General features: G+C 43.6%; 1 protein-coding gene and 5 long non-coding RNA genes across 10 annotated transcripts; 1 reads left to right on the forward strand and 5 right to left on the reverse strand.

Annotated features, from left to right (window-relative positions):
- Window positions 1-7,966: 7,966 nt before the first annotated feature.
- On the reverse strand, window positions 7,967-56,217 carry LOC140699626 (uncharacterized). 4 transcript variants are annotated; one of them, XM_072972258.1, is made up of 8 exons: window positions 55,993-56,217; window positions 48,560-48,719; window positions 45,211-45,384; window positions 14,888-15,040; window positions 14,228-14,351; window positions 9,350-9,443; window positions 8,950-9,070; window positions 7,967-8,238 (listed from the first exon to the last, which is right to left on the reverse strand). In XM_072972258.1, the coding sequence occupies exons 3-7, from the start codon at window positions 45,366-45,368 to the stop codon at window positions 8,976-8,978; spliced, it is 624 nt and encodes a 207-aa protein (XP_072828359.1). In that variant the 5' UTR covers window positions 45,369-45,384; window positions 48,560-48,719; window positions 55,993-56,217; the 3' UTR covers window positions 7,967-8,238; window positions 8,950-8,975. The 4 variants fall into 4 exon arrangements, 1 of the variants encoding a protein (XP_072828359.1); XR_012077849.1 differs by lacking the exons at window positions 14,228-14,351; window positions 14,888-15,040; window positions 45,211-45,384; window positions 48,560-48,719; window positions 55,993-56,217 and adding an exon at window positions 44,606-44,667; XR_012077847.1 differs by lacking the exons at window positions 14,228-14,351; window positions 14,888-15,040; window positions 45,211-45,384; window positions 48,560-48,719; window positions 55,993-56,217 and adding an exon at window positions 33,571-33,843.
- Window positions 56,218-56,417: 200 nt separating this feature from the next.
- On the reverse strand, window positions 56,418-59,963 carry LOC140699643 (uncharacterized). Its single transcript, XR_012077885.1, has 3 exons — window positions 59,819-59,963; window positions 57,941-58,049; window positions 56,418-56,545 (listed from the first exon to the last, which is right to left on the reverse strand). It is a non-coding gene; the product is annotated as an uncharacterized lncRNA (long non-coding RNA).
- A 247-nt stretch (window positions 59,964-60,210) lies between these two features.
- LOC140699673 (uncharacterized) lies at window positions 60,211-61,308 on the reverse strand. Its single transcript, XR_012077920.1, has 3 exons — window positions 61,213-61,308; window positions 60,737-60,869; window positions 60,211-60,343 (listed from the first exon to the last, which is right to left on the reverse strand). It is a non-coding gene; the product is annotated as an uncharacterized lncRNA (long non-coding RNA).
- A 3,021-nt stretch (window positions 61,309-64,329) lies between these two features.
- On the reverse strand, window positions 64,330-68,155 carry LOC140699671 (uncharacterized). Its single transcript, XR_012077917.1, has 3 exons — window positions 68,063-68,155; window positions 64,752-64,838; window positions 64,330-64,417 (listed from the first exon to the last, which is right to left on the reverse strand). It is a non-coding gene; the product is annotated as an uncharacterized lncRNA (long non-coding RNA).
- Window positions 68,156-68,272: 117 nt separating this feature from the next.
- Window positions 68,273-73,244, reverse strand: LOC140699672 (uncharacterized). 2 transcript variants are annotated; one of them, XR_012077919.1, is made up of 3 exons: window positions 73,123-73,244; window positions 68,868-68,984; window positions 68,273-68,448 (listed from the first exon to the last, which is right to left on the reverse strand). It is a non-coding gene; the product is annotated as an uncharacterized lncRNA (long non-coding RNA). The 2 variants fall into 2 exon arrangements; XR_012077918.1 differs by lacking the exon at window positions 73,123-73,244 and adding an exon at window positions 70,577-70,601.
- Window positions 73,245-110,623: 37,379 nt separating this feature from the next.
- LOC140699637 (uncharacterized) lies at window positions 110,624-139,208 on the forward strand. The gene is made up of 4 exons (XR_012077876.1): window positions 110,624-110,847; window positions 113,402-113,516; window positions 118,458-118,588; window positions 139,114-139,208. It is a non-coding gene; the product is annotated as an uncharacterized lncRNA (long non-coding RNA).
- The last annotated feature ends 4,971 nt before the right edge of the window (window positions 139,209-144,179 follow it).

A 144,179-nucleotide genomic window follows, 5' to 3' on the forward strand; every position in this document is an offset into this window, starting at 1 on the left:
TCCCTCCAGTCTCTCAGGAACAAGGCCGTTTGGGCCACTGTATGACTTCCGGCTCCCGGAAACCTCATTGCTCAGGCTGGTCTTGCCTGTGCATCCGGCCCGCTGCTCAGAGGCTCTTCCTCCCCTGCAGGTGTAGGTTTCCAATCTCCGCAGGGACACCCCCTCAGGGGAGCCCTCTTCTCGCTCTCAGCATGGCAGGTGTCCCAGGCCACATCCCGAGCTGCCCCATTAGGACAGTGTGCGCCCAGATCTGTTAATCAGACCAGCAGCATCAGAGCCAGGGATTATGCCCGGGCCACCCTGCAAAACTACTGCCCGCCTCACAGCCCCCAGCCAGCAGGTCACCTGGAAGTCACAGCAAGTGCCCCACCCAATCCAGAAGCCTCTTCATTTGCCAGCATCGCTGATGACTGGTTTCCAAACTTTGGTCAGTTTCGCACAAAACAGCACCTTCAACTGTGAAGCAGAGGGTTTTGCTTCTGCTCCCCATCCTTACTGGGAATGCCAAGGAAAACAAAGAGGCCTTTTCTCAACACTTTTATAAAGACACCCTCCCACCCACAATACTCATATGCTCAAGAGCTTTGGATCCACGTGATTTTCTTTCTCTTATGATAAGCGGCTCAAAACACTGTGGATTCCTTCTATTTAGATGGTATTTGTACTCAGTTTATCGGCTTTAATCTGTTTTTGTCTCTCTCTTCAATATCCATAGCAGTTGCCACCTCTTAATCCCTTCAGCAGCCTCCCTCCCAACATCTACTCTAGGAAATCAGCTGTGATGAAGGGCCCTGGGGCAGTCACAGACGATACAACTAAGGCAAAGAGAGGGTCCATAATTTGCCCGAGAAGATCAGCTTCAACCCCCAACAGTGTGTGTCACGTCCCTGTGTTTAACTCTTATGCTAAGCAAGATAACTTTTTGTAGATTATGGTTATAAACAGATGAGGTATAAAAATACATACAAGGACACATATCTACTCTAAGATGCTCACTAACTCCACTATTTTGTTTCTACTTATTTCTATTAAAAAATATTAAGAACCTCTGCAGTCAGTATAGCAAAATGTTACTGGGCTTTAAATCCAGAATATAGAGGTGTTAATTGTGTCATTACTCATACTTATTTGTATGTTCACAAGACAGAATTATTTGAAAGTCCCTCTCACCTCCCCCTATTCACTACTGGCTCTCACCTGAGCTCCCAGACCACACATATAACAACCTTTCACTTTACCCACAGCTGAACTCATCAGTTTTCCACAGAACTCCCTCTGCAGCTTTCCCTCCTCAGAGCACAGAAGGACCATCATTTAACTCATTAATCCACCCAGAAACCTGGGCCTTACTCCATTCTGCATTCACAGACAGCCTTCATCCTTTCCTTTTTACCATCTAAACATGCCTTCAATATGTTCGCTTTTAAACACTGACCGTCCCACCGCTCAAGTGGAAGCCACCAACACTGCCCACCTGGACTCACGAGTCTCCTAAGTGGCCCCACAGCCGCTCTCCCCTACTTGAGACAAATGGGACTGTGCCACTCCCGCGCTTTTTGGACTCTTTTCAGACCCACTCTTCTTAGAAGAAACTCCAAGTTCTTCACCAGGTGAAAGTCTTTGCCATGAAATTGTCACCTCAGGGAGGGCAGGACCCGCCCTCTCCCCTCGGCCCCGCCCTCTGGCAGAGCATCAGCTTGGGAGGACCTGCTGAGCTACACCAGCCTGTATTCTAAACCTGGTCTGAGTTCTTAGCAAACTGCTTCACTTATCCATACAAGTCCAAGGTAAATTAGAAAGATTTTAGGTGTTGAGCTAGACTATTGATTTTGGGATTTTGCACTAGCAACCTGCAAGGACATGTTCTAAAAATTCTGTCTTCTTAAAACCACACCCAGGTTAAAGGAGTATTTGTGGAATGTCTTCAGAGGAAAAGGGACTGTACTTTTACAGGCTTTATGTTTTATAACATGAACAACCCGGACAGGGTCACAAATGGAACCGCCTCACAAGTGACAGAAGACAGGTGAGAGTCACAAAGCAACAGGTCGCAAAGATGATTCTCCAGCCCCCCCAAAATATTCCTGAAACAACCAAAAATTCTGAATTTTAAAAGTAAAAGAGTATCATATAGAGAAATGAAATAAATTATGCTCTTCATCAGGGTTTCAAGATCTCACTCCAGAGTTTTTAGCAGACCATACTGAATCCTAGCACAGAAAAATCAAATGGACTTGTAGTGAGAAAGTTCCAGGAAAACTGCAATAATTCCTCCACTTGTGTAAAGACATACACTCACCTGCTGAAGGTGAATGTAGACCGCATTCTGGATAAATTCTGAAGCTTCCAGGCTCTGCTTCTGGATGCCAAGGACATGGACAGCTTGGAAGCATGCTTCTAACTCAGTCACCGGCATTTTTACACTGCAGGGGAAACGGAGACACCCAGGCAAGGGCAGAGATGTTCCTGTCGTGTCTCACAGTCCGTGCCTCGGGGATTCAGTGCCCTGCAGCAGCCCGGCCCCAGGCAAGGACCAGCAGCGTTTTCCACCCAAGCAGGAGGGGCACTGTGCTTGAGAAAGCCCTTCTCCGATGTGGGCAAGAGGGGCTGGTGGGGTTGAGTGAACCTATAAATGCCCACAGAAATATGCCTGCATTCATTCAAGTGATGCAAACAACTGTAGCAGGCTATTTAACAAAATTTCAACTGTCAGTGGAAATTTTGCCATTCCTTTCTGCTTGTCCACTGCACTCTGAGACAGGCTTAGGCTCTCTTACACCTGCAGCTCTGTGCAATAGTTGTGAAGTCATTTTACTTTACAGATACCACGGTTCTCCCCAGGGTGATATCCAGCCCAGAGAGGTGGCCCAGGCCAATTTAAAGCTATGTGGCTTGGGCGCGGGGACAATTACAGGAGCTGATTCCGGAGCCAGGCCCCTCCCCACCTCTGCTCCCCTCTCTCCCGAGGCCCCGCTGCCAAGCACTCAGGCTCCATGATCTTATGTCCTACTCTTCTACTCTACTCCAAACCCTTTTCCTTTTCTTTTTTTCCCTAATTATTCCCAGCTGGAGTGATTTTTCAATCTCAATATCTGAAAAAAAATTCCTGCAGCCGAAAAAGAGGTCTCCAGAGGTCAATGCCCATATGCTGGTTCCTGAAGAGAGCCCCTGGCTACGGGGACCCTCACCAACACTCACGGGGCATCAGAGATGTTGCAGGGTCGGCCACCCCCAACAAGAGTTTGCTGTCACCCCAATGCCTGCACAGCATCCCTGCTCACAAAATATAGTTGGTCCACTTATCGGTTATTAAGAAGCAAAAATACAAAATTGCTCATGTTTCTTACTAAAATTATCTATGAAGCTGGAAAGGGAATTGTAATAAAATATAACTGTTTTTACCCTATGTTAGATCTGTTCCTTTGGGTTTAAACCTGTGCCCTGTTTCCTAGGCTCAGACTTGGTAGCTCTGCACCATTTGAAAAAGAAAGTTGCCTTTAGCCTGAAATCTACAGGAAAGCCTATTCTCCTGGCCCTGATCTTTAAAAATGTTAGCTCATCTGCACTTCTGTAGAGATGGCAAGTTGCATACTAGAGAATAGCCTTTGTTTTTTTAGAGGTTTTACAGGGGTACCATGATTTGATCCACATGGACAGCTGCAAGAACAGCGGATTCAAAGGACAAACAATTCATAAAGCAAGAAGTATGCAACAACCAACCACAACCCCGCCCCTTTTTAGTATAAAAGGAGACTGAATTCTTACTTGGGGAAGATAGTTCTCCAGGACATCAGTCTGCCGTCTTCTGGGTCTGCCAGCATTGCAAGTGAAGTCACTATTCCTTGCTCCAACACCTCATCTCCCGGTTTATTGGCCTATCATGCGGCTAGCAGAACGAGTTTGGACTCGGTAACAAAATGACTGCATTGGAGGTAGTATGTCTCCAATGTTTCCTTGTTTCCAATATGTAACATGCACATCATTTATGATCTAGTGCAAATAATTCATCAAAGACAACCACAAAAAGAAACTATACTCACCTAGCTATCAACACTGAAGTCACAACCTGTCAATTTTATATGCTGTTGAACAACACAATGGAAAAACCTAACATAGGGAGTTGATTCCATGGAAATAAAATTATTTCTACTCCTTCAATACTTTTTCTTTTCTTTTCTATTTTATTTTGTTTTGCTTATTGAAAGGAAAATAAAAGTCATGTCATTTTATTTCACGTATTTTTGTTATAGCTACATTCTTTAAATACTACAAAGAGATTTAAATTGCAAAAAATTTGTTCATATATTAGTATAAAGATATATACACAATCAATGGGGATTAGGAAAGGAATGGACATTTACTAAAAATCCACTGCAATCCTGTCTTTTACAAGCATATCCTGGAATATAAGCTGTATGATCCAGGGGCCCCACCCCCATTCTCACTGTTGTGTCCCTTAGTAATCAACTACTAAGGCACCAGCATAGAACCATGTGATCAGTATTTTAGGAATAAATTAGGGAATTAGCTCATTCAATTCTAAAACAAAAACCCTAAAATAAATACTGAACTTATTTACAGATAAAGAAAATTGGAACCAAAAAAGTAGTTATTTCCCCAAGGTCACAAATCTAATAACTGATAAAGACAAGATTTGAACTCATCTGCCTGATTCTAAAAACTAAGGTGGAAATCCCATTTGACTGGGGAGGGTCCAGCAGCACAGCCTATCACCCTATCTTTGTTCAGATCTAGCCTTAGACAGCCTGAGACAGCACCCCATTCCTATTGAACTTGAGGGCAAATGATAACAATAAGGATTTTATATCCAGTAGTTTGTTAGATCTCATTTATATAAAGTGTCAGCAGGTCAGCAGAAAAACTCTGGAAAATATGAGTGGGTCCAGAGCTTTCTGCTGATTAGTAACTCAGTCTCTCAGGACATAGTGACCTTCCCATGAGAGGCCTCATGGACATAAACTAAAGGCAGCTGAGCAATGAAAACTAACAAGAACCTGGAACTCAAGCAAGAAGGTTCCCTGCCATCCCCCACCCAGTTGCCTCTTCACCCGCGTGGACACGATGGCAGGAGACCCAGGTTCTTGTCCAAGGTACATCATCATGGATTCTCATCCATAAAAATTTATGACTCTATGCTGTCTTATGTCCATTAAAACTCAAATATGATAACACCAATATCTCAGCAGAATATCTATGTCTCCACTTCCTGTCTTCTAATAGGAGAATATTTTTATGGACAAAAAGCAGAAATCCAATTTAAAAAACCATGTACGAAGCCAGGTGAAATTCTGCTTAAGAGACTGCTCTCATGCTCAGTAAATGAAAACTCAGTAAAAGTGGTGCTTCTCCCTCAGCAAATGGGAGGTAGCCTGATGTGTGTGTGTGTGTACGTGTGTGTGTGTAAATCAAATACAATGAATTCTGGGATGTGTACAGTTTTTTTTAAGTCACTGTCATTTCATGGGAATGAGCCAACATTTAAGTAATTTGAATCTAGTGTTCTGAGAGAGTCTCAGGCTCTTGGTGGAGGAGGTGAAAGGGGAGAGTGAAGGAGAAAAGAGGTACATGAAGCAAAGAAGTAAGAATACTGCCAGGGAAAGGCAAGACGTTAGTTTTGTTCTTCCTTGCACCACATACAATTTAGGGACTCGCTTTCCGCTGATGACTTATCGAGCATTGAGTTGCAGGAGAAGAGGGGACAGCTCATTGCTCACTGAGCTTGTGACTGTATGTGGCATCTTATAGACACAAATCATTTACCCTGATCAAACACTGTAGCAGCAGGCTGCAATTCTCCTGTTTTGAGAGACAACAAAGCAGGAGTTCAAACAGGTTGCATAACTTGACAAAAGTCAGAGGTCCAGTAAATTAAAGAGGATTAATTCAAACACAGATCTGAATGCAGAGTCTGATCTTCCCACTCCCAGGACTGGAAAATCCTTAACACAGGCTCCCCAGCTCCCCTGCATTGTTCCTGGCACCAAGCATTTCCCATGGCAATGGTCACCATTTCTCACAGACACAGCGCTCTGTGCAGCAAATGACCTTGATCAGACCTTGATCATCTACCTGCCACGCCCACCAGGCTTCACCATACAGGCAGGAAAGCTGGCTTTCAAGTGCATAAAAAGCCATTCCTTGTCTAACCTGGGCTCTTCTGTGGTTTCTCCAGCCTAAAGGCAGCCATGACACTGCTCACAGTTTGTACATGAGCCACACTACCTCTCTCCATCTGTCTCCCCACCTATACTACTTAGCTATGACCATTTTGAGAATCTTTGACACAAATTTTTAAAAACAAAAAAGAAAGGATTCTGGAACAACTACTTAATACTTACAATTTTAAATGACAAATTACAAAGTGAGTATTTACAAACCGAATCTTCCTTTCTAAATTTCAGTTTTAAGCGTTTAAAAATATAATAGCAAAAAATTTTCACTTACAAAATTGACAAAAACAGAAACAATAATCTGGAATAAGTTAAAAAATAATGCCCATGTTCTAAATGGAGAAACTTCAGGACTGTACTGAGGGGTAAAGTAAGAGGTGAGAATGTAGAAACATAAACAAATTGCATGGAGGAAAGCAGTTTTGTAAAGATGTAAGTTCTCATCAGAATAATTCAAAACTTACTAAAAAATCCCATGACAACTCCAATCTGATTTTTTTTAACTTGAACAAAATATTTTGGAATTCTTCAGGAATAATAAAATCATAATACTAGACAAGAAAATTTGGGATGGAAGAAAAGAATCAAAAAAAATTCAGACTGCCAATTATTAAATAAATTTTTACAATATGTAAGTTATGGTGCTGGAGTAAGAAAGACAGATTGACAGAAGGGAACCATGAGGTCAAAAAGAGACTCTAGTGTACATAAGTAATTTGTAAAGGTGGGATTTCAAATCAAAGAGAAAAGTATGACTTCAATAATTGTCCTGAGACAATCTGAGAATCACCTGGAAAGAATAAATACTATTCCTCTCATAAGGACCACAAGATAAATTACAGACAGTGATGTAAATATTAAAAAGTACTAATAACAGCAAATACAACACTTTGCTCTTATTAACTCAACTTACCCTTACATTAACAAGCACTATTATCATCTCCATCTTAGAGATTAAAAAAAAACCTACAGAGATTTATTCCCGTATAAGAAATTATTTTTAAGAATAATGTCAAAGATAAAACCCATAAGGAATACATTTATTATCATAAGAATATTTTGAGACACTACCAAAATAAAAATCCTCCTAAACAAAATGAAAGGCAAGAAATGACAAGAAAAAGCTCTGTGATACATGTTGTTGAAGACAAGAAGTATACAAAGAGCTTCACAAAGCAACAAGAAGCTCCCCCACTTAAATGTGTGCAAAGGATAAAAGGAATCATTCATTTTAAAAAAGTCAAATGGCTAATGAGTGAAAAATGCTCAATACCTCACTGGTCATCAAATGCAAACTAAAACAATGAAAAAGCACTTTTGCTCATCATATTGGCAAATATTTTTAAAAGATATTCTAGCTAGTGTCCATCTGTGGGAGAAGAAACCATGAGCGACATTTTCAGAGGACGACATGTCAATGGATATGTAAACTCTGAAAAACGTACGTACACACTGACTCAACACCACTTCTACAAATCGTTTCCTTTAGGATAAAACAAATTTAGTCCAAAAAGATGTACCCATCAGGGCATTTACACAGCACTGTTTACAATGGTGGGAAGAAAAACTGAAGTGAAATCATATCCAGCAATAGAGAATTCGTTACATAAGTAATTGTGCATCTTTTCATTCCCCTATGGAAGGAATTTCTAGAGTCACTTGAAAGGAGTCTGTGATGAATGTAAATGTCACATCCAGGGACTAAATTTCCAGAAGCCTTAACTAAAGGAATACTCATAAAAGATCACAGGAATGTCTGTACAAGAAGGATGCCAGTCAAATATCCTTTCTGACAGTGGAAAATGGAGAAAACTTAACTGTCCACCATCAAGACAATGATGCGGTAAATCACGACGAGCTGCGAGCAATGAGGGAGCCGGCGTTTCGCCGTGGTCCAGGGCCTTGTCCACAGCATTCTCTCACCAAAGGTGTGCGTGGGAAAGAGACCACACCCGCAAATCAGGAGACCCCTCCACTCTACTGAAAGGACCGGGTGAGTCTGGAGTGGGAGGACGTCTATGATATACACCTGAGTGATCAAAGCGAGCTGCAGAAAAACATATAGTATGGTCTCATTTTTAAATAAAGCTTATATACACACACGTATACATGGAATTCTCATATGTGTGTATATATGTATGTCATAGGCATAAAGGTCATGAAATATATATACCAAATTTTCAACAGCTTTTAATCTTCGGAAATAAGGGGAAGGGAGGTAGGGTCTTCCTGTACCACCACAGTTCTCTTTTCAGTATTTCAGTTAAGTATACTTGGAATTTAAAAGTTTATTTAAGTCCGAAGTAAAATGGACGATGCCTCCACAAGACAGAATGCTATACTGGTCATCAAAAATCATGCCAGAGGAGATAGAATATTGTAGAAAAACATATAAAAAGCCGAATGGAAATTGGAGGTGTCCACACAGCAAACAGTCACAGAGTGCTCTCTGGTTTTTTATGACAGAGGTGATACACACTGACGAAAATATATGTTAACGTGTTAATTATTATCTTTGAATAGCGGGACAAGGATAGCCTCTTTTGCCCACTTTTTCAGACTTATTATTTTAAATGCACATTCTTTTTCATCTGAAAAAAAGCATTTTTAGGTGTGTAGTACTACGCATTGGAGAATAATACAAGAATACTTAGAGAAACAAGTAACTAGGAGACAAGGCAGCAGCATCACACAATGTAGGACGGGCGATCCTGATTAACACCATGCAGTTACATAAGGACCCACAAATTGAGAGCACCTGCTGTAACAGGGCGTGATCCCCTTCTATTTGTCAGCAGTGTCTTCAGGCCTGAGGCAGTTCTGAGCACGGCCAGTGTCAGTGCTGGTGTCTGGATTGATGCTACTGGGGGTGAGGGCACCTGCAAGCCGAGAGGAAGAACAGAAATCATCCTCTGCCTTTTCTGTCTTGTTTCTTTGTTACTTTAAAAGAGAGGCATATATAAGATAAACTGTGTATCTACCCAAATGAAATTTCAGTAATGAAACCGTTTTTAAAGACTTCACGGCTTATATTCTGCCTATAACTGTCTTTTCAACAAAGCATCATATTTATTAAATGTTAATTAACTCAGTTAATTAACTCCCTGTTGAAACATTCTAGTAAAGAACATGAAATGCAGTATGTAAAAGAACCACACCTGCAGTGACTAGCTCAGCTGTCTTGACGGCAGTGCAGTCAACCCCCACCATCTTGTGGCCCTGAGCTCCTGATGCTGGTAAGACATCACGCTGCTGCCTCAGATGGAGAGAAATGGTGAAAGCATTTCTTGAACCCTACAGCACTGACAAAACATAACTGACAAATCCCAGGCTCCTTTGAGGCTCTCATTTTCTGTTTCTGGCCAACCCCCGTCAATGAGCAGAACCACCCAATTCCCGAGCCATGGGACTCACGTGGGAAGGAGTTTTGGAGAAATTTCCAGGTATAGAATGTAACCAACTATACATAGAACTCTGAAAAAAGAAAAGATGCCATACTCTGATTTTGGAAGACACTCAAAATATTCTCCTGAGCCTTAGTAGCTGGAAAGGCTGAGCTTCTCCTAAGCCACTTATTTATTTCACAGCCAGTAAGCATCTCCCACAAACCCTGCTTCCCTGTGTCTGCTGGGAGCTTGAAGCACACTGCTGCTGTCGTTCTTATAAGTCACAGGGCAGAGGCGTGTGTCTCACGCCTGCAACCCTCACACAGGCTCGCCTCCTAGCCTCACTGTCTGAACTTGGCTCCATTTTCTCACCTGTTTATTTAGTATCTGTTCTTCTGTAAGCTGCCTGAAATGCGTTTTGGAACATGTCAGAAGAATCAGTGGGTTGAGAAATGGACAGATTGAGAGGTGAGAGATGGGCAGACAGAGAGAGAGACTCCAAGAAAAGGGGAACAAATAAAATTTCCTATGCAAAACCCTCTTCTAATCAGGGAAGGAAACCACCACGGAAAAGTGTGAAGAGGCAGGTAGCTTAGGACTGTTTCCTGGATTCCATGAAAAGTAACACCAAGAGATGAGAGGGTAGAACTTTAAATAGTAAAAGAAAAAAAGTACGCATGCTTGAAAAATATATCTACAATATGTACTTTCTAAAGAATAGACTCAAATCAGCAAGGCCCAATAACACTATACTTGGGTATTTACAGAAGTGAGAATCCCATCTCCAAACCACAAGGCATCCCTTCGGAGCACTGACAGTCTACATGGGGCGGTCATAAAGCCGTCACTGCAAAAGCTATGCTACCCTGCACTTACGAGGAACGAGCAGCTGTGCTCGGGCTGCCCACGCGCGTCATTTACACCCCACAGCACCTCTACGGGGCGGGACGCCTAGCGAGCCCCGTCTCTGCAGGACAGAAAATCAGTTCTGGAGAGGCTAAGCCAACCTACCAGTTCTCCATCACACAGGACTTGTCACTCCAGAGCAGGAATCGAACTCGGTCGCACGAATGTAACCATGGTACTACCGTGCTTTGTGTGCTGTTTGTGTGTATAATACATTTGTTTCTATCATGAAAGGGTATTTAATAAATGATCGGTTGTCCTGTCTATCTCATTAGCTCACAATTAATCTTTATACTGTTGAATAGTACTCTTTTCCTGTGAAGAAATGAACGGAAAGAGCGGAGGTCAGAATGAGGTGGGGCTCCATTCTTTATCTGGGATCTCATCTCATCGAAGTCCCCAAACAGGGAGAAGGAGCAAATGTTCTCTTTATCTTTTAAAGAGAGGGCTCCAGTGATGGTGACTTATTCAATTCCAAAACCAAAGCTGGGGAAAGGGCACATGCAGCAATTAGAGCAGTATCAGCTGTAGGAAGGCGAAAAGAGCTCACGGGAGGGCTCAGGGGGCAGCCTCATTTAATTTCAATCGATAAAACAATAACACACTCTAAAAATATTAGCATACAATGGATTTGCTCTTTCTTGACATCTAGCAAGTTTCCACAGCCCACATGTAACTTTATCGTGAACTAGTGAAAGGAAGAGTCCACAAACAGGGAAAATCAATGCCACAGGCAGGCTGAAACCCAGGCTGGAGTTTAGGAAGGGAAAGGGCATAGTTAAGAACTGAGGAAAGGCTGGGGGAAAAAATCATCACAATGACTCTCAAGCATCATCCAACAATCATATAATCATTCATTCAAGAGAGAGTTACTGAGGTCGTATTCTGTGCAAGATTGTACAGCGGGCGAAGCAAGAGCGCAGCATCCATGGTGGCAGCAAGTTGCGGGGCTCAAATACATTTCTGATCCCGGTAACTTGCACACTTGTCCTCAGTATAAAGGCAAAGATAAAAAAAGTAAAATAGTACTCTGTAAACTCAAAGCATTGTTGAAAAAAAAAGTTAAGAAGACCTAAATACAAGGACAGACACTCCACACACATTCCTCTATCAAAAGACAGTGCTCTTGGAATGGCAGTGCTCCCCAGAGCGATTCGTATATTCAACGTGGTCTCGATCACAATCCCAGCGGGCTCCTCTGCAGAAACTATCTGCTGCTACAATTCATTTGGAAATTCGAGGATCTCAGTAAACAAAACGTACTTGAAAAAGAACAATTTGAGAGGACTTGTAATTCTCAATTTCAAACCTTACAACTGTACCTCCAGGTGAGATTAGAGGCCATTGTGAAGTTATTACTGTGTTTATCCTTATTTACTAAATTCTCTACAATGAATATTACTGTTACAATAAGAAAAATAAAAAATAAGTTATCCTTTAAAACATGCACACCGATTCATTCATTGGGAAAAAATTATTTTATCAATAAAGAGATAAACAAATATCTAGTGAAAAAGGACAACTTAAAAACAAGAGTGCATTTGCATTTTTCATAAATTGAAAACTGAAAAGCACTAAGACGTCAAGTTTCTAGGGAGACCAATGCAACATATTAATAGTTATTTTCAGAAATCCTAATATAACAATGAAAACTCAGGAAAGGGAAAATCGTGACTGACAGCCAACTGCAAACACATGGAGAGCAAAGGCCTAGAAATCACAGTTCCTGCTACTAACACAATAGGAGAGGAAATTCCTCACTGAGGGGACAGTGGAATCCCATGCATAAGACAGGATACACATTACAAACTGCACTAGAATCGGGGGTGATTTTCTTAGAAGAATTCTAAAGTTACAAAATTGCTGAAAAACTATTCAAACACTGACAGAAAGATTAAAACACACAGTCATATATATTATATAGAAACATATGAAGTCTGCTCCCATGTTGCATAGAAATACAAACATATTTGTTCATTTATAGGCACTGATTACTTTATCCCAGGTAGAATATTTCAATTAAAACAAATAATCAATATTACACTCCTCTTGTCAAATCTACTTGATAAGTTACTCTGCTATGTAAACATAATGTGTCTAAGATAGATCTAAAATTAGTGAAAAACATCTTTTTATGGTTTCTTGAACTATTCTCAAAATTCAAAGCTTAATTTTAAAACAGATCTGAGAAGTAATTCTATACTACCTTTTCCCTCATGAAATAAACAGCAGTCTATTGTCAAAATTCTGTCCTTAAAATGATTCACGAGCACCGTATCCTCACAAAACTGCTGGACAGCAAGGCACTATCCAGACACTGTGACCCAACAAATGAAACACAAGGAAGACAGTGACCCTATTCTGGAGGGCTTATAGTCTGTGTCAACACTGGGGTTTTTATTTGATTGATTTGATTGGGTAGCAAAATAAAATCAGTCAAGTACTTTCTTCTTTGAGCATTCTATAAGTCATGACTCTGCTGTTAGTGTCATGAGCAGGAAAGACTTAAGCATGACTTGATTAGGTCAACTAGTAACAATCATCACTGGAGAGTGAGTAATAAAGAAGTTAACTGATAGCAATGCTTCTCCATATATGAGACCTAAAATAAATCTACACCGATATCCAAAAGTAAAATTAGGAGATGAGGTCCCCAATGAGAAAAAAATCTAACAAGAAATCAAAAAAGTAAAGACTTTTTCTTTAACGATTCCTGGAAAGAGTGGAGCATGGTGGTGAAGAGCTCAGATGCTAGGGGAAAATATGAGGGTCTGAATTCCCACAGCACTGGGTAGCTTTGACACTGATATGTCAGTGAAATTCTCTGCATCTCAGTCTCCGATGCATAGACTGGGGACAACAACAGTACCCATCTCCTAGAACGGTCTAAGAATTAAGTTATTTTAAATATACAAGTTTAAATAAAATACATCAGATATTTAATATTATCCCAAAAGCACAAGGAAAAATGAAAACAGAGATAAATTGGAGTTCATTAAAATTTAAAACTTTGCTTCAAAAGACACCATCCAGAAAGTGAAAAAACAACACTCAGGAGAAAATTTTTTCAAATCATTTATCTGATAAGGAATTTGTGTATCAAAAATAAAATTCCACAGCTCAACAATAAAAAGACAACTCAATTAAAAAATGAATAAAGGATCTGAAAATATATTTTCAAGGAAAATATACAAATGGCCAATAAGCACAATGAAAAGATGTTGAATAACATTAGCTCTAAAGGAAATCAAGTCAAAACAACTAGGAGAAACCGCTTCACACTCACTACAATAGATTATAATCAAAAAAAGATTAACAAGCATTAATGAGGACACAGAGGAAGCGGAGCTCGCAGCCCTTGCTCGTGAGAACGTAACACAGCGTGGCCTCTTTGGAAAACATCCTGGCATGTCCTCAGAGAATTGAATATTTGGTTTCTGAATGATCCAGCAATTCTGCTTCCTGGGCACAGAAGTAAGAGAACTGAAAACAAATGTTCACATAAAAACTCCTACAGAAATTTTCACCATTACTTTTCTCCATTACTTTTCAGAGCCAAAAAACAGAAACAACCCAAATGTCTATCACGTGATGAATGGGTAAACAGAGGGGCCCAGCCATACAGTGGAATATTATTCAGCAATAGCAAAGCATAGAGTACTGACCCAGGGCCACAACGTGGACAAATATTGAAAACGTTACTCAGTGTGAAAGAAGTCAGTCAAAATAGATGGTTCCACTTACATGAAGTGACTTGATTTGCATGAAATGTTCAGCACACGCAAATCCACAGAGACAGAAGAGTGGCTCCCTGGGGCTTGGGGAGAATGGGGAAGTTGATAATGTCTGCTTATGCGTACTGGGTTTCCTGTTGGGGGGATGAAAATGTTCTAAGATTGACTGGGATGCACATTTCTGGGCATAGAGTAAAATCCGCTGTACATTTTAATGGGTGATTTGTATTAAAACTATTAAGAACAAAAGCACCTTGGGCTAGTACCTTCCATAGTAAATGCAAATTGTTAACATTTATTACAGGAAGAAGAAACTGCCCTCAGCATGAAAACAGGAGATCAGCAAATATTAGTTAACCGAAATTGGACAAGAGCATTTCACTTGAAACTGTTACTGAGTGTACACGAAATATTCAGTCATGACAAGGAAAATCAGTTTGACATCACGAAGAAGCATTCTGCTTCAAATGCAATTCAAGGATTCGGCAAGCCCAGCTGCTACAAATGACCAGAGGAGAAACCTGGTTCTTAAAACAAGCACCAGAGCCAACAAGGAAATGGTGGTGAGGAAAGCAGGCGGCCTAAAATCTGGAACAGTGTGCTACAAATAATTTCTCCACTGAAAATTCAAAAATAAAATGAAAGTGATGTAATGCTGTGTTGAACTCACGTGAATGGCCTTCCTGCAGTGCTTGACAGTTCTGTAACCCCGAATGACTCAGGAGAATCAGCATGGCTCCTGGGATTCCCCAAGTAACTGCCCACAAGCATGCTGACCACCATCATATCTGCCAGGGTTGAATTGCAGAGAAGAGACCAACCTCTGAAAGGCACAGGGAATGTTGACAAGGGAATAAAAGGCTGCAGTCAATCCTGGGACAGAGGCCCTTTGAGCAGAGGCCAAAAGGCTGCAGGTGAACTGGAGTGGCCCTGGGGCAGGAAGGGACCACAGGGGAGCATATCTCAATTATCTACTCTCTCTCCCTCGGGTAGGAGGGATAAAGCCTGCATCCTTCTCACCTGGAACTGTGGGTTCTGGCTGGCGGAAGTCTTACCGACAAGGAATGAATTACTCAAGACTGTGGAAAAAGGAAAGATAGCGAGAGGGATTAGGGAGCCAACTCCACGAGTCTCTCAAATGCTCCCATATTTATTGTGTATAATCAAAGGAAAAAGTCATTAACAGTTGTGAGATAGTAGGCAGGAACTTGGGGAAAGAAGGGATGAGACAGAGATTGTAGACTCCACCATGAGTACTAAGGCTTAGTTTACCTTTAGGGAAGTCATGGGGTGAGGGGAACAAGATACATTTTTTAGACATGTTTATTACAAAGCAGACCACCAGACCAGCCTGGTCCCTGTTTTGGGGATAATAGACTATCTAACACCACACAGGCCCGGCGTTTATAGCTGAGGGCCTGGGTCATTGCTGTGCAATAAGCAGAGTGCTATCTATACCCTCAAATATGTAAGCAAGGCATTGTCTCTCCTTTTTATGGCAAGGAGACAGAAGTGAGGATGCACAGGTGCTTGCTTTAAAGCAGTTACTAAGCACATTTTTTCTTCTTAAAGTTGACAGTCGGCTGGGATGTGTTACAATTTGTTAACCCAATCATGGGCTCCCACATGGAACCATTATGGAGGACATCCTAGGATGACAAATCCTGGCTCTGGGTCTTTTCCTGCCAGCTTCAGCCACTCCAGCAGGGTCTAGACACATCCCTGAATAACGATCCCACAGAACCACCTAAACTCTTAACTCCTGGTGCTTGAAAATTAATTTTAGCTCTACACAACTTTCCGTAGAAAAGTTTCAGAAATAAAAGATATTGTATTCTTTTTATATCTCATCATAAGACTGATTTTTCTGATTGCTCTAAGCTGCTTCTACATGGAAAAGCACCTAATTCTGCAGGTGAATTCAGTACTTTCCTTTGGGCATAACTAGACAGTCTGGGCTGTCTGACTTCTATTAGTCAAATACCGATACACTTAATTGATTTCTTTGCTCATCAATTTCAGCCTGGAGGTGAGGGTCTGTCACTATTTTCCTCAGCCCACCCTCTACTCTTTTCTCATCAACATCTCAGGCCTCCTGAAAACAAAACAAAGCATTTGTTTCCCTTCATCTACACTTTCCACAAAGGCAACAGGAATCATCATGCCTAGAGAATGAATTCAACACAAATGTTACAACAAAAATCTATAAACCTGAAGCAACTCCATCTCCGAATCATGATACACAATGACATGAGAGTAAGTGTGTCAGGTACAAAGCACGCGTGAGTCTGAACACCTCATTTCTATTCTTCAAAGGAAGGAAGGTTTTCATATTTTTTCTTATCATTCTTTGTCATTGTTTCTGATTAAGCCAAAACATTTTTTATGAAATAATTAAGCACTGCAATAACAGATTTTCGCTGTATCAATTACAGAAGGAATTCAGAGGGGATAGGAAAACCCACCTCTGTAAAATATGCAAAATTCCTTCCCCTGTTAAGAACACGAATACAAAATTCAACAGAGAATTCGAATTCTTGTGGAGAGGACAAAAGCCACAGAATCAAAGCAAAGTCATTATTATGACTCAATCCAAAATTCACTGGACAAACATGCTCAATGCATTCAAATGATTTTTAAGGCACACTGCAAACCATTCACTTAATTATCTATAGGCTAGAGGAAGAATTTCCCTCTATAACAGACAACATAAATCAATAGGTTGCCCCACCAAACAAGGAACAAACATCAGGTTTTTAGCAGTTCTGATAAATCAGCAAGTTTTAATGATCAAAATCCAGAAATTTTAAACATTCATTCACACCAGAATGAATCAAGCACTTAAAAAAAAAATAACCCAGAGAAACTAAACACATTGATCACGTACCTGGATCAATGAGAAATTCTTGTACAGCTGGAAAAAAAGAACAGGCTATAGCCTTTTACTTGAAAAATAAAGCTACTTTTAAAGATAACTGCTAAAACACATTTCATCATTCATGTTGCCTTGAAAAATCTGAGGAACTTGTCTCTGATCAGAAAAGCAATTCTGAGTATTAGTATTTTACAATTCAGTGCCAGTTTGCTTTAGAAGAAAAAAGAAAAGCTACTGTTTCTCATCTTGCACAAAGTTTAAAGAACCTCCCTGCCTCTATCTCCTCTCATTTTCTAAGCTCATGCTCCCCAACCCTTCTGAAACAATTATGAGAACCTCTTATTCCCACCAATATGCCAAATCACAAAATTTATTTGTGTAAATATATACTTACACCTTGAACTGGAGGAGAAATGTTTCAGAAGGCTATATGGAACTTATTGCTACATTCCTGAAATCACACACATACGCGTTCACAGAGACACAGACATATACAAACTGAATTACTGGGCACTTCACAAGCTAAGGACTTACAACTTCTAGAAGATAACTTTGTAGTTAGTTTAAAATACAAAACGGTCAGCTTTTGAAAGCCTTGAACATTGCAAAATCATCCAAATATCAATGAGATCCAATTAGCCTTCTCTGTAGAATGTAATTCCCCATGATGGCAAAGCAGACCCTAAGAAGTAGTGGATCCAAGACTCGTGTTTTTCACTAGCTATGACCGTTTTAAAACACGTTAAAAGATTTAGAAAGGTATGTCCCTACGACATTTATTCGTATTGAGATGGCATATGTATTCAATTGTCTATGCAGAAAATAGGACCCATGATAGTGTTTAAGAAATATTTTGTGTATTGAAATATTTATTTTAAAGTGCAGACAAGGAGGGTGGGTATTACTCCGCTGTAGAGCACCTGTTGAGCATGCACATGTTCCTGGCTTCAATCCCCAGTACCTTCATGAAAATATATAAATACAAGTGTTTATTTAAAAATAAGAATAAATTCATATAAAAAAATAAATGCAGACTAAAAACCACTGCAATCTAGGAGCCACAATTATAATAAAAAACAAGTGTTTCTATCAAATATTGACTATACGCCAATCACAGAGACAACCACAAATCACACCTGACAACCATCACGTGTGATTCTCAGCAACCCTACTAAGTAGACACGCATGAGAAACCCGGCTCTGCGGATGAGGAGACGGAGCTCAGAGGAGCCGGGGACGCTTACCGTCCTGCTCCCCGTGACACCGCATCAGCCCAGGGAAAGCGCTGACAGAGCTGCACTGAGGGGACACCCAGCTGCATGGAACCTTGGGGGATTGGGGAGTCCTAGAAAATACTCTAAAGTGTTCAGTGAAAAACCAGCTCAAATATATTACACTGTGCTCCATCCTCTAAACACGGAACATGACTGAGACCTTTTTGATGCCTCCGTGTCCTTTCTGCCATCATCATTTACGTGCCCTCTCAGCGCGACCAGTCATGAACTGGATCCCATACGAAGTGCACCCCATATGCAGAGCTTTTAAAGCTGTTTTATGAAGTTTGTAAGACTCCGTCTATTCCTCACAAAGGCGGTCATCCAGCACTAGTCACCGGTGCGGATGTACCACCTGAAATCACACCTTTCTGCATTTTAAAATCCCTTCATGTAATACAGAGTTTTAAACAGCAAAGAAGCAGCTCAACCACAGACAGTGGACAGCTTTTCACCATACGGACTTGAACAGCCCATCGGACTACCTGGAAGCCCTTTTCTTCTATTAAACCCACTTCCAGGTACTTCATCTGATTGGTGGACTCGGCCTCTGACTGACCTACTCAGAGAGATCCCATCCTCACATCCAGGGGTGGGAGAGGACCCTGCTGCTGGGAGAAATCAGTGAGGAAGGTGGACATCATCCAGCCATATCTGCACGGGTAGAAATGCCACATGCTCAGAAATTATACCGTCAGCACCCCTGGGCTCCCATGGACTGGTTTCACATTAACCAAACTTATGACACACTGATGCAAGAAAACCAGAAATTCAATTTATTAATGTAACAGGAGATGTGAAACTACAAAAGAGATTGAAATATCAGAGTTCAACCATGAGTACAGATTCTCCTCCATGGCCCAATCTCGGGCAGGCAGTCACATGGCAAGCTTGGACAGAAGCAGAGCAGGAAGAGTTTCTAGATTAACTCAATGGACTAAATTTCTGTTATAAGAACAGATCTACTGCCTGGAAAACAATTAACGCCAATCACGGGGCACAGTTCATGGGCAGTGGCTGAGACACGACTGTGAGCCCCTGTATAACTCCCCTTTCCCTGTCCTTTCTGGTCTAACTGATGCAGAGGTACAGAGATCCAGGGATGCAGATACCTCTAAACTCCCAAAGCTCATCCCTGGGAGCCTGGAAACCAGATAGCCAGGGTTTAAACCCCAGCTCTGCCACTTACTAGCTCTGTTACCTTGGCCAAATTACTTACCCTCTGTGTGCCTCAATTTCCACACTTAAACCTGGGATAACAATCAAATCTTTCTTACTCACTTGTTGTGAAGATTGAAGGATTCATTTCTGTAAAACTCTCAGAAAAGAATGTAGCATATTTTTGGTGCCCAACAAATGTCAATTTAATAAGAAAGTGATTTACAAGTCTCCCATCTAATCATCTTCTGTGTTTCATGGCTAGTCTGAGTCCCAAAGGAAATCCTTATTTCCCCTCTTATAAACTCTTGAGGAGCACCCTTCTCTTTCAAGCCACCACCTGTTTAAACTGAGGGAGGGGATCCCTCCTCCCCACTCCTCTGGTCCATGGGAGACTGCTTCTCCCTTCACACCCCTGACCACTGGCCCACGGCTATCCCTCCTCACACTAACAGATTGAGGTGTGAGTCCGGGGAGACAAGCAGGGCATATGAAACCTTTCCTTTCCCTCCAGTGTTGGCCACCATTAGGAAGCAGCTGGGATGCTCAGCTCCATGGCAAGACACTCCTGTGCATTATGGGCCAGATCCTCTCAAGGGAATGCTCGCTGTGGCCCAGAGTTACCTGGGACTGCGTGAGTCTCTAATTCTGGGACATAGTGTCATGACACTCACTCTCCCACAGCCCTGAGTTTCATGGAGAACGTAGCTTCATCAGTAATAAAGGAGACATTTATCGCCTGCCTGTTCTTCTTTGTCATCTCTCAGTTGGCTGCTGGACACAACATGTGTATAAGTATTGGGTCCCCTTAAGCCCCAACATATATGAAGTAACAAAAAATTCTGTGGCTTAACATTGGTTCAGGGCGACTGTGTAACGGTCCTGACTCTGCTGATGCTAAATTATGTGTTTAGGGACTATGGAACTTCCTCAAATATCTTTCATCATAAAACCAGCTTTCCTTATTTTCCTGTTTCTCAGTAATTGCCAAAGACTCTCAAATGATGGCTTCACACCAAACAGCAGTTAAGTTTATGAGCCCTCTTGACATACACACTGTGCTAAACACTTTACATAATTTCTTATTCTCACAATTCTACAAAGCAGAAATGAGTGTCCCCATCTCACAGACGAGGGAAAAACTCCGAACGAACTGACTCAGGATCACTTAGCTCAGTGGCAGCGCGTGCACGCAAACCCAAGTCAAAACACTACACCCCTTCGTATATGTACCAAATCTCCTACCACCCATTGACACACAGCGGTGGGGATAATACTTAGGGAACTCAGTACACTTTTCAGCTTTAAGGTGCTCCAGAGGCCTCTTCTAGCTCTTTTATAAAATCCCGGCTCACTGGTTTCTAACACTGCAAGAGAAGTCCGATGTTCGGAGCGCCAGCCAGGGCGGAGCGCCGGCGCAGAGCACGCAGCCGCACAGAGCAGCGGAGCTACCGGCGGCGCAGGCAGGGGGAGAGCGGCCCCCCGCCTGTCGGGCAGGAACACAACCCCTGACCGAGGTGCTGGGAGGGGGCACGACCCGCCATCATGCCTGTCCAGTCTGCAACATCTGACTGCGGCATCCAGAGGGGCAGTTACCCGCCCGCCCGCAGCAAAAGAGAGCTGCATCTGACCCCGTGTTAGGAGGAGGCGCGATCTGCTTGCCGACAAGTGCTGGGAGCAGCACAGAAGAGGGCGCCAACGGAGGGCCTATGAAATATGAAAACAAGCTGAGCTTCCAAAACAGGACGAAGACAGAAGGACTTCACATTAAAAGCACACAGACTCCAGGAGAACAACGACAACAACCCTTTTTGTTTGTTTGTTTTGTTTTGTTTTTTGTTTTTTGGTTTTGGTTTTTGTTTTGTTTTGTTTTTAATCTGTTTTTACCTGTTCTATTTTGAATTACTCTCTTAATTTTTACTTCTTAATTCATTTCTATTTCTCTTGGATTTTGATGTCCTGTTATTGATTAGACACAGGCTTCAAACACATATATTCATCTCCCCACCCCCCTTTTTTATTTTTTAAAGGTTTTAAAAGGACGTCTCCACCCGATTAATACTCTACTTCAACCCGCTCTTCTATTATTCATTATACAATGTTTTCAAGCCCTCTTTCTCCCTTCTTTTAAAAATCTTTCTCTCTCTCTCTTATTTTTTTCTCTTTTTTCTCTTTATTTTCTTTTTTCTTTTTTTTTCTTTTTTTTCTAAGTTCTATTCCTAAATAGGCATTAGATAGATAAAATTCTTAAGATCCAAAATAGAGAATTGATGCTCCATAAACCACAATGCCAGAGAGGTATGAGCAAGATGAAGAAGCAGAGAAAACTTTCCCAATTAAAAGAACAAGAGGAATCCCCTGAAAGAAAGCTCAATGAAATAGACTTCAATAGCCAACTAGATCAAAATTTCAAAAAAGGAGTGGTCAAATTGCTGAAGGAATTAAAAGAGATAGTGCTTAGAGAAATAAAATATGTCAAAAATGAAATTGAAGCTATAAAGAAGAGCCAAGCAAAATGGGAAAACTCATTGACAGAGATGAGGAATGATCTAACAGCTGTGCAAAGCTGACTAGTTAATGCAGAGGAACGAATTAGTGATCTAGAAGACAGGGCAACAGAAAGCACCCATTCAGAAGAACTACAAGATAAGCAAATAAAAAATAATGATAATAGCATAAGGGACCTATGGGATAATATAAAGCATCCCAATCTTCGCATAATAGGGGTCCCAGAAGGGGAAGAAGGATCAAAGGGGATTGAAAAGGTTTTTGAAGAAATCATTACTGAAAACTTCCCAAACTTAAAGAAGGAATCAGATATACAAGTACAGGAAGCTCAGAGGGTCCCAAACAGGAAGAACCCAAATAGACCCACACCAAGACATATCATAATCAAGATGGCCAGAGTCAAGGATAAAGAAATGATTATAAAGGCAGCAAGAGCAAAGCAAAGAGTGAATTACAAGGGAACCCCCATAAGGCTCTCAGCTGATTTCTCTACACAAACACTACAGGCCAGAAGGGAGTGGCAAGATATATTCAAAGCCCTGAATGAAAAAAAGATGCAGCCTATGATACTTTATCCAGCAAGGCCACCCTTTAGGATAGAAGGAGAAATAAAGAGTTTCACAGACAAAAAAAAAAAAAGCTGCAGGAGTTTAGCAACACTAAACCCATGCTAAAAGAAATATTGAAATGGCTATTCTAAATTGAAAAGCAGCAGGATGCTGCAGAAATGAGAAACGTACAGCTGGAAAGGTGATAACCCATGAATTACAAATAAAGAAAACACGAAATTATAAAAGAAGACATACAAATCACTGAGAGTGGGAGAGGGAGGCAGGGAAATATAGAATCTTTTTTTCTTTCTTTTTTAAATTTTTTTAACAGAAGGATGGGTTTGAGATCATGTTATTATCAGTTTAATAAAAACGGGTATAGGTTAATAGATTTACAAAAAAGGGTAATCACACGTCAAAAATTTACAAGGGAGTCACAAAAATTAAATAAAATCCATGATAATAGAAAGGAAAATTACCAAACCACAAAAGGAAGAAGAAAGGAACAAAGAGGATATATCAATTCAACTGCAAAGATAAGTTCAAAATGGCAATAAACACACATCTATCATTAATTACTGTAAATGTTAATGGACTAAATGCTCCAGTCAAAAGACATAGAGTGGCAGAGTGGATAATAAAGCAAGAACCTTCAATATGCTGCATACAAGAGACCCACTTTAGGGAGGACACATATAGATTGAGAGTGAAAGGATGGAAAAGGATATTCCATGCAAATGGAAAAGCCAAAAAAGCAGGTGTTGCAGTACTGATTTCAGACAAAATAGACTTTAAAACAAAGGCCATAAAGAAAGATAAAGAGGGACATTTTATAATGATTAAAGGAGTGATACAAGATGAAGACATTACACTCGTTAATATATATGCACCCAATATAGGAGCACCTAAGTACATACAAGAATTACTAACAGAGATAAAGGGGGATATTGATGGGGATACAATCATAGTTGGAGATTTTAACACTGCATTAACATCACTAGACAGATCTTCCAGACAGAAAATAAACAAGGCAACAGAGAAATTAAATACTACAATAGAAAAACTAGATTTGGTGGATATTTTCAGAGCTTTACACCCCCCAAAAATAGAATATACATTCTTTTCAAGTGCACATGGAACATTTTCCAGGATCAATCATGTACTTGGGCACAAAAGAAACCTCAACAATATTAAGAAGTTAGAAATTATCTCAAGCATCTTTACTGACCACAATGCCATGAAACTGGAAATCAACAACAGAGAAACAAAAGAGAAAAAAAGAATAGCATGGACATTAAACAATATGTTATTGAAAAAACAATGGATCAATGAGGAAATCAAAGCTGAAATTAAAAAATACCTTGAGAAAAATGATAATGAAAGCACAACCACTCAAAACCTATGGGACAGCAAAGGCAGTGCTAAGAGGGAAGCTTATAGCAATACAGGCCTTCCTCAAAAAAGAACAATCTCAAATAAACAAGTTAACCCAACACCTGAATGAATTAGAAAAAGAACGAAAAGCCCCAAAAAGCAGCAGAAGGAAGGAAATAATAAAGATCAGAGAGGAATTAAATACAATAGAGATTAACAAGACCATAGGAAAAATCAACAGAATCAAAAGCTGTTTTTTTTGGAAAAGTAAATAAAGTCCACAAACCTCTGGCTAAACTCACAAAGAAGAAAAAAGAGAGAGCACAAATTAGCAAAATAAGAAAGGAAAATGGAGAAATTACAACAAACAAAATAGAAATATAGAATATCATATGAAAATATTATGAAAAAGTATATGGAACCAAACTGGATAACCTAGAGGAGATGGACAAATTTCTGGAAACATACTGTCCACCATACTGAATCAGGAAGAAACTGAACACTTGAACAATCTGATCACTAGAAAGGAAATAGAAATAGCAATTAAAAACCTCCCTACAAATAAAAGTCCAGGACCGGATGGCTTCACCAGGGAATTCTACCAAACATAAAAGAAGAACTCACACCAGCCCTTCTCAAACTCTTCCAGATGATTGAAAAGGAGGGAATTCTCCCAAACTCATTCTATGAAGCCACCATCACCCTGATACCAAAACCAGGCAAAGACACTACAAAAAAAAAGAGAATTATAGGCCAATACCACTGACGAACATAAACGCCAAAATCCTCACCAAAATTTTAGCAAATAGACTTCAACTACACATAAAAAAGATTATACATCATGACCAAGTGAGGTTCATCGCAGGGACACAAGGCTGGTTCAACATACACAAATCAATCAATGTAATACATCACATCAACAAGAGAAAGGACAAAAACCACATGATCATCTCAATCGATGCAGAAAAAGCATTTTATAAAATTCAACATCCATTTATGATAAAAACTCTCGCCAAAGTGGGTATAGAGGGAACATATCTCAACATAATAAAAGCTATATATGACAAACCTACAGCCAGCATAGTACTCAACGGTGAAAATCTCAAAAGCTTCCCACTAAAATCTGGACAAGACAAGGATGCCCACTATCACCACTCCTATTCAAAATAGTCCTGGAAGTCCTAGCCACAGCAGTCAGGCAAGAGAAAGAAATAAAAGGGATCCAAATTGGAAAAGAAGAGTTAAAAGTGTCACTATATGCTGATGACATGTTACTATATATAGAAAACCCTAAAAGGTCCACACAAAAGTTTCTAGAGCTGATTGAAGAATTCAGCAAGGTAGCAGGTTACACAATTAACGTTCAAAAATCAGTTGCATTTCTTTACACTAACGATAAATCAACTGAAAAAGAAAGTAAAGAAACACTCCCCTTTAAAATAGCACCCAAAGTAATAAAATATCTGGGAATAAATCTAACCAAGGAGGTGAAAGAATTATACACAGAAAACTATAAACCACTGATGAAGGAAATTAAAGAAGAATTTAAAAAATGGAAAGATATTCCATGCTCCTGGATTGGAAGAATCAATATTGTTAAAATGGTCACACGGCCCAAGGCAATCTACAGATTTAATGCAATCCCTATCCAATTACCCAGGACATATTTCACAGAACTAGAACAAATCATAATAAAATTTATATGGAACCATCAAAGACCTAGAATTGCCAAAGAATTACTGAAGAGAAAGAAAGAGGCTGAAGGAATAACTCTCCCAGACTTCAGACAATACTATAGAGCTACAGTCATCAAGACAGCATGGTATTGGTACCAAAACAGACATATAGACCAATGGAACAGAATAGAGAGCCCAGAAATGAACCCACAAACTTTTGATCAACACATCTCGACAAAGGAGGCAAGAATATACAATGGAATAAAGACAGTCTCTTCAGCAAATGGTGTTGGGAAACCTGGACAGCAGCATGTAAAACAATGAAGCTAGAACACTCCCTTACACCATATACAAAAATCAACTCAAAATGGATTAAAGACTTTAACATAAGAAAAGATACAATGAACCTCCTAGAGGAATACATAGGCAAAACATTATCTGACATACATTTCAAAAATTTTCTCCTAGAAGAAATAAAAGCAAGAATAAACAAATGGGACCTAATGAAACTTACAAGCTTCTGCAGAGCAAAGGAAACCAGAAGTAAAGGAAGAAGAAAACCTATGGAATGGGAGAAAATTTTTGCAAATGTAACCGACAAAGGCTTGATCTCCAGAATATATAAGCAGCTCATACATCTCAATAAGAAAAAAATAAACAACCCAATCCAAAAATGGGCAGAAGACCTAAACAAGCAATTCTCCAAGGAAGACATACAAATGATCAAAAAGCACATGAAAAAATGCTCAATATCACTAATTATCAGAGAAATGCAAATCAAAACTACAATGAGGTATCACCTCACACCAGGCAGAATGGCCGTCATTCAAAAATCCACAAATGACAAATGCTGGAGAGGCTGTGGAGAAAGGGGAACCCTCCTGCACTGCTGGTGGGAATGCAGTTTGGTGCAGCCACTGTGGAAAACAGTGTGGAGATTCCTCAAAAGACTAGGAATAGACTTACCATATGGCCCAGGAATCCCACTCTTGGGCTTGAATCCAGAAGGAAATCTACTTCAGGATGACACCTGCACTCCAATGTTCATAGCAGCACTATTTACAATAGCCAAAACATGGAAACAGCCTAAATGTCCATCAACAGGTGACTGGATAAAGAAGATGTGGTATGTTTATACAATGGAATACTACTCAGCCATAAAAACCGACAACATAACACCATTTGCAGCAACATAGATGCTCTTTGAGAATGTCATTCTAAGTGAAGTAAGCCAGAAAGAGAAAGAAAAATACCATATGAGATCGCTATTGTGTGGAATCTAAAAAACCAAAACAAACAAACAAACAAAAACAAAGCATAAATACAGGACAGAAATAGACTCATGGACAGAGAATACAGACTTGTGGTTACCGGGGAGGGGGTAGAGGGTGGGAAGGGATAGACTGGTATTTCAAAGTTGTAGAATAGATAAACAAGATTACACTGTATAGCACAGGGAAATATACACAAAATGTTATGATAAATCACAGAGAAAAAAATGTGACAATGAGTGTGTATATGTCCATGAATGACTGAAAAATTGTGCTGAACACTGGAATTTGACACAACACTGTAAAATGATTATGAATCAATAAAAAATGTAAAAAAAGAAAAAGAAAAGTCCGATGTTGCCACTGTTTGCACAGGAAGTCTGAAATGTTCACAGCGAGATCACAGAATAAAACTAAGTCATAAGCAGAATAATATTTCCAGGTAGTCAGACATAATGGACAATTTGCTACCCTGAAGCACTAAGCAAAGGAATAAAAAAAAAATAACGTTGTTTAAGACTTCCTTTACAAACAGGAAAGTTAAGACTGTAAGAAAGTGCAACAGCGCCACCTATGGCTTAAAAGGCCTTCCAGGTTGCCTGGAAAGATGCAACACAAAAATTGTCTGTGGATCAGAAACAAGAATCAGATAACTAAATGCTTTTGTAGCACATACTGCACTTCGCTTCAGGAAAGGGAGGGGTATTCAGTACTTAATCAGATATTGCTAATACTCCTGAATATATACAAAAGACACAGGCTCATGGAAACTCATCTTTGAAGTGGAAAGAATCCAGTCCAGCCACTTCATTTTACAGGAGGGGAGACTGAGATCTGGGATCTATCCTCCTGGCCATCAGCAGCAAAGCTCTCCTAGTCCTCATGTCTTGCACTGTAGCAAAAACCAACAGACCTGTACTAGCCCTATATTCATAAATGTCATGTCTGTATTTTTTCCAACAGTAGGTAATCTAAGTATCTTGCAAAATACTTCTCAAAGAGCCAGGAAGTCATAGAAGTGTATTGAAATACAAAAACATTTATTTACATATTAAAACAGCATGAGCTTTTTTCTATTAAAAAAGCTGACATGTCAAATCAATGTTTTGATATTTTAAAACCTATTAAGAGTGCAGAAAAATAAATCAAAATTTTCTTTAATCACAAAAGAGAGAAGCTTATTCCCTGAAAATGATCAATGTGGATTTTTCTAAACTTAATGCTTCTGGTCAGATTCCTACGAATTTAAATGTCTGAGTGTATAGTTACACGGCAGCATGTACACTGAGTTGTAACAATACACATTCTGTGTAAATAATCTTCAAGGTCGTCTGCTTAAGTCAATTTAACTAGTCCCTGTCTCAATAGAATGATACAGATTTCATTAAAACTTCATACTGCACGCACACACACACACAAAACCCTGAATCCTTGTTACTTTAAGCCATATTCATATATATCCATATTGAATATGCATCAGAAACAAGCCACCCTCTTTAGTATTCACAGTTGATCCTTCTAAACTATCTGTCATTGTGACAGCACATTTTTACTAAGCAGCTCTTGGATGCTTTGTATACAAGGCATCTACCTCTCACAGTCAGACACGGTAAACGGCATCACTCAAATTTCACAAATGAGGAAATATACTTAAGCCATGGAAACAACGTACATATTTATCATCAGTAAAGAAAAGAGTAAAGATTTTACTTTCAATATTCACTGACAAACTTTTCCTCCATACTAAGACTACATACATAAAATAAATTCAGTCACTGTAAATTATTCTGTCAAAAAGCACCACTAGAGAAAAACAAGCAACATCAATAGCAATGATTGGACTTTCAAAGCCCACTCCTATTTTGCACTATAATCATTTTTAATGTTTTGTTTTTAGTGCTTACATAGCACTAAAATAAAGAAAACATAAACTATTTAAGTCATTACCTGAGAATGCAACATTTGTGAAAATGTACAATTTTAATTTATGCCACTCTGTCTCACATTCTCAATGGTGTCTCTCCTCTGAAGGCCTCATCAGGCTGAGATCGCCAAAATCGGTCATTTATGGACTCACAGGTGTTCTGGAAACCACTCAACAGGAGGCTGATCAGAGGAGAAATTGAGAATGCATCCTGTGCAGCCTGGGTTCCAGCACCGAGCTAGGCACCGCCAGCTGCGTTTGATTTGGGACAAGCTGCCCACCTCTCAATCCCTCAGCTACAAAAAGGCGACATTTATACCTATCGTCAAATACCTGCTTTGAAGTAAAACATGAGAAAAACAGTTTAGCCTTTGGTAGGTGTCCACTCACAGCAAGCTTGGTCATTATGATGATGAGGATTACTTTTAATAAGTTAAGCGAGACCAAAAATTAGAAATCACCATAAAGGAGAAACATTTTAACTCAATAAGCATTTCCTTTTGAATGGATTGAAGAAAGTTCTAATGATTTTTTTAATAAACCAAATTTTGTCCATTAATTTTAGATTTACAGGTTTATAGACAAGTCTCCAAAAAAAGAATTAGAGGCCTCTAACCTCTGCATACTAAGAAAGTAAAGTTTAAAAAAATTATGGGAGAGCGTATACCTCAGTTGAGATAGTATGTGCTCAGCACGCGTGAGGCCCTCAGTTCAGTCCCCAGTAACTCCATTTAAAAACTTTTTTTTTTTTAAAAAGGAGAATTAAAGGGAAAAGATGGAGGACTACGGAATTTTTTTAGAGAATCCACTCAGATTTAAGATGGGGAAAAAATATCCATTTATCACAGGAAATCTTGAGAACTATGTAAACCGGATCTGAGTTGTCTAGTCTTTAACATTATTCATGAATTCATATTACCAAGTCTTAAAACTACCTGATAACCCACAGTGGTGATAGTGATCATAAAACCTGCCAATGCGGATCGAACTCCGGCTAGGGCTGCTCTGTTCTGACATCTCTGTCCCTGAGGCCTCACCAGGCTGACAGCACTAAATTTTGTCATTCATGAGCATCTCGTGTAAGTCTTCCATTTGTGCTTCTCAGTCTCCTCTCACCAGCTCCTCTGAGGGAAGCACTGTTATAAACTTCCCCACCCGCAGATAAGGCCACTGAGGCACAGAAACTAAACCTGCTCCAGGTCGCATCGGCATTAAAGGACGTCTGTATTTCTGCTGTTTTGCGATTGACAAAGGAATTTGAGATATCAATACAAGATAGACTGTTAAATAATCAAGTCTGTCAGGTCTTCACCTCAAAGAGCAGATACTATAAATTCCTGATGTAGGAAGAGTCTGCCGCCACAAAATGACTCAGCTAGAAATTAATATCCAAGATGAAGCAGCGGATACACATAAATATTCATGACTGTCAACTTCACTCACGGGTCTTGGCCCTTCACTGCCTGAACTGGGGTGAAATCCCCACCCGTGTCTGGGAGGGAAGAGCGGCTCTTCCAGGTCTCACCCAGGCTTCACGGGCTGTTTCTCCCTACAGACTGTCCTAAACGATTAAAAAGCTCTCAAGATTTTTACACCAGGCAAAACTGAAAGACATTTCTGCATATGGAGCACTTTCTCAGGCTTAAACCATTTTTGCCTACACTCAGCAAGGGGGAAAAAAGAAACATGACTCTGCAAAGTCTCTTAGCCTTACCACTCACAGGAGTTGAATGATCTCAGCACAAGATGACCCTTCACATTACAGGATGAGAACAAAATAAAGCCGCCCCAACAACAGGCACTCCCAGAGACAGCGCTCAGTAGCCTTCTGCATACTCACGGTTGTGCAGCCCTCACCACCATCTATTTCCAGAACACTTCATCACCCCAATAGAACACCCCTGTCACTAGCAGTCACTCCACAACCCTCCTCCACCCAGCCCCTTGCAACCATCATCTGCTCTCTGCCACTGCATGAGCCTATTCTGGGCATTTCAGATCACTGAAATCAACAATATGCGGCCGTTTGTGTCTGGTTCCTTTCAATTAACGTGCTGTTATCAAGGCTTTCCCATGTTGAAGTGGTATCAGCATGTCTCTTTCCTTTGAAAATGTTAAACTTTATTAGAAGGTGGTAAATACTATCAAAAATAGTAGAGAGGGGTATAAGGGATGGGGTTTCAAAGGGAAAAGGCCGGGTTGAGCAGTCAGGGTGGACTTCCCAGAGCAGATGGATTTTTCATATTCCCCTTTATTTATTTTTTCTTTTTTATTCACTCTTATGTCTGAATAATGTTCCGCTAAATGGAGATACTACATTTTGTTCATCCATTCAGCAGCTATATATGGACGAGGTCCAGAAGAATGAGTGTAAGTGGTGGCTAGCAAGGCCGGCATTTAAGCAAAGGGCAAGATGTGCTTTCAAAAAAAAAAAAAGTGAACAATCAGAGGCACAAGGAAATTCAGCGCATTTCTGAGAAAGTGCATGGTTGCTTCAGTAGGACTGCCGTGCAGGGCTGTGGGGGAGAGTGACAGGAGACACAGTGAGGGAGTCACCTGAGAATATTCCCCACTGCAAGCAGCTCAGCCAATTCTCCTCCCTCATCCTGTATTTTAGAGACATTTTTGCTAGCTTTTCTCTTATTTCAAGTAAAAGTACTTCAGTTACACATCTGATCATCTGCATCAGACCACATTAGCTCCAAGCCACAGAAAATCATTCACTGACCGGAGCAGCTCCAAGACATAACATTGATGGACCAGGGAGTCCTGCAGCATCGCATCCTGCAGGCACAAACCACACATGTTCCCTGGTGATGTCCAGAAAGTAAAAGGCATGGAAATATCTCACTGCTGCTGCACGACATCTGCCCCCAAATTGCCCCCAAGTCATGCTGGCACAGCACTACTCAACCCTCGCACTACCCAAAAAAAAAAAAAAAAAGAGAGAGAGAAAAGGAAAGAAAAGAAAAGAAAAGAAAAGAAAAGAAAAGAAAAGAAAAAGAAAAGAATAAAGCTAAGAAAGCAAATTTAGGTTCTTCCATTGAAAACCAGCAACCATCACTGCCAGTATCTGAGCTGGAATGATCCTGACTTCAAAAACCACTGTGCAGTTACTATTCAAACGTGACAGACATATATGTATTTCACGTAGATGATATTACAGTGGGATTTTTCTTTTCGAAATTTCCAGTTGCAACATTAGCACAAGAAAGTTTATGTTTCAGTTTTTAAAAAAATCAATTATTTTCCACTTTCTTAATTTTGAACCTATTATTATTTTATAAAGGGAGCTATGCTGCAGATTATAAACCAAATATCTGGCTTCTGCAAAAAAGACCTATATGACTTCACTATTTCAGAGCAAGCTTTAATGATGCTTTCAAAAGTGGGGTCTAGGGCGCTCACTAACAGCTCTTTAAATACTGACAAAGATGTGCTATTATGTAATGCAAAGGGTCTACCTACACATCAACTCAGAAACCAAAGAAACTACACGAAAGCCTTATTTTATCATTTTAAAATATTCCTATTATTTTGAATATTAAATTTCTTAAAAGATAAGATTTTTTTTGAGAAAGACATCAGTTGTATTAAATTTCCTCTCACCAAGAAAGCAATCTTTATCAAGAATTAATACCCCTATGGAAATCCAAAAGACGGGACGTTTCTAGCTAAGTTAACCTACAGATCTCAACACAAGACTAAATCCTATCAAATCTCACTTGAACGAGCTCAGCAAAGTCCTGGGCTACTCTGGAACTTAGCTCTTCTTTTCCATATGTTGGCAGAGCTAAGATCATCACACAAGGCAGGGAAGGAGAGAAGAGGTAAGTCCACCTGGCGGCCTCCATCTGTTTACTTCCAGCCACAAGGTGTCGCTAGAGCGACCCCGCTAACAAGCCCTCCCCATAAGGAAATCCGGCATCCACCCTGCCCCTGCGGTCCCCAAGCAGCCCCGATGCCCCTCTCCCACTGGTGGCCTCCGAGCCTGTGAATGGTCTTCTAATGACCCTCCCAGTTGGTGACACCCTCCCCCTCTTCCCTGCTACACACACACACACACAGCCAAGGCAGCCTTCCCAAAGCACAAATTTGATTACATCTCCCCCACTTCAAACCCTTCAGAGGCTCCCTGGTAGAGTTCTAGCCCCACCCCCGACCCTGCTTGCCTATCCTCACCTCAGTACCAGGTCCCCAGTGACCTCAGGGGCCCTGTGACTGCTGCTTCCCACTAGCCTCCAGGCTCATTTTAACTGTTTGTCAAGGAAGCCTTCCTTCCCTCCAACCTCCGCACTTTGGATTAGGTGCCCTGCTGTGTTAATAGAACATTTTAATCTAAGTCAACTTCTGACACTGCTAAGCTCTCAAGAAGCAAGTACATTTTGCTTACTACTGTGGGTCCACCCCCTCTCCCCTAGGCACTCAGAATTGCGTGTGTTATGAATAAAAGAATGAAGGGGTGGGACTCAAAAGGACAGGCAGAGCTGCTCTCCTAAGGGTCACTTCCTGCTGACACCATTCACTGCCTCCTCTGTGTCAGTTCTAGTAAAAACCAAGCTCCTCCAAAGCCCTCCACCCCTAGGCCCTCTCCAGTGTCCTTCAAAGCAGGGTCACCCACCACCCTGGACCACACAGGGCAGTCTCCCCGAGTCCCCACCCCACAAGCCTCCAGGCCTCTACCCGGGCTGCTCCTGCCTCCTGAGTCACCCTCTTGATTCCTTCTCATGGCTGACTCTTACTCTGTCCTCAGAACTGAATGTAGAGCCAATTTCTTCCAGGAAGTCCTCCCTGATGATGTCCTTTAGCTCTTGGCTGGGCTCCGTCTACAGCAGCACTTCTTGGCGACCAACTGGTATTTGTCCACCTGTTCCTTTGAGACCATGAACTCTTGGAGGCCACGTGGGAAAAAGGAGTGAGGTGACAAGAGGGGTGGGAAGAGCAAACAGCAAAATCACAGCTCAAGTCCCAAATTCAAGGATTCTGTCTCAGATAAAAAGAATAAAATGTTTCATAGGTGTGTCATTTGGCTATGATTTTTGTGGCTCGTGGAAAACAAGAGCTTGGTGTTCAAGCCTAAAATCCAAGTTACATGCAAAGAAATGTATATATTCATATCCAAAGGAAACCAGAGCTGCTCAACAACACTTTGCAGTTAAAATCCAAAGGAACTTTGATAAAGGCAATCTCCCTCTCTCTATTTTTATTTATTTTCTTTTGGTATCATATAGTTTTAGAAGTATTTGTATAACTAAGTGATGGCTGCAGCCTATGATTCTGCACTGGAGTGTTTGGGGCTAAGGAAGCCCAGATTACATGCACTGTATAAATGCAATCACACCAACACAATGACAGGCGCCCTAGTGGCAGAGCTGCAGTTCCAAAGCAGAGAATCTTATGTTGGAAGACATCTCTCAGTAGAAAGTAAGAAATGCAATGTTCTGTACTCAATTTCATTCGCTTTATGGGCCATTAACAGATAGTATATCTTGTCTAATGAAACCCGAAAATATATTGTCATCTTCGATTTTCTCCATCTGACTGTTTTATGTTTAATTTGGATATCAAACCCTCACTCCATACGGAAAGCTCAGGCCTACGCTGCAGCACAGTTACATCCCGTGGAAGAAAGTGGATCAAGGGAGAACTGGAGAGTTTCCCTTCAGAAGCTGCTAAGTGTGGTTTTGCACCTGTACATCATTTACAACCACACAATCGTCAAAAGAGTAAGACCCTACATCTGTGGAGCAAAAAGCACTGCGGTGCTTCCGAACCATCAAAGAACACTGAGCTTTGTGCAACAGTCCTGAGGCACTTAAAGCGTACTTTCTCTGAAAGGGTCCGAAACTGACTCACTTCACCATTTCAGGTACAACGGGGAGGTACCGGAATTAGTAGAGAGAACATGCCCTTGAAGTCTGACAAGGCCCTGCTTGAATCCTGCTACAGCATTTACTAGCCGCTAAATGGACCAATTCCTTAACCCCTCTGAGAAGGCTTCCCAATCTTCAAAACAGGGCTGCCACCGCCCATTTGGGAGGCATGGATGTGAATGCAACACGCAAGTAGGGCGGCCGACTGTTACGTGACACGGGGCCTGGCTAGTTTCCCTCAGCTGCCCTTCTCCCCCTTTAAACTTGCACTTTTCCCCCTGGTACGGGTGAAGCCCCCGGAACAGACTGCCCGATTCTTCTGTGTATCCCTGGATACATACCTTACCCTTAGGAGGCCAGAAAAACAACTGCCTCCTCCCCAGTCACTATCAATATTCTTAAGAGTCTGGGTATTTTTAACTCTATTTTTCAGGGAGACTATTCCAGAATTGTTCAACCACCTTTCTCCAGGTTGGCTCCTCTCCCAGCGCCCATCCCTTCTCACTTCAAATCTTCTGTCTGATTGCCTTTTGTTCGTGGGAAAGAGAGTCCGCTAGGGTGCGGACTCCCGAGGCCTCCCTCCCTTCCTCACAGGAGAGTGTGACTACATTCTCCCAACTCCCCACTGCGACTCCAGCTTCTGAGGAGTTTCCCCTTGTGGACCCTGCAGCCTCTGGATCGTCCCAAGATGTGCACACGTGGCCAAAACCCTCCCTTCAGATTTCTTCCTGGGTGGCCCTGCCCACCCCCCAGAACCTTAAGGATAAATGCCATTGCTCTGAAAATCACAAACGCCGCTGACTGACACACCAAAGCTGCATGGTCTGGGCTTTCCTCCAAACCAGGCACAGCCCTGCCCCCACCAGCCAAAGTCTGCACCTCTTGAGATGAGCTGATCCACTTGCACGGCTGTGAACACCAGCTAAGAATGACGAATCCTAACGTGTATCTCTAGTCCGGCTCCTTCACCTGAGCCCCAGGCTCATAGACCCGAGTGCCTCTTGGAAGTCCTAACTTGGATGACAAATGGCATCTTAAAAATGCCTTATGTCAAAAAAAAAAAAAAAGCCTTATGACCACCATTTACTCTAGACTTCGATTCCTGGCAGGTACCTCCCAGGCTCCCCATTTTAGTAACAGCCCCATCACCCACCTAGGTTTTTGAGGTCACATTCAATTTCCACTGTTCCCTCCACCTGGCCCTGCCCTGGAATCAGTCTTGTCATTTCTGTCGCTAAGCCAGTCTCAAGTCTGGTTCTGCAGGGAGCACGGATGGAAACCGTTAAGCTCACAGCAAGGTGCACTGAGTCACAGTCCTCCGATGGGAGTTCCCTGGAGGGATAGGCATCTCCTGCTGCCGGTCACCTCAGAAGGCACTGGATTCTCACAAAGAAGGACCAGGAGAAGGGACTCAAGGATCTCCCGTGGTCTGAGCTTTGAAGGGCCCGAGGTTTGGGGGAGCTCCTAGTTAGCTGACACTCATGTCAGTGAGTAGATGAGGATGGTAGGAACCCAGGCAAGTCTGTTCTCGCTCCAACCCCTTTTCTCTCGGGAGCCACGGGAAAGGCCTGTTTCCAGGGCACAGACCAGACATCACAGATCCCAGCCTGCATTTGCCAACCCAGACAGCCTTGACTCCTACTTGCGACTCTTACTTTTGTTCTGTTCCCCCCCCAGAATGTGATGGACTCTTTCAGAAAGTCTGGACTGTCTCAAGCGAGACCAAGTCAGTGAAGGATGAAGTGTCCACATTTGGACCAGAGCATGAAAGGAGAAACAAGGCCTCATGTCCAGCATGACGGTGGTGGCCAAACCCTTCCCCTGGGTGAGATGAAACAGGGTCGGGGTGAGAATGCAAGGTCCCTTCACGGCTGACAGGGGTGTTGGAGACTCACTACCGCAAAATAACGACATGGCCGTCAGTGGTGGACATCAGCTGCAACAGACACAGAGTCAGCTATTAACTGCCAAAAAGGGGTAAAAGTAAAGGCCGGTGCAGGGAGGCCTGCACGGCTGCTGAGGCAAACCACAGACCCGGCTCTGAATACCCACTGGCTGAAGAAGAGAGGAAGCTACGGTCCCCTTTAGCGGTCCCTGTGTCCACCAGATCCAAGTGAACCAGCTCCTTAGGACAAGGCAATGTTTTCCTGATACTTAGAAAAACCAGCCTCATAAAGGGAACAAAAGAGTGGCATGGTTTTAGACCCGCTCCTGCCCCTCTATGAATGCAAAATAAAGTAAATGGCTCTGGGAAGGTGAATGCAAAAATAAAACCAGAAAAACAAAAAACTGGTGACTGCTTCCTCCAACAGAGTCCACTGCAGCTGCTCACCCCCGAGCCGGCCACTTCCTCACCAGTGACCGCCGGCCAGGAAGCACAGTCACGCACGTCACACAGCGACAGCCAGGAACCGTGTGCCGAGCACGTTTGTGTAAAAGCCAGAATCAAGCAAGGTGCTACAGATTTTGACTTTCCAAGTTTAAATACTCCATGAAAAAAATCCCTCAGCAGCCGCCTAAATCAATTCGCATCTCTCTTCTTCAAAACAAATAAACAAAATTAGTAAGAGAGCATTTGTTACCAAATATAAGGAGGAACAAACAGGTTCCTCAAAACAAGGACTTTAACAGGTATCAAACTCCAGTGGGTGATGTGCTAACAGAGCAAAAATTCCAAAAAACTAGAAAATAAGAAGATGACTAGGATAATATATGAATCATGGCAACTGTTAAGTTTTTGCTTTTTAAAGCGATGGAGACAGCACAGAGGGCGATCTGGCTATTCCAATGCAGGGTGTGCACAGCCCACATTTTCAGACCCAACAACATGCTCACAGGGTGGTATAAGAGAAAAAGGAAAATAGAAAAAGGAAAAGAGGAAAAGCGAAAATAAGAAACACACAAGAACAAAAATAACTGACAGCATTTGCAAGAAATTACGTGAGTGTGATGAGGAGAGAGACGCGGGGACGGTGAGACCCACCCTCACCTCCTGATCCAGGGAAGGCAGGGGCCTGAGGGGAGCGGTGCTGCCGGGGGACCCCAACGTGGTCAGCGCCCCAAACCAAAACTTCACCTAGTTGTGTGTAGACAGCTTTTGGGCTACAAAATGTGTTCACACTTCAAGCTGGACAATGTTACTCACTCCCACCAAGAGGAACAGGGGAGAATTAGGTTCTGCTCCTGAACCAAAGCATTGTTTAAAAAATTAATGACTGTGGAATAGTAAAAGCAACTATGGAGTAAAAGTGACTGGAGGAGAACGTGCTTGACCCGAGCTCACTGGCCGCGTTATCTCACTGACGTTCAGATGCTGGCTGAGCCCTTGTGGTACCAAAACAGACAGACCCACAAGGAGGGAGGTTTAATGCGCTGCTGTATTTTGATGCCTGGAGCCATGCCTGGTACACGAGGTTCCGGGTAAACAATGGTGACAGTGTCAACCACTATGGGCTAAGCACACATCCAGCTACTCCACCAAATCCCAAGGGCAGACTTCAAAAGGCAAAAACAATCTGGCATTCTCTGGTGGGTCTGCAGACTCAAAGCCAAGCAGTTGCTGAGCAAAAATGTCACCAGTGCCTCCTTTGACGAAAGAGGAGGCACTGGCCTGGGGGCTGGTGCAGGGCTCCGGGCTTCCACTGCTCACCCACCAGTCTGTCCAGGGCGAGAAGGTGGTCCCTGCTTACATTGCACCGATGCGCCTACCTTGAATGACGCCTTGGGACTCAACAGGAGGTGACAGGTCAGGTGAACGGAGCCAGCCTTGGTGTAGCACAGTTCTGGCAGCTATGCCCTCAGCAGTGCCCAGTTTCCTAAACCTGACACCTCATCTCCAAGGAGCAGAAGGGTAGTGTGGGCATGTAGATCACAGGACCATGTGAGGACAAGTACAGATCATGGCCACGACATGCCTCTCCCCTTCCTTAAGCCATAGAGGAATGTCCGGGGAGGAAGTGAAAATTAATCCAGAGCCCGCCAGGCACCATACGCAGGTGGGACACGGATCCCCTTTGTCTGTCATTCACAGGACTGTTGTGGATTTTCTTTTTATCAATTCTCTGGCATCTTCTCCTCCATCTTACCAACAACAAGAAAGGAGAATCTGACCTTAGAATCAGACAATCACAGAGCCCCTCCTGCACAGCGGGCCCGGCAGCACGTGTCATGTCCTCCGACCGTCACCTGTGGGACCGCCATGAACGCTCTCGAGACTCAAGGCCCGAGACCGCAGGCCGGGGGGGACACAGCTCCCCTCAATCTCCCCAGTAAAGGGGGACCACCTCTCGGCAAAGACATCTCACCCTCTTCTGCCCGAGGGACAGCTTGAAAGATACACAGGGAAACATAGTAGAGGGTGAGGGGGTAGGCAGCCCAGAAGAGCTCGTCTGCCCTTCCAAGGCAGAGTGGGGCCTTTGCCATAATCACAGGGACAAAGTGAGGACGAATTTTTCCCTGCTCTGTTCCATTCTCCGTGACACGCCTTTCCCTGCATAAGGAGCTCATTCGGATGCCCCTGGCAGTGTTTCTGATGTCCTAAATTGGCATGGTGGCTGTCAGGCAGGGGAGAGGGCCTGAGCCGTGCTAGTGCTGGGCCTGGGAGGCAGGAGACACCGGCTCCACCCCGAGCTCAACCAGCACCTCGTTCTGCGTCTCGGGAATCAGAGTCTCATCTATAAGCGAAGGGATGAAACTGTCCCAGGACAGGCTGTCCAACAGGAATGAAATGAGAGTCATGTAAATAATGTTTCCCAGTTGCCACGTTTAAAATGTAAAAAAAAAAAAAAAACAAGTAACTGATTTTAAGAACAGACCTTACTTATTCTACTGTATGTAAAATACTATCATTTTGACATGTAATCAATATAGAAAGTAACAAGATAGTTTATATTCTTTTTACTAGACAAGTTTCAGCATCTGATGTGCATTTGACCTACAGCACATCTCAGCTCAGACCAGCCTCCTCCCCAGCACTCCTAACATCAGTGGCTGTGGCTACTCTATTGGACAGCAACTCCAGGGGTCCCACCAAGTTTCCTGGCTGAAAAGGGGGAGTAAGTGTCCACACTAACCCTAAAAGTATCTCTCTGAAACAAAAGCAGATTTACTTTTAAATGTCTGAAAACCGGCGGGCTGCACCTCCTTCCCGCCTTGGCTACAAGACAGCCCTCCTCCTTGCTGATCCCATTCTGGATGTAGGGAAGCAATCTTTCACACAGCCAGGGTGGCCCGGCCTTCAGGTTGACTTGCCTGCTGTCTGTGTCCAGTCCCACGATGTCCTCCTACTCAAATAGGATGTAGAGGAGGGGGGTCTTCTCCCCAGAATTTTCGGGGGCCCCATCCAGCCACTTGGACTTGGGCAAGATGAAGAGTGACTCAGTGAAGTCGTCGATCCTCTTCTCCACCAGCCTGCAGTCCTCGTAGATTGAAGGCCACGTCGGTGCGCGGCTGCTCGGCCACCTCCCCATACAGCACAAAGACAAAGAGCTGAGAGTCATAGCGCGTGGTGCCATACAGCTCCTCTGTGCATGGAGCTTCTAGAAGGTCTTGGCCAAGAGGCAGTTGGTAATGGTGACAAGGCCCACGACATTGCGGTGGGTCTGGGAGTCACTCCATCCATTCTCGGGCACATAGTGATACCTATAGTAGATACAGAGTGCCCACTGGGAGCCGCACGGGCTGATTTGGCTCACCAAGGAGATTCCATTATAGATGCAAAAGAAATTCTCTAAGATGATCCCCACGGGTTGGACGACAACGGGGAGAGTCTGGTGGTCCTCAGCACACTGCACGTAGTCAGGGGCGCTCATGTTGCAGTCCCTGCCGAGAAGGGAGGGTAAATCGATGTACATACTGTGCTGTGGGCTGCGGGCCTCACTGGGTTGCAGCGACCTGGTGTGCACCAGCCAGAAGGCAAGGGAAGTCCAAGCAAATCGTGGATAAGTTTGTCCTCAGCGTCTGCACATGGCTACTGAAGCTCAGATCACATTGCCCAGCTTTTGGTCTAGGCTTCCATCCCCTGCAGAAAAGGGTCATTTCTTGTTTTCTGTTTCCAACCACCTAGGCAGGCCCTGATGCAGTCGGTGCTCAAAACTGCTGAATAAAGGAATGAATAAAGGAACTGCTTCCCCACCCCTCAGCAGGATATAATGCAAAGAACCATAGTAGGATCAAAATATCTGGATTTCAACTCCAATTTATTTGAACTCCTAAGGTGCAGAATAATGGGTAAGAAAACTTGCTTTGGGGAGGAGGGTACAGTTCAGTGGTAGAGCATGTGCTTAGCATGTTCAAGGACCTAGGCTCAATCCTCAGTACCTCATTTTAGAACAATGAAACAAATAAATAAACTTAATTAACCCCCTCAAAAAATATTTTCTCAATTCAAAATTCAAAAAAAAAACCCACCTTGCAATTGACACAACATTGTAAACTTGACTATAATTCAATTAAAAAAAAACTCCTTGCCTTACAAGAATATATCTGGATTATGGAATTATGCAGATGTAAAATGCCTAGGGTACCACCTGCATAAGAAGAAGGAACTGTACAAGTGTACTATCCCTCATTTATGAGCTATTTTTCCTTTGGGGAGGTTATAACCTCTCAGAGATATTTTTCTCATATTAAAAAAAAAAAGAAAATATTACCTGATTCTCCATACTGCTGAAGAATCAGATAACCCTATGAAAGCATCTGAACCACAGAGTTTATTCAATAAATGTTTGTTGAATGAATGAATAAACAAGCAAAATGAATGCTGCTCCCTGCCACAGACCATCATAATGGTATTGCTTGGAAATGCCAAGCCCACATTCCACCCAAATCTACACTAACCACGTGGTTGACCTGGGCAGACCTGTGTGCTTCTCTAAACACCAGTTTATTCATAAATAGAAATGAGGGCAATAACACAAACCTAAAAGGATTAGTGAGTCACGAATGAATAGTACCCCAACTTTGCAAGATGGAACCATTAAAGAAAATTGGGCAAAGAGCCCATAGGCCCTCTCCATATTATCTCTTACAACTACATGGGAATCTACATTACATCTAAAAATAAAAAGTCTAATATTTTAAAGAGGCTATTGTGTTTAAATGAGCTCACTGTCTCAAATAAGGAACACACAGTACAATTAAGACAATGCGCAGCCCATGAGATGCACTCAGTAAATATTCCCACTGAACCCACTGGTCCCTCCAACTTCAGAGCATGAGGATGTGTCCTTGTGGCCAGAGGCCACTGCACCTGAAGCTAACAAAGCTAATGGTCCCCACTTTCAAAAGCCCTTGCCACCAACCTAGGTCTAATTTTGTATTTGTAATTTTTTTTTCTTTTTATTAAATAGAAATCCCCAATTGCATAGCCTTCAGGTCACCAAAACCTGGCCACAGAGATCATGATGGCAGCCCTTCTTGGTGAAACAATAAAATGAAGAGCCATTTCCACAAGACCTCTGTGTAAATCTACTAGGGAACTTCATCCTGGACTGAGAGGAAGAGGACTGGGGAGGAGGGGGAAATCTGAGGCACACAGACCCATGGGCCACCTGTCCCACAATGGACATTACACTCAACCCTCACCCTCCAGGAACTTCAAAATACACACAGACAGAGTGCTGTGGACAATATATATGTATTTTTAAAGAAATTCCGACTCTCTAGCAGGTCTTGTATCTACAGAGACACAAATGGCTTATGTGTATAATGTTTCACAAAAGCCTTAAAATATTACCACCCCAACTTGACACATTAAGAAACTAGGGATAGAGGTTTATCACATTGTGCAAGATTAGAGAGATGCCACATCAGACACCGTATTTAAACCCAAGCCTTTGCTCCAGTGCTCACACAAGAAAGTGTGACATAATGCCCCTTTCCTGCCCTCTCCCTGCAATCAATCTCTGAAGAGTCTTTTCTGTGCCACGTGGAATCACAATCACATCAATTTACCACAAAGAGCTATGTGACTCCTTGGAGGACGTGTCAAAATCTAAAGGGTTGGGATGGGAGGAGAGATTTGCATTTTCTGTTTCTCAAAGGAAACATGGCTTTAAAAGAAACTGAAAAGCACTTATCTAGTCTAAGCCCTCATTGTGCAGAGAAGGAAATGGAGGCTCAGAAGAGATGAGGAAAGGGACTTATTAACAAATATTGCCTAAGTGCAGCACCAAGCCAGCCCTGGGCCCTTCTGGGGGAGTACCTGGAAGGCCCAGGAGAATGACTGTTAGAAAAAGGAAAGAGAAGAAGCATACAAGGCCCTGTCTCTATACCACCATACCATGAAGTTCCACCAAATTATCCAGTATGGGTGCAGCCAAAATTTAGGTGGGCTAAACAGGTTATAGAAACCTGGAAGTCTCAACCATGGTGGAAATTCCAACTTTTACTGTTTTCTTCCAAGTTCAAGCATCAGTTCAGTGGGCGCTCCATACGAGGGACTACACAAGGCCTGGAGTCCTCCCAAATACAGATCTCTATTACCACGTGTGCACACCACACACAGGCCCACCAGAAGAAAAACGCCCACACATAAGATGGAATTACTGAAACAGAAAAGAGCCAACCAGCATATATTGCTAGCAAAAACGGTGCTGCTAGAAATAGACTCATGGACATAGAAAGCAAACTGTTGTTAGCAGGCAGGAAAGGGAGGATTAACAGATACACATTAATAAATATAAAATAAATGACAAGGACCTACTATATAGCACAGGGTACTATTTTCAATTACTTGTAATGAGTTGTACTAAAAACAATCTGAAAAACATTTATAAACATATGCATAAGCTTATAACTGAATCTCTGCTGTACATCTGAAGCTAACATGGTAAATTGACTACACTTCAATAAAAAATAATTTTATATAATAAGTAAAAATAAAAGCAACGCCATAAAAAAAAGTAAAAGAACACGGTAATCCCCTTAGCTGTAGGTGGTGGAGAACTCTGCAAGCACCAAGTCCACTCGAACACTCCAGCACTGGCGGTCACTCATTCTAACCATCAGAGAATCACTTGGCTTCTACGAGGTTACTTTTCTCTTCAGTGAAAGGCTACAGTTGCATCTAATGATGTATTGAGCCTCATCATTCACAAACCCAAGAATTAATGAGGATTTCCCATAGGCATGGCTCTGGATAGATGAAAAGATAGGGTCCCAGATATATTCATGTGTAGAAGTTTATGCCATAAAGACATTAATTCTTCCTGCTTTGATAGACAGATTCATTGCAATTCTGATTAGAATTCCTCCTAGATATTTCATGGAATGTAACAAGTTAATTTATGGTCAGGAACAGCCAAGAAACTTCTTTAGAACCACCACTGGGAAGGGGTGGATAGGTCATGCATTTCAACTGGTCTTTCTGATGTGATGAAAACGTTCTGGAATAATAATGGTTGCACAAATGTGAATATGCTAAAAGCTGCTGAATTGTAACATTTAAGTGGGTGGACTTCATGGTGTGTGAACAATATCACAATAAAGCTGTTATATGAAAAAATCCTTCTTGCCAATTATTTTTCCCTCTATACTACTAGTCTGTCCCACAATTTAAGAAAAACAAAGAAAAACAAAACAAAACAAAACAAACCAGATTTTGCCAGGAGCTCTTTAGTAGTGCAGTGTCACTGGGTCTCCAACGCCTCGGGTTGTGCTGTTCCTGTTAACACACAATAGCTGGGCTGGACTAGTTAGGGACTATAAGTATCTTTTTAAGATCAACGGTCTCACGTTTCACCCTGGGAGAGTGAAGGATGGAGGATGAGACAGCCTCATGCCTTCAGCTCATTTTTAACTGAACAAAGCCCTGCTTTCACCACTGTAATTCCTCTCAGTATAAAAACACGTTACATCAACAAGCACCGCCATCATAACACCTGAAAGAGTTCAAGGTACTTACCTGGGGCAGAAATACTGATCAAGGAGACAGAAGCTCCCTCAGCACTGCTGCTCCATTTTCCCGACTCCACCAGGAGAAGCTGGGCATTACAGCCGCGGGCTCTCAGCCCAGGGAGCAGCGCCCACGCCGCTAATCTTGACCTCAGGGATCGGGAAAGGGAGAGGAAGGCAGCCCCGGGGTCGCGGGGCAGGGAGAGCGGGGTGGGGGACGCGGGCTGCAGCCCCGCTCGGAGGCCAGCCCCAGCCCCAGCCCAAGCCGCCCGCCCCGTCCGGGTGTGCAGACCCCGCCCGCCCGGGACACAGCCCGCCCAGTGGTGGGGACGGGTCGGCGGCCAAGGAGAGGAAGCCCGGGAGGAGAGGACTCGAGGGAGGGAGAGGGGAAGGGGACGCCAGCCGCGGACTGAGGGGAGCCCGGCTGGGTCAAGAGGCGGCAGGGGCACACCTGGCCCTGGGCAGCTGTGGCCGGTGCGCCAGGGCAGGTGGCGCGGGCAGAGGGGCCTGGCCCGAGCAATCCAGCTGAACACACGCTGACTGGCGCCCTGGGGGGCTGTGACACGCCGACCGCCCTCCCGCAGCCGCCTCACCCCTTTCCCGATATCCCCTCACCTTGCACTTCCACAGCCAGAGGCCCCGGCCCCAGGCAGGAGCCAAAGGCCTACAGGGCGACAGAGCTGAGAAGCCATTGGGGCCGATCCCCGGCTCGGAGCTGGAGCTTCCAAACCGCGGTCCAGCTGGCAGCGACTGCGCATGCGCAGGAGGGCCATCGATCTGCTCTGGGTCCTGAGAGAGAAGGGGAACCGAGGGAGGGAGAAGAGGGGAGGAGGAGGGGAGGAGGGGAAAAGTGGAGGGAGACACATGGACAGGAGGAGCAGAGAGAAGGCAGTTATCTGGAATTGGGAGGGGAGTAGCAGAGATGGGGAGAAAGCGTTTTACCTCTTGGGGCATCCCGAAGGAGGCAGCAGTCCTGCCTATACACCCTTCTCTAACCCGTCATTGCCCACAGCTCATATTTTACGTCCCTGGCCCAGCCCTCCAGCTAAGGTCTCTGCAGAAACCCTACGGGTATCACACCCGTTGCCCCCACAAGGAGCTAGGTTTACTGTTGCTCCGGGAACCAAGCACCCGCAGGTGTTGTTTCTCAGAACTACCTTGGGAAGAGTACATGTTCCCCTTTTACACGCTGGGAAACAGGCAGGCACGATCTCTGCCTTAGCTCCACTGTCCCAAGTGTTGGGCTGGCAGGGAGCGGGAGGTAAAATGTCAGAGCCCCAGAAGGAGCAGACTGCCTGAGTGTTGGTGTATAGTCCCCATCCCTCCTGGGTAAACCACACCCCAACCTCTGGGAATAATCAAGGGCTCACCTTAGGCCCCTGTGTGTGGGAGAGCTGCCCTCAGTCCCAGTACCCAGCTTGCTAGGTAGGTAGAAGTGTTATTGAGTCCAAATTCATTCTCCTCAGTGCAGGACAGGCCAGTAAGTTGGGAGACCAAGTGTTGGGGCATGGAATAGCAAGTTTCTGTAGACCTAGATGGCAAACTAATGTCCTAGAAAACCATCTCCCCAAGTCAGAATTCAGGCTGCTTTCCTATGTGCTTGGTTTTTGCAAACTTCTTGGTGTAGGAATTCCTTCTGGTTAGAATCCTTTGTTCTTGCAGCTATCTCCCTGGGTCAGATCCCTGTAAACCTCCAACAAAACAAACGTTATTTTCTATTCTGCAACTTGTTATCTTTATATGATTGGAAAAGTGTTAAATACCCTTAAAGGTCAGAGCCTTCCGAATAGGCTCTCCTGTATATTTTAGGCTCTAGGCAACATTGTTTTACAAGCAAGATGAAGCCTAGGAGACAGAGCACAGGGTTAAAGTCAAAGGAACAGATCTAATATGGAGTCAGATTTCTTCTTTTCTATTACTGTGGCAGAAGCCACTTGAGGATTTAAGTCCCTTTAAGTTAAAAATAAGTAAAACTTTAAAGGAATTTACATACATTGGTGGGAACGTGCATAGCATATCTGGAAAAGCACACAAAGGATTGTAAACATTGGCATCTCCAGGGAGGCGTGTAGGAACAGAGGATGAGGGAAAAGTTCTTTCACTTGAGTATTTTTTGCTCTGTTTGAATTTTTTTATCCATATGCATATATTTCTTTTTCAGTTAAAATAAATGTGTAATGGAGCAAAGGAGTAACTAGCTCAGCAAATACAGCAGCCATAGACTCACTGAGTCATCACTTTTGATTTAAGCCAGGAAGCATTGTTTGTCTCTCTCCTATGTGTCCAGTGTTGTCTTAAAACTTCTTTTATATATTTTTTTATAAAATAATAACATGCTATCCCTCACCCCTGCCCAGGGCTGGTGGAAAACCAACTGAGTCTTTATTGAGTTGTTTTCCAAGGAGTAGAGATGAGTTATAAACAGAACACAACTTCAGGGCAAAACAGGCGGAGTGGTTTTCCAGCAGGCCAATAGCGATGACCGGTTTTCAATAGAGGTGCACAGAGGCTGAGAGAGAAAGCCTCCAGGACCCTACAGAAAGCTGCCCAAAGTGCCTTCCCCATGGCACTACTGAAATAGGAAAGAAGAAATCTGACTCCATATTAGATCTGTTCCTTTGACTTTAACCCTGTGCCCTGTGTCCTAGGCTTAGTCTTGTTGTTTCTGCACCTTTTGTGAAACAATGTAGCCTAGATCCTGAAATATACAGGAGACCCTATTCTCAAGGCTCTGACTTTGAAGGATATTAACACTTTTCCATTCGTATAAAGATAACAAGATACAGAATAGAAAATAACATTTGCTTGTTGGAGGTTTACACGGATCTGACCCAGGTGAAGAGCTGCAAGAACAAAGGATTCTAACAACAAAGAATTCATACACCAAGTTTGCAACAACCAAGCATTCCCGCTTCCCCTTTTTAATATAAGAGCCTGAATTCAGATTTGGGATGATGGTTCTCCAGGACATTGGTCTACCATCTTCTCCGCTGGCTTTACAAATTTAAGCCGCTCTTTCTTGCCCCAAATCCTTGTCTCCTGATGTGTTGGCCTGTAATACACGAGTAGAACAAGCCTGGACTCGGAAACACAAACATACATTGAAAGTACGCATTTGGTATATTAAATGACATGCTTCCACTCGTATTCCTGAGGTTTTCTTCTCTTGACCACTCCTACTATATTTTTGAAAAACCTGTCATGTGGACACATTTCCATCTCTAGCCACTACCCTTCCAGGTAAGAACTGATGCCAAGAAGGTAATGAAAGTTGCTAGAAGGTATTACCTCGCCAAAAAAGAGCAGAAGTGGGTTCTGGCTGATGTTCAGGAGCAGGCCGGGGCACCTGACAAGATGTCATAAGTACGGATAGACATCTGGGCACCAAAGGAGAAGCTTCTAAACTTCCATGAGGGACTTGTTGGATAGGAAGGAACAGTCCCAGACTATAGTTCTGATCCCACCACGAGCTTCCTGGGCAAGGCTGGGCAAGTTATTTAAATTCTCTAGACCCGTGCTGTCCAACACGGGAGCCACCAGCCACATGCAGGATTATGATGTTATTCTGTAGCCAGACAGAATTATAAATAAACACTTTATTGCAAAGGGTCAGCAGGTATAATATTTAAAAACATTATTGGTTATCTTGCCCTAACAAGTTATTTTTGTATGTCTAGCTTTCTGTGGTTTGTAATGCCTGCAACTAATGATTCCCTTACAGTGAGGTATTTTGAAATTATAAGTTACTGGACACAGTACACTCATATCACAGTTGAAAAAACTGATCCCAATAAGCAAGGTGATCTGACTTATTAGTTATGAGCAGGGGCTCTGGGGCCAGCCTGCATAAGTATTAATTCTCACTCTCCCTCCAGGGAGTTCTGTGTGAATCTTGGACAAATTATTGTTATTGTTGTTGTTGTTGTCGTTGTCGTTGTTATTATTTGTGCCTCTTTTTCCTTACCTTTTAAATAGCGAGGAATATGTTGACTCTATCCCCTACAGTGTTGGCAGGATTAAATGAGTAAACGTCTGTGCTGCCCACTTCCCTGGGTTTCAGCATTCTCCAGGCAATCAGTGCCAAACGCAGTGGCATTCTCCACTGTCTTCGTCAGTCTGGGATTCTGTAACAAATTACCGTGGGTCGGGTGGCTTAAACAACCAGCATATTCCTTACGGTTTGGAGGCTGAGGCTTTCAAGGTCAATGTATCTGGGAGAGGATTGCCAGCTCGAAGATGGCTGTCTTCCCACTATCTTCATGGCCCAGAGAGGAGAGAGAAGCAAGCACTTTGGGGCCCTGTATAAGAACACTAATACCATTCATGAGGGCTCTACTCTCATGACCTCATTTTATCCTACTAATCACCTCGCAAAGGCCCCGCCTCCCTGTACCATCACCCTGGGAGATGAGGTATCGACAGATGGATTTTGAGGGGATGCATTCAATCCACACATCGGCTAACTCTCCCAAACATGCAGTCATCAAACCTGTAGCTAATTTCAAAATAATGTTTATATCTCTCTACCCATTTCCATTCCTACATCTACTAACACTGAAGCCCTGTTACATTTTATTTCTTATTTTCCTTGTAGAGGTTTAATTGATTCCTCTAACTCCAAGGCTTCGCTCGCTCCAGTCTGCTTGACAGCCCTGCCAGGTAGGTCTTCCTTAAATCACCTTCCCACTTCACCTGGTTGTTTTTTAGGTGTAAATGTCAGAATTCTCTCCACACCCGATCCTACACCTTTAATCCCTTACACTACCGCTCACTATGTTATTTTCCTATTACCACTGTAACAAATTCCCATAAGCTTAATAGCTTAAACTAGCACAGAATTTTCAGCTTATGGCTGTGTAGGTCAGAGATCCAACACAGTTCTCATTGGGCTAAATTCAAGGTACCAGCAGGGTTCCTTCCTTCTAGAGGGTCTAGAAGAGAATGTTTCCTTTTTTTTCCCCCCAGTTTACAGAGGTCACCCACCTTCCATAGCTTGTGCCCCTCAACTTCCTCCATTTTCATGGTCAGCAGCCTTTCTGAACATTGCTCCATCGCTACACCTCCCTCTGATTTTAAACTCAGCTGGGAAATATCCTCCATTTTAAGGACACCTGTGATTACATTGGGCCCACCTGGACAATCCGGGCTACTCACCCTATTGTCTCATCTCAGGATCCCCTTGTCCCATCCCACTCAGTCAGTATGTATGTGGCTGTGACATTCACCTTGTGTAACATTTTCTCTCATGAGCAATTTATGGTTCAAGGCACTTATAAGTGCCTTTTTGTTTTTCTTCCTTATCCTTTCTACATTCAGTATGTCTGGTGAGATTATATGAATCCTTTTTATTTGTGCCCCTGCACTAATCTTTAATAATGTATCATGGGTTTAAAAGGCTAACTAATAGACAATTTAGGAGACAGAAATCCTCTAAGATTTTTATCCTAAAATATCTGTCAACCCTTTTGCCATGTACAGTAACATGTCACAGGTGGCTACCCTGTGGCCGGGGAGGGACATGATTCTGCCATCACACTCCTCTCATTCTCACCAATGTGCTGATCAACTAACCAAGGACCTATGCTCTCAACTTCACTCACTTCCTCCTCCTTTCCATTGACTATCCTGTTCCCACCGCTTCCTTCATTCACCACATCAGGATTTCATGACCACATTCTTCTCTAAATGAAATGGGTATCTTGCATCTAATGTCTGACAGCTGTTCTTATTCTATATGCACACACTGTCCTACTCATAATCCCGTCCATCTCTTTATTTTCCTAGAATCATCCAGAAGAATCAGTTCCATGATGATGATGACGATAGTGACAATGATGACAGGGGCCTCTCAAGGATTCTGATAAAGAGGGAATCGATAAAGGGAGGGAATCATTGCAAAATTGCCCCAGAAACAGGCTTAAAGGTAAATAACTCTTATAGTGTTTAAGGAAATTGACTAATATTTAACTATTTTTAAGACTTTATATCACTGAATTTAAAATTTTAACGGGAATTTTCATTCACCACTAACCAAGATTCAACTCTAGGACCAAAATCTAAGGATTTCTGTCTTCTAAAAAATTGCCCACTAGCCTTTTAAACACGTGATCCTTTTAAAAAGTTTAGTGCTGGGCTGACAATAAGCAGGATTCATATAATCTCACGAGACACAATGAATGTGGAAAGTCTAAGAAATAAAAACAAAAAGCCATTCATAACGTCTTGAACTTTACGTTGCTCATAGGAGAAAATGTTTGCCAATGTGAGTGTCACATCAACATGATGACTGAGTGGGATGGGGAAGCTGATCTTCCTCATCAGTCATTTATGCTGATTTGTTAGATGCCAAAACAGTTTCCTCATTGAAATTGCTTCTAACAAATATGGAAGAATTTAGGTTCTACCAAAAGCAGGCTAAACATTTTCCCCTGCTTTCAGGTCTCTGGACTGAATGTCCCCACAAGAAGGACATGATTATGTTTCGTAGGGAAGTCTTCCTGAGAAGCAACAGGCTTTCCTAGGGCAGAACTGCAGGGCCCCCCATGGAGGGCTGGAGGAGGGCTAGAGGGGACACTGGAAAAACAGCAGGAGTGAGTTCAGATACTGCTGCTCAGGTCGCCAAAGTCAGCATTGCTATCTCTAAGGATATGACATTCTCACAAATGTTCCATGAGTGAAGGAGCCTGTGAACACTAAGCAGGTTGTTAAGACACAGCAGCACATAACTTGCGTGACAACACAATTAGAGTATGATTTGATATTTGGAAAATAATTAGCCCATTGTTCTTTGAAACTGCAGCAGTAGCAATAGAAATAAAAAAGACTGAGCCGTCTTGGAGACAACAATCAATAAACAATTCTAAATCTGCAGAATTCCTTGACAATATTCAAGCAATGAGCTAGATGTGTGCTGCAGATACCTCTTACTGCAGGGCTCACTCCTGCAAAGCATAGAACTAGTTTCTCAGCACACAGAGGGAACCAAGTCAAGATTCCTAATCTTTTGAGATTTACTATATGGCTGGAAAGATCAGACAAGTACATATAGCCAAATATGATTAAATGTAATCAAATATTATCAAATGTGATTTGAGCACAGACAAAAGTAAAATTCCTTTCACCTGGGATGTAGAGAGACTTCTTCAGAAAATGTGGCTTTGGAGACGGCCAAAGACATGGGTGGAATTTTGGCAGAACAGGATGTAAGGAATTTAAAAACTTATTCTAAAATTCATATAAAAATTCAAAGGATCCAAATATCCAAAACAACTTTGAACAAGAAAAACAAAGTTGGAAGACTTGCACTATCTGATTTTCAGACTTTATTTTATAAAGCTACAGTAATCAGAAATTATGGTGTTGGTGTAAAACAGGAAAATAGAATAATGGAACACAATAGAATGTTCAGAACTAAACCAACACTTATACAGACAATTGATTCTCAAAAAGGATGCTGTGGAGAAAGGGTCTTTTCAACATGTAGTGCTGGAACAATTAGATAGTGATACACAAAAAAAAAATGAACTTTGATCCACACCTCACAAAATATACAAAATTTACCTCAAAATGGATCATAGATCTTAATAGGAAATCTAAAACTATAAAACAGCTAGGAGAACAAGCATAGGCTTAAGCTTTACGGCCTTGGGTTTGGCAAATATTTCTTTGCTATGACACCAAAAGTATCATCTATTTTAAAAAGAAACTGATAGAGTGAACTTTGTCAACATGAAGACTCTTCAAAGCTCTTCTAAACACTGCTAAGCAAATGAAAAGACAAGCCATAGACAGAAGCTATTTGCAGATCATAAATCTGATAAAGGTCTCTCTTTGTATCTGATCCAGAATAAAGAGGTCTCAAAATTCAATAATAATTCAAACACCTGAATGAATGAATGAGGCCAGAAAACACACTTCAGTAAAGATATCCAGATGGATAATAAGCATATGAAAAGATGCTGATTAAAGATGTCATTAGTCATTAGAGAAATACTTTTAAAAGCCACAGTAAGATACTAGTTCACATACATACTAGAAAGAATACGATTAGAAAGACTGACCTTACAAGGTGCTGGCAAGGAAGTAGAGCAACCAGAACTGATACACACCACGAGGAATTTACAATAGTACAACCATTTTAGAAAAGTCTTTAACAGATTCTTTTAAAAAGGTAAACACCTATGTATCATATAACCCAGACATTCCTCATCTGGTGCTTTAGAAAGGAAACTCATATGTCCATACAAAGACTTGTAACCAAATATTCACTGCTATTTTATTTATAACAGCTCAAGTTGTAAATAACCCATGCATCCATCAAGAAGTAAATGCAGAAAGAAATGATGGTCTATACAAACACTGCTCACATTAAACACTTCAGTAATAACTCAGCACTAAACAATACTCTACTATAAGACAAATAAGCTATTAATACAGCAACACAGATGATTCTCAAAATAATTACACTGAATGAAAGAAGTCAGACAACATAGAGTAGATAATGCATGAATCCATTCATATAAGGATCTTGAAAATGCAAACCAATATGTTGTGATAGAAAGCAGATCAATGGTTCCCAGGGGAAGAGACGGGGAGGGAGGGAGGGACAACAAAAAGCAGGAGAGAAGCTTTGTCGGTGATGGGTATGTTCACTGTCTTGAGTGTGGTCACGGTTTCTTGGGGATATTCTTATGTCAAAACGTATTAAGCTGTACACTTTAAACGTGTGAAAATTATTTTGCCAAGTATACCTCAAAGCTGTTTTAAGAAAAAAGGCACTTTAGTCCTGATCCACCTCAGCGCCTGATTGGAGTGACATGATCAGTCCCTCACACTGTCTGCCTAACGGGAAGGTAGAAAAGCTCTCACGGAAGATAACATGGATTTTTCATTTGCAATGTCTGCCATGTAATAAAGAATTTCTAGACATGCAACATGTCCAGACTATATGACAGATAACATGAGAATAAGGAGAATTAGACAAAGGATGCAAACCCCCAGGTGATGTAGGCATCAGAGCTACCAATAAAGGCTATAAAATACTTTTAATATATTCAAGAAAATAAGGAAATGATGGGAGAATAGATAACAGGGTAGAGACTTTCACCAGAGAAATATACTGGAATGTATTTTTAAGAAAAATCAAACAGATACTCTAGAACTGAAGCTTTCAGCTCTGGAAACAGGTAAACAGAGCTAATCAGGATCTCTTTTAAGTAAAACTTTCAGTAATTCCGGGTAAAATATAACAACAATGTAATACAGAGCTAACTATGGAGAGAGAAGTTCCCTGATGACAAAACAAAGAGGACACTTAAAGCCCAGAGTGGTCATCTTGTGAGCTGATGCCACCGCACCCTGGAGGGAAGGGGTTTTCATCTGCACATAAATAGGGATACAATGTCCATTTAGGAAAAAGGGTCCATACCAGATGTAGAAGACTCTTCCTCTATATCTATATAGTCAGAGACAGGGATGTAAAGTGGCAGCAGAGGTCACAGTGACACAGGGCCCTGGGCCAAGGAGTGTGAGCACCTCTGCAAGCTGGGAAAGGTAGGAAGACGAATCCCTCCCAAGAGCCTCGGTGTGGAACTTAGCCTTGGCCACTCGTTGGTTTAAGCAACTGACATTGACCTTGCACTTCTGCACCCTAGAACAGTGGGAAGATGAATGTGTATTGCTTTAAGCCACTGAGTCTGTGGTCCTTTGTTACAACAGCAATAGGAAAGGAACTCAGGAACCAATATGAACTTGAACCACAGGCTGCCTGCTGTGCTGGCTGGAAGTCCTTTGTCTCTGATCCTGGGGGAGTGTCCTGTCCTCTGGCAGCATCCACAAACTACCTCATGCTAACTTGGCAGTTTGCAGAGGGTTAAATCTTAACCCTGCACAGTTCTTGATATTTAGTTAATAAAAATGATGGTGTCATCATGGGTATTTTTCCATCTTTTAAATACCCTTCAGTCTTCTAATAAAGCTACTTCTAATTAAGAGACTGTGTAAATAGTTTTCAATCTTCATAATAAATAACTGGTTTTATCTGGTTACTTAAATTATGAATAATAATGTTCACATTTGTAAAAGTTATTAAAATCAACATTGTTTAATGAAAATATCATTTCTTTTTGCATGAACATGTATTAACTACAAGAAATGTTCCATGCTTTGTTCTACGATTTACTGTTAGAGCCTTAAAGAATAATATTTTCCTCAAAAGATATTACGACAAAGGGATTTCTTTTGGTGGAACAGTTCCGGCATCAAATCTGGTGCATGTCTCAGGCCACTGGCAACACAGAGATGATAGAAATTAGGAGGCATTATAAACACAGAATCATTTTTAAAGGAATTAAAAAAACTGGATGTGTGTAAACAAAGAATCAGAGGATATTCTGGTGAAACAAATGTATTTTTCAGCTTAAGCAAGACACGGAGTGAATAAATCTGAAATGAAAAAAACACCCAGAGATTAGCAGCGAGTCATGCATGCAGTGTGAATGATCAAAACCAAGTTGTTTCCAAACCAGTGTGCAGGCTTGACGCCTTCATGAATCAAATCTGTGTGGCAACAGGCCATCTCGAATACATGTTGATGAGGTATTTATAAGCCCTTCACCATCCCAAATCAAAGCCCATGCACGAGCCACAAGACCATCACCTACACATTTGGAAAACACACAACATGGTGAATAGCACTTTTCTTGTTCAGTAGCCAGTGGCCGCGAACTGTGAGCAGACAGAGATACAGGGACACAGAGGCACCTCCCCTCACTCAGCTGATAAACTTCCGTGCATTCCTGGGGACAGGATTGTCATAAAATGCACCATGGATTGATCCTCCTCCTAGGAAAGGAACCGTAGGGCTGTCATTAGGTTTGAGCAGGGGTGGGTGGAGGATCTCGGAAGAGTTGTTTCAGAACAACCAATAGAATCCTTGGCCACCGTGACCACGAAAGACAAGTCCCCTGCCATCCCGGTAGGCACTTGGGCTCCTGACAAAAGCTGGGATCAGTAAAGGGTTGAGTAGAAGGCACAGGCCTGAGGGATGCCCCAGCAATAGGCAGGAGGTAGGGCCTGGTTTATACTGCTCTAGGTGTATGTATCCCAGCCTCATCTGAATACGAAATCAGAAATTTGCAAAACAGCAGAGTTGGGGTGGATCATCCACTCCAGACTCCTCACCTTACAGTTAAAAGGGTGGCAACCCTGACAGACAAAGCAACGTGCTAAAGGCAGAGCGTGGAAGTGGCAGCGCCAGATGAAACGCAGCGTGAAACCCCCGTTCAAGGCCGCTGACTCTGACGACGGGGCCAAGGTTTCCAACGAGGAGAATAAGACAGTGTAAATACTTTGTTCCCCCTAAAACCCCAAATGTTTTTTAAAGGCACAAAAACTCACCTTAACTAGCTCTCTTCTGAGGGGGCTCTCTTCTGCTTCTTCGTCTTTCTGTCTCCATTTCCCTCTCTCAGACACAAACACATTCAGTTTTGTGAAAGGGGGCTTCCTGCCATACAAAGACAGACTTCGCATCTTCAGAAAGATACCTGACAAAGCACGTTTCTCAATTCAAGTCTTTGTGTGAGTTCTGGGCAACTGGCTTATTTTCTAGAACAATCGGTAGTTACAAAATCAGGAAATCATTTTCCACAAAGGAAGAGTTCTGGTCCGTGTTGATAAAGTTGGGGATGTCACATTTCATGAGTCTGTTCGGCTCCTCCTCTGGCCACCTGCTGCTTCTGATGGCTTCCTGGAGCGGAATATCACTGTAAAGGGCTATGGTAGGGATACCAGCTTTGGCTTTGTCCAAGTGGTCCACTCCATTGATGTAGCAGTGAAAGAGGGACCTAGATTCGTGATTGCACTGCCAGAGAACACCTTGGGCAGCAGCCATCTTCCAAAGTCTGACACAAAGCTGTTCAGTCTGAATCTCTTCTCGGGAGACTCTGCATTGCTATAAAGAAAACCAAAATAAAATATCGTTCACACTTTAGCTCGGTGACCTGAAGAATCAGTTTTTGCCATCTACTGAGAGCAAATCCCTGCACAGAGCATACTGACATGCACTGGAAGTGAAAGACATCACTTCTGAACACATACAATTAAACCCAAGGCAAAAGTCTAAAGTGAGGGCCCTTGGACCAACCTGAAAAGACACCGTTCCCTGAGAATTCTCAATATTGGTGTCTCGCACACCAGTGTTTCTCCGTGGGACACTCAGATCTCTTCATCAGGATTCGTTAAAGTGCTTCTTAAAATGCAGAATTCTGGGGTGCACACCCTCAGAGTCTCCAGAGGTAGCGACTGGTAGTCTGTATTTTCATAGCCACCAGGATCACTAAACATGCTCAGGTTTAGCACCGCGGTCTACATCGGGTCACCTGAGCATCGACAATTCTGTCTCAAGGGGTGGGGGGTGCCATGTGTGTCAGGGTGCTGTCCTACCCACGTGTCTCCCCTGATTCTCAGAACTGACAGTGCTGCCCCATTGGGCACGAAATACCACCATTTCACAATGCATACGCAGGGCGCCCGACTGACAGATACAATCAGTGATAGGACAGGGGACAAAACTCAGCTTCCTGATACCTACTTTCACTTACTGTGGGACGAGTGATCAATTCAAGGGTAATAAATCAGTGAATGAGTGAATAACATGACTCTCGTTAGTCCCACGAGTGCCTGGAAGAGCAAGCCTGGGCACACTGAGAACCATAACAGCCTATCTACTTAAATGTCATCCTCCACAGATCTATGTAAAGGTTACTCCCATCCAGGCAGTGACTCCAGAAGGGCAAGAATCATGTATGAACACACTCTCAAATCCAGAACAGAACCTGACAACAATTAGGCTCTGGAGTCTGTGTTTAGCGAGTGTGGAATCTCAGTGATTCCAGCTCTTACACATTGTCTTCCCATCCCACCCCTCACGATATGGCCCCTATGACCAGTTCTCCCAGGGCTGGGGCCACGGAACCCATTTATAGGACTGGAAGAATCTGATCATATAAACCATCCCCCAGATTATCATCAAGAGTCACCTGCATTTCAGGGATCAGTAATCCCAGAAGCTTTGCAGTTCAGGCAGCTGAGGGATTTTTATATCAGCTCTGTCTTCTACTGTGACTGCCTGGGTGACATCAGACAAGGAATTCTGAAAAGCCTGAACTTTTCCTTTCAGGAATAATCTAATTAACAAATCTCGTTGACCACTCAAGAAATGTGATGTGAAGATCAATGATTTACACAGGAGTACAACATTCACTAGGTCGTGGACTTAGAATCAGAGAAAAATCATTTGAGAAAGATTGACAGAATGTAGCTTTAATGCGAATTTAAGTAGTCTTACCTTTCAGTAAATCATCTTCCCCTACTTATCACTTCACCCAAGTTTAAAAATGTTTGAGAACAGGGATGAGTGTGCCAGCAATCTGAGACCCAATAACCTAAAATGTCACCTAGGAAAAAGAGGGGAGTAACATATTTTTAAAAAGCATGGTGAGGATGGCGGGGCCATCACCAACCCCAGACTAAGAAGCTCTGAGTAATAGCTTTCCTGCCTGCCTGGGACATCAGCTGATATGAAAATCCACCCAGAAAACTCACTGTCCAGCAGCTCTTCCGTAACACAGGATACACTTTCTCAGAATTAAGAATTGCGTCCAGTAACCACTTCGCTGAAGAATAAAGACAAAGGAGAACAAGAGATTTCTGCCCCTCCCAAGGGAGAGCCCAGAACTCGGGCTGCATGCACTGCGCCCACCTCCCTGGAGAAGAATAAACTGGACAAGGGCGTTCTGCGAAACTGGGGCAGCAAATGTTGAGATGGGAACAAATTGATCAGCTGGCCAGGGACAGCCCCCTCCGTCGCTGCCTTGGCGGCTGCCTCAGCGCTCTCAGCCCATCCTGCCCACCTCTGGTGGCTAAGCTGTCAGGGAAACTGCTTTGCGACCTGGAGCAAGAGAGGCTGCCCTCAGGCCAAGCTGCGGAAAAGATGGGAGCTAAACCCCCTGCTCCCAAGCGGCAGGCTTCATACCCCCGCCAACACCCCGCGGCCCCCGCACCCTACTGCAACCCCGGGGAAATATGACCCGAAGAAGTGTGACCTGGGAACGAGGGGCAGCAGAGGCCGCCCCCACGTCAGGCCTCCAGAGAGATTGGTGCTTATCCTCCAGCTCTCCAGTGGCAGCCCCCTGTCCTCTCCACCTCCTGATCTCACTGCGCCCACCTCCCAGGAGCAATCAGACCGGGTGTGGGGTGTCAGGCGAATCTTGCGCCGGAGAGGACGTCCCCTGGCCAGGTCAGGGGAGAGGAGAAGAAGTGGCCCCATTAGGCGGGGCAGCCGGCCTTCGCAACTGCTTCTGCCCCTCGACCGCATCGGGCCCGTCTCCCAGGAGCAAGCTGACCTGGAGACGGGCATCCGGCTTCTTGGGCAGCAGAGGACGCCCCCAGGATTGGTCGTCGGGAAGAGGAGAGCAAATTGTCAGGCTCCGCGCTGCAGGTCTTCTACTTCCGCCATCGCCACCCCCGCACCTTAAAGTCACCGCCCAGGGCGCCCCTCCCCCAGCAGGTTGAGTGGGACAGGTGCGTCTGGTGATCTGGGGCAGGAGAGGCCAATCCCACACCAGGCCATCGGGGAGACAGGAGCCAATCCACCAGCTCCCCAAGGCAGCCCCTACCCCCGCAGCAGCCACCACTCTTGCCCATGACCTCACAGTGGCCTCCTCTAGGGAGCAGGCTGACCTGGAGATGGACGTCCGGCGAACTTGGGACAACAGAGACCGCCCCCAGGGCAAACCATGGGGGGAAGTGGGAGCAAATGGACAAGCTCCATGGGAAAACCTGCCGCTGCTGCCACCACCCCCAAAGTACCAAGTCCAACTCCCGGGGTCAGGCCGACTAGGATACACGCGTCTCGTAACACAGGGCAACAGCGACCGCCCCCAGGACAAGACGCGGGGAAGATGGGAGAAAATGGGCCGCTCCCCCGCTGCAGGCCGCCGACCACCGCCACCCCTGCACCCTGACTACCCTGCCTCCCGCCCCCAGCAGGCAAAGTGGGACAGGGGTGTCCCGGGACCTGGAGCAGCAGAGGCCGCCTTCAGGCCACGCGGTGCAGACATGGAGCTAATCCACAAGCTCCTCCGGGGCAGCCTCCCTATGCCCGCAGCCACCACCTTACCAGCCCCCTGACCGCACCGCACCCATCTCCCAGGAGCAAGCTCACGTGGAGTCGGACCTCAGGCAAATCTCCGGCGGCAGAGGTCGCCCCCAAGCCAGGCCGCGGGGGAGAGAAGAAATGGAGCAGCTCCCTGGAACACATCCCCTGCCCCTGCCGCCTCCGCCGCCGCCTCCCAGGAGCAAGCTCTTCTGGAGAACCGCGTCCCGCCTCTAGGGCAGCAGAAGCCGCCCCTCGCTCCGCCGCTGGGGAGAGCGGAGCGAATTGACCGGCTCCCCCGCGGCAGCCCCCCTCCCCCCGTGGGCCCCGCACCTTAACGGCCCCGCCCCCACTCCGCACTCAGCAAGCTGAGTGGGACAGGAGTGTCCGGCGACCTGGGGAAGCAGAGGCCGCTCCCAGGCCCAGCAGCCGGGAAATGGCAGCTATTCCACCCGTTCGCCAGGGGTAGCCCCGCTCCGCCCCTCTACCGCTGCCGCCGCCCGCTGACCTAACCGCCCCACCTCCCAGGAGCAAGCTTACCTGGAGTCCAACATCTGGCGAATCTCCGCCGGCCAAGCCCCACCCCAGGCCAGGCTGCAGGGAAGAGAAGAAATCGACCGGCTTGCCCGGGCAGCCTCCCAACCGCCACCGCCGCCGCCGCCGCCGCCGCCCCAAAGCATTGCAATAGCCTCCCGGGGTCAGGCTGACAGCAAGGATGTGCACTTGCCTTCTAATCCTGGCCACGTCCCTGAGCACCTCCCTGCATCCCTACACTCCCTGCACCTCCGAACCCCTGCTACACTCTGCAATTCTGCATCCCTCCACCCCCACATCCCCTGAAATGCCTGCGCCCTCCACAGCCCCTGCACCCCTGTCACCAGTTACACTTTTGCACTGCTTACACTCCTGCACCCCTGCATGTCCCACACACCACCTCTTGGGCCTTTGGCAGAGTCTCTGCTGTTAGACCAATGCACAGGGACTCACTCTTTGCCAGTACATGATGCATCAGTGGACGTCAGGGGTTGCCTGCAGGAAGGTACATGTTCCCGGTCACTAGCCTGGGCCACTAGGGTGATCTCTGTGAGGTCACCCAGGATGGGTTCAGAGATGCTGTTCTCTGGGAAGAGAGGAGTTGAAACCGGTCTTGAGGGCAGAGCTGTGCTCACCAGGCCGTCCACGCTTCATGTTTTACACAGGGCTTCGGAGAAGTGAAATGGATCCGGCCAAGTAAGACCGGCCTGCTGTGCGCCCACCTCAGTCCTGGGCTCTGAGTCAGACCGACAGGCTCCCACACTCAGGGCCCAGTTTGGGCACCTGAATTGTCCCTTTGAGGCATCCCATCAGTTCTCAGGATGAAGTCTGGCTGCTTCCACCCCATGGCCCTCCCTCCTACTGTGCTGGCCTCAGGAAGGTTCCTTATTTGGGGAAGAAGGCAGCCCACACCCTACCCCACCCCTCACGTTTCTCTAACCCAGGCTGGTGCTCTCTCTGCCCCTCAGAGTCTGGGAAGCCATCCCTCTTCAGTTATGTCCCTTCTGAGATGGACTTGCTTCCACTCAATTCTAGGCGAGGATGCACCATGGAATGCACTGGGTAAGAGAACCAAAATAAATAATTTCTTCTGTGAGGTTGTCTATTTATCTACTGGGGCTGGGCTGTGTGTAGTTTGCTACAGCTATTGGTGTGAGAGGCTAAAACAGCCTGTGTGTCCTTGTTTTGATCTCCCCGCTGTCTTTGGGTTTTCCCTAGACACTCCTGAGACATTTACTTCTTTTAGTTTTACTCCTGTTATTACACACGGGCCCTACTGACATGGAGGTAAGGTGTTGGGGGAGCGGGACAGAGCAGGGCATCTGCAGTCCTGTGATTAGTTCTCATTGAGCCTGTGCCCTGAGCTGTGACCTCCACAAGTGTGTCTCTTTCCCCCCACCCCAATTTGGGTGACACAGAAGGGATTTCCCTTCTCCCAGGTTGGTTAGGCTCTGGTAAAATTATTTCTCATTAAAAAAACAAACAAACAAAAAACAACTTCCCCCAATGAAACGGAATGTTCTGGGTGTATTTCAATACAGTTATTTTCTCCTTTCCAGGCAGGAAGCATGAGGAGTTATCCTCTGACCTTCATTCTGAGAACAGGACACGGTCCTGGATGTAAAATACATGAAAAAGAGCATGGGGCCCCTCTGACTGGCCCCCTGGAGTTGTCACACTCTGATTTCCCCACACTGAGCCTCCTGCTGGCCTCAGGGACCTGTTAAATCTACCTGCCCCCGGGATTCTTACAAAAGCAGGTTCTGCCTTGGGAGCTGTGACTCTCCAAGCCTGCCCGCTGTTCCCTTTGCAACCTCTCTGGGTTGGGAGCAGCTTTCCCCCTCAGTTTTCTGGGATCTAAGAAGAGCAGTGGGTTTGCAGCTCCCTCAGATCTGGTGTTATTTTCAGGACAGGAGGAAGAACTTCTGAGCTGCACACGAGCTGGACCAGAGGCTGGAATCCTCCCTTCCTCTGCCACTGTGCAATCAGTGGCTATGGTTCTAGCCGAGTTTCTGAAGATGTGGACTTAAACACACATATCCCAGCCCCCACAGGAGCACACAGTCCCATAAATCCACCTAGTTTCCACTGGTAACTATGGAGCCGATGGGGAAACGGGTTTCGGGACCACAGAGGCCTGACTGCACGACTTGCTCCGTGGCCTATTTACGTGGTTGCTCTGGGCCTTGTCTGAAGTGGCTTGCTTACCACACCTGGTACGTGGGAAACACAAAATAAGTACTAGAACCTTCACTTTTTCTCCCTCCAGGGCCTTCAAACATAGAAAGTAATAAGTGAACTCAGACAGCCTAGTCACCACAATGAGGTCCGTCCAGCCTGGCTCTCCTGAGTGATGGGCACTGACTTGCACCTTAACTCGGAACAGTAGAGGAACCGTCTTCCTCTAACTGGGCCTCTCCCCACACCAGGCACGCCCGCAGCTCAGACGGGGCCAGCTGCCCCACTGAGGTGTGTGCTGGTGGCTTCAGTGTGACCTGGCCCTGCCGGGACATGAACCTGCAGTGAGTGAGGTGGAGGGTCGGGTGGAGGGGGGTCCCTTCTGGGGTGGCAGGGGGCCCGGTAGCACCCCTCCCAGCCTGGTGCCTGGGGCTCCCTAACAGCTCCTACAACTCCTGGGTTGGCTCCGGTCCTGGCCACTCCACACACCCTCCCAGTATCTTTTCATTATGTCCCTTTTCTGCTTTTATCAGCGAGAAGTGGCTTCTGTTGCTTGTTCAGTGAAACAGTACATCGGTAAACCAGACTACTTCTAATATCAGTAAAATACCAACCTCGGTCAGCTCGCCGGGCAGACCGTGCAGCACAAAGGCCTGAAGAGGGCTGTGCGAACGGCTTACGTGAAGGGCCCTCATCATCTGTCTTCAGAGATACAGAAGCTGATGGTTCAGGTAAAACCTTAGGGTGGGATTGAGGAATCCAAAGCTGGTTGGTTTCAAAGGCTAACTGGTCAGACCAGACCCCTGAGCTGTGGTCAGAAGCCTGGCTCAACGTCACGCAGACTCAGCGTCCTAAGTGCCGGGTGGGGCCGGTGCTGTTCCCTTTGCAGGCTCTCGTTGGGGATTCACTGTAGCCCCTTAAATACAGCAGAAATTCCAGCCCCATTAGCCCCCACCCTGAGTGTTCCATGACACAAATCCCGGGAGTGTTTAATTTTCATCTTTGTTTAGGAGGATGAAGGTGGTTCAAGAGAAGACATAAATTCACACTTAGTGACACAAGGTCACAGCCAGTACTTCCTCCACGGAGAGCTATGTGCTCCCACAGTGGTGGCTGGGGGCTGGGCAGAGACTATCTGCTGGTCCCAGAGGGACTCGCTCCTCTGGCCACAACTCATGGGTTGGACAACAGATCCAGAGAGTGACAGAGCATCTTTCCTGGGAATTTGGAACTGACACATAGAAATCAAGTTCACTCATCTGGGGATTGGCGGAGGGGAGGGGCGGTGGTTGGAAATCAAATGAAACCAGAGCATGAGAGAAAGTTAGAAGTGAAAGAGCGAGAGACAGAGAGACTGAGCTTGTGAGAGCAAAGAGTCCGAAAGAAGGCAAACAATCAGGGGACAGAGGAATTCCAGCTCCTGACTGTCTAGTCTGTCCCAGCCCATCAACGACCCCGTGAGATGTTTAAAAACATTCCAGTTTTGCAGATTAGGAAACAGGCTGAAAGAGGTGGGGGCTGGGTTTGGGTGCACAGTTAATTCAATTGCCGCTGGACCCCACACTTCCCATTGCCTGAAGGCACCCTAATCCTCACTGGGACCCCTGTGGTCCCCTGACAGCCCAGCACCCTGATCAAAGGGCCCCTGCGGGAGTGGGAACCCCTCTTGAGTGTGGAGAGTTCCCTGCCCCGAGATGCCATGCATCAGCAGGCTCCCGCTCACCCCAGGTTAACATCAGCCCAGCTGTACAGTCTCCCGACCCGCTTCCCTCCCTGCCAGGCACCCCCATCCTTACCACCGAGTGTACTGCAGGAATTCAGGCACAGGGATGCCCAAATCAACACGAGCCCACCGGCTATAGAAACAGCAGACTCCCAGCCCCCCCTGGGTTGCGAGGGGACAGAAGGTGTCCTCAACTTTCATGTGTCTAAGACAATCTTCTTCAGCTGGAGGTTCTAGAGAAAAATAAAAGGTCCAAAACATAGTTCAGTGAGGAATTCCTCCAAGGACCTGACTCCAGTGTCTACAACCATGTGTACCTACCCCCAGACTTGGGGTGAAGGTGGATTATTGATCAGCACAACCCCTGGTGGCCCAGCTCCTTGGCTTGGCTGCCCAGAGGGGGCTGGGGGAATGGGTAAGACCAGGGCACTCAGGAAAAGCACAGAGGACCTGACCTCTCCCTTCTGCACTCGTAAACCCTTCCCCAAATCTCAAGGCATTGGACAGAGAGCCGCCACAATAATGAGATGCTCCCATCACTTCACTCACTCCTGTCGGTTCACTTACATGCTGAGCATCCACTGGGTCCCAGGACATGACACATAGGATGGCTGATGGGACAGGCTTGGTCCTTCCCCCTGGAACCTGTTCAATCTGATCAAAGAATGATCACTCATAAAGAGTTTCTCAAAATTATACAGAGACCAAAGACCAACTGCAGAGTGAACCAAATTTAAAAATATATATGAAGATCCCCCAGTCTCCCCGCCTATGGTTAACAGCATAAAGCAAAAAATTCTTGCCTTTAATCACCAAGGAAGTTGTCACCCCCTCTCAGGTGGAAAGGAGAGTTATTCTTTGAGCACGTCACAGAAGTGCTCCATCGGATTGGACCAGGGCACCTACATTCATTCAGCAAATGTGTATAAGCTCCTACTACGTACGGGAATCTCCTAACTAGACCGTTCCCAAGGCTCTCGGGCTTTATCAGTCAACAAAATAGACATCACTCCCCATCACTGGGGGCTCACAATTTTAGCAGAGGAAACAGGCAGCATGTTGGGGTAGCAAGAGTTTGGAAAAATTTTTAAAAAAGAGTGATATGAGCAAACTCGGGTGATGGCGGTGGGGTGGGAGGCAGGCAGGAGGGAATAAGGCAATCCTGGCAGATCTCACGGAGTAATGAACTTGAAGCAGAATAGATCCGGAGGAAGAAGGAAGAGCCGGAGCCAGAGGCCCCCAGAGTGAGGGGGAGAGTGTGGGCAGAGAGGCAGAACACGCCGGGTCCTGAGGCCTTTGTGACGACTTTGGCTCCTAATGACATGGTGACCCGTTTAATGAGTTTTGAGGGGAGGGATGATGTAGTCCAACTTATGCTTTTGTGTTTGTGTTTTTTGGGGGGAGGTAATTTATTTATTTTAATGAATGTGCTGGTGATTGAACCCAGGATCTCAAGCATGCTAAGCATGCGGCCTACCACTGAGCTACACCCACCCCCAATGTATGTTTTTACAGGCTCCCTCTGACTCTGTGTGGATGAGAGATTGTAGGAAAGCAAAGATGGAAACAGGAGGCTATTGGTATCCAGGAAGGGCTGAAGGTGGCTCTTAGGAGGGCGGGGAGCAGAGAGCAGGTATTTAATTAAGACAGAATATCCAGAATTTTCTAACAAGCTGGATTTGCTGTCTGTGAGTGTAAAAGAAAGAGAGAGAAAGGACATGGTTCCAACATCTGGGCCTGGACAATGGGAGGGATGTCCTCTCCGGATGGGAAAGGGGATGGGAAAAGGTGGGGCTGAGCAGGTGGAAAGGGGCTGGTATCAGCTCAGTTCTTCAATGTCATGGTTAAGGGGTGTATTACATATTGCCACAGAAGTGCCTAATAGGTAGAGGAATCTGTTTTCTTTTTCTTTTTAACATTTAAAAAATATAATTTAAACATATTAATTGTATTATGTGAATGATTTGGGAATTTTGTTTCATGCCAAGGTATATGTTATATATAGCCAAATGGAACATATATCAAAAAAGGGGAGAAATGAGGGCTTTCACATAAACTGACTGTCCGTAACGTAGGTAAAATTTCAATAAAACCAGTCTTCAGGGCAAAAACCTCATCGCGGTGTTACATAAAAATAAATGAAAAACGACTATGTTGATGTACCATTATTTCATGTTACATAATAGCCCCAAACTAACACAGTGTTTAACTATGAGGCTTGTAGAAATACTATTCGCTTTATTCACATAAATACAGAAGTGCAGAAATGTTCTAAGGTAGAATTAGCATCTTAGTGGAAATAATACATATTTGAGCATTTTACATGATATATATGTACTGATTCAAAATTTGGAAAAGTAATTACATAGTAGAACATATGTATGAATGAGAAAGCAAGATGAATGAAAGGAAAAGAATGTGATGTGAGTCTCAGGGATAAAGGCTCAGATGGAAAGGGGAAATCAGGGAATTTTGGAGAAATCGAGAAATTGATGGCATGCCAATTTCCAAGGCTGGGTTGCTTCCACCAAAGGAATAGCAGAGAGAGAGAGGAGAGGCCCAGGAACGCACCCTGGGGAACACCCACAGTATATGTTTGGAAAAAACAGGAGACATTGGCAAAGGACCAGCCAGCAGGCCAAAAGCAGAAACAGACAGAGCGATGGGCTGGAGGTTGAATGAAGCAGGAACACGGGGTAGGAGGGATGGAAGAGCTGGGTCAAATGCTGCCGAGGGGCAAGCATGATGAGGAGTCAAAATTGACCACTATATTTAGCAACATGGGGTCACTGATGGCCTTGACAGGGCAGTTTCCATAGAGCGAGGGATCAGGCGAAAAGCCAGAGTGGGTGTAAAAGGGGATGGCTCAAGAGAAGATGCAGACAGTGAGTTTAAACAACTCCTTAAAGATTTGCTGCAAAGACACAGGGTGGCAATTGGTGGGGGTGAATTAGGGTCAAGGAGTGCTGTTTGTTTAAGAGGATGGACATTTATATACTGATGGTGCCAACTAGCAGGAGAACAAAATAGATGAGGCAGTGAAAGAGAGGATGGTTTTGGGAGTGACAACCCAGAGAAGATGGGAGGGATGGGGCCTCGGGGACTTTTGGAGGAACTGGCTTTCGATGCCAATTTTAATAAGCAGTGGGGCACCGAGAGTGAGGTCACAGACATCAGAAGGCGAGCGGATGTGCTGGGAGTTGCTTGTGAAATTTCTCTTCTGTTGGCTTGTTTGCTTGTTCAAAGTATAAAACTAACGTTACCAGCTGAGGAACAAGGAGGAAGAAAGAGTTACTGGAGCCATGAGCAGAAGATAAGAAAGAGCCTTCCAGGGAGAATGGGACAGTAAAAAGGGCAGGGGGAGGCGGGGGAGTGAGCTCCCAGAAAGTTACATTTTCTCTTTGACGTCCCCAAATGTGTGATGTGTTATTACCCTTCCTGCTGTCTACAAAATAAAAATTAATTATATTTCAGAGGAAATGCTATTTCATTCTAAGAGGCTGCCTGTTTCTCAGGAATGGTCATCTTAAACTGCAAATATTACAAACAACGTTGAAAAGATGAACCTGTGTACCTAAAATCCCCTATTTTCTATTAATCTGTTTACTACTTAGTTCCCCTATCAATAACACATAACAAATACTGCCATGATGGAGGTACATCGATGCTTAAAAGGAAATGAAATCTGTATCCTTTAGCTAAATTCCATGGCTTCCTTAATATGCAGTTCCACTTGGAATTTAGGAATGTCTGGTATAAGAAGTGAGAAACAGTTTGAGAAAATCCCGGCTCAGAATTATACATCACAACCACATCTCACAAGTATATACAGCCGTAAAAAAGTTTAAAAGCAAAACTCCGTAACTACTCTTAAAGACCTTTGCAAACCTGGGCCTGCCAAGATGTTTCCAAACTGGAAAGGAACTCCAATCTCTTGCCTGGTACCGGACCAGAGGCTGGCCAGCCTTTTCTGTAAAAGTGAGAGAGTAAATATTTTCAGTTTTGCAGATCATTTTGTTGTAACCATGCAGGTAGGCAATAAGAAAGCTAAGAGCACTGGGAGACAGGAAACAAACGGGCATGCCCACACTCTCCCTTCCACTCAGGGCAGCTTCTCTGTGGTGGGGAGCTTTGCCACAAACACTTGCTTCTTTGTTTCCATTGGTTTCTTTGTTTCCACCTTACTGCTCAAGCTCAGAACTTCAGGTGGGCCTGGTCCTTCAGCATCCATGCAGAGAAGGCTGAGCGGGGTTGGGAACCCCACCTGATGGAGAAGAGAGATTACTGGGAGGGACATTGTGGGGGCCACCATGACACGAGACAATCACACCTTCCGCGGTGGAAGGGAACGAAGACAAGGGAAGGACACAGTAGTGGGACCCCTAGGTCGCCTGCCAGGCTTGTTCTCCCTCCACGGCAACCATGGGGGCCTGGGGGGTGTTGGGCTTCAGCTACGGTGATTAGGATGAAGGGACTCAATATAAAGGACCCTCCACCTCCTCACTAGGTTCCAAACGCAGCCCCTCTAAGTCCACCCTCTGAGTTTCTGGAACTCTGCTGGAAGAATACATGAGCAGGCCAGAGCCAGAGCCCAAGCCAAACATGACAGGGGTCTCGTGGGGCTGTAACCCCATGCTCAGTGGTCGGGGACTCCTTGCAAATCTGCATAAATCCCTGTTCCACCTCATTCCTGGGAGAAACCCCAGATCTCCTCCTGCTCTGTCTGTTCTTCTCTTGAGGCTATTGTCCTGGAGGGATGCTGAGTCCTTGAACCTGGTCCTCCAAACGTACATAAGCAGCCTGTTCAATAAAACAAATTATGCACTTTTTCACATTTGCCAGTTTTTTGATTCCAGAAAGGCTGTGGGACTCATTCTCACAGTCTCCTGTGCCGCCACCACATGGTGGCCCTCTGCTCATGTAAACACGATTTCCCACAACCACACCCTGCCTCCCAGCTTGTCAGAGGGGAGTGTCCCACAAAGACACAGGTGTTTGTGAGGATCCTGTCCCCCAGCAGAAAGCCTGCTCCTGGAGCCACGGACAGGGATCTGGCCTCCTAAGCCGCTCAGCTCTAATTCAAAGCCTAAAGTGGGGGCCCCGAACATTGCTGAATGACTTTCTGAATCACCTGGAATGGAGGGGACTGATTTTCTTTCCAGGAATGGAGGTAGCGTAGCCTCCATTTTCAGGGCTGACCTTGACGATGGATCTAGTTCCCCCGACTGCACCGCAGGAAGGAGAGGCCCTTCCATCCCACAGCTTGGAAACCCAACCCAAGGGAGTACTGAAGCAGTGCATTGCTGCCAGGTCCAGCATCTCTGCAGAGTGGCCTCTGCCCTTGAATGAGCCCCTTCCCAGGGCCTTCCTTGCCCGGACACGACCACACCCCAGGCTGTGCCAGAGCTCTGGGGTTCTGCGTGTCCAGGGCACACAGGTGGGACCTGAGCCAGGTGTCCCCTGGGCCTCAAGGGAGAGAGGTCTACTTCTGCATCAGGGGAAGGTGACCCCACAAGGCTGGCAGGACACTCTCAATATGGACCTCCAGGAGCCCTGAGAGCAGTTTCCCTGCAGGTGTTAAGAGCCATCATCAGGAGGGCAGGCCCCTCTTTGTGCAGACCATCCAGCAGTGCTGGGCCCACGTGCTGACCTCAGAAATCTACATGCCCCCAGGATACCCCAGGCAACCTCACAACTTCGTCACTTGGTGACCTGGGTACCACGAGCTCCTTGGCCATCCCATGAGGGTGGTCCTTGCAGGCATGGTCTCCAGGTTCTCCCGTTGAGAAATCCCCCTGGGTTTCTGTGGTCACAGAGCACACACCAGAAGATTCTAGTCCTGCAGTGACCCCCACAGCAGTCAGCTCCCCTGTGCATGTCCAGGGACAAGTGACAGCAATTTATTGCCAGGAACCGTGATGAACAAGGGGGTGGGATTCCATACTAAGTTCAGTATCCTGGTAACTCACTCTGCACCCCAAAAAGCTTCCATGAGAAATGTGTGTATTGGGATGTCTGTGCCCCTAGAAGAGCTGTTCCTGAGGGTTCCTGGGACCCTCCAGCCCCTCTCAAGGTTCTCAGATCCTGGGTCTAAATTTCTATCTGCCTCTTTTGGTGTACGGCCACCTGTGTCTCGTGGTCACAGGTCACTTTATTGCATGACTTGGCATGTTCTTAGTGCTCGTCCTCCACCCCTGCACTAGACTCCCAAGATGTTCCCACTGACCCTTGGCTCCCTGGGTGGCTCGGGGGGCCCTAAGTCTGCACCCTTCACTCTCCTCCTCTACCCCCACCTCTGGGGCCAACCCTAGGTGGACTTGGAGGTGTTTGTAAATGAGTCTTACACAAGGACATGTCTGGACAAAGCAGGACCCCACCCCCGGAAAACTCACCTGCTCCCTTCTCAGAAGAGGACCACACAGCCCCACATTGCCTCCCAGGGGTCTACTCAGGACACAGTCCTCCAGTTCTGGGCAAGGTGTCTCCCTGGAATCCTTGCTTCCGGGAAGAGCCTCTCTGTCCTTCTTCAGAGTTTAGAGGTGTTCCCATGTCCCTGACCACCAAGATGCCCAGCACAGTCCCTTCAGTGACCTGGAGAGACAAGGAACTTATGTGGCCACAGGTCTCACAGGACACACCTGCAGGGACCCCAGGCTAAAGGGCTGTCCTTCTGCCTTCTCAGGTGTGGCTCCCGTGGTACCTTTTTGCAGGGGGTCCAAACGGGGAGTGTGGCCCAAAGCAGTTCATGGGGCTCTCTGGGAAGGGAAGACTTGGGCCAGGTGGCCTTGCCTGGTTTCCCTGCTGGGCCACTCTGAAAACCCCCGCTCCTCTGGCTGTGGCTGGAGTCCCCCCAAACTTCAGGGCGGGGCCCTTTCTCTCAGCCTCCACTGACTCCAAAGCCACGCTGGTGCTGGCGAGGGGAAAGAGCTTTCTTGCCTTCTTTTGGCCAAGTTTCCACAGGTGGATGCTGCGGGGAGCTGGAGAGAGAGGTAGCACTTGCTCAGATGTGAGTGGTTAAGCAATTTGACACCCTGTCAACTAGCCTTAAACATTGGAATGAGGACTTTCCCGGTAAAGCTGGAAGTTACTTTCAGTAACTTGTCTAAAGATTTCTTTCTTTTTTTTCCACTTAAAGACTCATAAAATCTCTCCCAGGTCATTCTTGGTATGGACCATTATCCAGGGATCAATCAGGAAATGCAGGAGGAGAGGGGTGGGGGTGGGGGAGAGGGGAGGTTAGATCAGAGCCCACGGAGAGGAGATGCCCCTCCCAGGAGCCACACACTGGGCTGTGGCTTCTGGCATCCAGCTCTCCTGTTCTCAGGCCCATTCCATCTGCGGAGTTTTCCAAAAAAAAAAATGGTGGAAGGGCCATGGAGGACACCTAGACCTTCCAGAATAGACAGGGGGAGCAGAGTCACCATGCTGGCCCTGGGTTTGGAGACAGACCTGCAGTGGAGACCACAGGCTTCTGAGAAGCCAGTTTCGAAATAAAGGCAGTATGCACTGGAATACCCGGTTCTAGCGAGTTCTTCATCATAGACATGTAATTTACATAGTTCTCACCACGAAATTCTGTGTTCCCAACACGCTACATGAATGACGGCTTCAACACACATTCATTTCTGAGATGTGAACAAGTGTAGAGCCGCTCTTTCATCCAGCATAATGGGCATGGCTACACCTAAGAACACTTACCAAGATTTCTCAGCAAGAGCCAATTTCGAAATAAAGGCAGTTTGTGCAGGAAAAGCCTGTTGGAGTGAGGGCGTCCCCATACACATGTAAGTTATATAGTTCCCCTCACCATGAAACGCTGTTCCCAACATGCTACATGCATGAAGGCTTCGACACACATTCAGTTCTAAGATGTAAGCATGTGGAGTGCCGCTCTTTCATTCAGCACAAAAGGCATGGTTACACCCAGGAAGATTTACCCAGATTTCTCAGCTGCTTCCTTCAGCCAGATTCAAAATAAAGGCAGTTTGTGCTGGGAAAGCCTGTTGGAGCGTGTTCAGAGCTGTTTCGGGCTCTGTCCCAGCTGGAGGGTGCAAAGCCCAACCTCCAGAAAGAGGGACCAGGACCCCAGCCTCCAGGTGGTGTTGCCTTTGTTGGGGAACAGTGATCTTTGGGTAAGATATTTTGCAGCTCTCTCTAAAAACTGCTTTGACTTAAGTTTGCATCCTAGTCACCAGTTCCAGGACAACAGAAAAGGCATACCCTACATCCCTTTGCACTCAACTCTTCCCAAAAGAGCAAATATTTGTCCATGAAAATACCAGCTGCTCTTCTAAGGCCCACTAAATACCCAGCAGTGTGGGCGGTGCACTCTTGATCAGGGACAGGAGGAGAGGGAACAGCGGTCCTCCGGTAGGCTTGGCCTGGTGTGGCAGCTGCGCTGTGGGTGCGTGGTGGGGAGGGAATGCAGGGAATCCTGTTTGAGGGGCCTCTGTGCACGCCTGCATTATAGTCTGAGGTTTCATACAAAGGCTCCAGGCATCCTAACTGATCAGATACAGCCCCCACCCTTGGGCTGGAACCACCAGGAGATAAGTACCTGTAACAGGGACAGTGCCTGGTGTGGGGAGAGGTCATGGGACACTCCGGGGGCAGGGGCGGTGGTGCTGGGGAAGGCAGGGGATGCAGTGAAGGGTGGAGGGAGCAGGGTCCTTTGCTTGGGGGTGCGAGTTCTTTGGGAGACCACAGGGCATGGCACACATCATCCCCACCCTATACCCCAAATTCCTAGCCCCGCCAACACAGGGGCTGCTCTGCACCCTCTCAACGTGGCTCTCCTGTAAGACCGCACCCAACCAGGCATCTGGCACCCTGCCCTACCTCCCCTCTTGGGACAGATCCCGTCTTCTTGGAAACTGCCTTGCAGCGCGTATTCAAGGCCGGCAGCCGGCCTGGCGGATCTGCACTTCAGGTGCCCTACCTGGCCAGCCGTGCCTGCCTGGGCTCAGTCCTCTATCTTGCCCACCGGTAGCCTGGGTCCACTTCCGGTGCAAGCGGAGGCCCCGGAGCCCAGGCTGAGCCCCGCACACAGACAGGTGAGGGTGCCCCCGCCCCGCTGCCCCGCCGCCCCGCCCACTGGTGGCAGCACTGCCCCAGCCTCCGGCCGGTGCCACCTGCAGGTGAGGACGTCCGCGCGGCCCCGCCCGCCCCGGCCCCACCCAGCTGCCCCATAAGCCTCCCCCCACCCCCGTCCTGGCCGCGCCCTGGCTCCCATTGGCTCCGAAAGTTCTGCCCTCGCACGTCTAGCCTCGGGAGGACGCAGACGCAAGCGCTAGGGGAGGGCCCCGCGGCGTTGCCATGGATACAGACGCCGCGCTCCTCGCGGGCCGGCGTGCGCTTCTGGGGCAGGCAGCGGGCTCCGGAAGTGTGCAGCTGCCCGGGACCATGGCGGTGTTTGCTGCTGGGGATGGCGGCTTGCTTGGCCGGGCCACTAGTTCTGGCCGCGTCAGTCGGCGGCCGACATCCTTTCTGGGGCCGCGTCTCACAGACGGTAAACGTACGGCCGCGCCGTTGGCGGGGCCAGTGGACATGGACCGGGGTGGGATCCGGGTTGGTGTGGCGGCCGGGGAGGGCTTTGGTGCCGGGGAGCGGGTTGGGGCGGGGGGGACAGGGCTGGGGCACAGCCTCCGGCTTTCCTCCCCCTCGGGCTCTGGGGCTTGGACCGCGAGTCCGGGTAGCCCTGCGTGGCCGCGGCCTCCCAGAACCCCTGGGAAGGGCAGGTGGAGGACCCGTCATTTATGAAGCGGGGCCTTACCCGGGTTTTGAAGAGCCCCAAAATCAGATGTTGGAATAGGGTGGTTTATCAGCCTTGTATATCAGCAGGGAAATTTCAGTTCCATCCAGATGTTGGCTCCTTCGATAAAACTCAGGAGTAAGACAAGGGTCAGTGTCAATTAGCAGTTATCTAGGGCTTGACTCAAAATAGACTGTGTGGGGTGTAGAGATGGTAGACGGGCCCTCCCTTTCAAGGTTGGTAGTCTTCTGGGATTAGAGGCCTCAGTTGAGGATTACATCCTCATCTGCAGTAATGGAGGTTGTGGGAAACATTAACACAGAGAAGGGAGGGGTGTTGCTGCGGTAACTCATTAAAGAAGCCAGGACACTTGCCTGGCTCTTGTGTAGGAGAGTCTCGCCTAGGGTAGGGCAGCAGTTATCAAAGTGAGTCCGAGGCCCCTGAGATGCAAGACTATTTTCGTAGAAATGCCGGGAAGTCACCTGCCTTTTGCACACTCTTGCACTCCCGAGTTTCCTGTGGGGTTTTCCAGGGAAAACCTGGTCTGTGATATCACAAAACAGGTAATGTAGAGGCAGATAGAATTAAGCTCTCACCAGTCCAAAAGAGATTTTCAGAAATTAAAATCACTGCTATTCCTCTCATTAATGATTTTTGTTTAGAAAAATATACTTATTTTTTGCTTAAGAGTATTAATGGTATCATGTAGTAGGTTGTTATTATTTTTAAGTGAACTCATAAGCATTTTTTAAAGTTCTTATTTAACTTCTAACACAGGAACTATTGATAGATTTAACCTACATAAACAGCAGCCTTTTGAAGTCCTCAGTAATTAAGAGTGTACAGGGGTCTTTAGGCCAAGAAGTTTGAGAGCTCCTGGAGAACGGGTGCTCAGGTACTAGTCAGGTGCTTAGCGTTGATAGACAGATGCCAAGATGTCTTCTGCATGTGCTCCCGGACTCGAAATAATTGGCCACACAGAGATCGGTGGGCAGTGCCTCCACTATACAAACCAGAAGCTGCTGAACGTGTCTTGAGTCTAGGCCATGTGCTGTGCAGAGATTCCCATTGTATCTGTTCTATCTAAGCCGGGATTCCTGTGCAGAGACCTGGCCCTGAAGACCCGCTCTCCTTTGCTCCCTGCAAGGTACCTTCTGTGTTATGTCAACCCTCCGGAGGGCTTCAGCCTCCGTAGGGGCGTCTGTATCCACATCGCCTTCCTCCTGAAGACCCTGCTGAAAATGGAGGAGTCGGTGCTGGTGATACCCTCTTGGGGCCGCCTCTACCATTGGCAGAGCCTGGACATCCACCAGGTCCGGATTCCCTGGTCTGACTTTTTTGATCTCTCAAGTCTCAACAGAAACATCCCTGACACTGAGTACGAACAGTTCATTGCAGGTGAGATGGTGATCGTTTAACTGGGGCCAGACGGTTTTTGTTCTGGTTCCGATGTGAACATCGGGCCGTCTTGCTTCGGGCTTGTCAGTCTGCTTAGGGGCCGTGCTCATGTTTCCTGCACTGCAGGTGAATTTGGTCTTTCCACAGTTTATCTCAGGAAATATATCTGAAGTGTATGAGCTCTGTGTTCCCTCCCCTCTGAAAACCCTGGCCTTCTGGTGAGATGGAGCGGTGACAAGGAGGCCACTGCCACAGAGGCCTTGTCCCAGCAGGACTCGCTCCCTGGGCAGTAAGGGCCATTCTTACCTGAAGGAAAACACGATGTATGTGTACCATGGGCCACGTGCTGGAGAAGGTATGTAACCTCTCATTCAGTATAATTTGGTCCTGCTCAAGATTCCCATTTTACTTTTTGTAGGAGGTAAGAGTTGAAGATTTTCTTTGAATACAGCTATTTAGAGCTTATCTTTTTTTTTTTAAATTGAAATGTGGTTGATTTACAATGTTTAGTTAGTTTCAGATATACAGCTGTTTTGTTAGTTTCAGGTATACAGCATAGTGATTCAGTTGTACATATACATAGTCTATTCTTTTTCAGGTTCTTTTCCATTATAGGTTGCAAGATACTGAACATTTTCCCCTGTGTTCTACAGTGAATCCTTGCTGTTTGTCTGTTTTACATGTAGTAGTTTGTAATTGTTAATCCCAAACTCCTAAGTTTGTTTTCTAAGTCTGTGAGCCTGTTTTTGTTTTGTAAATAAGTTTATTTGTATCTTTTTTAAAAATTCCACATATAAGTGATATCATTATGTTACTTGTCTTTCTCTGTCTGAGTTATTTCACTTTAGTGTGATAATCTCCAAGTCCATCCATGTTGCTGTAAATGGCATTATTTCCTTCTTTGTTACAACTGAGTAATATTCTTTTATATCTAAATACTACATCTTTATCCAGTCATTTGTCAGTGGGCGTTTAGGTTGCTTCTATGTCTTGGTCATTGAAAACAATGCTGCTGTGAACATTGGGGTGCAGGTATATTTTGAAATTAAGGTTCCCTCTGGATATATGCCCAGGAGTGGGATTGCTGGATCAAATGATGTCTTTTTTTAGTCTTTTGAGGAATCTCCATACTGTTTTCCACATTGGCTTCACCAAACTACATTCCCAGCAATAATGTAGGAGGGTTCCCTTTTCTCCAAGCCTCTCCAGCATTTATGGTGAGTGGATGTTTGAATGGTGGCCATTCTGAGTAGTGTGAGATGATAGCTTATTGTAGTTTTGATTTGCATTTCTCAGATAATTAACGATATTGTGCCTTTTTTTCATATGCCTATTGGCCATTTGTATATCTTCATTGGAGAATTGCTTGTTTAGTTGTTCTGCCCATTTTTGGATTGGGTTCTTTATTTTTTTTTCTTATAAAGTTGTATGAACTATTTTTATAGTCTACAAGTTAAGCCATGTTCAGTCTCATCTTTTGCAAATATTTTCTCACATTCCATAGGTTGTCTTTTTGTTTTGCTTATGGTTTCTATTGCTTTGAAATAGCTGATAGGTGTAACTAGGTCCCATTTGTTTATTTTGGCTTTTATTTTCTGTTGCTTGGGTGGATTGCCCTAGGAAAACACTGCTGATATTTATGTCAAATAATGTTTTGCCTATGTTTTCTTCTGAGAGTTTTTTAGTATCTTGTCTAATGTTTAACTCTTTAAGCCATTTAGAGTTTGTTTCTTTTTTGGGTTTTTTTTTTCAACTCTATTATATTCTTTCGATTTGTGGTTACCCTATTTTTCAAGTATATCAACCCATTATCATATCTATTTCCTTTAGACTGATAATCACGTAGGCTCCAACACATCCTAAGAATAATGAGAAAAAGGAAAAAGAAAGAGAAAAAAAATCTATCTTTTCTTGCTACCGTCTCCCTTTCCCACCTTTTTGTATTTTGATGTACTTTTTCTTTTTTACATCTTCATGTTTATTGTCTTGTAACTCGTTATTTCATTTCCAATGATGGTTTTCCCATTTCTATAGCATCCTGCTTCCTTTCTGTTTAGAGTAGAACCTTTTAATGTCTCTGTTTGGTTCCATAATGCTGAATTATCTCCCTAACCCCCTCCCTCCTGAGCCTCTGAATACTCAGTACAGGGAAGCCAAACCATCCTAGCCTTCATCGGTCTTGGGATGCAATCTTCAGAGTGGGAAAGAAGAATCATTGAAAAATAATATTCTGTTTGTTGCTTTCTACCCTTGCCCAGAGAGTGAGAATCACCTCTGAAGGCAGAGGAAGAAAGATGGGGGCACGGGGCACAAAGTCTTTTCTCCTTTTGCTACTGAAAAAATGATTTCTTTCGTAATTAGTGATGATGCCCTTTAAATTGGTAAGATCGAGATTCCACAGCTTCAACGCCTGTGAATAACCAGCTGGGAGAAAGCTCTCCAGGGCCCCTGCAGTGGGAAAGGCAGCCCCTCTGAGCACCTGTTGTTCTTTATTCTTCCTGCCTCCACACAGGTTCGCTAGGCACTGTGCAGGACGATGCAGTTCCCCAAGGTGGAGGACTGGGAGACCCCTGCTTGGTGGCGAGCCACAGGAGCCCACACTTGAAGGACAAAGTGAAGAGTAGTGGGGCGGGCATAGGAACAGAGGATGGTTGAGACCCAGGATAGTTTCCTGGAGGCCAGCAGGTGAGACTGGTGGGGCAGATGGGGCCCTGGTGCATGGGCTGTCCTTGAGGGATCTGAAGCAAAGATATGAACCAAGATACTGGATTCGTGTGGGGGTAAATCTCCCCCTGGAGGCTACGTGGCAGTGCAGCGAGCCCAGGAGGAGCGGGCATTTCCCCAAAGTTGGGTTGACAGATCACAACCAACTCACTGGGAACCGAGAGGTACAGAGATATTGTTAACTTTTTGTCCCTCTTCCTGGAAAAAAATTGCTTCCTGTTGAATAGCCTGTGTAGTTAGTGAGAATTAAAGACATGAAGTAACATTTCTTCAAAAGTCATCCATTGTGTAGTTGTTAATAAGGGTCAAATGCAAACTTGAATAGATTAAATCAAACAGTCATCATCATATTTTAAAATCTTTTAAAATAAAAAATCTTGCTGTCTTTGTTCTTCATTTCAGGGTTCACTTGGTGATAATAGTAACAAAAGCAACAGCAAACCTTTAAAGAATTCTGTCCTGCTGTTCCAGGAACTCTGTGTTCATGGCAAACCAATGAGGTGGCACTTAACAGGAAGGACAGTCATTAATCACACAGCTAGTAAATGGCAGGGGTGGGACTTGAACCCAAGCTGTCTGGCCCCAGAGCCCCCTCTCAGGCCCTTCAGTGCAGCTCATCACTTGGTATGCCCAACAGAGGCCAGCATTAAAGAGCAGCGTGACCTTGGCCAAGGCTGCTTCACTGCTTGGCCTCTGTTTCTTCATCTGTAGAATGGGGGTGTGGGCAGTGAACTCTGTGAGCTCAGTGGTCACTTCCTCCAGCTCGGCTATTCTACTGCTTTGAGTTAATTTAAGAAGTATCCGAGCCCCTGAATGGCCCACCCATAGGCTGGCGCTTTGCTAGGCCGTGGGTTACGGAGAAAAATAAGATCAGCCTGCTTCTCCGAGGAGCCTGTGTCCCTCCACGGCAAACGGCTGTGAGGCCCAGGCTCCCTCGCTGGCAGTCGGGGACTGGGCAGGAATGTCTGATAGAAGATGGAGGCAGAGCCCCTCCGGGAACAGTGGTGGCCACAGAGCTATCAGGAGCGGGAGCATCTGCCCAGGCTGCTGAGAGGGGGGCCCTCATGAGGCCAGTAGCCCCCCCAAACTAAGCCCTCAGGACAAAGATCCAGCCATTCCTGCAGTGTCACAACAGAGCCAGTCCATCCTCATCACTGTGCCCCTGTGCTCCTTTGTCCTGGGGCCTCTCTTCCCCCTACACCCAGAAGACTCTTCTCCCTCTCTTCTCTGAGTGTCCCCTCACTTCACCCATGTTCCCTGCTTCCTGGGCCACCATCTCTGGAGTTGACGATTTGCCCCCTCACACCCTCCGTTTGATCAGGAGCCTGGGTTGACCTTCTTATGCTCACTTTCCCCCATGAGGTGATTTCTCCTCCTCTCTTGGAAACACCTGGAAAACCCAGTCCATTCCTATCTGTGCCTGCCACCCTGGCCTCCCTGCTCATCTGCCTCAGTCAGGAGCAGCTGGACCACCAACTCTGTATTGCCTCACCACCTACCATCAAGACCTCAATGTTGATTCTCCCTCCACCACCCAGTATGGTCATTGTAGGGTCTTCTTCTCCGTCAGACTGAGCCAGACACCTCCCATTCACCCTACCCCCGGGCTCATACCCGGGCGTGTCTCCACCCCAGGTCCAGCCTCTCTCCTTTATGTGCCCAACTATAGCCATCCAGCTGCTTCTCCACCAGCCTCCTTGGCCCTCCTTCACCCTCACTGGGGCATCATGCACTGACTCCTCTGCTTTCCTACCTGTCCATGTTCCTCTTACTTCCACTTCCCCACCTTCCAGCTCTGCATCCACAGTCAGCACTCTCTTTATGACAAACAAAACTCCCTTGACCCTTGATCTTTTCATTTCCTCACCAGGACGACTTCCATCTCGGTTCACCCAGCTCTAATTGTTCTGAGCCTGACGGCAGCAGGCTCTCCCAGCACAGATTTCTAAGACTACAAATCAATGCCCAGCATGTTGCCACTGCCAGGCAATCCTCCAGGATTTCTCTAGTGAGCACATTTTCCCACTTGCCACACAGTGGTGTCAACATTCTATGCTCTCTGCACACCTCTAAGCTTCCCTCTGTCTCTTCCCTGACTCCCAGCAGATGGCCTTGCCTCCTGCTTCAGAGAGAATGACATGTTACTGGAAAGGAACTCGCTCACCTGCAGCAAATCTGCTCACCTCACCTTTTATCTGTCCCTCTCCCACCTGGACTCTAGCTGTAGTTGTTCTTAATTTAGTGAGTTTACTTGACATATATATACACAGTTAAAAGCTTAGCACACTATAGGCTACCTTCTTGGGCTTACTTTTTCAATTTAACATAGAGTGTATGATGCATCCACTTCGTTGCATGTACCTGCAGTTCATTTGTTTTAACTGATCTTAAATGTTGTGTGTGTGAAAGTAACACAAGGCAAGTGTAAGCCAGGATTCAGGATGCTGGTTACTTCCTGTGAGAAGAGGCCTAGGGCAGGATAGGACACAGTATGTCACTGTCAATAGTCCTGTTCTGGTGCTGGGTGATAGGTTCACAACTGTTTCTTATAATATTAATTTTAATACATAAATACTTCTGACAGGCACCTAAGGTGAGAATGTGACATGAGCCAAGATATACAATGGATAATATTACATCATTATTGTTATGTAATCTTGTTATAAAATATATTAATCATAATCCTACATTGTTATGTGTTATATATTATATAGATGCATGAATTATATATTATGTATATAAATAACTACATATGTATTATATACTATCTGATAATAAACAGAACATAACATGCTAGTATATCTGCTATTATGTATTATTTAATAAATAATATACTATATCCTGTTATATGACATGGCACCTAATCTTTAATCGAATAAAAATGTCACTATATGTAATGGTAATTAATAAAATTAAATGAAAATGCCCTCAGCTTTTAACGCCAATATCACTCCAGCTGTCACAGTCTATCTTCTTCCCTTTCATGGTCGAGGTCCTCACGGTGCTATCTGTTCCCCTTTTCATCTCGTTATCCTGAACCTTCCTCCCCCTCCCATCCCATGCTGCCTTCTTCCCCGTGGTCCCTCTAGTCACCAGCGGCCTCTGGGGCACTGATTTCCAGGCAGTGTCTCAGGCCCAATCTCACCAGCCTGTCCTCCGCCTCTGCCACCGCTGGTGGGGATGGGTCGGGGGGCAGAGTGCACCTGTTGTCCTGGAAGAGAATGCAGCACAGACTCCGTGACCAGCAGGAGGTGTGGCCGGGACCTGCAGGACTGGGGGAGAGCCAGACTGTCTGCATCCAGACCGGGGGCACTTGGAGTGTGAAGAAGCCCAGTCCTCACTGCCCCTGAAGTGAGGAAAACACCCTCAGGTGAGTTAAAGTGCTTATGACCTAGGTCTGTTGGTTGCAAAGGACAAAGGGTTCTCTAAGGGGAGGTTAGTTGATGTTCCAGGCCCCACCAAGGCCCTAAGGGCTGGCGGGGAAGCAGGCTGGATGCTCCAATGGACCCAGTGTCCCCTCGGGGGTGGGACCTTCCGGAACAAGCAGAAAGCCCTCAGTCTCTGGGGGAACGCGGCAGTGTGGGAGCATCCCTGCAGTGAGTCAAGTGACGTCAGGGCCTGTGGGATCCATTTTTATGGCCACATTGAGCCACAGCAGGAGTGGATTCCTGTCTCTCCAGCTGACATCCTCGTGTCTGAGTGCCAGGTTTCAGACCCGATCCCCTGAGGCGCTAGGACAGTTATACACAGAGGCGGCTCGGGGAGGCCTCAAGAGGGCTGTACTGGCCTTGCTGCCGACACAATTACACAAAGATCAAACAATCCATCGATGGGAAGAAAATAAGAACCATGGTCACATCTGGACCGCAAGCTTAGATGTGGTATATGGGTGATATTTATCGATAATCTGGCGAGGATCTGGTCAAAGATAGAGGCCAAGGCAGCAAACCGGTAGTGACACTAAGGAACATCGTGGTGCAGAGGCTGGACTGGGGGTCTGCAGGCTCCTCCCAGGAGGAGCCTCAGTGTTTGGGAGGTGGCTAACGTGCCTGCTTCATGTCACTAGCAAGTGATGCCACCTGCGGAAATTCAGCTATAATCCTGAGCCGGGTCAGCCCTGGGTGATGTGATAAAGGCTCCTACAAGAGGAGGCGCCAGACGGATAGTGAACCAACCAACAGGCTGATGAGTTTCTGGCCTGTGTTTACCGTGGTTTCGCAGCCAAGAATGAGGAGAGAGTTGAGTGGCTCACCATGAAGATTTTAACAACTTAAGAGAGTTCCGTGTCTCACTGCATTTCAGTGTCACCCGGAGGAATTCAGGAGGTGTTTAGACCCAGAGGGGACTAACGGCCTCTTGGTTCCTCATCAACCTGACAAACCCACCAGCCCTCTATGGCCAGACCTTGGCAAGTGCCTTCCCTTGTTCTAACAAATCCCTTTCCACTCACGCCTGTGGTATGCTTTTATTTTGTTTAATTAATGGGAATGAAGATACCTTACAGCCTCTTCAGACCTTTCCTTAGGCCTTCTGCTCTTAGACCCCGGCAAGAGGGCCCGCTGCCCTGGGTCCTGCACTGCAGAGGGTCCCTCTGGCCCTGACACTTCCTCTGGCCACGCCCTCCATGGGGTGGAGTCAGCAGGGCCAAGGGGACAGGGTCATTGGCTTCATCCCATGCTCTAGAAACCCAGGACCCCAGATGCGCTGTCTCAGCAGCCCCTGACCCATTCCTAGTGCCTGCACCGGCTCTCCCGGAAGCTCAGATTCCCAGGACTCACAGAGAGGCCAAAGGGCAGCTGTATGTATGGAGGGTATGAGCAGATCCCGGATGTGAGTTTTGAGTGTTCCCCTGTGCACATCCAAGGCCCCTTGTGGCAAGGGATGGACCCAGCATTGGGAAGAAAAGGATCAGGCTAGTGGTCAGAGACTGGGAATCAGCTCTCCCCACACGCTCACTTTCTTTGCCGGACTCCCTTTGTCTTGGAATTCTAAATTTGAACCTTGCCTTCCCCCTTATAATGAATGTATATTTGTAAAGGCAGGACTTTAGAACCTACTGCACTTAACATGTTTACATGTATAGGATGTGAGTTCCCAGGTATGCTCTGGCCCTGCACTTCCAAAGGTCCAGAGCAGTTATGTTGGCTCTACTGAGACTGTAATTGGTAAAGACCATCTCCAGAGAGGAGGGCTCCTGCTTCACGCTCCAAAGTCAGGATCTTCTGAGTGGATAAAACAATGGACACTGGACCCTCAATTGTAAATTGATTTAGAATAACGCCAAAGTGTGTAAGACGTGTGTGTGTGCACACGCGCACCTGGGGACGTGTGTTGTACATGACTGTGTGTTTGTGTGTTCTCACGTGCACCTGGGGATGTATGTGGTTCTGTATGTTATGTGTGTGTGTGCGCCTGAGGACGTGTGTGGTTGTGTGTATGTTATGGGTGTGTGGGTGGTACATGACTCCATGTGTGTGTGCCCGTGGGGATGTATGTGGACCAGAGCAAGTGTGTCTGCACGTGTGTTTGTGTGTATGTGCATGCATTACTTTTAATAGTAGAAGCTGTCCTTTAGAAATACGATGTAGTAAAAATTGTATGATGTCCTTTGCTGTATAAATCAAAATTAAAATTATCTTCAATCACCAGAAATTTAGTCCCCCTCAGATTCTGTTTTTTTTCCATATTGATTATGTCCTCATTTTACTGATGAGGAAACTGTAGCTTAGAGATGTTAACTGACTCAACCAAGGGCATGGAGCTCGCACGCCCAGGACCAGGACCCAGTCCAAGCCGCACTGCTCCAGAGGCCTGGAGCCCTGCTCACGATCATGCGTGGCCTCTTGGCGGGGGAACAGATTCTGATGGGCTGTGGCCAGCGTGCAGGCTGCCCGTGCCGGGGACTCGGGAAGCCGAGTGGAGAGTACCAGACAGCAGACAAGAGTGAAGGGCTGCTCAGAAGTCAGATAGTTTCCTAGGTCTTGGATGAGGAAGGAGGCTCACTGCTCATCCTTGATCCCTTTGCTGGTGGCCAAAAGGGACCAAGGCCCACGAGAGCACTTCTGGGAGCTGCCTGCCAACACCTGGAAAATGACTGCTCAGGACTGGCTCTGCAGTAGGAGCAGAGGAAGGAAATGTTGCCTCCTGGTGGACATCCTTTGTGATGGCAGTAGGAGGCCTAGGAGCCTTGGTATCGAGGTGGCAAGGCAAGGTCCTAGTGGATGATCGTTTCCACGTGTCTTAAAAATCATTGCTTCATATATTTTATCCATTTTGTGGTTTATTTTAGGGTGGTAAATATGGTCAGTGTTACTCCATATTACCTAGATTAATTAATTTTTTTATTGTTAATTTTCTCTTCAGTGATTTGGAAGCTATATTGCCTCTTAAAGAAAATTCTCTCTAAATCTTTATAAATCATCTCTAAGTTCATATATTTATATGCAATTGGACCAGTATTCCTTTAAGTGTCTCAAAAATGAAATAATCTATTAGATCCTGTTCCCTCAATAACGATAAATTTAGCATATTTTACCTCTCTGTTGTTCTAAATTGTGTGTGTGTGTGTTTGTGTGCTCCAGTTACTACTTTTTAGGCAGTTGTTTTAAGTTTGTTACATTAACAAAGAAAATATAGGTATATACATCATGGATTTCATTGCTCACTACCACTATTTAATCCCATGTCTTTCCCACTTTTGAGTTATTTACTTATTGGGATTTCCCAATCAACTGGACACATGATTGACTAATTGTTTTTGAGTGGTGGACTTGGAACACTTACATATCTATATATGCAGATTTATGTTCTCCTCATCAACAACTCTCAGAGTGCTGTTGATGGCCCAAGCCTTGTTTTAAATTAAGGCATTGTTTTTCATCACCAAAAAAAAAAATTATTAATTTAAGGTGCTGTCTTTTTATGGCTGGCTAGTCTTTTATGGTGAATGGATATTAATAGAGATTTCCTTAACCTTCCTCCTTCTTTTTGCCATAACTCGAATTCATTGAGAAGCATGTTTTTACCATTTCTCAGATGGGCTTCAACTTTGACTTCTGCTTTAAACCATCACCCCACTCTTTTTCTCCATGCTTATTCCTGAAAAAGTGAGCTCTCTATTGGTTTATAGGTGGTTCCCGTCAAAGATGTGTGACTCCCTGTCCAAAGTTCCAAAGGAAGAGAAAAGGAAAGATTCCTGTTTCTGGTGGTTACATTTTGTCAGGTTAGAGATCTAGTTATCCGTGTGGCTGCGGTGGAATCTGCAATATCTTGGCTCAGAGTTTCCTTTTTCTGGCTTACTAGGGGAACCGCATTAGCTGGGGTCACGTCGCTGTGGCCGTTGTCAGGATCCTGGGACTGAGGCAGCCCCTTTCCCTCCTTGTTATTTTGATCTTGCAAACTGGGTCCCAGCTATGTGATCCCTGCACCTAGTTGCCAGGATCGCCCCACACGTGACGTGTACCCAGTTCCTTGGCGTTCCTCACTGCTATCAGCTAGTTCCAGTAAGTGTACGTGATGGCTTCCACTACTGTCCTTCCTCCATCCTCTCCAGGCAGGCCCTCCTTTCCCACTAGTTGGCCCTAAGCCTTCTCTCCTGCGCTACATACGCTGACGGAATTCCTCAGGGTTTCCAGCAGGTAGATGGGTCTCTTCTATGTTTGGACCCCTTCAGTGCTTGCAGTGAAAATATAGGATGTGGGAAGGAGGAGCTTGGGGCTTCTCCGTATCTAGGGGCTCCCTATCCAGCAGATTCAACTAACGGTGGATTGAAAATATTGTTGAAAAAACAGAAAGTTTCAAAAAGCAACACTTGAATTTGCCATACACTGGCAACTACTTACATAGCATTCATGTTGTATTAGATACCATGAGTAATCTAGAGATAATTTAAAGTACACAGGAGGACACAGTGAAAGAGAAAGTGACAACAAATATATGTGTATATTCATGTATAACTGAAAACTTGTGCTGTATGCTGGAATTTGATACAACTTTGCAAAATGACTATAACTCAATAAAAAAAGTTTGTATATATATATAAAAGTAGATGGGAGGATGTACATGAGTCCCATGCAAGTCCTATGTCATTTTATACAAGAGGCGTCAGCATCCATGGATGTTGACTTCAGGGTGAGTCCTGGAACCAGTGCCCCATGGTTACCAAGGGATTACTGGAAGTCCAGGCTCCTTATCCCAGCCTGCCATGTCCCCACATGGTCTGACTCCTACCTGTACCACACTTCCCTTGTCACTCTCCTCCAGCCCTGGCAGACTGCCCTCTGATTCTTGAACAGGCCACACTCACTGCGTATCATGTCTGGCCTTTAGAAATACCCGTTACTTTCTGAGCATGGCTCTGCTTTCACAAGATGGGCTGCATTGTCACTAGAGAAGTCAGTGTGGAGGTTCCTTTAAAAACTGAAAATGGACTTAACTCATGATCCAGCCTTCCCACTCCCGGGCATATGTCAGAAGAAAACTCTAATTCAAAAAGTCACATGCACCTCAATGCTCACAGAAGCAGTATTTATAATAGCCAGGACATGCAACAACCCAAATGTCCATTGACAGGTGACTGGATAAAGAAGTAGTAGTATATTTATACAATGGAATACTACTGAGCCATGAAAAAACAAATAATGTCATTTGCAGCAACATGGATGGACGTAGAGATAGTCATTCTAAGTGAAGTAAACCAGAAAAAGAGAAAAATGCCATATGATATCACTTATATGTGGAATCAAAAAAAGACACAAATGAACTTAAATACAGAAGAGAAACAGACCCAGAGACATAGAGAAACAAACTTACGGTTCACAGGGAGAGAAGGGGATGGGAAGGGATAAATATGGGGATTCGAAAAGTGCCCCTCTTGGGGAGTGATGGAAATGTTAGCTATCTTGATCGTGGTTATGGTTTTCTGGATGTAGACATTTATCAAATTCACCAAGTAGTACATGTGAAATATGTGTATTTTATTGTACAGGTATCATACCACAGTAAAGGTGCCCTTAAAAAAACCAGGAAAACACTGGCAGCATTTTGTCCTACGTTTTTATGTGTCTTAAGTGAGTGGGTCTTCAAGATTCTGGTCTGCCATATTTTCTGAACCAGAAGTGCCCTCCTTCCCTTTTCTTTGGTAAACTGTCAGTGGGTGGCATTTATTCCCGTGGCTTCAACTGCTCTCTGTCCAATGATTAACTGTCAAATCTTTTCCAGCATGGACATCTCAGTTCAGTCCCAGAAATATACTTCTAATTGACAAGTAGACATTCACATTTGATTAGCCCATAAAAATCTCAAGCTCTGTTTGTCTGGATTTACACTCGCTCAGAACTAGTTTTACTTTTTCAAACAATGGCATCACTATCCCATCTCTTTTCTGTGCCAAACATCTGGGAGTTTTCCTTTACTTTTCCACTCCCTCACCCCTGTCAGTACTATAATTCTATTCCTTAATGTCCCCCAACTAAGTCCCTGCTCCTCGCTCCCCACTGCATTAATTCCCCCCCTTGCTAGTCTCCCCAGTGCTGTACTTTAGAGTGAACAATCCACTTTGCTCACTTTTAATGACTAATCTGTGTCACTCTCCTCTTATAACCCCAAAGAATTCCACGCTGCGTGTGTGAGGAAGTCCACGCTCCCTGATTTAACGTCACACCTTCTCATCACCTAGTTGCTGCTTTTTTTCAGCCTCAGCTTCCGTTAGTTCCTCACAGCCTCTAGCCTCACTGACGTTCCTTCCCTAAGTGCAAAGTGCTCTTAGACATGACCAGGGGTCTGCACGAGACACGCAAGCTGCTGAGAATCCCGTCCCCACCATGCACTCTCCTGGTCTAGAGATTTGCTGGAATCCGCCAGATGTCAGTGCAGAAAGCATTTCCTCTCTGACACCTTCCCTATCTTCTAGAACACAGCCCCAGGCAGTGCAAGAGCCCCTCTGAACATATAGTATATATGATGCAAAGTGACTCTTACCACATTGTATTGAAAATCTATTTAAATTTGTATCTTCCACGACACACTGTGATCTCCTTGAGGGATGGGGGGCTGTGTGGTATTTGTCTAGACAGCTAATGTCTGGCATAGACCCCGGGCCATCAGAAACAGTGTGCTGACTCATCAAGAAGACTTGTCGTCTTTGCGATGTACGAAAGACTACATGCTCTCTGATCTTACACCATCCGGCAAGGGTCAAAATAATTTCACATAGAACTACAGAGGCAAAATATGTGTATTCTTTTCCTCTTTGTGAGCCCGAGATCATAGGCATCCTGGAACGGAGGTGTCACTCAAAGCTGTCTGTCCCCTAGGCTGTTACGCCCAGCTTCAACATATTTTTTGAAGTTGTAGGGATACGTGTACATCACCCCGTCTTAGAGCAAATGGTGCTTCAGCCTGACCAAGTTTAATGTCCATATAAAAATCAGTAATCTTCCAAACTGAAGCCTGAAGTAACATTTCCCTTTTCTCCTTCCAGTCTGTGTGTCATCTGCACCCCACATCCCCACTGCTCATCTGCGTCAGGCCACGTTCTATCTAGAAACATTTCCGGTGGGACACTTGGACAAGAACTAATTACAGCAGTAATGAAACTGGTCCCATGAACGTAGGCTCTGCACAACAAGGATGTTTGACGGGAGGCCTCAGCCGCGGCCTGCAGGGTCTGTTCACGTTTTCTGCCTGGTTTCCCTGCAGATGTTGTGCAGAAAATGAAGCCTGCAGTTAAAGTCATAGAAGGCCCAAGAAATCCAGAAAAAATGGAGTGAGATTCATCTCCTTGGGAATATTTTTGAAAACCATCCACTAATAAGAAGAAGAGATTTAAGAGGTACGTTTCAGACCAGATGATGTCCAACTGCAGGTGGGTCAGTTTTGTCATTGTTGCTCGCTAGTTGGCTTTCTGCTGCTTCTAACACGCCGCTTGTAAGAGAAGTGGCCTGAGTCGGCCCTCAGAGCAGAAAGGTGAGCTGGGCCTGGAGACAGCCAAGCTCCTCTGCTGTGTAGTGACCCGCTGAGAAGGAAGGGTTGGCCCAGGGCTTCCTCTGACTCTCTCCCTCAGTTATAAACTCTATGAAGGGAAAATGGAACAAAAATCTTAATTCAATATGGTATTGTCAAAGTATAAAAATAATTGTCTTTGGAGGGGATGGTATAGTTCAAGGGGTAGAGTACATGCTGGATTCAATTTGTGGTACCTCAATGTAAAAAAATAATAAAAAAATCTTTAAAAAAAGAAAAATAACGAAGAAGAAAAGAGATCTCAAACAACCCCAGTCTAAAAAGAAAAAATTCCTTTAAAAATAGTAGTCAGCTAGGTCTTTTGCTAGACTAGGAGTTTGGGATTAACAGGTACACACTACTATGCATAAAATAAATAACCAACTCTCAGGTCCTTAATAAATTATTTCAACCTGAATCCTTTTTCTTTTTTCCCCTAAGCAACCCGTGGAAGCCTCTGAAATTCTCATCTTATAAAAGAATTCATTTAAAGGTGGTTTGAAAGTTACTGATTAAAACAGTTATTTGTGGTTCCATGAATATAGGTCTAGTAAGAAAGACAGACAGTAAACCAGTAAGCAAATAAATATATGATGTACTGCCAGGTACTAATAATTGCCACAAAGAAACATAAAGCATATTAGGAGAGAAAATGTTTGAATAGGAAATATGTGTGTGCTATTTTAAATAATCTGGTCAGATAAGTCCTCTCTGAGGGTAAATAATTTGAACAAAGTCCTGAATAAAGCAAAAGAATAAGCCACGTAGGTAACAGACAAGAAAAGCCTCCCAGGCCGGAAGAAGTGTAAGTACTAGACTTGGAGTTAGAAACGCAGCTGTCCTGGTGGGGACCATCGGGGCAGTGAAGAGGGGCTGGAGCAGAACGGTGAGAGCTGAGGCTGCAGAGATCGGTGAGGGCCCGGATCACATAGGGCCTTGGTAGGGACTCTGGATATCCTTCTGAATACAATGGAAAATCACGAAAGTATTTTGCAATGCGGAACAACTTGATCTGATTCATACTTTAATAAGACCGTTGTGGGTAACGTATGGGGAATAAGCAATGGAAACAGGGCAAGGTAAGCTGATGGGAAGCCAGTGGGAAGAGTGCTGCTGACCTGGAGAGAGACACCGAGGTTGGACTGGGATGATGGCGGGAGACGGGCAGAAAGGGGGACACGATTTAACAGTAACGGTCACAGGCCTTAATGCTCGAGTTGGACACAGACACAGAGTGGTACAGGGTGATGGGTATGTGATATTTGGGGATGAGCCACAGTTTTTGTGCAGAGACCTGACAGGAGAATAAAGTGGGGACGTTGACATCGGTAAGAAAGGTTGGTGGGTTTTGAATTCCCCCTAGAGTCGCGTCTGTTTCTCTGTACATGACGTCAGCAGAGCAGGGATGGGTGTTCCTACTTCTGCAGAGAATTGCATGTCCTCCTCATCGACTAATTCGAGAGGCCGACCTGCCCATCCAATTGCAACATCTTGAATCTGCTTCTTTCTATCCAGGAGGAGATTTCCAGCTAAGATGCCAATCAAAAATTCCCGTGTCCAGAGTTAGAGATTTGTGCCTTTGGGAGGGTCTCAGAGATGCCTCCACAGAGGCTCGGTGTGCTCTCTCTCCCTCAGAGAACACAGTTACCTTCAGTCCGCTGGGTCTCAGTAGAGAAGATTTCACACATAGCCCCTCTCAGGCCCTGGGGACCAACCTCCCGCTTGGCCGAGCTCTGAAAATGAGAACGAGTTCCGGGCAAAGGGCCTTCTCCAGGGGGCCATCTGGCAGATTACATGAGGACAGTGTACAAAAGGGTGGGAGGGTTGATGGTATAAGTGCATTTTAATTTTTGCTCTGAAACTGATTCTGTCCTTCCGTTTTGTTAAGCAAGTGTTCTTAGGCCAGACATGATTCTCCTTTTTTCTTTATATTTGATCATCCAAGAGGTTTAGATAGGGGATTTGTTTTAGGGTAAGAATCTTTAAAAAAAAAACCCTTGCAAATAGCGTCTTGTTAGGCATTTTGACAAGTGAATTCTCCAGGCAGTATTGAACCCCCTTGTTCCTCCAGGGGGTCTCCAAAGGTATACATGTTCCAAATCTGACCCAAAACCAATGAGACTTTTCTTTTTTTTAAGAACTTCACCATGGACAAAAGATGTCACTAAAGAAGGTGAGAAAAGAGCAGGTCCCCATAATCCAGAGTCCCTCCCAAAGAGCCCACAGAAGTAAAGAGGAGATGAACGAGAGAAACTTTTTATTTATGCACACGCAGGAGCCAACCAGAAAAGTAACTACCATGTTAAATGGTGAAAGTTAAAGGCTTTTTTTATCAACCTAACTTAATAGGGAAAAGGGAAAGGAGAGAATTGGCTTCCATGACAGGTTTTCTTCTGCATCTTTTGAATCTCAGTTATCTTCAGCTTAAAGAGGTTTTGTATTAACCGTGGGTTCCATCTGACTTTCCATTCCTCGAACTTTGTTCTTCTTTTTCAAGATTCACTCATGTATTCTGACCTCCTGGATTTTCCACGTGAATTTTAGATTGATTGTCAATTCCTGCAAAATACCACCTGGGATTTGGGTAAGCATTCTTTGAATCCTTAGATCTATTCGTGGACCTTTGTCATCTTAGTAGAATGAAGCCTTCTGCTCCATGAATATGGGATTATTCTCTTTGAATATAGGTCTTAATTTCTCTCAACACACTCTCTCATCTATTGTAGTCTTCAGTGTCCAAGTCGGGTACTTCTTGCTCACCTGTATTGGATGCTGATTCAGAAGAGACACGACCTCCTGGAGAACCTCTTCTTCCACTGAGCTGACATGGAACTGAGTCCTGAGAAGGCTTTAAATTCTTTTAAAAATAGGATTAATGTACTTTAATTACTCCATAGATGAGTAATGAATGGGTCACATTAGCATAGGATTTTAATCCTTTTAGAATTAGTAGAGTAATACAGACACAGTACAAAAATTGAAATATTGCCTAAAAAAGAAGTGATTTGTAATTCCCACCCACAGCGGTGTCTGTCACGAATGATTTGGTGCTTATGTCTCAGTCTCTGTGTCTCTCAGTATGTCTCTCTCCATCTCTGTCTCTCACACACTCACAATCAGATCAATTTCCATCTATATTGATTTCACACACATGTGGTCGTGCAGATGGGACCCTGGATGCAGAGAGTGGGTCTGCATTCTTCCACCCTGAGGCATCCCTTGACATTGGGTTGAGACCAGGCACCCACTTTTCCAACTGAACAGCATTCATTCATCCACATGAACCAGAACGAATGGACCCCATCCCCTCTCCATCAATATTAGTGTTGCCTTAATTCCGACTGTTTCAACCAGTGCTGTGATGGACACCCTTGAAAAGGCATCTTTGAATAGGTGTGTAAGGATTTTAATGGGATGAACTGTAAGTATCAGATCTTCTGAGGAAGAGATGTATCTGTGGCCCTTTGATGCGTCCTGCACCCTGTTCTCCTGAAGAGGAGCGTCCCTTCACTCTTCCCTCCAGGGGATCTGCTGGAGCCTCTGCCTGCTTACATTGTCACCAGGGCTGGTTGTCACCTGACTAAAGAACTGCCAGTGTGATGGTGACCGATGCTGTCTCTGCAGTGTTTCTCTCTGCCTCTGTTCTCACCTGAGAGGTCAAGCATCTCTAACACACACTGGCCACCTGCATTGCCTCTCATTGGAACTGCCCATGCCTGTTCTGTTTCTGTTTAGAACACTGAGTTTCAAAAGGATTTTGGACTACAGGGATGGGAAAAATTTCTCCAACCTTGGGTTATGAGGAATGAATTTTCCAGGTTGTGGTTTGCCTTTCAAGCAATTTTTCTGGGCTTTTACTAATTTTTTTGATTCGTTTGGTTTTGTTTTTGCCACAGGAAGAGCTAAGCATCTCCCTTGTGTCTTCTGGCTGTGGTGTCACAGGGGGAACAGCAGTGTCTACCCTGAGATTATGCACAGAGTTACCAAAAGGGCTTCATTTTGTGCATCACATCTTTAATCCCCCTGGATATCCCCTGAAAATAATAAAAATGCTGTTTCAAGTGAAAACAAACAAAAATCCTCAGCCCCAGGTGAAAACATGTGGGCAGGAAGGAAAAAATTCTTTTTTAAAATTTCATTGGCAGGGAACAACCAGTAGAGGTAAAGACACGCAAAGAGAAAGAGGACTTGGGGTTGTCAGGGGCTGGGTGAGGAGGGAGGGGAGTGCATGCTCTGGATCCAAGGTTTCACTTTGAGGAAAGAAATAGTGTGAAACTAGATGGTAGTGATGGACGCACAACATTGTGAATGCCCCTAATGCTCCTGAATTGCACAATTTAAAAGGGGAAAAGTCTATATTTTATTACATGAAACTCTAAAAAGAAAAATAAAGGATGTCATAAATGATGTGAAACAAGCAAAGGAAACTAAAGAAAATGAAACAAAAACATCTTCAGCGGAAGGGACGTCAAGTTTGTGGGGGGACTGACGGTGGGATTTTGGAAAACATTTTGGAGAAGACGGTGTGGGTGGGTGCAGAGGGGGCTCTACCCCAGGTGGTGGTGATGCCTGAACTGGTTCTCCGTTGCCCAGCAGTCCAGCTGCAGATGCAGGTTCAGGAAGAGCTGCAGGAGCGGCAGGAGGTAGCTCGAGGTCTCCTGCAGGATCCAGTTCGTCCCATTTTTGGTCTCTGACATCTTCCCCTGCCCCTGCCTCCTCTGTAACTATTGGAAGTGGAGAGAGTTTTAAGTCTTGTGGAAGAGCTCATGCTGTGAGAGAGGAAAAATTTATGCACCTGCCTCCCTTTCCATGTGCCTCTACAAGGACAGAAATCTTCCCAGAGCTTTCCAGACAGCTCCCACCCAGAAAGTGCCCACAGGATGTGTTCTGTGACTGAATTTTTCCAGACAGGTGGTCTGAGGCCATTCTTTTTTCTGGTCCCAACAGTAGCCTCTAGGGACACCTCCCTGTGTGGCCCAGCCTTCGCCCCACCCTCACCTACACACATACACCAGCCCTGCCTTTTTGACCTTTGGTCTCTGCTTCGGGGGCTCCTGGTCCTCCACCTGACTTGCAGCGAGGTGGGCACGGTGCTCCAGGTCAGACCAGGGTGTGCTGAGCTACCCGTCAGCCCCGGGTAGGTCCCTGGGAGAGCCCTGGGTGATGTCTGGGTCGGAGGCCTGCCCCACTGATTTGTGGGCCATGGTGGTGGGGACCCCTCCATATCCAGACCCACCAGGAGTCTGCGCTGGCCCTCAGAAGAGTGACACACCAGCCCTTCAGTTGGGGAGGGGGCGTTGGTGTTCTTATTCATCAGCTTCTTTTCAATATGTGGTATCTGGCTCTGCAATGATAGTGACCAGCAGCTGACCCAGCATGGAAGTCTCAGAGTCCTTCCTGGCCAGGAACACTCCTGATTCTGTAGACTCTACCCTCTGCTGCTAGATCAGACCAGAACCTTGTTCAGCTCAGACATCCGGGAGGGAAAATACATACCCAGAGAGCATGGGCTCCACCTCGGGCAGCAGGACCCTTCCCGGGCTCTCCACATCTCAGCCAGCCAGCTTTGTCCTGGGCTGTCTATGTGACCGGGCCCCCCAGGCCTCTGTCCTGCTCTTTCTTGAGGCAGATACCCATCCCCAACATGACTGCTCCACCTCCACCAGGCAGGATGGGGCCGTGTGGCTACCTGGATGGGATCTGAGTGGTGGCCCAGCCTGGAGGGGCCTGCCCTGGGCCTCCCTGTGTTACCTTTGGGTCTCTCTGGCCAAAAGGCCAGAGGTGCCTTGGGTGAGACCTGACCCAGTGCCGGCAGCGTTGGTAGAGACCCTCGCTGCGGGCTTTCCGGGGCCTGCGGCCTCAGGATAATGGAATGCAGCAGAACATGCCTCTGTCTCCAACCAGGTGAGCTGAGTAGGGACTTCTCTACAGAGTGGGTGCCTGGTGACTTCGGTTCTAAGTTCTGTTGGGCTCTATTGCCAGGGAAGTGAAGTCACTTCCTGGGGTCCACTTCTCCAAGCTTCCTCCTGACACAAAGTTCCTCAAGGGCCTTTCTGGGCTTCCAATCTCTCATTTCTCACTCCATGCCATGTCCACACACAGTGACACCAACTCAGCCCCCCCCCATAGCCCTGGGGAGGCCTGGATGCAACCAGTGCCGCAGCTCTGAAGACACAGCTGGGTTCAGACCTGGCTCCCCCTACTCAGCAGTGTTATCATCCTGGACAAGCCATGTGCCTCTCAGGGTCTCCCCAATCCCCCATCAGCACAGTGGGGATCATTCTGTCCCCTGCTTCCTAGAGAAGCCATCCTGTCTCTAGACCTAGAAACACCTATTGCATCTGTCACCCCCACGGGCTGGCATCACAGGGAGATCGTGCACAGACTCAGCAAAGGAAGGACCCCACAGAGGGCTGGCAGAGTGCAAAGCACACCCCACACAGGCCGGGGTCTGCCCTGGGGTCTGGAGAAAGTCACTTTCCTTGCTGCTTGCTTCCCCGCTCCCAGTCGTGAGGCTGAAATTAAATACAACTCTGACATCGTCCGCTCTGGCATACAACCTCCTAGGTCATTCTGTCATGTTGACATACAGGCCCAGTGTCCCATCTCGGCCTCTGTGGTGGGCGGCCCCACAATGGCTTCCTATTTTTTGCCTTCTGTTCCCACACCCTTGTGGGAGATCCCCACACCCTCCCCTGGAGGGTGGATCGACTTTGGGACCAGGTTCTGACACATAGACTGACTTGTGAAAATGTATGTGAGTTCCACTCATTACCAGCTCCAGTGTTCTTTCTCTCAGTCTCTGTCTCTCAGTGCCTCTCTGAGTTGTCTCTCTCTCTGTTTCTCTGTCTCCCCCTGCTTCTCTGTGTTTCAGTCTGTCTGTCTCTTTTCCTGTATGTATGTGTGTATATATTTATGTGTATATGTGTGTATTTATGTGTGTGTATTGTACAGGTCCAGGGCAGGTCACTTCTGAAAATCCCTTGATGACATATTGATTATTTTGAATTCATGTTACTGAAGAAACATTATCTTTGAAAATTGTGCAAGCACTTTGGTGGGATCTTCTCTAAGGCTCAGCACTGCTAGGGAAGGGATGCACCTGTGGCACTTTGATGTATCCTACACCTTGTTCTGCTGGAGAGGAGCGTCCATTTGCTCTTCCTTCCAGGGTACCTCCTGGGGCCTCTGCCTGCTCACGTTGTCACCAGGGCTGGTTGTCACCGGGCTAAAGACCTGCCAGGGTGATGGTGGCCAATGCTGTCTCTGCAGTCTGTCTGTCTGCCTGTGTCCTCACCTGAGAGGTCGAGCATCTCCAGCACAAACCTGCCACCTGCACTGCCTCTCGTTGGAACTGACTCTGTGTGTTTTGTTTCTTTTCAGAACACTGGGCTTCAAGAGCTTTTTGGACCACAGGGATGTGAAGCTTTTTTCCGACCTTGGGTCATGAGGAAAGGTTTTTCCAGGCTGTGGTTTGCCTTTCCAGCTGTCTTTCTTGGCCTTTGTTTTCTGCTTTAGTTTGGTTTTATTTTGCCACAAGAAGAGCTAAGCATCTCCCTTCTGGCTCTGATTTCACACTTAGAACAGCAGTGCCTACCCCGAGATTATACACAGAGTTACTAAAAGGGCTTCATATGGTACGTCTCATCTTTAATCCATCTGGACTTTCCTCTCAAAATACAAAAATGCTAATTCACGTGAAAAAAAATAATTCACCCGTCCCTACTTAAGATATGTGGGCAGACAAACCAAAAAAAAGCCACCTTTTATATGATTTCATTGATAGGGAACTTCCAGGATAGGTAAAGACATAGAGAGAGAAAGGGGATTAGGGCTTGTCATGGGCTGGGCGAGGTAGGACGTGGGGTGCTCTTTGTATACAAGCTTTTACTTTGAGGAAGGAAATAGTCTGAAACAAGTGGTGCTTGTCTCACAGCACTGTGAATGCAATTAATGCTCCTTAAAATTGCACAATTTAAAATGGGAAAAGGCTAAACTTTATTCTTATATACTTAAAACAAAAATAGAATATAGTAAAATAGAAAAGAAAAAATCTGACTCCATAGAAGATCTGTCCTTTTGGCTTTAACCCTTTGCCCTCTTTTCTAGGCTTAGTTTTACTAGCTCTGCACCTTTTGTAAAACAATGTTGCCTTTAGCCTTAAATATACAGGAGAGCCTACTTTCAAGGCTCTGATTTTTAAGGATATTAACACTTTTGCACTTATATAAAGACAACAGGTTGTAGAATAGTAAACTACTTTTGTTTTGTTAGAGGATTTACAGAGGCACTATGACCTGGTCTACGTAAACAGCTGTAAACCAAGATAATGGCGGACTAATATCTTGGAGAACCATCTTCCACATGTCAACTTCAGGCTCCTATTCTGCTAAAAAGTGGAGGGGCTGTGGTTGGTTGTTGCAAACTTGTTGGTGTAGAAATTCCTTGTTCTTGGAATCCTTTGCAGCTGTCCACGTGGGTCAGATCATGGTGTTCCTGCAAAACCTGCAACAAAACTAACTTTTTCTATTCTGCAACTTGTTATCTTTATAGGAGTGCAAAGTCTTAATATCCTTAAAGCTCAGACTTTTGAGAATAGGCTCTCCTGTTTATTTCAGGCTAAAGGCAACACTGTTTTACAAAAAGTGCAGAGCTAGCAAGTCTAAGCCTAGAAAACACTGCAGAGGGTTAAAGAAAAGGAACAGATCCAATATGGAGTCAGATTTGTTGTTCTCTATTACAGTGACTTTTGGTGAGAGCTAAGTGGATGATTCCTGGGTGGGTCCTCCACTGTCCCAGGCTGGATTTCAGGCAGGATCCCTGCCAGATTCACCATGATTTTGGACCTAATCTACCGCAGAGAAACTGACAATTATTGGATTAAAATTACCTTTCAAAATCCCTTCAATTGCCTGTAAACTATACCACAGCAGGGGATGTCTCATTGGCCAGTCAACTGCCAGTCTCCCCTGATGCAAGAGACAAGCGTCGCGGCGAGATCCATGGTGGCCTGGCCAGTGCACCTTCCTACTTTGCTCTAAAGCTTTGGATTCCTCACTTTGACACTTTAAAAACTCCCTTTCCTCTTCCCTCTGGCCTGGTGTGAATGAACAAGGTCCCTGAACCCACCTGTGCTGAGTCCATGCCATGCACACAGCCCCATGCACACAGCCCACCATCTGCTGTGTAACCCTGGGATCAAGTGCAAACTCTGAACTCCCCCACACCAAAGGTCCGCATGCCCAGTGCCTCCACCCTAGGGGTCCAGATCACCATCAGTACCATCAACCACCCAAAGCCCAAGGCCAGTGGCTGGCAGCCTGGGATCAACCTGACCCATCGGGTCAGTTGAGGCACAGGCTGCGGGGATCAGGGTGCCAAGGCGGGAATTGGAACCACCTTCAGCCCAGCCTGCCTCACCCTGTAGTCTCAGACATTAACTATGAAGGTGCACACTAGGCTCGATCCCCCACTGGTGGCAGTAGTCATCATTACTGGAGCACGGATTTCCCCACCCCAACCACAGGGTGAGGGGTGAGTGAGTGAGCTCAGAGTAGGGGTGCCCTCAGATTGAAGGGGATCCCATGGTGTGGGGGTACAGGTTGAGAGGTGTGGGGCCCGATCAGAGTGGAAATGACCTGGCTGAGAGGTGAGGGGGATAATTTCAGGTTGTTGGGTGTCCTGTGTTGAGGCATGAGGGGTAAGCTTGTGGGTGTAGGGGCCATAGCTTAGGACCTAGCAGGATGGAGTGTCAGGGCAGGGACAATGGTGTGAGGAGAAGGAGCCCTGTCTTCAAGGTCTGGTGGGAGACTGGGCCTGGCCAGTGGTGGGAGGGTAGTAACAGGGAGGGGAAGTTGATCAGGGGAAGTGGGGCTGGGTGGGTGAGGCCTGGCCTAGGGCAGTCGTGGTTCTAGTTCTGTGCCAGGACCCAGTCGGTGGCTGGGTGAAGGCTCTGGGGATGGAGACCCGGCGGGACAAGCAGGAGGGGCCCCACCTGGCTCCTCCCAGCCCCAGCGGCCAGGGCCGGTAAAGCAGGAGACCCACCCGAGCAGTTTGCGCTGCGGGCGGGAGGAGGAGAGGCGCGCACGCGCAGACGGACAGACGCGCGGACGCCGGAACCCACCCAGAACGCGTGGAAGCTGGCGGCAGCCGGTTGCTCCTGGACCAGCTCCTGGAAGAGGAACACGGCCTGGGGCCTGGGCCGCCGCTTGCCCGCGGCTCGGCTGCCGCTGCCGGAAAGTTAAGAGGGCGCTGGTGGGGGCGCGCTTCTTGGGGACCCGGCGGGTGACGCCTGGGCTGTGCAGCTGAGGATGCGCCCAGGGAGGGGTGCGGAGGTGAGGTCCCGGCCGCGCGTCCCGTTAGGACCCTGAGGCGGGTCCCAGCCGCCGCTGTGGTTCGTGGTAACCCCGGTATTAGTAGTTCCTGAACACCGCGTTTTTGCCGCCGCTTCTACCCGGGTTTAGGAGAGCAGGTACAGCCCCGGGAGTTGGGAGGGCGCCGGACGGTTCCAGAGCATCTCCGACTGGCCCTCAGACGATGGCCTGCTCCTGGCAGGTGGGTGCGGTGCCGTCGCGGGGCCTCGGATGGAATGGGGACTGCCCCATGAGAGCCCCTGGATTTGCTCCCATCTTACCCGCGGCCTGACCTTGGGGGCGGCCTCTAAAGACCCAGGTTAGTGGGACTCAGGTTACAGGTCAGTCTGCTCCTGGGAGATGGGCTCGGTGCGATCAGTGTGCTGGGATGGCTGCAGCAGCAGCGGGAAATTGTTGCAACCCCCGCGCTCTCACAGGGCAGCCCCAATCCCGCCATCGCATCTGCCGCCTTTCCCTGACAGCACAGCACCCGCCTTCCAGGCTAGTTTCCCAAACTAGATTCCCACCAGCAGTGTAAGAGGGTACCCTTCACTCTACAGCCTCTCTAGCATTTATCATTCATGAACTTCTGAGCGATGGCCATTCTGACTGATGGGAGCTGATACTTCATTATAGTTTTGATTTGAATTTCTCAGTTTATTAGTGATATCGAGCATTCTTTCATGTGCCTATTGGCCATTTGTGTCTTCATTGGAGAAATGCTTCTTTAGGTCTTCTGCCTATTTTAAGATTGAGTTGTTTGTTTTTTTTGTTATTAAGTTGTATGAGCTGTTTATATATTCTGAAAATTAAGCCTCTGTTAGTCGTATCATTTGCAAATATTTTCTCCCATTCATAGGTTGTTGTTTCCTTTTGTTTTACTTATGGTTGTCTTTGCTGTGAAGAAATTTATGAGTTTAATTACGTCCCTTTTGTTTATTTTTTTCTCTTATTTCCATTGCCTGGGTAGATTACCCTAGGAGAATGTTGCTAAGATTTATGTCAGATAATGTTTTGCCTATGTTTTCTTTTAGGAGATTTATCATGTCTTGTCCATCTGCATCTTAAGTCTGTACTCAACATCTGTGCTTCAGTTTTGAATTTTGAGCTTCTTAGAGAAAACCTACTCTTAGCTCATACGTCAGATTCAACATGTCTAAAGCTGATTTCATAATCTTTTTTCTTGCAGCGTCTCCACTTATTCAGTGGGATAATCATTCTTCCGGTCTTGAATACACAAAGGCTTGGAGTGGTCTTTGATTTATCTTTCTCTCACCACCCTCCACATTTTGTCAGCTTCTTGAACTGTATGTTGTTGGTTTCAAGTGTCTATTCTGATTGCTGATACTCTGATGAAGAGCTTTCATTCCTGATACATGAATTTTTCCTTCTGCTGAATTCTTGGATATTCTCTTCCCCCCTTTCAGTCAACCTAGAGTTTTGGTGCTCCAACATCTACAGTCAAGTCAAAGACTTAACACAACCAGATCTCAGCCAGGGAGTCTCGACCCTTCATCATTTTGGACTTACCTTATTTGTTCCAATCATTATGTAACTTAGCCTCCTAGGGTAACCTGTGCCTTCTTAAAAACCAGGAGTCACCAGCCTTTTCCTATCCAGTCCTCAGTTAAAACAGCTTAGAATTGCCCTGAGAACTAGTTGGAGCCCCATCCCCTTCATAGAGTCTTCCCTATTTATTCCAAATACTTCTAGCTCCTCTTTGTATTCCTGTACTGTTTATGATCAGTAGCCTGTAATCTTGGATTTGAGTACTGACTTGGTACCATTCCTGGGTGATTTCCAATGTGTCTCCTCACTTAGCTGGTAACTGGAGAAGACTCACTTGTTCAGCCTCCTTTATAACCCTCACCCTGCTTAGCATCGGGCAATAACAGGCATCCAGGCAGTGCTTGCCTTCTTTATTTATTCGCAGTGGTGGTGGTGTGGATTATAGCTAATAACTATTAATTCAGTGTTGCAGTTAAAAAAGAAAGCCAAGAAAATCCAAAAAACTTTATCTCCATGTTCAGTTTAGTGCTTTACCTCAATAGTTTTCTTAAGACTGTGTTTACATTCACATAGTGTTCAGTGCTTGTACAGTTCCCTGAGGCAAGCAGGTGAGATGTCATTATGTTTGACTTTCACGTTACATTTCATATTGGATATAATTGTGCAATGACAAAACCTTATTTTATAAGTAAACAGCCGGAAGCCCAGAGAGACTAAGAGCCTAACCCAGGGTCACCTGGTTAGTGTTTGGCACAGGCCAGGACCGCAGTTCACATCTTCCAGCTGATCCTCTTCCAGTGCCTTTTCATTCCACTGCTGGGAAATGTAGCCCCATCAGCCAAACGGCCAAGTCACATTGCTGCCCCTTTACCTGCCAGTGATGGCAGTGCTACAAAAAGTGGCAAAAGAAAGGTCAGAAATAGGAGTGATAAAAGACATGGAAGTGCTGGAAATGAATCCTCAACCTCCTCCTCCCTACTTGAGCGCCTCACAAGTGTCCCACTCTGACAGTGCTGTTCATTGTTTATAACATAGCCTTAAAATCAGACTGATCTTTTATAGGACATGCTTTTATCCTGGTCCCTTTCCTGCTAGTAGTCACCGTCATGGGCAGAAAGTGCCTGGCTGTGCTCTGTATGTCACGTAGGTAGGAGGGAAAGTGGGAGAGGGAGTTGGTTGAACTGAAGCCGAGCTTTTTACAGCTCTGTTGTTCTAGGACCAGAGCAGTTCCACTCTTGCTTTCATCACCTCTCCACCTCCGAGTCCCAGCCACCCATTCCTGCCTGCTTCCCCACATGCCACGTCCTGGGGGAGGACAGAGTGGTGGGCAATGCCCCCTCCGCCCTCTGCTCTGGGAGGTGCAGGAGTCTGCTTTAACTTTTGAGCTGTTTTGGTAATTGGGCTTTTCCAGCTTTTCTAGACATCTCCTTTCCAGCTCTGAGAAATTGGAGATGTAACTTAACCATACATGGACTATACTAATGTATTCAGTGACATTAGTGTCATGTTGTCTGTAATTGTGTTCTGTGACTGGATAGGAGGTTTTTTTATCTCACAGGATGCTTCACATCCAATTCTAAAGGCCTAGAGGCTGCAGGTGTAATCCAAGTCCTTACATGTCTGTAAGGTAGACATGAACATTATTTGATAATATGACCATATGTTCATCGATTACGGTTAGTCCACCAGCTCTGTATCTAATGAAAGTTTAAATACCAAACTCTTGAAGAAAATTTGCGGGCCATGTCTTTTTGCCTGTAAGTAGTTGCAAAAACTGAAATCACAACTCTACCACAAGCCACAGTGTTTCCCAGTAGAGAAAGCCCCCTAATTTTACAACCTCTAAGTAATGCAGTGGTTCTTTAAGTGAGATGAGGGATGCCAGAGTATTTTTTGTGACACTAGAGTGGCATGACAAGTATTCTGGGACTGGTTACAGTTGAATCTCTACTTCCTATATCCTGGACTGATTACAGAGGCAATGTTAGTGCAGTAACCATCTTGTGAATGCAAGTGTAGCTAGGAAGACAACAGAGAAAATAGAAGGGATATAAAGTAATGGAGGGACTTCATAGCAGTACAAATGGTGACTTTGACACCACCAGCTGCTGATGTGAACTTGGCAAGAATTTGTGAGAAGTGGTGGGTGTCACTGCAAGCAGGAGAGTCCTGCAGCTTTTGGGGTGAACAGGCAAAGGGGAGAGCAGATATGGTGGCTATCCAGGGGCTATTTTTGTCCTGAATGTGAAAATGTCCAGTCCCCTGTTCAATTTTGCAGCCACAACTTCACATGTCTCAGGGCATTATTTCCACCAGAATACCATAAAAATATAAACAACTTCTGTTTCCCAAAGTGTTTGTTCTCGATCTGAGATGATTGTCCTGTGGTGGTAGGTAAGTGGGCGATGGGGCCTATTACATCACCCCCTTTCACTAGAAGTCTACCTCGCTGCTTTTCACCCTACTCCTAGAGGTGCTGTCATTCTGTTACACCTAGGCCTGTAAGACGGGTTTGCCTGAATCCTCACGTGAAAAGGTATGGTTATGTGCAGTTTTAAAAAATTGCTTGGGTCATGTGGTCCTTTGTTCCTTCCATTGGAAATCACTATTCCAGAGCAAATAGTATGCATCTATACAAACTATATTGTTTGTAAGATGTCTTCAGAGGTTTTGCAGTAGGTTTAAATATTTGCTTGGTGATGGTATCTTGATTGATTGAAGGAGGCAACCCTCACTAGAGGCATTGTGTGCTTTCTGTCTGAGAGTTCCTTTACTGGCAGCAGAGTGTTCGTAGGCAGAGTTAGAAAGTTACCTGGTCTGAGAAGCCGAATTTGCCCGCAGCTGGGAATTGGCGGAAGAGTCTGTTATGGAAGGAAAGCTTTAGGATTATCTGGTAGCAGAGTTCTGGGATCCAAACCCTGGGAAACCTCAACTTTTGTAGATTATGTTCTGTAACAATAGGCTATAGGATAATTTTTACACTTGTTATAGGATGTAGAGTTGGGGAAAGGCTTAAAAGTGAAAGAAACTTAAAAGAGAATCTCCGAATATTTTAAAGAAGACAGTTCTCAGAATGAGAGCTTTTCTGGAAAAGACTAGCTCTTCACTTCACAGGGGAAGCAGGGAGCAGGTGTAACTGCACTTACGGTAACTTAAAATTTAAACCTTACCCTCCCACTTAGCTGTTTCCTGGTGTAGGTTCATCTCCCACATCTGTAGTTTTAGACCTGATGTGTCATTTTCTGGTACTCCATTCTGCTTCTTAGTGAGAGACTGACCCAAAGTCACATAGCAATTCAAAAATTGCGCAAAGGTCTTTATTGTTAAAAATGTAGACCTGTGGCAGGGTGCTGCATTTGCAATTGACTTTCAGTACAGAGAACACTGAAAAGAATGCAGTGTTATTTCTTTTTTTATTCCTTTAAGCCTTTGAATAGAAGGTTTTCTTTGCAGAGTGTCTGGAGTACATCAGAACAAGCAGGAACTAAAATAGCTTTAAGAAAGCTCCAGTATAGACGTTGCTTATAGTGTGGTATCTGTCTTATGTGAATTCTTTACAGCAGGAAGTTGTAACTCTCAATTTCTTAAGCAAATATAAACATTCTTGACTCCTATTGACATTCTTTGTGGGGTGAAGCTGCTTTTGCTTCCAATCTGAGCATTGAAAGGCCTTCTATGATACTTCTACCAGTCCTCAGTATTTTATTTTCCCTCTGTTGTGAACTTGTTTTTAAATTTGAAGCAGATATAAATATCATTAACTTGCTACATATGTAGATATTCAGTGTTACATAGTCAGAAAGTTTGTGTACATCACACGTATCTACATAATTCCCCCCTTTTCAACTGTGTTCCTTATGAAAGGATGGTGGGAAATGGCGTTATGGGGATATGTCTTACAGTACACAGTGTTTCCCCTGTTCCCTCTACCATATCTGGATATTCTTTCATCTTTCAGCTTCTAGACTTACTTGCTCTTTTTCTTAAAGCCAGGTGTATCTCATCCCCCTGCGCACACACACATGTGTACACACACACACATTCTTCCGTAGGGAGTAGCGTGCACCATCTAATTCTCCCACTCCAGCTCTGGACCCACCCACTGGAGGCAATGTCTTGCACGAATTCATTTGTAAGTTGCTTTTTAAAACTCGAGTGGTCAGGAAATAGGACTGATATCCACACCTAGTAGGCAGGCCCTCAAGGACAACTTCCATGGTTAATGCCAGGTTATCTTAATGTTTGACTACCTCGGTTTCATGTCTTCCTGTGCCACCTGTGTGACCCATGATTCCCACATTTCTGTCTCCTGCTAGAATTTTTCTCTCCAACTCTGGACTCTTACAATCTTCTACTGATTTGACATCTTCAATTGAAGCTCTGATATCTTAAAAGCAACATGTGTAAAAACTGAGCTCTTTGTTCTCCTCCCCCCCAAACTGGTTCTTCCTGCAACCTCCCCCATTCAGTTAGTGGAAACTTAATCCATCCAGCTGCTTGGGTTAAAAAACTTGGAGTTATTCTGACTTTCACTGACATACCACATGAATTCTGTCAATAGATCTGGTTTAACACTGCCTTTAAACCATATCCAGAACCCAGCCACTTCTCACCATGGCTCCTGCCTCCACTGCTGCTTCCCTGCCCTGAGCCACTGTCCTCTCCTCCTGCACAGCCCTTTTCAGAGGCTTCCCACCTTTCATCTCTGACCCGTTTCGACTATTCTCACCCGGCAGTCAAGTGAGCCTCGAAAACCTAAGTGAGATTGTGTCGTCCTTCTGCAGTGCCTCCCCATTTCACTCTGGGTAAAAGCCACAGTCCTTACAATGTCCTCCAAGGCCATACAGGACCTGCACTGACCCTTCACCGCAGCTCCAGCCGTGCCCCCATTCTGGAACATGCGAGGTGCGCGCTGCCCTTGGTGATGGTTATTCCGTCCACCTGGGACTTCTCACCTCCAAGTCTTAGTTCTAACCTCAGTCCTCAGTGTGGCCTGCTCTGGTATTTAATACAACATCACCCACATCCCATACCCTCAACTCTCTTTACCTTGCCCTTTTTTGATTTTTCCATGGTTCCTCTTTCCTAACATGCCACCTTCTCTGCTGCTCTGTTGTGTGAATTGTCATCTCCACCCCCATCCCAGCTAGACTCCAACCAAGCTCCGTGAGGACAGGAATTTTGTTTTGTTTATTGATCTATTCCAAGTGCCTAGACTAGTCCTGGGTACATAGTAGGCAGTCAAAAATTATTTGCTGAATAAATTTAAAGACTATTTTAAAAATGAATCATCCTTTCAGGAACGGGTGAGGATAGGAAGCTGCATGAAGGAAAATGGTGCAGTAAATAATGATATTTGCCTGCTGTTCTTTGTGTGATATATATATGTGTTTTAGTCTTAATTTGGTATCCCAGTTTCTTAATTTAATAGCTGTATTAAGGTGTAATTTACAGGCCATAAAATTCACACATTATAATTGTACAAGTCAGCCATTTTATCTATTTCTAGATTTGTGCAACTTTGTCCTCATAAAGTCCCCTTGTGTCCGTCCATATGCAGTTTGCCCTCCCCTCAGTGGCACCCTGATTTTATTTCTTTTTTTTTTTTTGGCAATCACATCTCAAACGGATAATTTACACAGCAGTACTAATATAGCTTTGCACTTTTTGAAATGACACACTTAAATATGAAATTAGCTGTCATTGCTGAATGTAGGTAGCAGTATCCGACATTGGTGAGAAGAATGGACTTGAGTGTCAGACTGGCTGCAGTCTTACTCAGCTCCACCATTTACCAAGTTACCCAAATTATTTTCTGCCTCAAGCTCTTTATCTGTTATATGGGGGTAATAATAGCAGCTTACAGAGTTGTTGTGAGGATTAAGCAAACAGGGAAACAAAATTTAGTATAGTGGCCTGCTTATGTTATTATCTAAGAACTAGCCTTGCAGGTAGAGGGCAAAATTCAAATCAGTTTCTAAAGTATATGTAAAATATAATCCAGTTCCTGCCTGGTTTGTAAACACGTATGCCTACTGAAGAATTTAAAAGCAGGCTAATTTCCAACAGAAAAGATCATTTCTCAGCATTTCTTTCAAAGATAGCTGCAAAATCACTTTTACTAAATGTTCCATGCCCAACTCTTACAGAAATTTGACACCAGGGACGTAATTATCTACATTTTTCTTAAAATGATGCTGACCATCAGGAAGTGTTCTCAATTATATTTTAGCCTTTATGTTGAGAAATACTGTGAGACTTCTTCTAAATTAATGGGTGGGGGCATTCATTGTAGCTCTTGTAGCCTGATAAGCCTGCACTAAATTATCTTTTTTTAACTTTTAATTAAAGTAATAAATTAATTTTTTGCTGGGGGGTGGTAATTAGGTTTTTATTTATTTATTTTATTTTTAGAAGAAGTACTGGGGATTGAACCCAGGCCCTTGTGCATGCTAAGAACATGATCATCCACTTGAGCTATACCCTCCCCCCTAAATTATCTTAAATAAGGTCTTTTTCTCTGTTTTGTTACTTTATGTAAAGATGCACAAAGCAGGGTCATCAGACGCCTCTCAATCACGAAGATGGTAATAGTGAAAAACATTGCGCAGTGACAGTGAATCCTTGGCATATGAAGAAAGATTGTAAAGTCCTGAATGAATTAAGAAGGTATTGTTATATTAACATACATGTAAGCATGGCTCTCTTACCTTTATTTTTCACTTTATAATGAAGATAATACCCACCCGTCAAGGTTGCTTTGTTTGATAGAGGGCATATCTAAACCCTTTTCTGCAAGTTTTTTAAATACGAAAGAGCAGTTAATTTATCAGAAGTGTGAATTGTGTAATCTGGTCTGTCTAGTATGGTAGCCACGAGCCACATGTGGCTATTGTGAATTAAGATGTTCTATAAGTGGAAAATATATAATAGATTTTCAAGACTTCGTACAACAAAAATAATGTAAAATATTCTTAATAAGTTTTAAAAGTGTCAATCACACTTTTGAAATGATAGTGTATTGGATATTTTGGGATAAATGTAATTATTACTGGAATTAATTTCACTTGTTCCTTTTTATTTTCTAAATGGAATTACTGGAAAATTGTGACTTGCACTATGTTTCTATTGACAGTGCTGGTTTCTAACTTATTGCAAATAATATGAAAAGGAAACTTTGATTAAAAATTTTGTAATTGAGTAGTTGATTTACATCATATTAGTTTCAGGTGTACAAAATAGAGGCTCAACATTTTCGTAGATTATATTCCATTTAAAGTCACCATAAAATAATGGCTATATTTCCCTGTGCTGTATGATACAGCCCTGTAACCTATCCATTTTATATGTAGTACTTTTTACCTCTCAATCCCCTAACGCCTTCCTGCCTCCCCTCTTCTCCTTCTCCCCATTGGTAACCACCAGTCTGTTCTGTGTACCTGTGAGACTATTTCTGTTTTATTATAGTCATTAATTTGTTTTATTTTTTAGATATACATATAAGTTAATATATAGAATATTTGTTTATCTTTCTCTGACTTATTTCACTTAGCATAATACCCTGTAGGTCCATCCATGTTATTGAATATGGCATTATTTTATTTTTTAATGGCTGAACAGTATTCCATTTGTGTGTGTGTTCATGGTATATATGTGTGTGTATATATATGTATACATGTATATATACATATATATATATATATATAATATACCACAACTTCTTTATCCAGTCATCTGTCAGTGAACATTTGGGTTGTTTCAGTGTCTTGGCTATTTTAAATAGTGCTGCTGTGAACATTGGGGTGCATGTGTCTTTTTGAATTAAATTTTTCTCCAAACATATACCCATGAATGGGATTGCTGGATCACACGGAAGTCTATTTTCATTTTTTTATGGAACCTCTTTTCTGTCCTCCATAGAGGCTGCACCAATTTACATTCCCACCAACCGAGTAGGAGGGTTCCTTTTTCTTTTAAAAGGTAAAAAATTCTCTACATTTACATACTTTCCTTTCAGTTTAGGACACAGTTTGGCAAAAACCAGATAGAATTTAATAGGAGTAAATACAGTATTTATTTTGAATGTCCATGCATTATGGATAGATATGTTATTGATGAGTTGGTTCCCTATTTTTGTAGGTGCAGATGTTTTTATAGCTTCACAGACATTTCAGTCTTGCAGAGAGGAAAATTTCTTTTTATTTTGCTGAACTTGTCCGGGTGTCTTTATCAGACTTGGTCCAGGCCTGCAGAGGTGAATACACATCCAAACCTGAACCATTTGAATGTCTGCAAGATTTTAAGAGTCTAGAATATCAGATCTGGACTGTAACTCTGGTAAATGACATCAGTGACTGGACTCAAGAAAACTCCATTTGAGGACAAAACCTTTCATAAGCCAAAAAGGCTTTGAAATTGTGGCAAAGCCAGAGACTTTTGTGCGCCACTTATGGCCACAAACCCATGAGGAAAACCACAGGCCTTCTGGAGTGCCAAGGGAATTCCATGTGAGGAGTCCAGCACTCACAGGAATCCAACAAGTCCCTGTCTGCCAGAGCACCTTCATTGCTACTGTGCTGTTTTGAGTAAATGTCTTTTCATCAGGTTCAAATTGGTTTGTTGTTATTTTTTTGCATTAAAAAAAAACTTCTTTTCCCTGGTGAAAGTAAAAGCCTAACATTTTCTGATTTCTTTTGACAGAGAAAATATGAGCCTGTGGATCTAAACTCATCTGTGATGGTCTGCAGCTGGGAGCAACCGGATCAGTGTCAGTCCCCTTGCAGCCATTGGCTGGGAGCCTGCATGTTCCTTGGAATGGTATTTGAAACATGTCACACTAGCCGTGCCTTCGCTGTGGGCTGGGAGGCGAGTCACTCAGAATCTGCATTATGGAATGTATGTTTCAGATCTACAGTTAGGAGATCTTTTTTAATAGCCAGAGAATATAGTCATAAATATATCTATTAATGTATTTGTGCAAGAAACTTTTTAAAGATTTTTTTATTATAAAAAGTTACCCCCCAAAATTGAAAATGAAAGAACAGTGGAATTAAAAATCATCTGTACCTTAATTATACATAAAGAATCATAAAATCCTTCTAAACTTTTTTTTGTTCAAATGTAGATATTTTTCCCATCCAAAAAGGAAAATTATTATTTCACATTTTTTTCTTTCTCCTTTTATTATATATTCCATATCAATAAATATAAATCTTTTAAATCCCTTTTAATTGCTGTTTAACACTATATTGAACAGATATGTAAATAGTTCTAGGTTTCAGAAATTTAAAAAATTGTCATTACAATACCACTGCAAAGAATATTTTGGTGTTTCTATTTTTAGTTACTAATTTGGACTAAAAATTAACAAGTTTGCTTTTCTTCATCTAAAACATTGGTTATTTTATGAAGGAACTGTAAGGATTTTAAATAACTTTTCAGTAATTTCAACAAAGAAATTATCTTTAAGGCAAAAATGTATGATGGATTGCAAATCTATTTTTATTATATCTTCACTTTTACCAGTGTGACATATGTGTGTGTTTGCACAAGTGCTTTAACTACCAGCAACGTAAGAAAAATCTGTGTACTAAAAATGTGAAAATACTTTCCCGGTTTGTGTTTTCATTCTCCCAATATAGGTTTTGGATGACAAGCTTGTATTTGCAAAAGTACATCCCCTGTGGGAGGTGTTCTGTACATAAGCTGAGATACTGCACATAATATTGCCTCTGAAGCCCAATGATCTGAAAACCCGGTCCTCAGCCTTTGATAACTTCAGATGTTTTATGAAAGTCCTCCAAATGGATGAAAGTATCAACAACCGGAACAAGAGCTTTTCTTTGCCCTATTTGAGAAGAGCTCCGTCAATGACTTTTATATTCAGCATAGAGATACATTCTCCAATCCAACCACCAGAAACCGCATTGTAAGTCTAAACCGAGTTTAGCTGCTGTCTTGGGGGTGATTTAGAACCTGCTGTTGAATTATCAGTGATTTGGTTTGGTTGGTTTGATTTGGTTTTTAAAAGCTGCCCATAAAAAGGAAAAAAGAGAAAGAAAAGAAATATGCCTACAGATTCCTGTTAGGATAGTAAACAGTGGCTGGTTAGTTACCTTGTATAAACCACAAGCTCTCTTAGAATATTTTTAGGTTTGCTTCATCCTTTCTCAGATCAAGTATCAAGTAAGAGACAGTGTTAAAAAAAATTCAGGATTAACAGGTTTGTGAGCTCCAGGATTTGCAAGGCAGCTTTCCCTCCCCATGGTGTAAGTCAAATGGCAGAATTGAAATAAAGCACCTCATGTATCCTCCGGTGTTAAGAGGAAAAGGCTAATCTTCTTGACCTTGTTTCTTCCTGGGTAAAATGAAGATAATATATCAGGAGGCGACAAGCTCATTTAAGGCAGGAAGCATGTTGTCTTGTTCACTGCTGAATCTCAGGCACCGGGAAGGCTGAGTTTAACGAGCGAATGAATGAACTGTACTTCCCCCACAGTTACCATGTGGGACAGTGAGGATTAGAACCTAAGAGCATAGACTCTAGAGGGGAGGGCACAGCTCAAGTGATGGGGCGCATGCTTAGCAAGCATAAGGTCCTGGGTTCAGCCCCCATCACGTCCTCTAAAATAGACATATAACCCTAATTACCTCCCCACCCCCCACCAGAATTACCTTATTATCTCCCCACCACCAAAAAAAAAAAAAGAGAAGTGGCCAAGAGCGTAGACTCAAGCTGGAACACCTGTGTTGGTTTCCCCGCTGTCGACCTTGTAAATGTCATTTACCCTCTGTGTCTATCAAGTTCCTCACCAATAAAATGGGGATAATTGTAGTACCAACCTCGTAGAGATGCTATGGGGATTAATGAATCTGTGTCAGTGATACAACAGCCCTGGCTTATATTAAGTACTATGCATCTGTCAGCTCTTTTCATAATTTCTGACAGATGTTATTATCGACCAAAGACGTATTAGTTCTTTGAAAGGGAAACGCATGTTAGACCATTTCATTTATCACTTTCTGTAATTCAGGCTTTTCCCTCTGAAATACCATTTTCTGTCTGTGCACTAGAAAGCCACAAGGCTTTCCAAATTTCATCTGTCTGGGTTCTTGTCATGATGGCAATACTGCAGATTGCTGACATTTTTTAGGGACTCCGTCTGAGATGACAGCAACCCCTCAAATTTAGGAGCGCTTCTCTAACTGATAACATCTCGCTAGAAATGAAGTTTTTATAATGTAACAGCTTCAGACGCTTAATGATGCCATAAATGCAAGGATGTTATATCTAAGCTCTTTAAATAAATCCTGTCATTGAAATAAAGGAAATACTATATTATAGCCCTCTATGACTTTGTTATCTTTGCTATCTGTTTATCTGACTCTCTAAGACCAAAGAAAGCAAATACTAAGATTGATCATTACTACTGTGTGGTACACGTATATATGGATGAAGATAATATTGAAATGCACTGTTTAAGATATTAAAATGGACACTAAACAGCTTCTTGATGCACATGCATGAACAGAACAGGGAGCTGGGTGCAGGGAGCAGACACTGAGCTTCCTGGATTAGAGACCCAGCTTAGCAGTCCAGCCCAGCAGTCCACATGTTTCATATTTATGTTCCAGCATAATTAGCAGTGAGAGTCTTAAATGAACTTTGGGGACACTTGCAAACAGCTGTCATGATTACTAATGCGGGACACCAGGATTCTACAGTGTTTAGTTGGCATCTGTGCATAACCAGTTCTTTTCCACTAAAGCTTCTTGTAATTGCTGGTCCCACATCCAGGCTGAGGAATCATCTCATGTGGTGTTTGGGAGGGAGGTAAGTGGAGTCAGGACCCATGTTAAGGCTGGGTGGGTAATAATCTGGTGCTAGTACAAGAGAAAGGAAAGTAGGTCAGGTGGGAAGGAGAATGACTGGATTTAAACTTTGTTTCTTGAGTAAGCTAAATATATAACATCATGTCAAGTTACTTTGTTGTTTATATTCCATGTGCTGTCACCGAATAACTACTGAATTGTGGGGACAAAAATGCCTGGGTTTTAGAATTGACCCTGCTCCTAACCTGCCAGAGTCCAGGTTCCTCTGGGTGCCCAAAGAGGGGGCTGGACCATCAGGTGTCCCTCCACTGCAGCAGTTTGGGCACTTGGGTGGCCTAGATTTTTGCTGTGGAAGACTAGCCCGGTTGTAGTACATTAAGCATCTGCAAGACTCTCACCAGGTACCCACGGTGGTCCCAGGACTGTGACATCCAAGCGTTCCTTTCCAATCACGTTTGCAAATGACCCTCAAGGGGTTAATATTAATCCTGGGTGAGAATTATGAAAAATTATATGGTACCGCCATCCCTCCTGGCAAGTGAGGGCCCCTTATTTACAAATGACCACGAAGTGTTAGAACCAAATTTTATCAACAGAACATGTGAGCATTTTGTGACAGTGACACTCACCTGTTTGCTTCTGATTCCCAGTGCCACTTCAGCCTCCGTCAGAGGACGTCAGCTGCCCCAGCGATCAGGGCCTTCTGTACAGGGAATGGGCTCCTCCTCGAAGCACAGACAAGCAGCAGCCCTTAGGTCTCATCAGGTGAGCTGTTGTGGAGAGCACTCCAGTGGGAAGGGCTCAGGGTTGTCCTCATGGCATGTGAGTGTGACAGTCCTCCAAGAGTGTTAACAACCAGGAAGCTCACAGGAGCTCTGAGCTTCGTTGCCCCAAGTTTTTACTGCAGGCTTTATTTCAAAGCCATGATTTATTGGGTCATTACCTACATGGCTAACCCAAACCCTAACTGTAAGTCAAACCTTTCCTTAGCCCTAAACTTTGAGCCCCTTCCTCTCCTGGTGGCCACTCACTTGTCACAAAGCTTAAAGCCCCACTCTTCTAATCACATGGTTGGTGTCTCTGGCTGGCCACTCCCCATCCTGAGTCATCTCATGAACACAAGCCATCCAAGGTTCCACCATGAATAGCAAAGACACTCCTATCTTGGGAAATTTCGAGGCTTTAGCGGTTGCTGCCTAGGAACTGGGAAAAAAGACCTACCAAATTCTTCATTAAATAGGAGTAAATGTTATATTTCATTTAAATTATAAAATAAGAGAGAAATTCTCACTGCTTTTCTGTATCTGCTGTTCGACACCGTTTCACTACACCACGTGATTGTAATGTCGCTCTCAGCATGTGTCTTCTCAGAGCACCAGTGCCGGCTGCTCCCCGGGAGCTTATGCTGTTTGGGCAAGGCTGCTGGGGGGATGGAGGCCAAGGACAACCGAGAAAACAAAAATAATCGGGCAAATAAGGAAACAATGTCAGATTGAAATGAAGAAATAACACAGTGTTGAGATGGGAGACTTGGGGGGAAGTGAGTTAAGAAAGCTATCTTTGAGTAGGTTACATGTGAGCTGAGATGGCGATAAGGCGGCTGGAATTTGAAGATCTGGGAAAAGTCACCCATGGAATAGAGGCAGCTTGTCCATTGGCCCTGAGGCACAAATGTGCTCAGCAGGTTTGAGGAGATACTGGAGCCAGCGCTGGTGAGAGTGATGAGACGCGAGGTTTAGAAGGGCATCAGGAGCGCGGAAAGGAGTGTAGACTCTAAGCGCACTGAGAAGCAATCATGATAGCTTAAGCACTAAAGTAATTTTCTCTCACTCACATTTTGCAAAGATAATGTGGAGAATGTATGGCAGGGACCCAGGAAGCAGGGATGCCAGGTAGGAGGCTCTTGGATTGGGCCAGATGAGAGATGGTGGGAGCCAATGAGGAATGCGTTTGGGGAGTGGGGCTGACAGGATTCAGTTATGGGCTGGCTGTGGATGGTTAGGAGAAGAGGAGGGTCAAGGTAGCCCCAGGTCAGTCTGGAGCCAGGTGTCTGTTCTTTCTTTTCTCAGTGCCCCATGCAGTTGCCCACCTACTTGGGCAAACCTCTTAACCTTCAAAGTGAGGGTTTAAAAACACTGAAGTCTATTTGTTGTTTCACATTTTATGGAAAGATTCAAACATGTACAGAAATAGAGAGAACAGTACAGCCAGCCTGCCTGTATCAGTCACCCAGCTCCAGAATTATAAACTCAGAGTCACTGTTGTTGCATCTTTCATCTCCATCTCCTCCCTTTCCCCACTACGGGGTCATTTTGAAGACAATCCTACATAGCTTAACCTTTCATTAGTGAAATGACAAGGTCTCTTTCAAATAAAATTGGAATATTCCTTTTTTTTAGGGTTACAAAATAATTCCCTGCTTGTCACAAGAATACACTTTTAAGTAGTTTTGGGGTTGAAATCAAGATCCAGACAAGATTCAGGCATTGCAGCTAGCATATCTCTCAAGTGCGTTCTAATCTATAATTTTCCTGTTTCTCATTTTCCTTGAAATTGCTGAGGGGTTTCTCTGTTTCCTGTTTGGCTGATTTCATTCTCCCCTATGGTGTTAGACTTGTTTCTCCATCCTATGTATTGGCTTTAGCTAAGTGATTTAATCCTCCCCTAAAAGCTTGGTCTGATTGAGGTTCAGCTTTATGCAAAAATATTTGTTATGTGAAGTTTTGTACTCCTGTCATAAGGTACATAATATTACAGTTGACTCTCTTTTTTGTGATGACAGCAGCCAAAAATGATTGTCACCCAGGATCATTATTTCATAAGGAATTTTATTTCATGTGGTCATACTCTAATTTCCTCCCTCAATTATCAGCAGGATCAGTCACGAAGAGGCACTTTCTCCTTAACCCGGGTTATCCTTTAGAACACAGTTTTAAAGGAGGATATTTGTTAATATGTAAATATTTAAAATTGATAATTTTTTTTCTTTTTAATTTTTTTTTCTAATGGAGGTACTGAAGATTGAATCTAGGACCTTATGCATGCTGAGCACACACTCTGCCACTGAGTGTACCCAATCCCCCTTGAGATTCATATTTATATGATATCTTCCTTCTGTTATTTTTGTTTTATGTTATACAGAATTTGAAGGCAGGGCAATGGGTTTGACCGCTCTTTAATCATTCTTTATGGGCTTTTGGGGTTTGTGTGTGTGTTTGTGTTTGTAAAGAAAACAATTTTCCCACTATTTTAAGTATGTATTGCTAAGGCAATTATGTTGATCTTTTCCCTGCTCCTGGTCCATGTATTCCCTTGTTACTTCCCACTAGTGGCCCCTTGAGCTCTGTGACAAGACTAGCATGTCGTTAATCCATGTGGAAGGAGATCTGAAGAGATTTATTCAAGGAGATGAAATTTGTAGACAATGTATTGGAAAGTATTGTGAAAGTTGTTCGTTAAGAGAAGGTCTGAGGTTGAATTGTTAAGTGCACAGAAATCTAAGCTATGAACCACCAAGACAATTATTAACTCCAGGAAAACAAAGTAGGGAAGAAAAGGTAAGACTAGCACAAATTGCTACAGCTTTGAATAGTCTGTACAGAGTAATAATAATGTAAAGCAAGGATACTGAACTGATGAAAATTATAATGTAATTGTATGAAAAGGTTGGAAGAAAAAAGATTTGGGTATGTAGATGAGATGGGGTTTGAAAGAGATCTGAATCCTCATTTTCCAAAATAGAAAGTTAAATAGGTGATACATAAAGCTGAAAAAGTCAGTAGGCTGTGTTACAAGGATATTAGTCAGAGAAAGGGAGTAAGTATTCCAAGAGTCAGCAGTAGGAGCTGAACGTGGTTTTTTCTGGCCAGGAAATGGGGCAGTTGTTGGGAACTGCTCCTTTTTACAATCGGTGTTCGAGAACTGTTTGACTCTTTATTAAATGTATGGCATTACTTTGCTAAAAAGAAATCAAAGCTGAATTTTGAAAAATTTATGTTAAGAATTGGGGTGCTTTTGACAGAGAGAGATAACAATCAGCAAAACTACATTTGAAGGGATCCTCATTATTCCTTGCTTTTCAGCAAGGACTAGGAGGCAGACAACTGTTTAAGGTTCAAAAATTCTGTCTGACCTTCCTGCCGACTTGTAACCTTTGGAAGTAATGAACTCCCCGTCACTGTAAATATCCAGGCAGAGGCTGCCTGACCAGCTCTGTAACTGTAGCAGGGTGTGTTTACCATTGGGCAGTTAGAGCAGGCAAATTCTAACATTCTTTCAGTTTTGAATTTGGCATTTTCAGGATGGATAGTTGATAAGAATGTATTACAAAAAGCTTAACAAGAAAGAGTCCAAGACATCTCAAACCCATTGCCAGGGTTTTCTCTGCCAGACACCATCCTGAGCCTGCCACCCGTGATCCAGGCCACAAAGCCCAGTCACATGAGAATGAACACACTTTGTCGCTCCTATCTGATTTGGCATCGGGCTCAGCCCTTTTCCCCATGGAATGGTCCACGCCCATGTCTCTGATGATGGAGCTGGTCTCACAGCAGCCCTGTGAGTGCTGGTCCAGCCCAAGGGATTCCTGCGTGAAGTTTTCCAGGATTCCAGGCTATTCTCAGAGCTGAGTCCCCCTTAGGCTAAGCCCACGGAACTCATCTCAGCTCCAGACTGAGCCGGAAGCCTCAGAGAGAACTCAGAGCTGAGGAAATCCACAGGTTTTACCCAGCACTGCCGAGTCAGCAGTGAGCCAGTTGAGGGAATTATCAGCAAAAGCAAGAAACACCTGAGCCGCCGTCTCATTGTTCCACCTCATCCCTAAACTCTCTGTGTCTGCCTGTCTGTGTCGGTCTCCCTTTTAGGATCAGCCTGGCACCACTTCATGCCCTGCCTCCTTTCTTCTAATCTTGCCTCCCTGGCCTGTTCCATCTACTCCAGATTAACTGAGAAGAGGTTTTAAAACCTAGGAACAAAAGACGTGCTAGATACAAAGAATACAGGGCAGTGCCTTCCTCAGTCACATCCCTCCTGCCCTCTCCCATTCCCACAATGAGTTTTATAAATATTTTGTCAGACAGACATTGCACTCCCAGTTGTTATCATTATCAGCCATTTCCTTATTATCTGTGGTTTACGATGCATTTGCTCCAGGGACTTTCCCGAGATAAGGCAGGAGCAGATGACTGAGCCAGTTGTTGATGTCCACTTGTGTCAAGCCTGTTAAGAATGATTTTGGGGGGGATTTGTTGAATGTGCCAGACTGTCCAGTGAGTGGTGATGATCCCCTGCATCTGCTCTGGAGTCAGCCTCGTCCCCTCCTTTGCTCTGTTCTCATTTATCTCTCTTCAGCAGGTGAGCCAGTGATCTGTATTTCTATGATACATAAAACACTTCTTATTTCACGGTAGAATTTGGGGGCTGCTATGAAAACGCATATGTTTTAAGAGTGAATTGAGTCGGAGGTTTAAACTTAAGGCCCCCTTGATTTAGAATCAGAAATTAATATGATGGAGGGACGTATAGCTCAGTGGTAGAGTGCATGTCTAGCATGCATGAGGTCCTGGGTTCAATCCCCAATGCCTCCATTTAAAAACAAATAAATAAACCTAATTATGCCCCCCAAAAAAGAAAAAATAAATTAACATGAGGATGAAGCTACAGAGTGATTATTTGTGTCTTCTGAAACTTCCTTCTGTCTTTCTGCAGGAAATTCTAAGGAGAGAAGTTCGGAATCTACTTTGCTTGGCTGGGCTATTACACTCAGATGCTCCTCCTGGCAGCAGTCGTGGGGGTGACTTGCTTTCTGTGTGGATATTTTAATCAAAATAGCTGTACATGTGGGTAACTTGTCTTTATTCCTTGTTACCGTGCTTACTTAACTTAGAATGACATTCTCCAGGAGCATCCATGTTGCTGCAAATGGCCCTATATTGTCAGTTTTTATGGCCGAGTAGTATTCCATTGTATAAATATACCACTTCTTTAGCCAGTCATCCGCTGATGGACATTTAGGCTGTATCCATGTCTTGGCTACTGTAAATAGTGCTGCTATGAATATTGGGATGCAGGTGTCATCCTGAAGTAGGGTTCCTTCAGGATACATGCCCAGGAGCAGGATTCCTGGGTCATATGGCAAGTCTATTCCTAGACATTTGAGGGAACTCAATACTGTTTCCACAGTGGCTGCACCAAACTGCATTCCCACCAGAAGTGTAGGAGGTTCCCCTTTCTCCACAGCCTCTCTAGCATTTGTGATTTGTGGATTTTTGAATGATGGCCATTATGACTGGTTTGAGGTGATACCTCATTGTAGTTTTGATTTGCATTTCTCTGATAATTAGTGACACTGAGCATTTTTTCATGTGCCCATTGATCATTTGTATGTCTTCCTTGGAGAATTGCTTGTTTAGGTCTTCTGCCCATTTTTGGTTTAGGTTATTTGGTTGTTTCTTATTAAGTCATTTGAGCTGCTTATATATTCTGGAGATCAAGTTTGTCAGTTTCATTTGCAAAAATATTCTCCCATTCTGTAGGTTGTCTTTTTTTTTTACTTATGGTGTCCTTTGCTGTGCAGAAGCTTGTAAGTTTCTTTAGGTCCCATTTGTTTATTCTTGCTTTTATTTCTATTGCTTGGGTAGACTGCCCTAAGGGAACATTTCTGAGATGTATGTCAGATATTTTGCCTGTATTTTCTTCTAGGAGGTTTATTGTATCTTGTCTTATGTTTATCTTGCTGAAGAGACTGTCTTTATTCCATTGTATATTCTTGCCTCCTTTGTCGAAGATTAGTTGACCAAAAGTTTGTGGGTTCATTTCTGGGCTCTCTATTCTGTTCCATTGGTCTATATGTATGTTTTTGTACCAATAGCATGCTGTCTTGATGACTGTAACTCTATAGTATTGTCTGAAGTCTGGGAGCGTTATTCCTCCAGGCTCTTTCTTTTTTTTCTTCAGTAATACCCTGGAATTTCTATGTCTTTGATGGTTCCATATAAATTTTATTGTGATTTGTTCTAGTTCTATGAAATATGTCTTGGGTAATTTTACAGGGATTGCATTAAATCTGTATATTGCCCTGGGCAGTGTGACCATTTTAACAATATTGATTCTTGCAATCCAAGAGCATGGGATACCTTTCCATTTTTTAAAGTCTTCTTCAATTACCTTCACCAATGGTTTATAGTTTTCTGTGTATAATTCTCTCACCTCTGTGGTTAGATTTATTCCTAGAAATTTTATTACTTTGGGTGCTATTCTAAAGTGTTTTATTTCTTTACTTCCTTTTTCTGTTGATTCATCATTAGTGTAAAGAAATGCAACTGATTTTTGAACATTAATCTTGTAACCTGCTACCTTGCTAAATACTTCGATCAGCTCTAGTAGTTTTGGTGTGGACCTTTTAGGGTTTTCTATATATAGTGTCGTGTCATCTGCATGTAGTGACACTTTTACCTCTTCTTTTCCAATTTAGACCCCTTTTACTTCTCTTACTTGCCTGATTGCTATGGTCAGGACTTCCAAGACTATGTTGAATAGGAGTGGTGATAGTGGCATCCTTGTCTTGTCCCAGAATTTAGTGAGAAGCTTTTGAGGTTTTCACCGTTTAGTGCTATGCTGGCTGTAGGTTTGTCTTATATAGCTTTCATGATGTTGAGTTATGTTCCCTCAATACCCACTTTGGTGAGAATTTTTATCATAAATGGGTGTTGAATTTTATCAAAAGCTTTTATGCATCTATTGAGATGATCATGTGGTTTTAGTACTTTCTCTTGTTGATGTGAAGTATTACATTGATTGATTTGCATATGTTGAACCACCTTTGTGTCCCTGAGATGAACCCAATTTGAGCATGTTGTATAATCTTTTTTATGTGCTGTAGAATTCTATTTGCTAGTATTTTGGTAAGGACTCTTTTGCATCTGTGTTCATCAGTGATATTGGTCTGTAATTCTCTTTTTTGGTGGTGTCTTTGCCTGGTTTTGGTATCAGGGTGTTTGTGGCTTCATAGAATGAGTTTGGGAATATTCCTTCTTTTCAATCTTCTGGAAGAGTTTGAGAAGGACTGGTATGAGTACTTCTTTTTATGTGTGGTACAATTCCCTGGTGAAGCTGTCCAGTTCTGGATTTTATTTGTAGGGATTTTTTTTTATTGTTAATTCGATTTCATTCCTAGTGATCGGTTTGTTCAAGTGGTCAGTTTCTTCTTGATTCAGTTTTAGTGGACTGTGTGTTTCCAGAAACTTGTCCATCTCCTCTAGGTTATCCCTTTTTTTATGTAGTTTTTCATGATATTCTCATATGATATTCTATATTTCTATGTTATTTGTTGTAATTTCTCCATTTTCCTTTCTTATTTTGCAAATTTGTGCTCTCTCTTTTTTCTTCTTTGTGAGTTTGGCCAGAGGTTCTCGATTTTATTTACTCTTTCAAAAAATTGCTTTTGGTTTGATTGATTATTTTCTCTATTTCTTTTAATCTCTATTTTATTTATTTCCTCCCAGATCTTAATTATTTGCTTCCTTCTGCTGACTTTTGGGTGTTTTTACTCTTCAGTTTCTAGTTCTTTTAACTGGTGGGTTAGATTGTTTTTTTTGATATTGTTCTTCTTTTTTGAGGAAGGCCTGTATCACTCTAAACTTTCCTCTTAGCACTGCTTTTGCTTTGTCCCATAAGTTTTTTGTGGATTTTTTCATTTTCATTTGTCTCAAGGTATTCCTTACTTTCATCTTTGATTTCATCATTGACCCATTTTTTTTTAATAGCATGTTGTATAATCTCTATGCTTTCCTTTTTTCATGCTTTGTTTTTCTGAATTTGATTTCTAGTTTCAATGGCATTGTGGTCAGTAAGGATGCTTGAGATAATTTCTATCTTCTTAAACTTTTTGAGGCTTCTTTTGTGACCAAGTACATGATGAATCCTAGAAAATGTTCCACGCACACTTGAAAAGAATATATATCCTATTTTGGGGGGTTGTAATGCTCTGAAAATATCCACTAAATCTAATTTTTCTATTGTATCATTTAATTTCTCTGTTGCCGTATTTATTTTTTGTGTGGAAGATCTGTCTAGTGATGTTAATGTGGTGTTAAAACTTCTGACAATGATTGTATTCCCATCAATATCCCCGTTTATCTCTGTTAGTAGTTGTTTTATGTACTTAGGTGCTCATGTTGGATGCATATATATTAATGATTGTAATATCCTCATCTTGTATTGCTCCTTTAATCATTATAAAATGCCTTTATTTATCTTTCTTTATGGCCCTTGTTTTAAAGTCTATTTTGTCTGAAATCAGAACTGCTACACCTGCTTTTTTGGAGTTTCCATTTGCATGGAATATCCTTTTCCGTCCATTCACTCTCAATCTATATGTGTCCTTCTCCCTAAAGTGTGTCTCTTGTATGCAGTTTATTGAAGTTTCTTGCTTTATTATCCAGTCTGCCACTCTGTCTTTTGACTGGAGCATTTAGTCCATTATCATTTAGAGTAATTAATGATAAATGAGTGTTTATTGCTATTTGAACTTATATTTGCAGTTGATTTCATATTTCTTCTTTGTTCCTTTCTTCTTCCTTTTGTGGTATGGTAATTTTCCTTTGTGTTATCTTGGATTGTATTTAGTTTTTGTTACTCACTTGTAAGTTTTTGGCTTATGGTTATACTTTTTTGTAAGTCTGTTAACCAATTACTGTAACTGTGTGTACTAAACAGATAGTAATGCAATCTCAAACCCATCCTACCGAGAACAAAAAATTTAAGAAAATAGAAGAAAGAAAAAATACTCTATATTTAATTGCTTCCCTCTCCCACTCAATGATTTAGATGTCTTCTTTTACAATTTCATGTTTATTCTATTTGTAATTCATGGTAGTTATCACCTTTCCAGTTATAAGCTCTCATTTCTGTATCATCCTGCTTCTTTTTTATTTAGAGTGTACCTTACAATATTTCCTTTAGCATGGGTTTAGTGTTGCTAAAGTCTTTCAGTTTTTCTTCTCTGTGAAATTCATTACCTCTCCCTCTGTTCTAAAGGATAGCCTTGCTGCAGAAAGTATCCTAGGCTGCATCTGTTTTTTCATTCAGGAATTTGAATATATATTTCCACTCCCTTCTGGTCTGTAGTGTTTCTGTAGAGAAATCAGCTGAGAGCCATCTCTTGTAACTCACTCTTTGTTTTTCTCTTGCTGCCTTTAGGATCATTTCTTTATCCTTCAGTCTGGCCATCTTGATTTTGTTATGTCTTGGTGTGAGTCTCTTTAGGCTCCTCCTGTTTGGGAACCTCTGAGCCTCCTGTACTTGGGTGTCTGATTCTTTCTTTATGTTTGGGAATTTTTCAGTTATAATTTCTTTAAATACCTTCTCCATCCCCTTTGTTCTTTCTTCCCCTTCTGGAACTCTTATGATGCATAGATTGGCATGCTTTATATTATCAAATAGATTCCTTATATTGTTTTTATTGTTTTTTATTTTTTTCTCTCAACTGTTCTGATTGTGTGCTTTCTGTTGTCCTGTCTTCTAGGTCACTTATTCGTTCCTCTGCATTATCTAGCTTGCGTTGTACTGCCTTTAGGTCAGATCTCATTTCAGCCAATGAGTTTACCAATTCTACTTGGCTCTTCTTTATAGCTACTATTTTGTTTTTGACATATTTTATGTCTCTAAACACTATCTCTTTTAATTCCTTCAGTAATTCAATCACTTCTTTTTAGAAATCTTGATCTAATAGGCCATTAATATCTATTTCATTGATGGTCCTTTCAGGGGATTTCTCTTTCTCTTTTAATTGGGAATACTTCCTCTGCTTCTTCAACTGCTCATATCTCTCTGGCACTGTGGCTTAAGGAGTATCAGTTATCTATTGTGGCCCTTAAAGGGGTTTATTTTTTTATCTATCTAAGGCCTATGCTGGAATAAAACTTAAAAATGAGAGAGAGAAATAGAATTTTAAAAGAATGGAGGAAAAGAAGGTTTGAAGACAGTGTATAATCAATAATAGAAGAGCAAGTTGAAGAAGAATAGGAATCGAGTTGAGATGTCTTTTTAAAACCTTAACAAAAAGAAGAAAGAAATCAAAACACAGTATTTAAAACCTGTGAATAATCAATAACAGATCAAATCCAAGAGAATTAAAAATGAAATGAGAATTGTAAACATATAGAACTGTTTAAAAAGTAAAGATTAAAAAGCTCATAGAAAATAAAACAGGTATAAAAAGATTTTAAAAACAAAGATGTGTTCTCCTAGAGACTGAACGCTCTTAATGGTTTTATTGAGAGGTCTTTGTGTCTTCGCCCTTTTTCATGAACTCAGCTTGCTCTGTTGGCCCCCTGGTCTGTGCTGCTCACAGTGTCCATTGGCAAGAAGATTGCACCCCTCCAACACTGGGTCAGGTGCTGCTCTCCTTCGCGGTGGACAGGTGGGTCACTCCCCGTCCGGATGCCACAGTCAGTGCTGTGTAAGTTGCTCCATAGGTGGGCTAAGCTTCAAGAATAACAGGTTTATGGAGATATAATTCACATACCATAAAATGCAGCCTTTGAAAGTGTGCATTAGGGTTTTATGTACATTTCAGGGTTGTGTAGCCATCACCCCCAAAAGGAACCAGTACCCTTTAGTAAGTCAGTCCCTAACCTTCCTTTCCCTTAGCCCTCAACAGCCACCACTCTACTTTCTGCCTCTAAGGGTTTGCCTGTTCTAGGCATTTCATATAAGTAGAACCATACAGTATGCTGCCTTTTTTGATTAATGTCTTTCATGTAGTGTGACATTGTCAAGGCTCATCCATCGTGTAGCATATATCAATATCCAAATTCCTTTTTGTATTCAAATAATATGCCATAGTTATAAATACACCACATTGCTTATCCATCCATCAGTTGATGATGAATAATTCTGCTGTAAATGCTCATGGACAAGTTTTTGTGTGAACACATATTTCCACTTCTCTTCAGGATATATCAAAAAATGGAATTGCTGGGATGTATTCTACTTTTAACATTTTGAGGAATTGCTAATATAGCTTTTAAAGTGACTGAAGCATTGTATATTTCCAGAAGTAATGTATGAGGAGTCCAGTTTCTCCACATCCTCATCTACACTTTTTATTACTGGGTTTATAGATTCATATTTATATATCATATATCATATATATTTGTCATCCTAGTTGGTATGAAGTGGTATGTCATTGTGATTTTGATTTCTGTTTCCCTAATGCCTACTGATGTTGAACATCTTTTTATGTGCTTAGTTCCCATTCGTATGTCTTCTTTGGAGAAACATCTATTTAAATTCTTTGCCCATTTTAATTATATTTGTCTTTGTATTGTCATGTTTTAAGTCTTCTTTGTCTATTCTGGATAAAAGTCCCTTATCAGGGAAAATTTTGGAAATATTTTCATCCATCCTGTGGATTGTCTTCTTACTTTCTTGATGAAGTCCTTTGAAGCACAGAAGTTTTTAATTTTACTGAAGTCCAGTTTACTTGATTTTTTTTCTTTTGTTGTTTGTGCTTTTGGTGTCATATATTACAAGTATTTATAATCCAAAGTCCTGAAGATTTTCTCATTGTTCATTTTCTATATGTTTTATAGTTTCAGGTCTGTGATTTATTTTGAGTTAATTTCCATAAATGGTGTTAAGATAAAAGTTCAGTTTTCTTTCTTTCCAGGTGTATGTACAGGTGTCCCAACATCATTTTTGTAAAGATTATTTTTCCCCATTGGATTGTCATGGCACCTTTGTCAAAAATTAAATGGCTGCGTGTAAGCCTTTGTTTATGGTCTCTTAGTTCTTTTCTCTCAATCTATTTTTCTGTCCTTTCTGCAAGTACCACACTGTATGGATCACAGTTTTGTTAGTGAGTTTTGAATTTGGAAATTTCAAAACTTTGTTCTTTTTCAAGATTGTTTTGACTATTTTGGGTATCTTGCATTTCCATATTAGTTTTAGGATCAGCTTGTTCATTTCTGCCAAAAAGCCAGAGCTGCATTGAATGTATAGGTCATTTTGAGGACAATGGCCATCCTAAAAATAATAAGACTTCTGATCCATGAACATGGAAGAGCTTTCCATTTATTTTAGGTCATTTTTAACTTCTATCACTAGTATTTTAGTTTTCAATATACAAGTTTCAGATATTTTTCTCAGTATTCCACATATTTTTCTTAATATTACTAATTATTTTATTCTTTTTGATGCTATAGTAAATGAAAAGGTTTCCTTCATTTTATTTTTAGATTATTCACTGCTGTTGAATAGAAATGTAATTACTTTTTATATATTCATTTGTGTCTTAAAATTTTTGTCAGACTGGGTTATTAATTCTAAGAGGATTTTTTTTCTTTTCTATTTTTCCTTTGTGGATTCCTTGTGATTTCAATATATAATATCATGTCATCTGGAATCAAAACAGTTTTATTTCTTTCTTTCTAATCTAGAGGCTTTATTTTCTTTGATTGGTTTGACTAGAACTTCTAGTACAATGTTGATTTTGGGAGGGAATAATTCAGTGCTTCTGCATTATGTATGATCTTTGCTTCAGGTTTTTCATAGATGTTCTCTGTCAGGTTGAGGAAGTTCTCTTCTATTCCTAGTTTTTATCCATTATTCTATTAATATGGTGTATTAAATGAATAGACTTTTGTATGTTGTACTGCCTTTGCATACCTGGATACATCCCACTTAATGGTGGTCTATTTTATATGTTACTGTTTTGGATTTGCTTCTATTCTGTTGAGGATTTTTGCATTTATATTCATAAGAGATAGTCTTTAGTTTTCTTGTGATGCCTTTGTCTGGTTTTCGTATCAGTGTGATACTAGTCTCATTGAATGAATTGGGAAGTGTGCCCACCTCTTTATTTTCAGACGAATTTGTGAAGCATTTTTTGTTTGTTTTTGTTTTTGTTTTTTCTTTAAGTAGTTGATGGAATTCACCAGCAAAGCCATACGGGCCTAGCATTTCTTTGTGTGAATGTTTTGGATTGCTATTTCAGTCACTACTTACTGTAGGATTATTTGAGTTTTCTATTTCTCCTTGAATTAGCTTCAGTCATTTATGTCCTTCTAGGAATTTATCCATTTCATTTACATTATCTCATTTATTGGCTATATAATTATCCATGGTATTCCCCTATATTCCTTGTTATCTTTGTAAGGGCAGTAGTGACATCCTTCCTTTCATTTCTCATTTTAGTAATTTGAATCTTCTTTTCTTTTAGTACTAGATAAAATTTGTCAATTTTATTGATCTTTTCAAAGAACCAACTATTCCTTTTGTTGATTATTCTCTGTTGTTCATCTATTGTCTATTCCATTTATTTCTGCCTTTAGTATTTTGATTAGAATGTTTAATTCATTTACATCAATGTAATTTCTTATCAGATTGAAGTTACAACTGCTGTCTACTTTCTATATGTCTTTTTTTCCCATTCCTCAATTACTACACATTTTTGTACAAAGTAAGCATTTTCAAGTGTGCCATTTTAATTTGTTTATTTTATCTTTTTCTTCTCCTCTTCCTACTCTTCCTCCTCCTCCTTCTCTTCCATTGCCCTGGAGATTATAATTAACATCTTGTTTTAAAGCAATCTAGTTCACATGAATACCAACTTAATTTCAACAGTACACAAAAACTTTGCTTTGGTATCAGTCTTTTCCCTCCCCCTCCTCATGCTGTCACTGTCATACAAATTGCACCTTTATGCATTTATAAGCTCATCTACACAGTTTCATAAGTATTGTTTTATGCAGTTGTCCTTTACATCAAATAGAACAAAACATTTACATGTAATACTCGATTTATACTGTTTTATTTTTTTACTCATGTAGTAGTGCTCTTTATTTTTCAGGCGAGTGTCCTTTCATTTACACCTGCTGGACTATCCTTAGTATTTCTTGTAGGGCAGGCCTGCTAGCAATGGATTCTTTCAGATTTTGTTTTTGTAGGAGTGTCTTAATTTCTACTTTAATTTTTTTAAAGAATCATTTTGCTGGCTATAAAATACTTGGTGACAGTCTTTTCCTTTTATCTCTTTGACGATACCATCCACTGCCTTCTGGTCTCCATGGTTTTTGATGAGAAATCAACTGTCTTACTGAGGAGCCTTTCTATACGTTGAGCCACTTTTCTCTTTCGGCTGTCAAGATACTTTATTCTTGTCTTTTGACACACTGAATCTGATGTGCCTATTTTAGATGTCTCTAAGTTTATACCACATGGAGTTTGTTGAGCTGCTGGGATGTACAAATTAATATTTTCATCAAATTTGGGAAGTTTTCAGCCATTATTTCTTTATATATTCTTTCTGCCCCTTTATTCTCTCCCTCCTTCTGGCGCTCCCATTATGTGTGTATTGGTATTGTTGATGGTGTCCCACCTATCTCTGACACAGTGTTCATTTTTTTTTCATTCCTTTTTCTTTCTGTTCCACAGACAGGGAAATCTCAGTAGTTTTAATTTAACTGACTTTTTCTTCAACAAGTTCATATCTACAGAGAAACCACTTATTGAAGTTTTTATTTTAGTCATTATATTTGTATCTCTAGAATTTCTAGTTGGTTTTTATTATAAATTTTATTTATTGTTATTCTCTGTACAATGAGATGAGCACATAATTTAATCCTTTAGGCATGGTTTCTGTTAGTATTTTGAACATATGTGTAATTGCTTATTTATGTCTTTGTCTAGTAAGTCCAGTGTCTGGGCTACCTCAGGGAGTTTCTGTTGACTACTTTTTCCCCGTCTGTTATGACCAAACTTTTCTGTTTCTTTGTACATCTTGTAATTTTCTGTTGAAAGCTGGACATTTAAAATATTACAATGTGGCAGATCTGAAAGCCTGATTTTCCTCATCTCCAGGGTTTATCATTGCTTTCATTGTCATTGCTGCTGCTGCTATTTATTTAGTTACTTTCCTGAACAAATTCTGTAAAGTCTGTTTTCTTTATCATGCATGACCATGAGATCAGTGTGTGTGAAGAAAGCCTAGTTGTCATCACTGTAGTAATGATTGGACAGTGATTTCTTTCAATGCCTGGAGACAATCGTTTGAGCTGTTGCCAGGTGGCTGTGTGTCCACGTGCTGAGGGATGCCCTCAGCACCGGCATGCAGTCAGCAGCTCTTCCGTATCCTTTAGTTCTTGCTTATGCAGAATCTCAAGTTCAGCCAGAGTTGAAGGCTTAGGATTTTCTCAGATCTTTCCTTGCCATGTGCCACACATGTATATTGCCATCTACAATTCTCAGAATTTTTTGGAGCTTTTTAACCCTACCTTCACCCCCAGAACGTCTCATTACTCAATTTTGCCTTCTAAGTTTCCTAGTCAGCACGTAGTTAGCCTCTACTGGTCCCACTGCCTCAGGCAGTTGTAATGTTAGATACTCACTGCTGATTGTTTCCCACACACACTCTGGGGACAGGCTGTTTGCACAGCATGAGTTTGTGACAGGTCACATAGTGACAGCTCTCTGGGGGCGGATTTTTTGGGTAACTTTAAATAACTTCTGCCCCTACCTTGATTGTGAGACTATTGCTTATAAAGGCCACCATTTAGGTGAGGATACAGGGATGGGGTAGATCAAGTTACAATGCCTCAAAACTCACTATCTTTATGGAGATTTAGCTGGGTTTTTTTTTCTCAAATAAAGACTCCCCGGATTGCTGGAAGTGTTGGTTTAATTTCCAGAGTTCTACAGAGGTTAATTTTGACAAATTTTACAAAGCCATTGTCATTGCTTCATAGAGGAGTAAGTTTTCCAAGATATTTACTCAGATATTCTAGAAGTGTATCCCATTTGCATTTGTGTTTAACTGAGTTACTTGCAAGACTAACTAATTCTACAGCTCCAGCCCCATTCACATAAGAGTCCACCTGCATGGATTCTCCTACAGCAGTGTACAACCTGTTGTCAGACTGTTGTTTTTCTTATTAAAGTGTAGGGGTTTTTAAAAATATGCTCATGAATAGCCTTTTGTCATTTTTACACGTTACAAAACTTCCACTAGTCTGTAGCTATTTTTTCCCCTCACTTATCGTTTCTTTAATGAAGTTCTCACTTTTAAGGATTTTCAGTATAGCAGTTTGTGGATGCTGATCACACGGGTGAGGCATTTAACTACTGTCTAAACCTCAGCCTTTGCTCTGATTCACTGTCTGGAACATCTGAACACATCTACTGAACCCCATATACCAATGGATGCTGACAGACCTAATTAAAAAAATGCTTTTTAAGTAAAGCAAAAAATATTAACTTTGACACTGGAAACGACAAATCTCAAATTTCCTAGCTGATCTTGCTTTCTGTGATCATGAGCTACATCATGTTTTTAGAGCCGACAGGCATATTGAACTACTGATTTTATTTCATCGGATTTTAGAATGCAGAACACATTTCAGGCCCACTTATAGCACCATATGTGTATCTTAAAGGATATGTACATATGATGATGTCTTTATTATAAGTACCTTATTTTATTTTAAGTACCTACTGCTGTGCACCTCATTAAGGAAAGCTTGAAACTGCAGTACTGAAATTTTTCATACCACCATCATCCCATAGCATCTCTTTTGCACTTAGATGTTGTGTGGCAGAGTATTTTTCTGCTCCCTAGAAATGATCAATGTTGAAGGGGAAAAAAAAACCCTCCTCAAATAAATGTACTCCAAATCACACACTTATCTGAACGATGGCCACCATTTTAGTCCATAGTCCACACCAATCCATCTACTCATACTGACTCAGAGTACTCAACATAGACAATCCACCCCTGAATTCAGGGTCCTCAACACATGTTCTATCCCCTCCCCATTCCTTGTTGATTCTGACCTACTTTTGTCCAGCGTGTCCTGCCAGTCTCTTTGCTACTTGACTGCACTTTTTAATTTTTACCTTTGAGTTCCAGGCTGCGCCTAGTGATTTCCAGAGAAACGCCAGACACTTGGCTCATCAGGAGGGGCGGTGAGGATTTCAGAAAGCTGTTAAACTAACTCACTTTCAGATCAGTGAGTGGCTGTTGTGCGCATTCCTTCTAGATCTCTGCCATGCCGGCTGCATCCACCCCAGCAAAATAACGTAGCTCCTCCAACCACCTCTGCCTCCATTCATCTGGGTTTCTGCTTTCAGTGACACTCAGATGCTGCTGATGGGCATTATATCTATATATATTTTTAATTGAAGTATAGTCAGTTACAATGTGTCAATTTCTGATGTACAGCACAATGTTCCAGTCCTTCATATTCACATATATATGTACGAATTCCTTTTCATATTTTTTTACTAAAGTTTATTACAAGATATTAAATATTGTTCCTGTGCTATACAGAAGAAATTTAGTTTTTTAGCTATTTTTATATATAGTAGTTAATATTTGCAAATCTCAATCTCTGATGGGCATTTTTAAAGCCACATCTGGAACCCTTGTTGCAGAAGTGTCTGAGAAATATATTTTCGACCTCATAGACTTTTGGTTAGGAAGTTGGAATAAAGGCTGACCTGGCTCACCTAACTTGTCTGCCTTTGTGAGTAAAGAGGTCTGGAGTTTCAAGTCCCAATGAAATGTCCCAGCCCTTCAGTAGCAGACTCTTAAAGCTACCAAAATGCTCCCGTCTACCAGAGCATGACTTGTCCTTAGACACTGCTGGACATAACCACCGATGTTGTCTAAGGCATCGTCTTCATCTGGTGCACACTTTCTTTAGATGTGTAATATCCTGATTAACAGGACAAGCTAGTTTGGATTCCCAAGGCCACAGGCAGCCTTCTGCCTGACTTTGGAGTATATATAGTCCTCTCTCAGATCAGCTAGAGCTGTCTGGTGTGTGGTTTCCCAGAGAATGTGGGTGCAGTGGTCCCCACCAGAGTCCTACCAGTTGTTTTATTGCAGGAAGAGAGAGAGTAAAAGAGACAGAACAGGAAGTTCTTGTCCAGCCTCAAACACAGTCACCCCCTCCCAGGGCTCTTGCTCTGGGACACACAGCAGTGCAGGTCAGCAGCAATGTGGCCCCGGTGTACTCCAAAACATGGTGTGGTTTTACTGGGCTATCTGTGTCTTTCATGGGCCCTGCAAAGTTCTCGGCTTTGTGAAATGGGGAACTAAGGAACTCCCACCCATGGCTGTAACTCCCAGGGTTTGCACCCTTACGGGTTTTGAGGATTTGCTGGCAACTCATTCTTTTTCACTGGGTCATTTCTCGGTTACACCTGCAGTCCTGTACTTCCTTATCAGAACTGCTCCTTACGTTCGGGATTTAGTGAAAGATGCCATTTTAGCCTGTAAGTTCATGTTCAGGGAGGAGGAGGAAGAAGCACAGATCAGAATTGCTGTTTTGCTTTTTTTTATTATTGTTTTCATAAGCCGTCTCCTGTTGTCGAATGGACACTGAGCAAATGAATGACTGTTACACTCCCATTTGAAAGATGAGAAAAACGACACTCAGGGAGAGGAGGCAAACTTCCTGAGTTTCCAAAGACCAAAAGGGATGAGCACAGAATAAGATCCCTGCAAATTTCTTGTCTGTCATTTGCCTTTAGGTCAATGACAGAGTGCCGTGTGTAGCAGTAAAGTTGTAACGTGCTTTTAAAAGGGTGCAGATGTTCTTGTTTTGTTTATAAAATCACAGTGTTTTGTCTGAGACTCTGAAAAAGAGAAATGGGTTAGTAAATGTTGGTTTCTCATCCTTGGTCCTTCCTCCCCTTCACAGATATGGACCCTTCCATCTGTAGCAGGAATAAGACAGCCCCAGCCTTCCCGTCTCATGAGATCAGTTCTCATTCATTTCATTCCTGCCCACCAGTAGGTGATAAAGCACAGCGAGATTTTCATGTCCTGCTTCACTGATTCTTGTGAAATTAGGTGTTTGAAAAGGGAAGCTGCTTTTTTTTATATAAAGTGCAGTAATTTTCCTAGCAGAGAAGGAATTTGAGGATTTTCTTCATTGAAAATCAATAGAGATTTCAAGAGCATCTGTATTTCTGATGCATAGATTAAAATGACAAAATCTAGAGGGATTACCGAAACACAAGGAAGATACCAAAAGTGTCTTTAAAGAGCTTTTCTAAGACTGGGCTTTTAAAGAGACTGTTAGTTGACAGAGACCCTCTTCTCACCCATAGTCCCTCTCCTTAGGTTGGAAAGGGCCAGCGCTTCCCATGTGTGCAGTTCTGGTGCTTCAAGTGAGTTGTAGGGTAGGGCGGTGCACGTGGTGCTCCCTTCAGTTTGTCCATCCTAAGTAACCCCTGGCAGTCAGAGGGCGAGTGTTTTGCAACGACGTGAACCATTCACCATGCTCTCCGTGGTGTGTGCTCATCTCAGCTCATCCAGGCTCAGGTGATGGCAGAGCAGAGAGTGGTGGCAAGAGGTCAGCCATGAGTAGCAGGAAGCAACTGGAGTCAGCTGGGGCCCAAGTGGCTAGGAGTTCCAGGTTGAATTCCCAGGACTTCCCACAGCTCATTCATTCAGCTAATACTTCTCCAGCACCTGTCATGTGCTGGTGCTTCTTTGTGAACAGAACCAAATCCCTGTCCTCATGAAGATGACATTCTAGTGGACATAAGAAATGATAAACGCAGAAGCAGATCCAGGTCAGGACACATGAGTGCTGTCTACTTTGGAGTGCACAAGGTGAGATCCTTTGGGAAGGAATGTATGATACAGGAAAATGTGGGGGAGAGGATGGCCGTATCCCAGGTCTTATTTGGGTCCCTGTGATGCACCTCGTGATGTGTGGGTCCTTGGTTTGCACAGGAACGAATCCAAGAGAGAGCCACAATTCAGTAAATGTAGATTTATTCAGAGAGATATATACTCCACAGACAGAGTGCGCTGTTTCAGAAGGCAAGAGAAAGGCCATGAGGCGTGAGGGTTGGGTGCTCCAGTTTAAAGTAAAAGTAGATACACACTCCACAGACAGAGTGTGGGCTGTCTCCCTCAGCAGAGAGAGCAGCCACGAGGTGTGGTTGTTAGTTTTTATGCACTCAGTATCTTCATATGCTAATAAGTGGGAGGAATATTCCAACCGCTTTGGGGAAGGTGTTGCGATTACCAGAAATTGGGCCACCACTCACCCTTTGACCTTTCATGGTCAGCCTTGAACCTGTCCTGGCACCTGTAGGAGTGCCATTTAGCATCCTGCTGTATTTCAGTGAGTGTGTATTGAAGCTCAAGATCTACTGGGAGTTGACTTTTCCACCGTCTCGGTGCTAATGGCTGTGCCATTCTTTTAATGTCTGTGCCCTGCCCCCTTCCCTCCTGTCTCATGAAGGAGCTCTGGACTGATTGCACAATTGCAGAGCAGGGGACAGAGTGGAAAGAACTTTATAAGTGGAAGGTGGAAGGCAGTGTTGGTAGTAGAATTCTCAAGTCAATTATAAAGTAAGGGTCTTCTGTTTGCTGGGGGTACCTGGTGTCACATTAGGGAGCTGTGAGCCTTGGGGACTTCAGTGAGTGGGTGTCTCACTGTGTATATTGTGTTGCTTCTTAGGCGTCCCGAGGACAGTTGGCTTATAGGTGACCCATTCACTCAAGCAGGGGTCTCTTTGGGGATTTTCTGCACTTGAGGCTAACATGGGTCACATGGGGGGCAGGACCGGCCAGTCACAGCTTGGTCCACAGTCACCTAGTGCCCTCGCGGCTTTTATCCCATGGATGTGTCACCTCCCCCTCGAAGGGGACAAGGGCACAAGTGGTGGGGCAGCTTCTCAGTGGTGGAGGCATTGCTCTCCAGACCCAACACTCAACAGCATGGACCCCTGGTGTTGGCCACAGTCTTGGCTAGATGAGGCTGTTGGGTAGCTGAGCTCATGAGACGTGGGTGCCATGCTTCCACTCTCACCAAGAGCTCTACTTTTGAAGGTTCTGGTCAGACAGCCACAAATACTCCCTAGCCCATAAACAAAGAACTGTCCCTTTCACTCGGGGAAGGGCACACAGAAGGAGAACGGATCATCCGGAGAGCAGGAGAGGCCAAATCAGTCCTGCCATCAGGGGTCTGACAGACGAGCAAGCTCAGTTCCTCTTACTAGTTGTTTACTTGGGGGATCTGGGGTATTTTGGTGACCTGCAAGTGTCAGGAAATAGTACACGAGGGCTTTGTAGATTTTCTGGTCCGGTGTTAACTCACCCCATTGTAGCTGTTGTGCAAGGAAACAAAACTTGGTGGACAACAGGCCATGGCCCCTGCTCCCTGGTGGAGCCAGGAGATTACAATGTTAAGAATGACTGCGGGGGCATCATTTCTATGTTGAGAGGCCAGATGGCCTTACATATCTCTCATGCTGGATGTCTAAGTCGCAAAGGGAAACTGGATTTCATCCAGCTCTCCAGCCAAGGAGGAGACCACAAGTGGCCTCCCCCACCAACTGTGAGCTCTTTGCCTCCACTGACAGCAGCATCTATAGCAAAAACCTGGGCTGCCACCTGCGTTTCCATGTAAACATCCGAGTAGCCACAGCAATGGCCTCGTGAGCGATGGTGTGCCCAAGGAAGCGCTGTGTGGGACGGAGGGAGGAGTGCCGGGGTCAGACACCGGGCGGGCGGGCAGGCAGTGAGGGCATCTGTGCAGCGCAGGTGCCATGGAACTGAGCCAAAGGGAGGCTGGTTTTGGAGCAGGGAGCCTGGGCAGTGCCGTGTTGTTCGTAAGAAGATCCTGGGCTCTGGATCCAAGAAGTCATTGGCTTGATTCCTGATCCCAACCCTCATCTTGGGCAAATGTTTGAAGCTTTCTGTGACTCTGTTTCTTGGTGTCCTAAATGGGGACAATAGTAGCAATTACCTCTGAGAGTCAGGAGCGCCTTTATAGATGTCATTTCATTACACTCACAGCAGCCCACGAGCACGGTGCTAGGTCCCCCGTTTTACACGTGGCAGACGAGTAACTTAATCAGTAATCACGCAGCTAAGAATGGTCATAATCAGCATTTGAATTTGATCCCTGTGTCCAGATAATTTCTATTCTCACTGAGTATTACTGGAAAACTAGTAAAGTCAGAACAAACACTGCTGGGAAGTGGGTGCTTGAAATATGTTTGTCGTCTTCGCTATTGGGGAGTTTTGAGTTCACATTCCTCACAGCACTTCCGAGGCTCCCTGCGTCTCCGGCTGCCCCTGGTGGGGTCTACAGGGCTCTGGGCAGCTTCTCCTTGTTCTCTAACCCCAAGGCTCTCTGCTCTCTGCAGGTTGATTCTCAACCCTGACTGCTCGGTAGAGCTAATGTCTAAAAACAAAAAAAGGTGGGGACGGTATGGCTCAGTGGTAGAGCACGTGCTTAGCATGCAAGAGGTCCTGGGTTCAATTCCCAGTACCTCCATTAAAATAAATAAAGCTCAATACTCCCCACAAAAAGGAAAGAAGTATTTAAAAAATAATAAACAGTACAAAGGCCCCACTCCAGGCTGTGGTGCACTATTTTTGAAAGGCTCCCAAATTCTTCCCATATGCAGGAGGGTGAGAGCTATCCCTATACACCTCTTGTGAGCTTGTCCACTCACACCCATTAGCCTCTTGAAACAGAAAAACTACTTGGCTCAGCCTAGAACTTTCTCCCGATTTCTAGACTTTTATTTGCCTACTGCACATCTCTCCTGGAGCACACAGGCACCCAGCCAGAACTGAATCAGTTGTCTCCTCTCATGACTTGCCCCTCTTCCTGCCCTTCTTTTTTTTTTTAATTTTTTATTCATTTATAATCATTTTACAATGTTGTGTCAAATTCCAGTGTTCAGCACAATTTTTCAGTCATTCATGGACATATACACACTCATTGTCACAATTTTTCTCTGTGATTTATCATAACATTTTGTGTATATTTCCCTGTGCTATACAGTATAATCTCATTTATCTATTGTACAATTTTGAAATCCCGGTCTATCCCTTCCCACCCTCTAACCCCCTGGTAACCACAAGTCTGTATTCTCTGTCCATGAGTCTATTTCTGTCCTGTATTTATGCTTTGTTTTTGTTTGTTTGTTTGTTTTTGTTTTTTAGATTCCACATATGAGCGATCTCATATGGTACTTTTCTTTCTCTTTCTGGCTTACTTCACTTAGAATGACATTCTCCAGGAGCATCCATGTTGCTGCAAATGACATTATGTTGTCGGTTTTTATGGCTGAGTAGTATTCCATTGTATAAATATACCACATCTTCTTTATCCAGTCACCTGTTGATGGACATTTAGGCTGTTTCCATGTTTTGGCTATTGTAAATAGTGCTGCTATGAACATTGGAGTGCAGGTGTCATCCTGAAGTAGATTTCCTTCTGGATTCAAGCCCAAGAGTGGGATTCCTGGGCCATATGGTAAGTCTATTCCTAGTCTTTTGAGGAATCTCCACACTGTTTTCCACAGTGGCTGCACCAAACTGCATTCCCACCAGCAGTGCAGGAGGGTTCCCCTTTCTCCACAGCCTCTCCAGCATTTGTCATTTTTGGATTTTTGAATGACGGCCATTCTGACTGGTGTGAGGTGATACCTCACTGTAGTTTTGATTTGCATTTCTCTGATGATTAGTGATATTGAACATTTTTTCATGTGCTTTTTGATCATTTGAATGTCTTCCTTGGAGAATTGCTTGTTTAGGTCTTCTGCCCATTTTTGGATTGGGTTGTTTATTTTCCTCTTATTGAGTCATATGAGCTGCCTATAAATTTTGGAGATCAAGCCTTTGTCGGTTTCTCTTGCAAAAATTTTCTCCCATTCCATAGGTTTTCTTCTTGTTTTATTTCTGGTTTCCTTTGCTCTGCAGAAGCTTGTAAGTTTCATTAGGTCCCATTTGTTTATTCTTGCTTTTATTTCTTCTAGGAGAAAATTTTTGCAATGTATGTCAGATAATGTTTTGCCTATGTTTTCCTCTAGGAGGTTCTTGCCCTTCTTATTTCACAGAATGGCACTATTATTTAGACACTGCCAAAGCCAGAAAGCTGGCCGGCATCTTTGACCTCTTCCTGCCCTTCCATCACACCTGTGGCCAATCCGTCCACCTGCTGAAATGTTTTCTTCTCTCTCCTCCTGGCAGGGCCTCAGCAGGACTTCACATGAACCTGCCAGTAGTCCTCCCTGACACTATCTTGTCTCTTTCTAGATCACTTTGCATGTCTCCTCTACCTTGGAGGCACACAGAGTCCTTTGTGATGTGCACCTGTGATCTCTCCACCTGGTTGCCTCATCTGCCTCCCACACCCTGTGCTCGCTTGTAGACTATTTGCAGTTCCTGGAAGGGACCTGGCTTTGTTTGGCCTCCCTCCTTTGCATGCACAACTCCCCAGGGAGAAATGGCCTTAACATTATACGTTCACCTGATCACTTCTAGGGCATCTCAGATCTCACAACTGTGGTTCCCTCCTCTGGGAGAGCCTTGGCTACAGTTCCGGCTCTCTGCCCCGAGCACCCTCTGCTGACTGTTATCCAAGCCCTCTTTACACGCCTTCTCAGCCATCACTTCATGATGAGTCCTGTGCACCTAGGAGCTCCCGGAAGCAGGGACTGTGTCTTTTTCCTCTTTATTCTCAGAGCATTGTAGAGACTCAGGTATAACGGTGGAGGGCACAGTGGTTATTCTGCAATTTCTCTAGAGTTGGAGCCTAGGGGTAACAGTCTGTTGGGAAGAAGGGCTTAGGGGATTTACCCTGAAGCCACATTTTCAATTAACATTTCATGTTGTTTTTGTCTACTATTTAAACTTACGAGTCTTAAAACACAATGACGATTTCTAAAAATTACTTTACCGATGATTGAGAAAAATGGCAGTTTTCCATACTTAAGAATATTATTTTAAGTTTGTGTGACTGGGGTGGTGGAAAATAGAAATGCAAGGGCTACTAAAGCATTCTCATCCCCTTCCCCACCCTCAGGTCCTTTGGACAGAAGAGACAGAGGGATGTGAGGAGAAGGCTTGGAGGGTGCACCGTGCAGTGCTTTTAAATTGTGACAGTTACTTGTGCTTTTTTTTACTTTTTTTAATGGAGGTAATGGGGCTTGAACCCAGGACCTTGTACATGCTTAGCACGTGCTCTATCACTGAGTTATACCCACCCTTCCCCCCGATATTTGTGTTTTTAGAGGGCATAATGTGCTGGTAGCAGGTACTTTAGCGTCAGACACAGTCACCTGCCTCTGACCATCACGTTAATACCTTTCCCTTGAGCTAGAGAGCTAGTCTGTTTCCAAAAGTTAAATAAATTATCTACATATTCTTTTTTCTTAAAAAAGGTATTAACTCATTTTTTTCTTTAGTATCGCCTATAAATAAAATGTGATTTTATTAACCATTTACCAAAGTGTTAAGTGTAATAAATATTAAGTACAGATTTCTGAAGCATCAGTCATCACTGAAGATCCACATTCTGCTGTTCTGTCTCTCTGTTAGTCACCTTACTTTTGGAGTTCTGGAAGCGGCGCCAGGCAGAACTTGAGTACAAATGGGACACGGTTGAGCAGGAAGAACAAGTCCGGCCAGAATAGGAGGCGCGGTGTCCCCATGTGGATATAGATGAGATTACCCAGGAAAAGCGGGCGCTGTTTAGATGCACTTGAGTCTGTTTACTTCTGGACTTGTCAGCCTTGGCTGCATGTTGGAATCACCAGGGGACCTTAAAAAATGTTGGTGCCTGGATTCCATCACTGCAAACTCTGATGGTACTTAGTGGCCTCCGGTGCATTCTGGCATAGGGAAGTTTTTAAAGCTCCTCTGGTTATTCTAATGTGCAGCCAAGTTGAAGAAGCACTGCCTGGAATGGTGGACACAGAAGAGAAATGAGGTCCTTCCTTCATATTAACTGTAAAAAGGGGGAAAAGAAAAAGACTGGTAAAACTGTATATGAAAAGAGGCATTGATTTGTATCCTTTCATAACACCAATAAAAAATGCAAAATATAAATTAGCTGCAATGACATAGATGTAGAAGGAAAGACAAATTGGTTTTTATAGTTGACTCCCATTTTTTTACATGCGCCTTCATTATTGAGGCCTCCTTTTCATCGTAGACTAGGTGCCCCTTTGTCTTGAACTAAGTCCCGGTCACTGCTCCCCCTTCCTATTGGGATGTGCACAAAGAAGCATGGCTCTCATCCTAAAGTCAGAGAAAGGGTAGAGGAAGCAGGGAAACATATGTTGAGGTGCCATCAGTGTTTGAGCAGTGTTTGACCTAGTCATTTTACATAATTGGAAATGTAAATTTATTGCTGCCACTCCTGCTGCAAAATTAAAAAAGTAAAACTGTATATCTTTGTATCAACATTCCAGAGCTATGAAAAGATGATTTTTGAGTCATTTGTATTATTGCTTCTTTCCATCAGCTGAGATAATTTAGAGCTGATGGTGCTTGCAGTCAGCAGCAGCAGGAGAGTAGGTTGTGAGCATGAATAACTCTTGGGGAAAAAATGCTTTTACTAGGAGTATCTGAAAATGTCTCCAAATATAGATTTAATAAATTGAATCACAGATCTACAGAATGTTGGCACTGAAAAGATATGGAGGGAGCAAGTCAAACTCCTCTTTTTATAAATGGAAAAAAATGAGGTTCAGCTACCAATAGAAAGTGACATTTGTCTTTTACAATGTAATAAGCTTCTAATAATCCCCATTATGAATAGTTCCCATTGTTTACAACTGAAGATGGGTGTAAAAGCATATGTTGGTGAAAGACTGTACATTCAGAGATGAAAGCTGAATCTTAGACAAAATTAGATGTTCATAATGCTTTTGAGTCCTGAAAAACAAAAACTTATCATATTGACAGCATACAAAAAATACTGAAGAAAAGTTTTTTGGTCATTTAAACTGCCAAGTTTAAATTTAAATTTGCAAGCTAATAAGTTTAAATTTTCATTGGAACATGCTTGTTGAAAAATTGAAGATGAAGACTCATTTAACTTTATCGTTCTTCCTTATTTAAAAAATTGCCTTATTATTTTTTTTTTAGTTTCTTATTTGAAGTATTTTACTTTACTTGTGAAAGCATGCTCCATTGTTTAGAGAGGCCAGCGTTGTGGTAGTGAGATCTTGGGAATGAAGTTGCCTAAATTCATATTTGAACACAGCAGCTTGCTTCCTGCGTGATCTTGGACAACTTAACTTCTCTGTGCCATAGTTTCCTATAAAATATGAATAAGAGTGTTGCTTCTTCATGACAGTGGTAAGGACGGGTCGAAGTAATGTATAGAATCTACTTGGAAGGCTTCCTGGCACAGAGGAAGGGCCATGTACTTAGTTACAGCTATTATTATACTATATCTGGTTTTATAATCCAGTTAAATCTTGATTCTTACTGATTTCATCTCTTAAAAAATTCTAAATATAAACTCTAAAATGGAAACTCTTCAACTTCATATTTGTAGCTAATTAACACATAAAGCTCAACCAAGAAACACACAGTGGACACCAGTTAGCTGCAGACACCTGTGATACTTTCTGTCCTGCACAGACTCTAAGCTGTCACTACCTTCACTTCTGAAATCAAAGGCAAGCTAAGGAATAGAGCTTTAAATCTTGGCCTCGTCAGGTGCTCAGACCATGGCAGGGAAACAGTTTACTGTTCACATGTGCATTTTCAAAAACTAGTATTTAAACGAACACTGTACATATTTTGTTGTGTGTTTGACATCATTAACAGGAAAGAAAAGGAACAAAAAACAGGAAAAAACCCATGCATTCACAAACAAGGAGGCTATGTCTTAAAATTTTTTTTTATATTATTTTTAGGATTTAGTGACCAGTTAGGAGAAATATCATTTCATTGTTGTAATCCCTTGATTGACTAAACTTGTTTTTTTAATTAGGAAGAAGAGCGTGTTCCCTTTACCACCTGGGGATAGTGTATACATATAACCCTTTGTGCAAGTGCTCTTTTGCTGGGTAAGAACCTGCCACAGACTTTTAAAATCTAATGTGAAATGCTGAGAAAACTGAAAGTCAAGCTGGGAACTATGTAGTCTCATAGAGAAAACTTTTTCCAGAGAACATCTGAGCCAACGCAGGGCACCGCTCTGGAGGTTCCACAGTCTCTTCTGCTCACAGTGCTTTCCCAATTCTTTTCACCTCATTTGTTCAAATCAGATCAGTGGTTTAGGATTCTCCAGGGTCTGATTAAGAGACCAGATGGAGGCATTAAGATTTCTAAAATTTTCCAAGTGTAACAACCAAGGTAAAATGTCTAAGAATAGCCTAACAAAAGGATAGTAGGAACTATCAAAAAATAAAAGTAAAAACTACTGAAAGATATAAAAGGTGCTTTAATCACACGATTCTAGATTAAAAGACCATATCTCCAAAATATCAGAAGTTATAAAATTGATTTGGGTTTATTGTGAATAAAATCATATTAGTAATATAATAATTAATAAGATAATGAGAGTTTTACTAGTTCAAGAATAGCCAGATTAGAAAATAGGGCAGGAAGTCCAGATATGGGCTCTGATATCAATAATAATTTAATATAAGAGATGGAAGGCATTACAAATCAGGGAGATAAATAAAGGTTATTCAGTGAATGGAACACTTGTTAGCTACTTGGGGGGAAAAGAAAAGATTGAAATCATACAGTGAACCATATATTGTGATAAATTCCAGAAACATTTAAAAAGTAACACAATTAGAAAAAAAACTAGAAATAAATATGGATGAGTATACAACCTCTAGATGAACAGTAAGTTTCAGAGGAAAGTATACAAAGATTTCCATGCATCAGAGCATCCTAATTTTAAACAAAACACCAGAGAATGTTATTTGTTTACAAATCCAACAAGGGGCTAATTCCTTCAATACATAGAGAGTTCAGAACACTTCAAAGGTAATATCAAAATATCTCAGAAGCGTAGAAGGCAGAGAAGATGAACACACATTCACAAAAGAAAAAATTGATGGCACACTTCAATGGTAATTCACTCAGTGCACATCAAAATGAAATAGTTTTCCACTTCTCAAGTGACACAGCTCTGTTTATGGGGATGAAATGCCAGTGATCACCAATCCCATGCCTAGGTTACTGGATAATTTTTGTGAAGTATGGTTGATTTACAATGCTGTGTTAATTTCTGGTGTACTTCTCAAGCCTTCTTAGAAAGCAGTCTGGCAGTTGATATCGAGTCAAAAATATTCATATGTTTTAATCCACTAATTCAGCTTTGAAAAACTTTTAATCAGGAATTATTTCAAAATGGCAGGGAAAAGTCAGTATGGTTGCAAGTCACAGACATACTTTTATATGTGTATATATATATATATAAAATCTCAGCCAAAATATTCTTCCAACTCTTCACAAAGTAGAATAGTATGCAGTCATGAAAAAGTGTGTCCATGAAAATATTTTATGACATGTCAAAGTGTTATGCTTATGATAGATTGGAGAATTAAATTAATATATAAAATGATTTGTAATATACAAACAATGCACCGTTCTGAAGGAATTATGTCTATAGGTCGAAGCATTATTCTTATATTATTTTTTATTCATTTTCAGAGTTGGAGTCTTTTGATTGTAGGTGACAAAATCAATCTCCAATGTGTTTAAACGACAACCAAAAAATGAGGATCCATGGGATTTATTGGTTCCTGTAAATGAAAACCTCAGGTCTGAGGTCTGGCTTCAGTCAAGGAGAGATACCCTAGCCCAGATGATGTCAAGGGCTGCTTTTGTCCTGTCTTCATTCTGTGTCCAAAGATGTCTCAGCATGATGCTTCTAGGCACGCAGCATCCCAGATCATCCATCCAAACCAAGACAGGTCTCTTTTGGCAGCTTCCTCTCTTGATAGAGGAAGCTTATGATTCACATGGGCATCAGCATGTATCTCCTCACATAATAGTGGCTCTTCCTGAGTTATTTGTCAATTCTCCAATCATGTGCGAGGCCAATAGAATGAGGGGTATTATTTGTCTTAAACCAACTGAGATCTACTTCTGGTGCTTCAGAAAGAGTGTGTCAATCGAGGTTAAATCACAGGACTAAAAACAAAAGGGAGGTTATTTATCCTAAAGCCAGTTCTGGGTCCTCTTCTAAGACTGGGGACAGATCCAGGACAGCAGTTCTGTCCACTACTGAGCACTTTCAAATTTTCTTTAATGAGCAAATGTTAAATTTATGATCAGAAAAGATGATAAGTAAGAAGAAACTTGACGAAGGGGAATGGAAAGCTTTCCTGTTTCTTAAGAAATAGTGAACCCATTAAGTGCTTGGAAGAAAAATGGAAATGTGTCAAGTTTGTAAAAGTTCTGAAATGAATTAGAATTGATTTTACAGACCATGTAGGAGACAGTGATATACAGTTAGTGTGTCTTTGGGCTGTTTGAGTATTTCAGTACTTTCACTTAATAGCTGCTTCATTTGGGGCAAATTGCAACATCTCCACGTGGCTCTATTTCCACATCTGTAAAAGAGATATAATATTACCTTCCCCACAGGGCGATTGTGAGGATTTTTAAAAATAGATGTGTGCTGA

This window comes from Vicugna pacos, chromosome 11, assembly GCF_048564905.1.
Source record: "Vicugna pacos chromosome 11, VicPac4, whole genome shotgun sequence".
NCBI classification, from domain to species: Eukaryota; Metazoa; Chordata; class Mammalia; order Artiodactyla; family Camelidae; genus Vicugna; species Vicugna pacos.

What these genes read in the sequence shown, in the direction of transcription:
- LOC140699626 (XM_072972258.1), bottom strand. Translation starts at nt 45,368, where the DNA reads ATGGCCCTCCTGCGCATGCGCAGTCGCTGCCAGCTGGACCGCGGTTTG. An exon ending in TCTGGCTGTGGAAGTGCAAG is followed by an intron (nt 15,041 to 45,210) that starts GTGAGGGGATAT and finishes TGTGCCTTTCAG; the next exon opens with AGGTTGGTCTCTTCTCTGCA. An exon ending in AGCTGAGCTAGTCACTGCAG is followed by an intron (nt 9,071 to 9,349) that starts GTGTGGTTCTTT and finishes CTCGGCTTGCAG; the next exon opens with GTGCCCTCACCCCCAGTAGC.